This window comes from Euleptes europaea, chromosome 9 (genome assembly GCF_029931775.1).
Source record: "Euleptes europaea isolate rEulEur1 chromosome 9, rEulEur1.hap1, whole genome shotgun sequence".
NCBI lineage: Eukaryota > Metazoa > Chordata > Lepidosauria > Squamata > Sphaerodactylidae > Euleptes > Euleptes europaea.
In genome coordinates this window covers 60,726,272-60,870,450 of record NC_079320.1, presented here as the reverse complement: position 1 = coordinate 60,870,450, position 144,179 = coordinate 60,726,272, and the positions used below count along the sequence as shown (strand labels likewise).

At 43.8% G+C, this 144,179-nt stretch overlaps 2 protein-coding genes across 2 annotated transcripts; both read right to left on the bottom strand.

The window, feature by feature from the left end:
• Window positions 1-60,470: 60,470 nt before the first annotated feature.
• KLKB1 (kallikrein B1) lies at window positions 60,471-83,238 on the bottom strand. The gene is made up of 12 exons (XM_056855432.1): window positions 83,181-83,238; window positions 75,306-75,465; window positions 71,861-71,970; window positions 70,643-70,802; window positions 68,155-68,264; window positions 67,607-67,766; window positions 67,390-67,505; window positions 65,754-65,928; window positions 64,221-64,396; window positions 63,675-63,776; window positions 62,566-62,705; window positions 60,471-60,626 (listed from the first exon to the last, which is right to left on the bottom strand). The coding sequence occupies exons 1-12, from the start codon at window positions 83,236-83,238 to the stop codon at window positions 60,471-60,473; spliced, it is 1,623 nt and encodes a 540-aa protein (XP_056711410.1).
• A 13,890-nt stretch (window positions 83,239-97,128) lies between these two features.
• Window positions 97,129-127,208, bottom strand: LOC130482362 (cytochrome P450 4V2). Its single transcript, XM_056855070.1, has 11 exons — window positions 126,998-127,208; window positions 118,206-118,318; window positions 112,192-112,277; window positions 111,242-111,432; window positions 110,790-110,859; window positions 108,775-108,901; window positions 107,132-107,323; window positions 102,269-102,371; window positions 100,987-101,121; window positions 100,719-100,898; window positions 97,129-97,346 (listed from the first exon to the last, which is right to left on the bottom strand). Exons 1-11 carry the CDS (start codon window positions 127,206-127,208, stop codon window positions 97,129-97,131), a joined length of 1,626 nt encoding a protein of 541 aa, XP_056711048.1.
• Between the last annotated feature and the right edge of the window lie 16,971 nt (window positions 127,209-144,179).

Genomic DNA, 144,179 nt, shown 5'->3' with positions numbered 1-144,179 from the left:
CCTGACGTTTCGCCAGCAACTGTGGCAGGCATCTTCAGAGTAGTAACACTGAAGGACAGTGTCTCTCAGTGTCAAGGGTGTAGGAAGAGTAATATATAGTCAGAAAGGGGTTGGGTTTGAGCTGAGTATTGTCCTGCAAAAGTAATGTGCTAATCATTGTCCTGTAAGTATCAAGATAATGTGCTAATGATGGTATGGTATGTTAATATGGAACCATTGTATCCTGAAGTGATCTGTTAATGTGTGTAATCCAAAGCTAATCTGCATGGCTATTGTTGAATATTGTCTTTGTTAGTCTGGAGGTTTTTTAGAACAGGAAGCCAAGCCTTATTCATTCTTAAACTCTCCTCTTTTCTGTTAAAGTTGTGCTGATGTTTATGAATTGCAATGGCTTCTCTGTGCAATCTGACAAAATAGTTGGTAGAATTGTCCAGTCTTTCAGTGTCTTGGAATAAGACCCTGTGTCCTGTTTGTGTCAGTCCATGTTCAGCCACTGCTGATTTCTCAGGTTGGCCAAGTCTGCAGTATCTTTCATGTTCTTTTATCCTTGTTTGTATGCTGCGTTTTGTGGTCCCGATGTAAACTTCTCCACAGCTGCAAGGTATACGATATACTCCTGCAGAGGTGAGGGGGTCTCTTTTGTCTTTTGCTGATCGTAGCATTTGTTGTATTTTCTTGGTGGGTTTAAACACTGTTTGTAGGTTGTTTTTTCAAAAGTTTCTCCATCCTATCAGTGACTCCTTTAATAAATGGCAAGAATACCTTTCCTATGGGAGACTGTTTTTCCTGAGTTTTCTGATTTTTGTTTGGTTTAATGGCCCTTCTGATTTCATTCTTGGAGTAGCCGTTTGCTAGCAGTGCGTGATTTAGATGATTAGTTTCTTCCTTGAGAAACTGTGGTTCACAGATCCGTCTTGCACGGTCCATTAATGTTTTGATTATTCCTCTTTTCTGTCGGGGGTGGTGGTTGGAGTTTTTGTGTAAGTAGCGATCTGTGTGAGTTGGTTTCCGGTAGACCTTGTGACCTAACTGAAAGTTTGTTTTACGGATGACAAGGGTATCAAGAAATGGGAGTTTACCCTCAATTTCCTTTTCCATGGTAAACTGAATGTTTGGATGGATATTATTAAAATGGTTTAGAAAGTCCATTAATTTTTCTTCACCATGGCTCCAAATAGTAAATGTATCATCTACGAACCTGAACCAGACTGTAGGTTTGTAAGGTGCTGATTCTAATGCTGTCTTTTCAAAATATTCCATGTAAAAGTTTGCTATTACTGGACTGAGTGGACTTCCCATAGTACTCCATCAATCTGTTCATAAAATTCTTGATCCCATAGGAAGTAACTTGTTCTACCAACTATTTTGTCAGATTGCACAGAGAAGCCATTGCAATTCATAAACATCAGCACAACTTTAACAGAAAAGAGAAGAGTTTAAGAATGAATAAGGCTTGGCTTCCTGTTCTAAAAAACCTCCAGACTAACAAAGACAACATTCAACAATAGCCATGCAGATTAGCTTTGGATTACACACATTAACAGATCACTTCAGGATACAATGGTTCCATATTAACATACCATACCATCATTAGCACATTATCTTGATACTTACAGGACAATGATTAGCACATTACTTTTGCAGGACAATACTCAACTCAAACCCAACCCCTTTCTGACTATATATTACTCTTCCTACACCCTTGACACTGAGAGACACTGTCCTTCAGTGTTACTACTCTGAAGATGCCTGCCACAGTTGCTGGCGAAACGTCAGGAAAGAAAATTCCAAGACCACGGTTACACAGCCCGGATAACCTACAAGAACTGATGAGGTATGTTTGACGTATACTTGAATGACAATTTATTTCCTGTGAGAAATCCTCTATAAATTAGGCTTTATGATCCTCTCATGAACTATCTCCCCAGAATACCTGTATCAGTTGTTGAACAAGAGCAACAACAAACAACCTAACAATGGCAGGCTTTCAGTCTCCACTTACGATGCAGTGTACACTGTATTTTATTTTTGTAGGTGAGAGGAAACACTGAAAGCAGGCCGCACGGATCTGCCTGCATACTGGCTCGATGGGTCCAGTTTTTGGATCAGTCTGGATATGGGCTGTCCAGATACACATGAACACACAGGAAGCTGCCTTCTACTGAATCAGACCCTGGGTCCATCGAAGTCAGTATTGTCTACTCAGACGGGCAGCGGCTCTCCAGGGTCTCAGGCTGAGATCTTTCACATCACCAACTTGCCTAGTCCCTTTAACTGGAGATGCCAGGGATTGAACCTGGGACCTTCTACATGCCAAGCAGATGCTCTACCACTGAGCCACGGCCCCTCCCCAAGGGGAGGGATAAGGGATACTCTACCTGTATCTTTTACACTAGTAACAAGTAACAAAGAAAATTCACTTCACACTTCTGAGCATTATCAGAACTCCATCACCTATATTTCCCTTTTCTAGATAACAGTGTGCTTTATAAGAATAAGCTCATTTATATTCAATTACTACTAGAAACTGTTCACAGTTTTTGGGAAACAGCCTGCTTTTCCACAGGCATGTCATTTGAGACCGAGCCCATGGGATAGACTCATACACAATTACCCTTTCCTCCAAGCTTGTCCCAATATTCACACAACTTGTTTTAGTGAAATTTCATAATTCCCCTTTTCTAAAAAAAAAATCATTATTTTTCACTTGGAAAATCTAAACCGGAGAATAACTGGGAAGATGCAGTAGAAATGTCTTTGTTAGCTGTTGAATTTACCTACACATTTGTTCTTAAAAGGGTGGTACTGATAATACACAAGTGGAGTTTCTTTTTCATCGCTTTAGTCTTGAAACCAGTCGCGTTCCCATCCAATTAAAATCAGTTTCAACACCTATTAGTAAGATCAAAAACAAGGATAAGATTGGTTCATTTTATTTCTCTTCATTATATCTGGAAAAACATAAGGCAGCTTTCGGCTCTTACTGTGGTAATCCTCACTGGGTTAAGCGCCCGAGATATTATTTCTGAGGGGTGACTTTATCAAGCTTTTCTATTTTAACTCACAGTGTCACTGAACTGATACATGCAATGATACCTTTTGCTAGATTTCTTGGGCCTTTCACTGATGCACTATTAATGCAAGAATTAGTCCTATCACTGGAAGAACACATGTAAATTGAGTTTACCAAATACTGCCTCCATGTGGCTTACAAAGGAAAATATTTGTATTTTGAAGTAAACATTCACTTTAAAATGAACAGAAGGGATACAACAGCAGCTGTCCAGAGTATACGTAATTGATCTTATCGCTAAGACAGTCTGGACACGGGTAGCCAGTACAGATCTTGCAGGACAGGGGTGATACAATCCCTTTAATCAACCCCCGACAGTAGCTTGGCCACCACATTTTGGACAAATGGAGGTTTCCAGACTGTTTTCAAAGACAGCCCCACCTAGATCACATTACAGTTAATCTAACTTGGATGTGATCACAGCATGGATCACTGTGGCCAGATCATGCTTTTTGATGAATGGTTGTAGCTGGTGAACCAGCCAGAGCTGATAAAGGCATTATGTATCACAAAGGAGACCTGAGTCTACAACCATAGGCCAGGACCCAGTAGACCCCCAAGCTATGAACTATCTCCTTCAGAGGGAGTGTGATCACCTCCAGGACAGGCTGACTCCTCAGTCCCCAAACACCTTCTCCATTGACCAACAGCATCTCAGTCTTATCTGAACTGAGCTTCATCTTATTGGTCCTCATCCCTCACATTTCCTTCTCCAGACAACTATTCCACAGACCTACCTAGCTTAGCTGTTAAGTAGAAAAAGAGCTTGGGTGTAATCTGCATATTGGTGACACCTCAATCCTAATCCCCAGATGACCTCGCCCAGCGGTTTCATGTAGATGTTAAATAGCATGGGAGACAAGATGGAACCCTGAAGTACGCCACGGCATATGTGCCACAGACATCTGGTAGGAAGAACAGCTACCAGTTCTGACTGGATGACATTCCTGTCAAGTGCATAGCTGCAGAGTTACTATTTCCTCTGACTGCTCCTCTGAAGCAAGGCAGCCAGGATCTGGAATAACTATCAGATTGGACGTTTCTGACTAATCATGAATGTCAGAAATAATTCTGTTTCAATTGGGAGCATTTACTATATCTACAAATGGATCACATCCTGATTCATCGAGTTCCAACTACACATTCAGAATGATTGTGACAGCTAGGATCAAAGATGACGAGTTCAAGTTATGCTATTTTGACCATAGACATTTTGCAAAACTCAGATTACTTGTATTTGGAAGCATTACCGGACCATGAGATCAGCACTGTAATGAAGAGCAATTCAGCACTTGCGTTCAGCTCTGCATCGTCATGCTGTGTCCAGTATCTGGAGCTACAGATTAATCCGTATGTACAAATCTAACTCAACAGGAAGCAGAACAACTGGAATTTGCTGACACAAACCTTAGAAAATGCAACTGAGAATCTGAAACTAAATAAGTTAGATTTTCTGCTTTTAAAACTGTAAAATTACCGTGGCAAAGTTGGTTTCTTTGGCAGCTGCAGGAACAAGCATCTTCAGTCACAAATATCCACACTAAATTAGGACCTTTTGAAATTCACCACATTCCCTGTTCTTCTGATAATGTTCAGCAGCTCAAGTGTCAATGGAGTTCCAAGGCAAAGACAGATCCACAACCAGAATTTGAGAACGGAGGCCAAACTGACTCAGGAAGTCTACAAGGACTTCTAACTAACTAACTGGCACGCCTGAATGCCAGAATCTATAAACTTGGATACCTAACTGATGTCTTGAAAGTATTCTTTATTGTAAAAGTATCAGGCTTTCGTGTTGGAATTCACCACATTCCCTGTTCTTCTGATAATGTAGCGGGGATGCAATCACTTTTGTTTAACACAAGCAAACAGCATGGGATAGTTTAGCACAGTCATTCTCATAGGTCTACCTAAGGTATTGAATTCACACCAAAATCTAGTGGAAATTATTGAGAGAGCCATTGTGGTGTAATGATTAAGAGCGGTGGGCTCTAATCTGATGAAGCGGGTTGGTTTCCCCATTCCTCCACATGAAGCCAGCTGGGTGACCATGGGCTAGTTACAGTTCTCTCAGAAGTTGCTCAGCCCCACCTACCTCACAAGGTGCCTGTTGTGGAGAGAGGAAAGGAAGGAGATTGTAAACTGATTTGATTCTTCTTAAAAGGTAGAGAAAGTCAGCATATAAAAACCAACTCTTCTTCTTCCTCCTCCTCCTCCTCCTCCTCTTCTTCTTCTTCTTCTTCTTGATTTAGTGTGGTTACAAAACAGGCTTGTTCACAAAAAAATATATTCCATGCTATTAAACAAAAATTATTTTTCCATTTAGGCCAAAAAAAAACCCCAACTAGTATATTTAGATCAGAGGTTTTTTTCCCCCTGTGGAAATGCCAAAATCTTTGAGAGTAACATTTATTCAGTCAAGATTTTCATTTAAATCAACCTTATTGTCCAGAGGGCTGTGGAATAAGATGTGGACTTTGTCTGATGCCCTTTAGAAATCACTGGAAGAATGGCCTTGGTTTTATAATGTTTAAAAATATGAGTATTTCTGCTATCCTTATGAAAGAATGAGATGAATTCAAAATTTCTGGGCTACTCAATTCAAAATTTCTGTACTACTATGGCCCAAGAAGCCATAATTTAAGAATTAATGGTTTCCACATAAGTTGGCTGAGACTTGATGGCAAAAAAGTAAAGAAATAATAGATTACATAAACACACCAGGATTCACAATCCAATATATAAGTGTGGCTAAGAATTCTAATTTGTGATCTTCCTACTAACCAGAGTTCATGTGACAGACAGCATTCTGACATCACACTAAACTAGAGTTTAATCGAACCATAAAGTCTGAATGTAGCCACTGTATAGTGGATTCCATGTCACATATGTTCACTGGAACTATATGGTAGAAATTTGACTAGAAAGTGCTTTTAAAGACACAAATGTCTATTCCAAGCTATTTGGCAGAGAAAAAGTGGAAAGTGTTACATTGCAAAAAGCAAATGCCGCCTTCACTTTGTGCAAAACAAGAGGAAACCATACAGAAGTTCATTCTCTCTCTCTCTCTCTCTCACACGCACACACACACAATCACACATCCTGCAAAATAATTTGTTAGAGTTGTCATGTTCAGTCAGTAAAAAACATGCAAAATACTTTGACACTGGTGTGTGTGTGTGTGTGCGCAGTACATCTCAAATTCTATGTCAATTAATTATCGTACACAAGTGCCTTTGGATTCCTTACCCCGGACAACAGGAATTTCATTGTGTTTTGTACATTTTTCTGAAGCAGAGATTTACAATGCAGGCAGTGAGCTCAGACCTTTTAATGTCACACATATTCCTCTACAACTTAAGAGGACAAGTGTATCTTTAAAGTTGCTCTCAGTGACCTCTTGCTCCATGTACTAAAAATGAGTGAATGGCCAACTAAAGTTAAGTGACAGAAAAATTCAGTGCAGATTTCCAAAGGTTACTGGTTGTTTGCTTGGCCCACACATATTTGGGATAGATCTGTGTCATGCCACTGGCTCAGTACAGAAAAATGACTCCCCCTTATAACTGGTGGGACTGGTGAAATAAACAAATACAAGCCACGCTATCACTATGTAGCCATTTATTTTCATTGTCATTAAACAAATCAGTTTCATTTCTAGGTTTTGCGCCACACAGTAAAGACTGGAAATCTTCGCCCATTTCAGTAAAAGATGTATTCTTTAAAAAAAAAAAAAATGGTACAGTTTAATTATTTGAATTGCCATCTTATTACTCTGGTATTAAGCTTCTGGGCTAACATCTTCTCAAATAACAAAATCAAACATTACATAATTTTCAGAATTAATACTAAAATGGCTGACAACACTGTGTCAGCTGTCTAAGGTTAAGAAGCAAAAGCCATTTGACCATTTTGGGCTAATTTTGCTCGACAGATTCAGTTCATGCTTCAGCTGTCGGAACGACTGCTGCCTTCAAACTGTTAGTGATCTTGGCATTCCTCTGAGCAACTGAAAAATCATTAGCTCGGGGTAGCCTAGAAAGTGGCGGGGCTTGATTTCAATTATCACGGGGGGGGGGGACCCTGTACTGATACTGATTTAACTTCTTTCTGATTGAAGTAAAATCCAGTGGTCAGGGATGGGCAAAGCCGAGAAGAAACCAGTATGTGGATACAAAGACAAAACACCAAACAAAAATCAATTGTGTAAAGGATTGAATCGACTTAAAACGATGCCTCGGTTGAATATCTTCAAATCTTTTGTTCAATTGTATGCTGCTTGTATTAGATATTTGTTTGCGGCATAATTTAATTAACTGCCCAAGCTTCAAATAAAGCCAGAGAAAGGAAGAGAGGAGAAAAAGACATACAATGTGCAACAAATTTTCTTGTACGCCAAATTTCAAATGATCTTGCACACTGTTTCTGAGCTATCAATAAGTTGATCTTAGGTTTGAAACGTCAAGTAAATTAAATCAAAGTTTACATTTTAAGTTGTTCTTTGAATACAGTAGCTGACCATTTTCTGATCGGGCTTAAGGAATCTGCTGTGACCTAGTTCTTCATCACAACATCTCCACCAATAAAACTAAAAGGATAGCCTTAGGGCATAACTACACAGTACGGCTGACGCACGTCAGGTCACAGGTTTGCAGAAAGCCTGGTTTTTGCCAGTGGAAACACTGTGGTGGTGGGGGGAGCTTTTCACTCTCTTTCTCAGACCTCATGTGTAATTCATCAGGTACACAAAGCCAGAGAAAGATGGCAAAAAGCCCCCCTATTACCACCCTCATTAATTTTGGGATACTAGCAACATAGTTGTGCAACAGTGCAATCTTAAGCAGAGTTCTACCCTTCTAAATTAAATGAAGTGAATGGGTTTAGAAGGGTGTACCTCTGTTTAGGATAGCACTTTAAGTACCTGCAAGCCAAAACCTATTCATATTCTTGATACATAGCAGTAGGGGTGATACAGCTTTCAGGTTTCCCCTAACTACAGTGTTCCATGTTTCAGTGGTAAAGTTTTATGCAAAACTAAGTATGACTATAATATGCCCTATAATATGCCTGGCGTGGCTGTCAGTTTTGTACAAGACGGATCAGCGCGAAGACATTAGCACCCTGCAGCTAGCTTGCTATTTAAACAGTCTGTCTCGTCAGTCTCCGATTAGCCATCACACTGTGTTTGCTTTTCCTATCACCTAAGTCTTTTGCTGATGCTTCTTTCAATATGGTAGATAACAGATGTGATTCCAGTCTCTTTTAATACATACAGATAGAATTCACAGTGGGTAGCCGTGCTAGTCTGTCTGCAGTAGTAGAAAAGGGCAAGAGTCCAGTAGCCCCTGAAAGACTAACAAAAATATTTTCTGGTAGGGTAGGAGCTTTCGTGAGCCACAGCTCACTTCTTCAGATACAATTCAATTCTTCAGCTCACTTCTTCAGATACAGATAGAATTGTGAGGGTGACACACACTTACAGCCCATTCCTCCGAATTGGGCTGAAACTCTTTAGGAGGCATGACCTCGCCGCCAGTGTTAAGTTCGTGTAATCGTGCAATTACACGTACTTACGCTGGCGGCAAGGTCAGTCCCGCCGGCAGGCGAGCGCTGCGGGACCGTGCCTCGCCCGTGGCACTTGCAACAGCGTAGAGATGCTGCGCCGGCGCAAGGGGGCGTTCTGCGGGTAGGCTGGGGGAGGAGCTGCCAGTTAGGCAGCTTCCTACCCCATTTCGGCCACTTCTGCTGGCACCAGGAATGGCGGTGCTGCGCCTGCTTTTTAGCAGGCGCAGCCTCGCTGTTCCCTATGGGGCTAAAGGCCCCAGTTAAAAAAAAGCCACAAAGCAGATTTTTTTTGTTGCTGTTTAACTGCGTATGGGAATCAGCTTAGGAAGAGGTGCCGCTACGCCTCTTCCCCGCTATCCCCTTACATCTCAGCTCAGAAATGGGCTGTGAGAAATACCTGGGGAGGGACCATGGCTCAGTGGTAGAGCATCTGCTTGGCATGCAGAAAATCCCAGGTTCAATCCCTGGCATCTCCAGTTAAAGGGACTAGGCAAGTAGGTAAAGGTAAAGGTCCCCTGTGCAAGCACTGAGTCATTTCTGACCCATGGGTTGACGTCACATCCCAATGTTTACTAGGCAGACTTTGTTTACGGGGTGGTTTGCCAGTGCCTTCCCCAGTCATCTTCCCTTTACCCCCAGCAAGCTGGGGACTCATTTTACCGACCTCGGAAGGATGGAAGGCTGAGTCAACAAGTCAGGCAAGTAGGTGATGTGAAAGACCTCTACTTGAGACCCTGGAGAGCCCCTGCCAGTCTGAGTAGACAATACTGACTTGGATGGACCAAGGGTCTGATTCAGTATAAAGCAGTTTCATGTGTTCAGTAAATCACACATACACATCGTATTATAAAGCATAGTTTCAAAGCAGGGACATTACTCTGCACTTTAATAACAGCTAGCCCACGCTCTGGTATGTTTTAGTTCCATTACTGCAGATGGGAAGACAGTGGCTTACTTCTGTCAGCTCAGCAGGAATAAAGTTACTGAATGGGCCAAAAAAGTCGTGCCTAGTTCTCCAACAGACAACTGGCTTGGTGTAGTGGTTAAGTGCAGCGGGCTCTAATTTGGAGAACTGGGTTCGATTCCCCACTCCTCCACATGAAGCATGCTGGGTGACCTTGGGCCAGTCACAGTTCTCTCAGAACTCTGTTAGCCCATGTGGAGGTGGGCAATGAAAAACCACCTCCGAATGTCTCTCGCCGTGAAAACTCTATGGGGTTACAACTGATCTCCAGCCGATAGAGATCAGTTCCCCTGGAGAAAATGGCTGCTTTGGCAATTGGACTCTATGGCACTGAAGTCCTCCCCCCCAAATCCCACCCCCTCAGGCTCCACCCCCAAAATCTCCAGGTATTTCCCAACATGGAGCTGGCAACCCTACTTCCCCCTTGTTTCCCTAGGAAGTCCTGCCTGTTCAGGGTTCCCTTTGACTCCTGAACCAGGAACTATTCTCACAGCATCCCTAAGTCAGGCCCTAATTAGAGTTCTTCTCACTGCAGCAAATTGCAAAGAAAACAGTTAATAGCGCAATGGAAGGAAGAGAAATGATGGCTGCATTGTTCCTGTTGCACCACAGGATAAAAAAAGCATGTAAACATTCCCTGTTACTCAGCCTTGTTCCATCTTTGTCAATGCAAACTGCAGCTCTGGTTTACATTTATGTGAGCAATGGAGAAACCACTGCTTTCTCTATTTACCTAATAATTAACTGGATGGGTCTCGCTAGAAAACACATTTTGCCTTCCAATGGGGACAGCGTGCTCTGAAAATTCATGCCCCAAAGAGGGTCAAATGGAAAGTAGGACTCCATTGAAGCTCTCTGCCTGCCTTTCCAAATGTGTTATAGCTGGAGGTACAAATTGACAAGAGCGTCAAGGGCAAGAGTGAAATACATGAAACAGAAACATTCCTCTTCATCTAGTGTTCTGGGGGGAAGCTATCTAACAGATTTCTTGAACAACCCTGTCATGGAAAGTGTTGAGCTAAAAGTTGAATTTCACCTGAAGGGTGGCTATTTAATGTGGATTTGTGTCTGCTGTTATTCATTTCAGACTACACATACATTAAAGATCATTTTTAAAGATCACTAAAATATAAAGCAAAAAGGACCTATGGGATTAAATCTTTCTTCTCTGCTCTGACTTATAGGTGCAAACAGCATGATTTTATTTGACTCCCTTTATTGTATAGTCACATACATCTTGCCTGTAGGGTAGAAACAAATTAGCTTTTTTGCTTTGATATATATCCAATTTTATCTATTTCATTTTTAGATTTGCTTTCATAGATCTTTGTAGATCAAATGTGTGCTTATTAACTTACCTTCACCTTACAGCAAGTTCTGTTCCTCCGCTTATTGTACCTGTCAGGTGACTTGCACTTACACAAGCAGTGGGTTGTTGCGAATGAGGAACTAGGCCAGAGAGCCAGCATGGTGTAGTGGTTAAGAGAGGTGGTTTGGAGCAGTGGAGTCTAATTTGGAGAACCGGGTTTGATTCCCCACTCCTCCACATGAGCGGTGGATGCTGATCTGGTGAACCGAGTTGGTTTCCCTACTCCTACACATGAAGACAACTGGGTGACCTTGGGCTAGTCACAATTCTCTTAGAGCTCTCTCAGCCCCACCTACCTCACAGAGTGCCTGTTGTGGGAAGGGGAGGTGATTGCAGCTGGTTTGATTCTTCCTTAAGTGGCAGAGAAAGTCAGCATATAAAAACCAACTCTTCTTCTTTTTCCTCTAAGAACAAATTACCCTTCTCCCCTCCACTTGGGCTTCCTCTGTGTGTTTGGCTCCACCTCCTGAAGCTGCCATTTTGTTTAGGGAACCCCTGTCTACATGCCACCACAGAGCTATAGCCTGTCTCCTAAGATCTTTAGTTTAGTGTACAATAGGGCTGCCAAGGACATCCCTTGCTCTCTGCTCCTGTTGCCCGCCACTGCCATGAGAAGCAGCAAAAGAAAAATTAATATCCCCCCTCCCACAATGCCAGCTGTGGTATCACATCACTTCTGGTTAAAAAAACAACAACAACAGAAGTGACATAGGGTAGCTCTAGGAATCATCATAGAATTTCCAGTGATCCCTAGAGCTATGATGTCACTTGCAGTTTTTCCCCAGAAGTAATATGATAGCAATAGCTGGCATCAGCCTCCCCCACCATATCCCTTCCCACAACCCTTTCACCGGCAGCCCTAGAGAAGAAAAGAACAGAAGCAATGTTCCCCAGATTTCTCACTAAATCTTCTGCCAGGGGTAGAGAAAAAGACTCTGATAGCTGATCAATTTCTGCAAAGTGCAGCAATAAAGGACTTGTGCCATATGGGGGAGACAGCCAACTGTGTAACCACTCTGCCGGATTTTTATCTCATGAACACATGAAGCTGCCTTATACTGAATCAGACCCTTGGTCCATCCAAGTCAGTATTGTCTGCTCAGACCAGCAGCAGCTCTCCAGGGTCTCAAGCAGGGGTCCTTCACATCACCCATCTGCCTAGTCTCTTTAACTGGAGATGCCGGGGATTGAACTTGGGACCTTCTGCATGCCAAGCAGATGTTCTACCACTGAGCCACAGCCCCTCCCCTCTCCCATCACTCATTGCAAATGTGTTCTCAAAAGACAGAAGATCAGAAGACACAATTTACAACAAATCAGATTTATTAATATAACTCAGAGAACAAAACAGCAGTGAAATATTATTATTATTATTTTTAAAGGAACAGTATGACCCTGGAGCCAGTGTTCTAACTATGGCAATTTGGAGAAGCTAGATCCTCCTGCAATGGTGCCCAGTAGATGGTGGCAGATACTTATTTTGGGGTGCGGTTTTGGCATGGGTGTCAGGGCAACCCAAAGAACCTAGTAGCCCTTCTCAAGTTATCCCACCTGCAGTGCCTGAGAGGGCTAAGAACAGTCAGAAGCACCCAGGGACATCCCACTACCATTATCTGTATTTGCATGTGATGTGTAGTTTAGGCCTTATATAGGCATAAACAATGGCCATTATTAATAATGTCTGCCAGACTATAAAGGAAAGTAAGTGCCTTTGCATTAAAAAAAATAAGCTGATCAGATACCTAGTAACAGTGGCAAGGACTTGTATAGCAGCAACCTGGAAGACTGAGACCATACCAGATGTTCAAAATTCGCTGAAAAAATCCCTGGACTTTGTTACAATGGCAAAGCTAACAGATTATCTGGCAGATAAAACACAAGAACAACATCAAGAAAAGTGGAATCTCTTTTATAAGTACATAGCAACAATCAGTTAAGATAAAGAAGCAAAAAAAAGAGACTATTATAGAGGATAACAAACTTTTCTAAAATAAGAATGTATAATTGTAAATAATTAATTCATAAGTCAGAAAATAAATATAAGTATAGGTCGGCAAAATACTAGAGATGGATTTGTGTGATATCATATTGAGGCGAAAATATTTTTCTTTGAAGCTGTATTGTTCTAAATATCAAGACCATCTATATGACAGGTTGGACCCTCTTGTATCCCTTGTTATCTTTTAATGTATATACTGTGTAGGCTTTAAAATCTAATAAAAAGATAATAAAAAAATAAGCTGAATGTTTTCAGTATTTAAGGGGAAAAGTCCAAGCTTCTGAAATCAAACAAACCAAATTTCAGTATTGTTGCCTGCTGCTAAACAATGTTCTTGACAGTGCTGTTTTTCTACAGCAATGAGTGTTCATTATTGAAGGTAGTGAAAGCTACCGAAAAAAGTCCAGCATCAAACTACAAAGGAAACCGTTCCCGTGAAGGCTAGTATAGTGGCTCTGAAGCTGTGACAGACCCAGGATGGTTCTAATTGAATTAAATACAATTTGGGTCAGGCCCTGTATGAGTCATGGGGTTTTTCCAAATCAATGTTGCACAAAAACCTCCTAAAGAAAGTCTTTGAAGAAAATAATCTGCCTTCTTGTTATCGCAATGCACGATAAAGTGACTCATCCCGTTTTCCCCCAGATATTGTACGACTCAAAATCTTTCCATTTAATGTACTGTAAATACAAAAAGTATTATTGTTCCCATCACACACTACAATAGGAAGCCAGACTACACAGTCATGTGAACAGTTATTTTGAGTGACACAATAACTGAGGCCATGAAGACAGAGAAAGAGAACCGAGCACATAATGACATATTGAAAGGGAGTTTTTTGGCCAATTTAGTTTTCTCTCTCAATTGCCTTCAACCACTCGTGCTGGCCTGCACAAGCATCAAACCACCAGACAATTACTACAGCTCACCAAGTATTTGATCCACTTGTTTTTCTAGAGTTCTGAATGATAATCAAAATATGGGTGATTCCTGAATGCAATTCTAATAAACAGCACGATGGCTAGAACAGTATTCATACAAAGACACCCCCCAAAATGTGAACAACTTGTTGTAGTTTTGTCAAATATATATACTAATATAACAAACATTAATGAAAATTATAACAAATACATGTGCAATTTAATTGTTTAACAACGATATGCACAATTGTAACTAGAGAGAAAAATCACTCAGAGTCCATAGTAGGAAAAAAATCCTTGATGAGGACAAGCTTGGCAAACACATACTTCTTAATGGAGAAAATGGCCGCTTTGGCAATTAGACTTTATGGCATTGAAGTCCCTCCCCTCTCCAAGCCCCGCCCTCCTTAGGCTCCACCCCACAAAATCTCCAAGTATTTCCCAACTTGGAGCTGGCAACCCTACCGGAAAAAGCACATGTAATAGAGATGTGCCACTTCTTCCGCTACTGAGGAAGTTTGTTGATTTCCTTAGAATTACAACTGATGTTTTGTCTGAGCAGGGCCCTCCAAATTCACCTTGAATCTTGCTTTTGCACAAAATTCTGAACTTCCTGGGGAGATGACAACAAATCTGGCTGAAAATGAGAAGGCCTCACTTACATCATCATGCTATGTCGACAAAATGATCCTCAAAATAAGACAACTACTTTCTGTACCTGTTGGCCCATCAGTGGTTTATAGGGTTGCCAGCCTCCAGGTTGCCTGCTGGAGATCTCCTGCTATTACTACTGATCTCCAGCTGAGAGAGATCAATTCTCATGGAGAAAATGGCCGCTTTGGCAATTGGACTTTGTGGCATTGAAGTCCGTCCCCTCCCCAAGCCCTGCCCTCCTCAGGCTCTGCCCCCCAAAATCTCCAGGTATTTTCCAACTTGGAGCTGGCAACCCTAGTGGTTTAGGTGGAGGGCCAGAATCTAAAGGAAGATAGTATTCACCCTGTGGGCGAAGAATGGAAGTATGACTTTTGAACTATGGAATAGAAGAAATACTTAGAAAATATTAGCAAAAGGTTAGTGAACTTCTTCAGTAGAGATCCCAGGTAGATAGAATGCACTAATGTAAAAGTGTGAGAGCCATTCATTCATCTTTATTACAGCCAAAGGCCAGCTTTTGAGAGAGGAGGAAGATGGCGCTGGCTGAGAAACGCTGATGAATTCCTTCATAATCTCTGCTCTTGACTTCTTTTATTGCCAGGTTTGCTGTTCTGACTAATTTTATCTTGTTTTAATGAGTACCTTAACAACTGAAGAGCTTTATCTGATGGGCTCTCATTTCTGAACTTTTAAGTTGGCTCGTAACTCCAGCTAAACATACTTTTTGGGCCCTCCAACCGGACAAAAAATAGCTTATTTCGTTTTACGATACAGCCGGAGCAGAAGCTGGTGCAAGCTAATACATGCTTTAATACATTTTCTGACTCCATTTCTTCTTATTCTCAGATAGCACAAGTATTATTTTTTAGTCTGTCTAGGGCAGTGCTTCCTAACTTTTTTTTGACCAGGGACCACTAGGCCTTTTTTTTTCCGGTGCAGGGACCCCAAGGTTCAAAATAAAAATTCCGAGAATTTGAAAATAAACTTTAATCATAACTGTTAGTTAAACATTAAACTTAGAATAATATTTGAATATATATTTTTATAATAGAGAACTTTTAATTGAAAATATTAATTTATTATGGGTTTATAACTTTGTTTCACGGACTTTAATTTAGTTCTCGCGGACCCCTGGGGGTCCACGGACCCCCGGTTGCGAACCAGTGGTCTAGGGCCGTGTTGGCGAACCTATGGCACGCGTGCCATTTCTGGCACGCATCGCTCTTTCCTCCGGCTCACCGCGGCTCAGCTGCTCCTCGCCCCTCCCTCGCTGAGCTGAGGCCGTGACTTAGCTCTTCCTGCAAGTCGCTGGCCTTCAGCCAGAGGGGGGGGTTCAGCCTCCGTTTGCATAGACTGGGTTTGGGGGGGTGTCTTTTGCCGGTGGAGTTTGCAGGGGGGAGAGGGAAGGGTCTGCTTCAGCAGGTCGGGTGAGGTGGCAGTTTGCCTGGGGAGGAGCCGTGGTAGAGCATCTGCTTGGCATGCAGAAGGTCCCAGGTTCTTGCCTACATTGGTTAGATTTAGAAAATCTGGAAATGGAGCTAATAGAATTTCAAGAAAGCTCTATCTGGAAAAATAAATTCTGTGACCTGCGTGAAACACTTGAGAAGATAGAAGGGATGCCAAAGGATAGCACAGTTAGTTCTGAAAACGAAATCCTTAAAGTGTGGAATTCTCTGCCAAATAATTTTAAGTCAATGAAAGCACTTGGGATTGCTTTCCTTACTTTGTTTGGATCGTCTTATGCTTGTGAGCAGCTGTTTTCAGCTTTGAATTATATCAAATCTGACACCAGAAACAGACTAACAGATGACCTGAGTGCTGCATGTGTTGCTCTCAAACTTACAAACTATGAGCCAAGGGTGGACAAATTATCAGCAAGCACACAACAACAAAAATCACATTAATTGTTCAAAAGCATGCCAAATGCAAACTTTTACCTTTCAATAAAAAGTTGTTTGTATCATTGAAAGCTCTGTTATTGTGTTTTTCTTTTAAGGCAAAATATGTTAATGTATGTGTTGTTTTTTCTAAACTAAAACCTCAGTATTCAGGTTAAATTGCCGCATTGGCACTCGGCAATACATAAGTGGGGTTTGGGTTGCAGTTTGGGCACTCGGTCTCTAAAAGGTTCGCCATCACTGGTCTAGGATCAGTGCATGCTACCACAGGACACAAAAGAGTCACTTGACCAAGCCTCTTGGCCCCAAATAACACAGAATAATTCATATTCTGTGGTTGACTCATCAGCCAGATGTAATCACTGCAATAAGTTCATTTTTCCCCTCAGAAAAGATTAAAGAAAAATCATTTGATACATATGTTTTTATCTCTACAGAATATCCAGCTTAGAAATGAGCTGTCGCAGAGAGGAAATGCCTTCCTCGAATATTAGATTTTACCATCATATACAACAGCAGAACCATTTTTAATCCTACAGCATACTTCTACTGCAAATGCTATCATAAAAACTCCTAGCCCCAAAAGAGCCCTGCATATTTATCATCTTCTGACATGTAATTGAGTTCAGTACAAAATGATGTATCAAACGATCAATCCATTATTCCAGTGGGATTAGACTGGAGTAACTGTGCTTAGGTCCCATTACCAGTGTATTCAAGTACGGGCACCAAGCTTGTGAGCCCATAAATACATGTGCTGCCTCTTTGGAAAACACTTTTCTTATGTCATTGGTCCAAAACTACTCTGGGCTTACATTTTTATCTTTTTTTTTTTTTTTTTTTTTTTGCTTTTTGGCCTTTAAGTTATAGCTTATTTGTGGTGATCCTGTACTGCAGGGGTGTCGAACTCCATTGTTATGAGGCCCGGTTATGAAATACATGTCACTTGGTCAGGCCAGGCCATGCCTCACCAGCCCAGATCAAGAGTGGGAGGGGTGGCTGCCTCAGCTGGCTTGCGGACCCATTACGAGCACTCAGGGGGCTGGATTCAGCCCACGGGCCTTATGTTTGACACCCCTGCTGTGGGTTTTTCAAGGCAAGAGATGTTCAGAGGTGGTTTGCTGTTGCCTGTCTCCACGTCACGACCTTGGTATGGTGGTCTCCCACCCGAATACTAGCCAGGGCCAACCCTGCTTAGTTTCCGAGATCTGATGTGTTCAGGCTAGCCACTTATTCTACATTTAATCATTCATATATAACCATCCCTTCCTTTGTCTGTTCTCTTTAATTTTATTTTCAAAAGAACACAGAGCAAATGGCACAAATCATAGCACAGTCTGTTTCAACAAATATGCAGTCAGAAATTAGAGTTGCCAGCTCCAGGTTAGGAAATTCCTGGAGATCTGGGGGGGGGGGGGAGCCTGCAGAGGGCAGAGTTTAGGAAAGAAACAGACATCAGCTGGGTATGATATCATATGAGTCCACCTTCAAGGGAGTGGATCTCTAGTGTAGAGATCAGTTGTAATTCCAGGTGATACCCAGGCCCTACCAGGAAGTTGGCAACTCTAACACACATACAGATTTAATAATTGTTTCTTTAACCATTTATTTAGAGGAGCAAGATATTGTGGCTATGCCTTTTTTCTGTGCTGCAGGAAGTGGACAAGAACCCGACCACTTCCTACACCACAAAAGCAAGACATATCCACATGTTCTTTTCTTCCAAACCACATGTCATACACAAAATCACTAAGTACACAATTGAAGGCATTTGCTTGTAAGGCTTTTGGCTCCCCCTCCCCCATTTGGGCTGATAGTAATAGCCCAGCTCTAGAGAAGAACTGAGTAGGCCAATAAATGCTATGTTTGGTCCTTGCAGGGAAAGATATTTCTAAGTAAAACACATATTGAAGCACAACATATATAGCAAAAAGAATAAAAATGTGTAACATATCAACAATGATTTTCTCATTGAGTTCAGTTCTTTATAGCACAACCTCCAGGTTCCAGCTGGAGATCTCCTTCTATTACAACTGGTCTCCAGCTGATAGTGATCAGTTCACCTGGAGAAACTGGCTGCTTTGGCAATTGGACTCTATGGCATTGAAGTCCCTCCCCTGCCTAAACCCCGCACTCCTCAGGCTCTGACTCAAAAACCTCCCGGATGGATCAGCATGCAGTTTTGCCACGGATCAACAAAGGTAATGCGCACAGATTCTCCACCCGCCCGGGTTCATTTAATCCTGGCTGGGACGGGGAGGAGACTGGGAAGAAACCGGGGTAAGTGACCGTGCGTTTTAGGCGTATAAGACATTTGGATCCCAGTTATCTGTTCCACTAGCAAGGGTGCCTTCCTTGATGCAAGATGCTTTTCCGCTACCAGAATACTTCCATGGGATCCAACTTATTTCAAAAGTAGCTATCACCAATTTAAAGGCGGACAATGTTAAAAGTTGAATTACTGTGTGCTTACCGTGAATTTAAATGGCCTTTTAACTTTGTAATAATAGCAGTCACTTACCTTCAATCTTTCTACTGCACATGACCAACTTCACTCCGGCAGCCGCTGCATTGCGCATGCCCATTAATCTCCGCCTTCGATTGTTTCAAACGGGACAAGCTTTCATGCTTACCAGCTTTGGGAATGAATTTTCAGCCACACGCATTGTTGATCTTCATCTGTTTAGCTGTTAAGATATGTTGCTTTTGCCTATATGCCTATGGTACAGTTTGTTTTTTGTATTTGTAGTAGTGTGTGATTCTATATTCCATACCATTGTCCTAGAATACAGCATTGTTCTTTACTAAGTTAAGAGCCTGTGCTGTTCCTTTGTATTGGCGAAGAGGGGCCTGGCAACCCTAATACTATAAGACATTTGGATCCCAGTTATCTGTTCCACTAGCAAGGGTGACTTCCTTGATGCAAGATGCTTTTCCGCTACCAGAATAGATCCATGGGATCCAACCTATTTCAAAAGTAGCTATCACCAATTTAAAGGTGGACAACGTTAAAAGTTGAATTACTGTGTGCTTACCGTGAATTTAAATGGCCTTTTAACTGTAATAACAAATAAAAAAACACCTCTATACAGGGTACGAACAATGGAAGTCAGTATAGGATGCCAAACAGGAAGGGGCAGCTGGATATGAACCTCCTGGCCCTTTACTATTGAGAACTGTCTTGCAGTTGATCACTATTTCGTCCTACAGGGTGTTTAACTCACAAACTGCTTGCAAACAATCAATTGTTGGTATTACTGTTATTAATTGCACACTTTGGATTGTGATTGTTGGAAATTATGTATGAGGACTTTATGGCTATAAATGTGAAAGTGTTTATAATTGTGAAAGTTTAAAGTCTACTTTGTTTGAATAAGTTGTTATATATGTTTGGCATCCTATACTGACTTTTAACTTTGTAGGCATTGAACTTTCAGAAACATAGTTGGACTAAATTGTCAATAATTCAAGCCCAATTCTGTTTACGTGGAAAGCACAAAGCTTTCCAATAAAAAAGAAAAGAAGCCAACAATACATGGTTTACACTTTCAGTTTTCAAACTGTACCACCTAATAAATAAGGGCAGGCTGGTTTGGCTTTAAATAGGTCTGATTTAGACATGATGTATGAAATGACTTACCTTTTGTATTCTCTGGATTTTTGCTCTTACTGTGTCCCCAGTAAACTCAAAAATTGAGAATCTACTATCTTCCAGAATAAAGAGACACTTATGCTTCAAAACTTCCATTCTCTTTTCTTCTCCTATATCAGAAAATCTCTTTTATCCCTGAAAATAAAAGGAAAAAAGAAAACTCTTGACAGAGGTTCACTAGCTTGGATTTTTTAGAAAATATAAATTGTAAGGTGCTTCTGAAGTGTCTTTTGTGAAAATATGCCTAGCATCCATGTTTATGTACAGAAAATGTTTGAAAAATAACACTAGAATAAAGTGGGTGGCAAAAGCCACAACTCCAAAAGGATGAGAAGGAAACAGGAAGTGCTGCCAAAGGAGTGGGGGGAGTCTGATCTGGAGAACAGGGTTTGGTTCCCCACTCCTCCACATGAGCGCTGGAGGCTAATCTGGTGAACTGGATTTGTTTCCCCACTCCTACACCTGAAGCCAGCTGTGTGACCTTGGGCTAGTCACAGCTCTCTTAAGAGCTCTCTCAGCCCCACCTACCTCACAGGGTGTCTGTTGTGGGGAGGGGAAGGGAAGGTGATTGTAAGCCGGTTTGAGTCTCCCTTAAGTGGTAGAGAAAGTCGGCATATAAAAACCAACTCTTTTCCTTCTAAATACCGGATTTTACCACCCACTGATGCATTTCAAAGACTGACTGACTATGCAACAGTAGTGATTGGCAAATTTTCACAACCAGTTTACTATGGAAAAAAAGACAATGTGTATTAGGCTTTACACCAAATGCTCAGCAAGCAAAAACATTACTCTTATAGTATGTATACCTAATTGTCATATAAGTATATGTATGCCTAATAGAGGAAGGCAATGGCAAACCACCTGTTAGTCTCTTGCCTTGAAAACCACATAAGGGGTTGCCATAAGTCAGCTGTGACTTGATGGCACTTTACACACACACACACATGCCTAATTGTCATATGAGAATCATAGAGTTGGAAGGGGCCATACAGGCCATCCAGTCCAACCCCCTGTTTAATGAAGGATCAGTCTAGAGCATCCCTGAAAAGTGTTTGCCCAGTTTCTGCTTAAAGACTGCCAGTGAGGGGGAGCTCACCACCTCCCTAGGTAGCTGATTCCACTGTCAAACAACTCTTAACTAAAAAAATGTTTCCTAATATCCAGCCGGTTGTGAGCACTTGTCCCCATGGTAAACTCACAAACAGCATCCGCAGACCTTACCGCCCACAATTTAAACTCATTATTGCGAGTCCTATCCTCTGCTGTCAACAGGAACAGCTCCCTGCCCTCTTCTAAGTTACAGCCCTTCAAATACTTAAAGAGAGCAATCATGTAACCCCTCAACCTCGTCTTCTCCAGATGGAACATTCCCAACTCCTTCAGCCTTTCCTCATTGGACTTGGTCTCCAGGCTCCTGAAACTAAAATGACTGGTTCAGCTCAGGGTTAGATGTGTGACAACAGTTTGGGAAATTCCTGGAGATTTGGGGGTGGTGTCTGGTAGGGTTGCCAACTCCAAGTTGAGAAATTCCTGGAGATTTGGAGATGAAGCTTGGGAAGGGAGGGTTGGGGAGGAGAGAGAGCTTGGCAGAGTACAATGCCATAGAGTCCACCCTCTAAAGCAGTCATTTTCTCCAGAGGAACTGATATCTGCAGTTTGGAGTTCAGTTGTAATTCCAGGAGAAGTCCAAGCTTTGCATGGAGGTTGGCAACCCTAGTGCCTGGAGAGGACAGCCTTTTGGGAGGGGAGGGAGTTCAGCAGGGATGTCCTACTGTATAGTATGGTTTGAACCTGCCATTTCCTCCAGGAAAACTGATATCTGTAGGATGGAGATTAGTTGTGATTGCCAGAGAATTCCGGACCCCACTGTTACCCTAAATAGGCATTCTCTTTGTGAACTGGGGGAATTAGCTTGGAGACTGAGCTAGCAAGAGGGGGCAACTGAGATCAAAAGACCAGTGTTCATGGAACCTGTTCCAGCGAAACTCTCTAATAAACCAGGCTGATGTTTATCCAGAAAAACTTTATTGAGAAAAAAACGATAGACAGATTGGCAAACATAAATGCATACAAGAGCTAACTAGATAACAAGGAAGAGCGGGAAGAGCTTTAGGAATGGGGTGATATTTACCAGTCCTGGAGAAGATGTCCACAAAAGCAGCACTGGAGAAACAGCCCACATATCTGGAAGTGAGGAGAGGCCCACAGAGTGGGGGTGCATGATGAATCCAAGAATAAACACACATGGTGGGAGCCAAAGGACCTGTTTTATGGGTCGTGAGATGGTATGAGGTATTCTGGCAGAACAGCCAGCAAAACAAAGAATTGATTGCTTTTCCAGGGCTTTGACAAAGGACAGGAGAGGATTAATGGTTTGTTAACCGTTTGGCTGATAGAGTGCGGTCCCAACAGAATGCCAGGATAATTTCCTTAAGTGCCAGTTGATGAGAGGGATGGATGCAGGTCGGGTGAGTAATGGTTGGCTTGGAGCACTGATTAAATCACCTTAAGGTGACACAATGGGGTCTAGCTGGTCCCATTGTTAAACCAGGGACACCTCTAGGCACCATGGGTCAGGACATGCCTCCTGCATCTCTATCCATCCTAGTTAATTAGACTAGGGAGCCAGTGTGGTGTAGTTGTTAAGAGCAGTGGTTTGGAGCGGTGGAGTCTGATCTGGAGAACCGGGTTTGATTCCCCAATCCTCCACATGAGCGGCAGATGCTAATCTGGTGAACTGGATTTGTTACCCCACTCCTACACATGAAGCCAGCTGGGTAACCATGGGCTAATCACAGTTCTCTTAGCCCCAGCTTCCTCACAGAGTATCTGTTGTGAGGAGGGGAAGAGAAGGTGATTGTAAGCCAGTTTGAGTCTTCCTTAAGTAGTAGAGAAAGTCGGCATATAAAAACCAACTCCTCCTGCTCCTACACCTCCTCCTTCTCCTCCTTCTAGATTAGAATCCTATCTATCCTTTCTAGAATGGAATTCCTTACAATTAAGAACTCATTGTGGTTTTGCAAAGATGAAGAGACTCCGTGTGTAACTTTGTTTCTAGCAGCACACACAAACCAGATGGCAACCTGCTGGGTCTATGTGCCTTGAGCACTCTGCTACCCTAATATAATAATCCCAACATAAATAAAGGAAGGGGCATGGCCCTATGTAAAATCAATCCTTTGTAAGTTTCTCACATAAATTTCCTGCAAAGTAAGACTTGAGGATGCTATAATACCTTACGCTCTTTTTCAGCCTATTTCTAGACAGCAATAACTGGGGACAGGGGGAGGAATGATTTTATAGTTAAATTAATTTCCATAAAATATCTCCTTGGGATTCAACTGCACTAATTCCACAGCACTAAATAATTTCCCCCAGGTTTTAGAGAATTAACATAGCAAGGCATTTTGTGCATCTTAACGCACACATCAGGCTGAAAACGGATCAACTACACAATGAATTTTCTTATTTTTGCCACTGTATTTCTCTCACACAATGGCATGTCGCTGGGAACTGGCTCCGAACAGTCCAGCCTCAGTTCAAAAGCACTCCCCATGGAGCCTTGAAATATTTGGGCATTGTCTCTCTCTCATAATGACAGGCATTTTTCTACCTTGTGTTTATCAGCCAGGACAGGGTCATCATGTGTTTGGCCTCTTGGAAGAATAATGATCATTAAAGTTGCTGTTCTTGTTGTCTTCCAATGTAGAAGGCAGTAATGAGCTGGGCTTCTGCCAAAAAGCCGCGGATAGCAAAAAATATATTTGCAAGTATACGGATATGGAAAAAGAACAAAACCTCAGTGATAAGAATACCCCATTTGACTTCCATCTCTTTCCAGCTGAAATACCTGGAGACTGAGGGTCAAAGTAGACATGACCTGTGGATGACAACGCCATTTTAAAATACGGCTCGGTTCCTCTGAGGTGCTCGGTTCCTCTCGACACACGCCTTTTCGAGTGTCCCCACCCCACAGCTGTTTCGGCACTTGAAAATCCCTTTAAAATTGTGTGGGCATTTTTGAAAGCCAATAATTGATAGGGTCACCAGAAGTTGGAAGTGGTCTGATGGCACATAACACATACACAGAGATTTGTTCACCGAAAAAGAACATAGCTTCATGGCAGAATGGATAAATGAAAAGGAGTTCTGTGGCACCTTAGATAACAGGTGTATTGTAGCATAAATGATGGCTTAATTATAATTTTTAGTACATGCAATTACATCAACCAAGGGCTTAAACAGACTCAACGTATTTCTCACCCACCAATTTGAAATTAGCTTAATATAATTTAGGAAGACTGTGTTTTTGCCAGTTACAGCTGTTACGAATGGTCACAGAATCAGATTTCTCTGTGACCTTTTTTTTTCTCATTTCATTCCTCACATTCATATCCAGCATTTATACTACATATGCTTCATCCAAGCAGCTCATGACATGTACATGGAAGCTTTCCCATTTCCACGTAAATAAGGATGGGGAAAAGCACATCCCTCCAAAAAGCAGCTACAACACACAAATGGGTGCCGCATGGTAAAGCTATTCTATCTTCCAAAGTGTAACTCTTACTGTCAGCCTATCATCCCACCGTAACAACCGCAGGCAGTCACAGAATGCAATTCCAATACCTGCACTTATTCCCTGTCTCGGAAAACATCAAATTTTCCATTGTTAGAAAGATGTTCATAGCAGAGTCTGACTTTAAGCCCTACCACTGCATGACTAGCAAACTATGGATGTTACCACATTATGTATTACAAAAAATACTGTTCACACTTTCTATGTATTCCCACCAATGTATTAAGTGTTTGAAACTGTTATAAAAAATACTGTTCGCACTTTGTTTGGCCCCTTTAGCTGTGAATACGTCTTCCAACCATTTTTTAGCCGTGGCATCCAAAAACCCTTTTAAAGCGATGTTTTTTATAACATTTTCAAACTCTTAATACATCGCTGGGAATACATAATGCTGTAACCCCCTATCATTCACTGGTGAGAAGTCGTTTTGGCCTACAAGAAAGGCCAGGAAGAGGGCACATAGTCATATTGAGTAGGGTTACCTGCTCTAGGTGGGGAACTACCTGGAAATTTTTGGGGTGAAGCCTGGGGAGTGTGGGGTATGGGGAGGGCGATCTGGCTGTGACATCTGTCACCCCATTGATCGCCAGGGTTGATTCGGCTGATCTGGCTGGCTAGGCGAGTGTCCCCTACCTCCCTCACTGCTCCATGTACGTCCCTCCCGAAGCTGTGCGCTCAGTGGAAGAGGACGACCATCCCAGATAGAAGGAGTGTACCGTTCTTTGGTCAAGGGATTACAATTCAGTTGTAAACTCAGGAGTAAATGAAACCCATCCTTGATCAGATTTTGGCAATTAACAACATTAAATATGCCTCATCAATTATAACAAGAAAACTAATTAAAATAGATGAATTGAAACAAAAAACCAAATTGTTTTAGCCTTTAGATGTTAATTTTTGACATTTGCTTCCCCTGGCAAACTCTTAATTTAAGCACTGTATCACAACCTTGACATCAATTGCAATGTATCTTAAAATACCGGTGAAGCAATAGACATTTGAGGCAGCTGGCACAAAAAACTTGCATTGGGTCCCAGTCGTGCTCACTTTTCCTTGCTCATTTTGTGGAGTTGCAAAAATCAAGCCTAGGAAACCATGAAAGATAAAGCACTTTCATGAAATATAACCTTGTTAAGGTACAGAGGGAGACAAGACACTATGAAATGGTATTTTTTTTCTTTCCCTTCAGCATGTATACCTATGAAGAAAGGAACACTGAGCAAGCCAGAAAAATGATTTCTGTCTGTCCATGAAAATAATTCTCTTTCTTGGATCTCCGTGTCAAGCCACATTCTGCCCTTCTCATGGAAACTGCTAAATGAATAAAATAGCTGGAGGTCTTATAAATTATGTATCAGACGGTCAAGCCACTGCCTAGAAATAGGGCCATGGTGAATGCAGATTAACACATGCCATGATGTCTGAACCTACTGTGGAAGAAACTAAGCATAACCACAAGGCAGACCCAGTGGGTTAGATTCCATGGATCTGTTCCACTAATAGTGGCACCTCCCTCCGGTGCAAAGTGCCTTCCCCTTCCTTCCTCTTCTGCTAGCCTCTTGCATCAGGGGAAGAAGAAGAGGAAGAGGACGTTTTTATATGCTGACTTTCTCTATCACTTAAGGAAGAATCAAACCAGCTTACAATCACCTTCCTTTTCCCTCCCCACAACAGACAACCTGTGAGGTAGGTGGGGCTGAGAGAGTGTGACTAGCCCAAGGTTACCTAGCTGGCTTCATGTGCAGGAGTGGGGAAACAAACCTAGTTCACCAGATTAGCCTCCAACGCTCATGTGGAGGAGTGGGGAATCAAACCCGGTTCTCCAGATCAGAGTCCACTCCAAACTATTGCTCTTAGTCAATACACCATGCTGGCTTTGAGCTAGGGGATGATGCAGAACAGATCTGTGGGATCCATACCAATGGGACATAGGACTAAACCCTATGCTTGACATCTAGAAAGACCAGGTTAGCTTAAATGTGAAATACAAATTAAGCTTTATCATGATAACTGTCTGGGGCTGCCCATACCCCAGATCTTCCCAGGCAGCCGCGACCATCTCCCATCCCCAAAGAGATGGCCAGAAGTTGCAGGGAAGGAAAAGATGTGGTGACTCACCTGACCACCGCAGAGGAAGAGCCACTAATCAGCTGGGCCCCTCAAGGGTGAACACTGCCCCAGAGGCCCCAGATAGAGTTGCCAGGTCCCTCTTTGCCACCAGAGGGAGGTTTTTGGGCACAGTTTTTGGGTGGGTTTTGGGGAGGGGAGGGACGTCAATGCCATAGAGTCCAATTGCTAAAGCGGCCATTTTCTCCAGGTGAACTGAGCTCTATCAGCTGGAGATCGGTTGTAATAGCAGGAAATCTCCAGCTACTACCTGGAGGCTGGCAACCCTAGCCCCAGAAGAGCCCCTCCCTTGCAGCAGCAAAAGCCTGGCCAACTGCCTGGCAGCAGGGCAAATGCAGAAAGTGGGGTGGCAAAGAGAAGATGTTGGGTGCCCCACCCCAAACTGGAACAATGGGACAGCCAGAAATGGCTCTCAGCAAGGAGGAGCAACCAGGAGCTGGGCGTGTTGTAGTAGGGCAAGTGTGGCAGGGGAGGGGACTGAGACTATGGGAGAAGCCCCACTGATCCCTTAACTGGCTGCCCAAGTTGCATTCATCAGCAGGAGAGAAAGGGGGTGGGACCCAGGAGCCAGAATGTTCCCCATTGAGTCCCGGGGAATAAGCGGGTGGAACCATCTCCCTTTAAATCAGTGGTTCCCAACCTTTTTTTGACCAGGGACCACTAGGACTTTTTTGTTCGGTGCAGGGACCCCAAGGTTCAAAATAAAAATTCTGAGAATTTGAAAATAAACTTTAATCATAACTGTTAGTTAAACATTAAACTTAGAATAATATTTGAATATATATTTTTATAATAGAGAACTTTTAATTGAAAATATTAATTTATTATGGGTTTATAACTTTGTTTCGCGGACCTTAATTTAGTTCTCGCGGACCCCTGGGGGTCCACGGACCCCTGGTTGGGAACCAGTGCTTTAAATAGAAGGCTTCCGGAGGACCAAGGAGGAAGAGGGCTGGAGTGTGCCATCGGCAGGTAACCTGCTAGCCAGAGGGCATACTGGGTGAGATTTAAACCCCCTCCTTGACCTGTTCTGAAGCCTGGGAAGAGTCTCAAGACAAGGGCAGTACCACAGTGGAAGGAAGGCAAGTGGGGCTGATAAGGGAAAAGACTCGCAATGTTATCATATTGTATGCCAAGAGATCATAACATTTTCATTTTGTATTTGAAACAGCTTGTGTTGTTTCAACTACAGGTTAATGTTCCTTAGGGGCTATTCTCATCCTATTAAATATTGTGACAGTTGAATGCAGCTTAGTGATTTACCTTTCGAGAAAGAGAACAGTGTTCCCCTTTCATTTGAAAGCCTTGGCAGGAAAAAAACACACAAGTATGACCTTAAGCAACGTTAGTAAAATGCCATTTAAAAGGCAAATTATAAAAAATTATTTTGGCCTAATCATATTCTTATAGTACCACATTGTTAAAAATATTTACTTTAATGTATACCAGGTGAACCAAACGTTGTTTTTTTTAAAAAACATATTCATAAAATTATTAGATTAGTGTACTCGGATTACTGCACAAGAGCTTTGTGTTGGTGGTCAAACTGAGAGAAATACATGCACACAGGGGAGGGCTGTGATTACCCCGATGGCCTTGATCCCAGCATAAGAACATAAGAAAGGCCATGCTGGATCAGGCCAAGGCCCATCAAGCCCAGCAGTCTGTTCACACAGTGGCCAACCAGGTGCCTCTAGGAAGCCCACAAACAAGACGACTGCAGCAGCACCAGCCTGCCTGTGTTCCACAGCACCTAATATATTAGGCATGCTCCTCTCATCCTGTAGAGAATAGGTAAGCATCATGACTAGTATCCATTTTCACTAGTAGCCATGTGTTAGCCAAAATGTGCTTTGATTGGAGAATTCGAGCGCAGATGGCAATTACAATATTTATATAGCAAGATGCAACCAATGAATACCACAGCCCGTATCTGTGACCTTAGACTAATGACAGAGGCAAAGGATTCCAAATTAAGACAGTTTGTGTAATTCAAGCATTCATTGTGGCAACGCAAACATACACACAGAGACTCTAGGAACAAAAGGTGGTAAAAAGAGACTTTGCCAATGTGGCAGGCTTAAGATGATGGGGAAATACTTCACCTGTATTGGAGCAGAGTTTTCCTGAGTTCTGTAGACTAAAAGAGGGATTTAAAAGGGGCCAGGGGGGGGTCCCCTGCATGTTCGAGCATGGCTGCCTACTCTGACAGTGTGACAGTCAGTATGAAAGGGAAGACCTAAGGTAGGGTATGGACTTTCAGGAGACCTCAGTTATACCTTTCTCTGGGGGTGGGGTAATGAGATTACCCTGGTGGTTCCCGTGTGACAAAAGGTGACAAAGACCCTAATGGTCGGCTCCTGGGGTGAGGCAATGGGCAATTTACGTAAAATATTCTAATTCCAGTGATTTGTGCAATTCCAGGAGAATCAGGAGTTTCTGGCAGATGGGATTAACGATTGTACACAAACCCACTAGTATCTGTCTCCGGGGTGCGTTATTTTGCATTGCCAAAGGAACGACTCATCCTTGGTATCAGGATGTTTTCTGATGGACTGTTAATCATGCTATTCATCATGCTGATGAAGGAGGTGAGGGGGGGGGGAAGGACTGTGTGCATGCCTGGACATGCCTTGCAAAATGACAGCCTTCTTGAGAGTGGGTCAGAGGATATGGATTCCCTCTGGTTCTCTCCGAGAGGCTTCTCTACCCATGGTTCCTCCTTGTCAGTTTTTCACTGGCAGGCGCGGGAGCCTTCCCCATTGCATTTGGGGCTTGGCGCGCATATGGAACAGTAGTGGCAAGCATCTGTTTGGGTTGCCATGACCAGTCCAGGAGATTGGCAATCCGTTTCCTTACACATGGATAGCCCTATCCTCCACGAACATATCTGCTCCCCTCTTAAAGCCTTCCAAGTTGGCAGCCATCACCACATCCTGGGGCAAGGAGTTCCACAATTTAACTATGCTCTGTGTGAAGAAATACTTCCTTTTATCTGTTTTGAATCTCTCATCCTCCAGCTTCAGCAGATGACCCCGCATTCTAGTATTATGAGATTTCAGATTTATTAACACAGCATAAGCCAGTAAAACACATGTGTCATTTATAGAAAAAGTAAAAAATTATAGCAGTTCAACCAAAAACATTCCTAATTAAAATTTCCAAATCATTTATAATAAACTGAAATTGACCAAATTATGATTTAATCTAATTGCAACTGCCCAACATTAGGGGTCAAACGTTATATGCTAAGTATATATTAATTAACAGAATAGGGATTAGAGCTGTTAGCAAAAGTATATAACATTTAATTTAGGATGGAAGAGAATGAGGGGGAAGTCGTTTTATATGTTACCTGTTACAATCATTTACTTTTTAATTTTTACTTGATTTTAAACAACTGATGTTGTTATACACATGTTAATGAAAACAAGAAAATAAAAAATATATATAAAAAAACGTTATATGCTATTGCACAAAATTTGGCTAAGTATTATAAGAGAGGACGAAAAGCTTCTCCCTGTCCATTCTCTCCATGCTATGCATAATTTTATAATTAACTACCTTCTTTCCAAGCTAAACAGCCCTAAGCATTTTAACTGCTCCTAATAGGGCAGTTGCTAGGGTTGCCAGGTGCCCAGTGGTGGCGGGCAAACCCCCGGCAATTTGCCCCTCTGCCCGCCAATCACCTGAGGGTCGGCGGGCAAACGTGCATGCGCGCTCACACGCCGCCCCTTGAGGTCATGAATCAGATTTTCATTGGGAGATATATATTTTTTGTTCTTCTCAGTCTCGTTGTGTGACCTTTTCTCCTTGTGACTAGGCTGATCCATGAAAAAGAGTGGCTGCAGGCTTCCGTCTGCACTGCCTTTTGCACTGTTTGCTGGCTCCATTTGTGAAATTACATTACTTACTGGCTGCATGTAGTTTTCACAAGAGAGCTGTTTAGTTTCCCTTTCCCTGACAATGATTAAGATGTTCAAGCAGCAGAGTAAGAAAAGGAGAAGGAGAGGCAAGCTGATAGCTGTAGCAATCTTGCTAAGCTGCCTTGGACAGCACTGAGGCTTTAATATGAGGTATATTTATAAACCATTGTCCGTGTACTGCTCAGAACACAAGACGAGGAGTTCACTGAACAACAGCAACAATAGAAAGCTAATCCAGCGCAAACAGCAAATACTAACACAATGTTTAAAATTCTAAAAAGCAGAGAAAACGTGCCTCTCCAAATATAAAACGCTGAATAGCAGGCAGCCAAAAAAGCATATCTATTTAGCAGAAATAACTTATTTCTGACAATAGCAGCACATCCCAAAACGACAGTTTTTCCTCAGAAGTACTTCTAGTCTGACTAGATGCCACACAGAGACGATGGAAACACTGCCTGGTGATGTAACCTGGCCAGAGTAGTTCTAAAATTGTGTACCAGACTTGAGAACAGATCCTCAAAGCCCCCAAACTACTGTTTCCGTATTACAATTATATTCCATCATAGACAGAAACAAAGAAAAGGAGGAGGAGGAGGAAGAGGAGGAGTTGGTTTTTATATACTGATTTTCTCTAACTGTTAAGGAGAATCAAACCGGCTTACAATCGCCTTCCCTTCCTCTCCCCACAACAGACACCTTGTGAGGTAGGTGGGGCTGAGAGAGTTCAGAGATAACTGTGATGAGCCCAAGGTCACCCAGCTGGCTTCATGTTTAGGTGTGGGGAAACCAACCAGGTTCACCAGATTAAGAGTCCACTGCTTATGTGGAGGAGTGGGAAATCAAACCCGGTTCTCCAGATCAGAGTCCACCGCTCTTCACCACTACACCACACTGGCTCAATCTTAGAATTTCTTTCTAAAGAAACTATTGCTCAGCTAGTGCTAGAGCAGTTAGGGCCTGAAATTCTTTGTTTCCTGGAGCACAAAACTTTATCATGCTATTTATTCAGGGTTATGAATGACAGAAACCATTAGGTTCCAGTCTGAAATTTTTTGGCAGAGATGAGAATGAAATATGCTATACCATACCACAACGGGGTAGGTATTAGTGTTTAACTATGTATCTTGGCTTGGTACAAGTCTTGTTATGACTATGCCACAGCTGTGCTACTAGCATCATCCACGGTCTCAGCTGGGTTCCCAGAAGCAGTTACTGCTGCTTTCACAACGTTTTTGAAAACGTCCATTTTTCCCCCATTGAAAAGGATCCATTTTCTCCATCATGCCAAACTTAGGGTAGGCCACCCAAAGAATCTTTAGCAGGCTGGCAAACAAATAGGAAAGATCTTTTGGCTCTACATTGCACCCAGATGGATCCTGGAAACCACTGCTGACTCTTATTTTTCCACAGAATTTGGTCTCGACCTTACTTGTATTAAGGAATATCCTGTCCTTTTTTAAAAATAATAATAATAATAATAACTTTAACTAGGATGATATTGCTATATGAGGACCTATTAAGAGTTTTTATAATGGAACTGCTAGAATACTTTGAAATAGACATTTTGTGTCAAATATTACAGGAAGAAATTTGCATAATCTAAGCTCATTTAGTGAAATTCCTGATTCTCTCGACCTTCACGTGGTGAGTCTTTGGGACAGATTTCTTTTATCAGCACATTCCTGAGCCTGGAGGGCGAAAGCCCTTAGGAGGCCAGGAAGGCACTGCGCTGGCATTTGGGGGTCCCGCACCGGCATCCGGGTAACTTACACCGGTGTTAGTGGCCCCAATGCCAGCAGGAAGGCCCAGACACCAGTTGCCAGTCGCTGCAGCAGCAGCACCACCCCGGGATGCTGACGGAGCCTTGTGCCGGCGTCCCACCAGCAGAAAGGCCTGTGCTGGCATCCCAGGAAGTGTTCTAGCATCCCGGAAGGCTTTTATATTTTTCAGTGTGCAGGGAACGGCTTTAGGAGGTGGCGCGGTAGAGCCTCCTCCCCACCGTCCACGCTCGCCGAATCTCAGGAATGCGCTGTAAAAGAGCCAATTGGCAATGTTTGGATTTTTTAATTTTAAAAATCTTACTTAGTGCTATGTCAACCAGCAAAGTCTTCTAAAAAAGATCACGTCCCTGTAATATTAAAGTAGCCATACAAATGTTTAATTGACTAGCTATCATAAACAACAAAGGTCAAGGCAAGGCAGACAAATTAACATGCCGAGGATGTCAGTTATAATATACATACCTACCAGGCAACATGGGATGTGGAATGGTATAGTATAACTCGATCTAATCAGATCTCAGAAGCTAAGCTGGGTCCTTACTTGGAAGAGAGCCCTCCAAAGAAGACTCCACAGAGGCATTTATTTATTTGTTTGTTCGTTAATTTTATATATATCTCCCACCACCACCACCAAAGTGGCTACTCCAAGTAGCCAAGGGAATGGCAAACCACCTCTGCTTAATCATTTGTTTTGAAAATCTCACCAGTGGTCGCTATAAATTGACTGTGATGTGACAGCACTTCACATACAAACCAGGAAACAAAACCTTCTGAAATATCTATGGGTTGGCTCTTGCCAGCTTTTTCTGCGGGTATGAAAAAGAGAAGAAATCTTTTGACCACCAAAAACAAAACAAAACTTTCAGATAAGCTGCTGTCAGGACTAAACCCCATAAGAATTCCCATTTGTTAAAATAAATAGCATATTGCACGAAATAAATATATCATTCCCTGGACACTTTCTGAGAAGCGCATTATCTGCTGTCAAGTAGATCGGTCAATTGTGTGAGAGATGTGGCAACTTTTCTTGGTGTCAAGGAAAATTTTAATTTAATTTCCCCTTTTTAAAGTGTGAAATGGTTGATGAATAGCTAATGGCTGTTAAATCTAGGAAAAGGGAAAATAAATAGCTTTTACAACAGTCTAATTGTGATGCTTATTTGTTTTTCACAAAGGAGGCAAAGAAGAGGCAAACTTACTAGGAAATGGCATTACTCAAAAACAATGGTGTTGAAAGCATCTTCATACTTTATGACATTCTGAAATTTATATTGGGTTATAATAATAAGTAATCCCCCCCCATTTGCTTGCCTGCTTGTACCTATTTCTTGACAAATCCTTGTTTCTTAAGAGCTTTTTTTCTTGCTAGACTAAATGCTAATCTCTCTATGGTTATGAAGGTTAGATACATGAACCTACCATATTCGGAAAGTTCCTGCTTGTGTTCTTCTCATTCTTGTCTCTAGCACATGTGCTTCTGGAATGTTGTTTTGATAAGGATCTAAGATCAAGTTACATTATTCCTCTTCTAACAGATTGGACTAATACTTCTGTGTCTCAGTTAATACCCTGTTTATTAAGTGACAGTGATCCTAAGTTTACATTGGCAGTAGAAAACTTTATCTCAGTCCTTGTATCCCTTAAACAATAGATTTAGAATTATGCTGCTCAAGATTTATCAATCAAGGAGCTTCTAAGGGAGAAATGAAAGGAAATGAATAGTAAGTAATGAATAATACATAGGGCTCCAGGTCCCTCTTTGCCATCAGTGGTAGGGCTGCCAACCTCCAGGTGGTCAGTACAGGAGCGAAGACAATTTAAACAAAAGTGCAAAAATTCTTTATAAGCTATTTAACTCTTAGTAAATTTTATGGTGGGAATCGCTACACTTTGTATCCTTACCCGCAGTGGGACGTGAACTTGTTTTGTACCCCTTGTGGGACATCTGAGGTAACCTACATTGTGATAATGGAATATGTAGAAACATATGCAGGATATTGAATGTAAGTATTTTAATATACTATTTATATTTTGTAAAATTTAGAATTTATACAGAATGACTGCAATTGCACATTTTTAAAATTTAGGAAGGACTGAAGAAGAATTGCTTACTAAGCTAAGAATTTGAAACGGCCGTATCTTCCATAAACTGATGGCCTATATCTTGCTACATGATATCTGCCTGCAATAAGAAGATTTTGTACAAATAATTGAGACAACTTTGAAATAATACTTGTACATATGACTTTTTATATATGGTCTTTTGTAAGTCTTTGATATACAATTTGTCTTGTGTTGTCTTGAATCACATGTAGCAGCTTATAAAGAATTTTTGCACTTTTGTTTAAATTGTCTTCGCTCCTGTACTGATTTCCAAATCTTTTGATACTTGTACAGTGGTGTCTATTTCGTTCTCCCAACCTCCAGGTGGTGACTGGAGATCTCCTGCTATTACAACTGATCTCCAGCAGACAGAGATCAGTTCACCTGGAGAAAATGGCCACTCTGGCAATTGTACTCTATGGCATTGAAGTCCCTCCCCTCCTCAAACCCCACCCTCCTCAGGCTCCACCCCAAAAACCTCCCACCGGTGGCGAAGAGGGACCTGGCGACCCTAATCGGTGGGAGGTTATTGGGGTGGAGCCTGAGGAGGGTGGGGTTTGGAGAGGGGAGGGACTTCAATGCCATAAGGTCCAATTGCCAAAGTGGCCATTTTCTCCAGGTGAACTGATCTCTGTCTGCTGATCAGTTGTAATAGCAGGAGATCTCCAGCTACTACTGGAGATTGGCAACCCTAATAATATATAAATAATAATACAAAAATAATACCTTTTCCACCAAATGTGGGAGAAGCTTTTAACTGATCCTTGCTTGAAGAACATCGTCTTTCCACCATTTTCTGCTCCGTTTGGCTTTTACAGGGACCCAGGCAAAATATTTTTCAGTATGAGTATTATGGCCACCTGGAGGCAGATTTAATACTGCAAAATGCTTCCTGAAGTTTGAGCAGTCAAACTGAGAGAGGGTAAGTCTTCCCTGGAGTTACCCACCATCCAGTCTGGAGTGGCTGAATACCACATTTATTGGCTTTTGCACATTTCATTCTGCTGGTGGCTAATCCTGTGCTGGAGTTCACCAAAGGACAGAAAAGTATAAAGGTTTCACAGAGCCACAGATCTGACAAATATCGGCCTAATGAAAAAGCAAACGAGCTCTGACACTACAGTAAATAAAAGGAAAGAGAAACAGATCTGAGAAGAATTAAGGGAGGGAGCCCAGTGTTCAAGAGCTGACCCTTTCCTTTAGTATTTATGCCATTCTATCTCTGCAATCAAGGAGAAAACTAAAGTTTATATACAATTTCAGTGTGCCTGGTGAAGAAGTTGGGTTTGCTGGGTAAAATTCAGACTGAAATTAACATTTTACAAAAAATAACCACTGACCACTATCTCACTCAGGGAGGCATTTACTGTCTCCCAGACCCAGTCCACCTCCCTGCAGCAGATTTAAGTAGCCTGGAGGGACAAGGGTTGTACAAGCAGGTGGTAGGTCCCAAACGTGCAAGAATTTCGTCCACATCCTCATACTGGACAAGCGGAAAGATATCTCACACAGCTAGGCAAGTCAGAGCCTTGGAACCATCTGCTCTTGTCACTGCTAATGTAGTGCTAATTTTCTTCAGGATATCACATCCATTTATATAGAAGCACACAGCATTAGTTGGAAAACAAAACAATTGAAACCATACTCTAGTTCTTTAACGCTATACTCTAACTTTATGAGGAAATTCTAATTAAAATCTTTATGCAGCATTTGTCACTAAACATACATAGCATTAGGGAGCTTTTAATGCCAAGTGAAAAGCCTTCTTTTTCTAGTTTCATGTAGAACTAACTGGTTTATGGTGGGGAAAAATCCAGGAATTTCTTCTTAGCCTCTAGTAGACCATCATTGCTTGTTTACCTTTTATAATGGCCTGTCTGCCATTCTGTATATTGTGTGTAGTTGGAATTTGGGCAAAGAGGTAAAGCGGTGTTTGCTACTAAAGATGGCTACAAGAAGCAAGACTTCCCCGAGGAGAGGTTTTCAAGGCTGTGACTCTGCTTTTAGGAATGGTTTCTGTTTCTGGATCAGCACTGCCAATGCTTGCTCCATTACTTTCGCTACCTGTCCATTTGCAAATAATAAAGCGCTACAAGCACCCAGTACTCTTCCCTCAGAAAAAAATAGACCATGTAAAGTTGCCTAGAATGTCCTCCAGGAAGTTGGGAGCGTGAAACAATATGAAATTTACCAAATGGCTGTAAAATGACAGGTAAACTGGAGAGAGAAAAGAATCAACATTGATTCAAAAATATGGGTTGCTTCAGTTCAGATTTCCTCATGTGATCTTAAAACACTGCTCCCCAGGCGGGGTTTCTCCATCTTATTCTCAAGGATCCGGCCCCCAACCCTTGGCTGACTCTTCTAGAGCAAAAATTAAAAGTATTGGGACTTCCAATTTCTACTCCCTCTGATAATCTTGTGCCATCTCAATCAGTGGCAATTTTGAAGAGGCTGAAAGAGTTAGATTGGGCCAGCACGGTTGCGAGGGCCAGACGTACTTGTACCGGTTTGGTGTTGGGGCTCCCTCCACCAGAGAAGCTTCCAGATTTCTTTATTACGGTTCTAATTTCTTCACATCGTCGGGCTTTTCTTTTAGCTCGTCTAAATACCTTTCCATCTATGGTCATGTTGGGCAGATTTAGTGGGATACCTTACCCAGATTGTCTCTGCTTATGCAATATGGGCGAAATTGAAACTTTGGACCACTTGATGCTCCGTTGTCCTTGCTGATCTCAGGACAGAGAGGCTTTTATTGCTCCAATTCTTACTAGCTTGAACCTCCCTTCACACGCCTGGGTGTTGCCATTTTTGCTTGGCGATTTAAACAATGGTTTGGTAACATCGAATGTGGCTCGTTTTTTGGCCAGCGCGGTTTCACTTAAGAAGAAAGAACTTTCAATGGCTACCTCTGGCAACTTTTAGTCAGTTCGCTCCGCCCCTAGTTTATTTTAGCTAGGAATTTTATCTATCGAGCTGACGCCTGGTTTTTAGCACTGTTAATTTAATATTGTCTTATGTTTACTATGTTTACTACGTTTTATGTTTCCTATCCTTCTTTTGTGTTCCCCTTCCTCCCTCTTTCCTTGGTCCAAGACTGCGGTCATAGACCTAATAAATTATTATTATTATAAAACACAGCTCTGGACCAATTTGCAGGGGATCCATTCCTGAGATCACTGTGGACAGCAAAATCTGTAAATACCAGACAGCAAAGATGGTTCAGCGGAAGTAAAAAGTTCACCTTAAGAATCTTGTTAATTGAGGCAAGTTTTATATATATTTTTTCTTACTTTAAATTTGGAAGTTGTTAATAAAATAATACGTGTTTGTATGTGGAAGATACATTGAGTTGCTTATACAAATAGCACAGTTGCTGGGTATAGCGGTATAGAATAGCCTGTTATTGCTGTAATGTGAACCTGTCTCAGAACCTGGTAATTTTTTGGACAAGCTTATGGAAATACAAAGTTTGTCACTTTCCCCCAGCAGGCTTTAAACATTATATTTTGTCCAGTTTTGTATAAAGTTAAAGTTTTGAATGAATAAATAAAAAGGAGAGACATCTATAGAAGTTCACATGGAGCCTTATGTCATGGTTCCTTATTCATAGCTTTCTCCCGTTTGATGGATCATGTGCCCACAAATATGAAACTGACATCTTATATGCATTCTTCTTGTCCTACAAATAATATGATTTTCAAACCCACTTCGAGAGTTAAACGACTGGTCCATAGTCGCAGATGGACTCACAATCATTGTTGTGACATTAATCTTGTTAGGCAAAGGAAAGATTCATCTTTTCCCTCTCATAATGAATGTCCTTTCTAATAGAAGAGATGCATTTCCATGTTTAATCCTAATAAAGCATTCAACGCTGGCATTAAAAAAAAAAGCCCCAGATACCTCCAGGTGGTCTCAGGACTATATTTAACTACGTGGTATATTTATATCAACTGGTACAACTTCATCCAGACTTGCATTACCTCCGGATGATAGCAATAGTTAAGAGAACTCCTTACAATAGGAATTAACAGAATAGAGCAGTTTTGCTAACTGGATGATATGTGCCAAGCTGGAGTTCAGAACTGCAAGGCATTCTTTTAGCTCCTGGATAGTTCTGACATTCATTATTTTTGGCATTCCCTCAGTTCCTGTCCTTTTCAAAGCACTCTGAATAATTTGTATGAATAATGATAGCCTAACAATAGTAAGCAACAACAAAAGAGAAAAAAGATGTACATCTCTTGTTTATGGAACGCACCACAGAATCATTTCTCCCTGATGACTCAAAGGTGACACCTTCTGGAATCTTCTGAAACACCTCCTTTGGTCGAAAGCCAGGACTGACTCTGCTTTGGAGGAGGTGTTTTTGGGAGAAGAAGCAAGTGTGCACCAGGAAACACATCAACGGGCACCACAACACCCATGGAAACTGTACTGGGGGTCATTGGATGAAAGCATCCATCAATAAAGGAAAACACAGGTTGGTTCTTCGCTCTTGGGATGAAGCCTATCCATTTATAATAATTTTAAAAGGAAGATGGGCATTGACTGCAATCCTAAGAAAGTTAATTATGCTCAAATTCCATTGAAAGTTAGTTATCTGAATATTTGTGTCATGCTTTTCTCCCCAATGGGGGCCCAAAATGACCTTCAACATAGTTCATCTCTGCTCCATTTTATCCCAACAATAACCCATGAGGTTAGATCCTGCCAACTTTTTCACTCAGTCTCACTCAAATCCCCTCCTTACTACAACCTCTGACCCCCTGTGGCTTTTGTACATGAAGGTCCCCAGGTCCCCAAGCATAGCTTTCTTGAAAGTCAAAGAGGACACTTGCCTTCCTTTTTCACCATCTGAAAAACTGGTGGATCTAACCCACAGTCCAATTTTTTTATTAAATAACTGGTCAATTAAAATAACTGTGATCAAGTACCTTTACTCTGGGTTGTTGTACAACCCCCGGGTTGTATCCAGCCAGTTTTTTTGCTCAATCTCATCCAATTCCCCTCCTTACTACAGCCTCTATCCCTCATGGCTTTTGTCTATACACGTCCCAGCATTCCCAGCATAGCCTTTTTTGTGGTCAAAGTGGACTCTGTCCTATTTTCACCAGTGGTAAAGCTAGTTGGATCCAACCTACTACCGATATGCACTAAAATCAAATCCATATAACCCGTTTTCTAAGATACATATCGTGCATACAAAACACTGTGTATCAGTTTTCAATACTGATAAATCTGTTTGGTTTAAGGGGTCACATGTTGCATTAGCTAGAAGCATTACTACCTTCCATGACCCCATACCTGCCCTCACAGACAGAGGAAGGATGTGCCCCTGTGAATCCATGTTTTACAACAAATAGCCTACAGACTTTTATCCTGTAGTTTTTCATCTTTTTTAATGCCATTTTGCCTTTTCAACCTTTTCCTCCTAGTTTTGCTCTTTTAAAGTTCACTGCCATCGGGTAAGATTTATTCGATGTTTTTATAGTACTAAACCTAATTATGAATGGAAAATCATTGGCCTCATATTACCTCCTCCTTAATGCTTAAGACAGGGAGTAAAATGGCATAGTGTGGGGCAATGCTAAATGCACTTTGAGCGCAATTCTAAGGGAGGGGGCCGAATCGGCTTAGGAGCCGACGTGACCCTGCACTGGCATACATTCCCATTTATCCCATGATAATGGGCACATGTCAGTATGGGGGGCATTTCCATCAGTGCATGGGTGCTGCGGCACTGCACCGCCGGCCCCCACCAGCGCAGCCTCCCACTGGCATCCACCCAGTGCAAGTCCCGCTCCAGTGTCCCAGGAGGCATTCCCACCCAGGGCGGTTCTGGGGGCAGAGCTGCTATCCGGCAGCTGCCTAACCCCTTTCAGGCCATGAACACCCCCTTTGCCCTTACCATGAGTTACACCTAGGTTTGCCAGGTCCCTCTCCGGTGCCGGCGGGAGATTTTTGGGGCAGATCCTGAGGAGGGCGGGGTTTGGGGAGCGGAGGGACTTCAATGCCATAGAGTCCAATGGCCAAAACGGCCATCTTCTCCAGGTGAACTGATCTCTATCAGATGGAGATCAGTTGTAATAGCAGGGGATCTCCAGCTACTACCTGAAGGTTGGCAACCCTAGTTATGCCACCTTTTTAGGTGGCGTAGCCCCATAGAACACTATGGAGGGGTTCCATGGGACTCGCAAGTAAGGGCAGAATTCTGGCTTCAGTGGAGAAGCTGGGTTCTGCTGTGGAGGTGGCACGGCTGCCTCCGGCCACCCCTTAACCACCACCACCCCTCAGGAATGAGCTAAGATAACTGTACTCTAGCTATTGAAAGAAAGCCCAGACGGCGGTGGCCGGGCGCTGGGCTCACCAAGGCTGCCAGCCTGCCTGAGGACAGCCAATATGGTGTAGTGTTTAGAGTGTATTTCACTAAGCTTAAACATTCAATTCTAAAAAATAAAGAAAAACAGATTTGAATATTTAGTGTAGATTTCAAAGCAGATGGGAAAGGGGACTGATTTCCCCCAATTCCCACCTCCTGCTGCAGACCTCCAACTCCAACCCAAGTACTTGAAGGGCTGACATATAGAGGATTGTGCAGAGTTGTTTTCTATTGCCCAGAACGTTGGATCAGAATTGTGAATTTCCTGCATTGTGCAGGGGGTTAGACTAGATGACCCTTGAGGTACCTTCCAACTCTATGATTCTATATGATCCCAGCCTCTGAAGAAAGATTCTTCTGAAACAGCAGTTTCCCCTTAGCTGAAAGTTATACGTCACTATGCTCAGCTAGAAGAATTACTGAATAGTGGCGCAGAGTGGTAAACTGCAGTACTGCAGTCCAAACTCTGCTCACAACCAGAGTTCGATCCCGATGGAAGTTAGTTTCAGACTCAAAGTTGACTCAGCTTTCCATCCTTCCAAGGTCGGTCAAATGAGTACCCAGCTTGCTGGGGGTAAAGGGTAGATGACTGGGGAAGGCACTGGCAAACCACCCTGTAAACAAAATCTGCCTAGGAAACGTCAGGATGTGACATCACCCCATGGGTCAGGAATGACCCGGTGCTTGCACAGGGGACTACCTTTACCTTTTTACCTTTAAACTACCTCAATAAGCTTGTCTCAACACTAGATCTTTCAAAACAATCTTTTATAAATAAACCATAAAGGATCTCCTGTAAATCTCAAAGTATTAGTACATACTAATCCCTGGAAATTTACAAAAGCATACTGTTTTCATTTGTGTTACCTTAACTTCAAGAGCTATACTTTCATTTAGTCAGGAGACCTCTACGCAGCCAACTCTTTGTAGGAGCATTCAGCCATCACCAAGATAAATTTATTTTGCTATTTCTGTCTAAATTTTGCATTTTCAAAATAAACCAGGTTATTTTTAATCCCTAACTATCAAGGTATATTTTGTACCCTACAACACAGCACAAGCAAGAAATTACAGCCTCAATTTCTCCTTCATCAAAGCCTCAGATGTCTACCACCTACTTTCTCAACTGTTGCCTACCGGTATCTTAAATGATTAACCATAAAACTAGGCTCCTTGAGTTAAAATAACCAATGCTTCCCATTTTGCCATGTAGTCCTGGGGGGCTCATAGAGCATTGTGATATTGCACTGCTAATCGATGTTTCCCTTCCAGAGAATCAGCATGGTGTAATGGTCAAGAGAGGTGGACTCTAATCTGGAGAACCGGGTTTGATTCCCCACTCCTCCACATAAACAGAAGACTCTAATCTGGGGAACCGGGTCGGTTTCTCCATTCCTACACATGAAGCCAACTGGGTGACCTTGGGCTAGTCGCAGTTCTCTCTGAACTCACTCAGCCCACCTACCTCACAAGATGTGTGTTGTGTGGAGAGGAAGGGAAGAAGATTGTAAGCTGGTTTGATTCTCCTTAAAAGGTCAAGAAGGTCAGCATATAAAAACCAACTCTTCTTCTTCTTCTCCCCATGACCCTCCCCTTCAAAGCTCCCAGGGGTTAAGGGCAGAGGCTTGGTCACCCAACCTGGTTCAAAACTTTATCTCTTAGCGACTACACTACTCCAGTTATTACTAGAAGTTTAGGCCTTTAGTGAAGCTTGTGGCCATATCTACAACAGGTAGCCCTGGTTCCATTCTGAAGATCACACTGAATGCATTGGCAACTATGACTCAAGGACAAGATTTTCTTGCTAGGAACAACCTGACACAGTGCCACATTCTTCTTCCCTCTCTCAGGTGATCCAAAGACTGGGGTTGGGGCGGGGGGCAGAATGCATACAGTACACCTAATAAGGTTGGTACTAAACTGTTCTGTCTCTCAAGCAACTAATCTAGAAGTGAAAAACCAGGCATTCTAAAGCGAATTGGTCTTACTTTCATTTCTGTTATTACCTATTGCTATGTATGATGTGACCTCCTCGCTTGTTTACAGAGGAGGAAATTTTTTACAACCTCATCAAAAGTACTGCTGAGTGAGCTGCCATTTCTGTCGAGTCTAAAAATCATATCAGCATGTGGCTGAGAGAATAAAAGCTGTCAGCGATAGACGACTGACATGAAGAAGATGAAAGCTGAAATTTACTGGAAATAAAACTGAATCCCTTATCTGACTCATGCAAGTGACTCACTGCTCTACTGGAAGGGGTTTTAAAGGTAAACTGGGTTTTTAAGTGGACTTTGCACTGCCATGGAGATTATGCAGTAGGATGTAAACTAAAAGATTGTTCAGAGTTTGGGGGAAATATTTTGGCATGAAATTGGTGAGATCAACTCACGGGAGTGAACAAAAATGGATATTAATCATTTCAGTAGCTATAATAGTTATTACTGCACACATTTTGCTGTGGTTTACAGAAGACAGGCATTCCTGTAATTGGTACAAATTTACTGTAAGGTATAGTCCTCTGTGCCCTGACCTGGATAGCCCCAGGCTAGCCTCATCTTGTTAGATCTCAGAAGCTAAGCAGGGTTGGTCCTGGCTAGTACTTGGATGGGAGACCACCAAGGAATACCAGGGTCATGACATGGAGGCAGGCAATGGTAGGGTTGCCAACCTCCAGGTGGTCTAGAAATAACAAGTTACCTATGCTGAACACTATGTAGTTACAATAACAACAGCACAAAGGCTCACAAGATAACAATTTACTAGGTACAATATCTGTAATCAGCTTACCAAGCAAAATAAATTATACAGACACCATTCATGAAAATGAAATGCAAACCAAAGTAATATAAGTACCAACAGTGGGAAATGTCAATACAGTCCACTGCAGGAACTATGGAGAAAGTCCAAGGTAAGTGGAAACCGTAGCAAGGAAGTCCCAATTCCTTTCAGTTTCCTGTGACCAAAGTGTCAGGTTGCGTCACCCAGCGATGAAAGTCTGTAAACGATGGTAATCAAAAAATGCAGAAAAAGACGATACCTCTAGTTTGGTAATCGTTTCGCATAGAATTGCTTCTTCAGTTGATTTTTTCAATTTCTTTAGGGCTAAAAAGCCTCTGAAAAGACATACATGCACTTGAAACTACCATGCACCATCCAAAATGAAAACTACTACTAAATATTATTGAATATTACTATTTCTTACCATAAAGATATCTATAAGCTGACCTGAAGGTTCTCCTGTCCTTGAGAGGTTGCAGCGTTACAAATCTCAAGGGGAAAGCTAAACTGATTTAATCTATCCTGGTGGGAGTCAGCTGTGTTGAATTACAAGGCACAAAGTACACTTAAAGAAAACAAGCCAAATAAAACTCGTTATTCAGACCAGTCACCAGCAGGGGCCAGTATTTTAAAAAGAAAAATCAGTTTCATCTCTTGGCTGTGTAAAATTTTTATCACGTCTTGTTGGCGAAAAGAACGTTGTTTATATTTCCAAAGAGCAAAGAACAGCATATCATTCTCAGAGTGACCTTTTTTAAGGTAGTGCTCAGTTAGAGGAGCGTCCATTATTTTTGCGCGCAATCGCACCCTGTGTTCTCCAATTCTTAATTTTAATTGTCTGGACGTAGAGCTGATATAAAGAAGCGAACACGGACACAAAATTGTATACACAACATTGCGTGATAAACAATTACTGAAATGTCTAATTTGAAACTTAAAATTAAACGCGGAGGAACTCACTTCCTTCACCGGTAAACTGTATGCGCAGAAAGAGCAGGCGCCACACTTAAAATGGCCAGTGACATTACCCCCTGGAGTACTTTCCACATGGTCCGTTCTTACCAAGTGATTTTTTAAAGATTGGGTTTTTCTGAGGCCAAACAAAGGAGGTTGTTGACAACCTGGCACATTTTGTAAGATGTGCCAATGGCGGTGTATGATTCTTTTAAGATCATTTGTGAGATGGTTATACTCCAAAGAAGCGCAAATTCTAGGGGCTGTTGTCGCCTGCTCTCTTCCTTGTTTGAGAAGTGTGTCTCAGCTCTGAGCATCCACTTTAGTGCGTTCTCGCTGGATCACAACTGTAGCCTCTGGTCTGTAGTTTCATACAGAGATTTGTTATTGCATCATCATAATCATGTTGAAACGTGGCATTCCGTTTCAATCTTAAAAACTGGCTGTAGGGTAAATTCAGCCATAGATGTAAAGGGTGATGCAAGTTGGAATGTAAACCGGCCCCGAGATCCGTCGGCTTGTGAAAGGGTTTGACCGCCGCCGTGTTCTCCTGGGTCCTAAAGACCATCACATCCAAAAATGGGATATTTTGCTGGTTGCAAGAGCCAGTGAACTTAAGATGTTCGTACAGACTCTTTGTTCCTTGTAATTCAACACAGCTGACTCCCACCAGGATAGATTAAATCAGTTTAGCTTTCCCTTTGAGATTTGTAACGCTGCAACCTCTCACGAGGACAGGAGAACCTTCAGGTCAACTTATAGATATCTTTATGGTAAGAAATAGTAATATTCATTAATATTTAGTAGTAGTTTTCATTTTGGATGGTGCATGGTAGTTTCATGTGCATGTATGTCTTTTCAGAGGCTTTTTAGCCCTAAAGAAATTGAAAAAATCAACTGAAGAAGCAATTCTATGCAAAACGATTACCAAACTAGAGGTATCGTCTTTTTCTGCATTTTTTGATTACCATCGTTTACAGACTTTCATCGCAACCCGACACTTTGGTCACAGGAAACTGAAAGGAATTGGGACTTCCTCGCTACGGTTTCCACTTACCTTGGACTTTCTCCATAGTTCCTGCAGTGGACTGTATTGACATTTCCCACTGTTGGTACTTATATTACTTTGGTTTGCATTTCATTTTCATGAATGGTGTCTGTATAATTTATTTTGCTTGGTAAGCTGATTACAGATATTGTATGCTAGTAAATTGTTATCTTGTGAGCCTTTGTGCTGTTGTTATTCTAACCTCCAGGTGGTGGTTAGAGATCTCCCGCTATTACAACTGATCTCCAGGCAGCAGAGATCAATTCACCTGGAGAAAATGGCAGCCTTGGAAGGTGTATTGTATGGCATTATACCCCATTGAAGCCCCTCCCCTCCCCAAACCCCTCCCTCCTCAGGCTCTACCCCCAAAATCTCCAGGTATTTTCAACCTGAGCTGGCAACCTTAGGCAATGGCAAACCACCTCTAAACGTCTCTTGCCTTGAAAACCCTACAGGGTTGCCATAAGCCAGCTGTGACTTGATGGCAAAAAATAGCCCTGTGATGGCATAATGGTCCTTCCTGTAGTGTGGTTGTCCTCCAGGATGGTGGCCCCCATCACACGTGCAGTCTTGTAGTGTGTGATCTATAAAAAATACCAGTGTGATTGAAACTGCCTTTTTTTGTCTGAATCATTGCATTAGTAAGCCACCGTTTTGATGGCCTCTTGCAATATTTCATTTGATATACATGTAATGATTTCTTTTCTGGCCATCTGTATTTGTTGTTTTCCTACCTTTCATGCTAAACACAGAACATTGCCAGTTCATTTTAAGACAAATATATTGCTAGATAGCGCTCGCTCTGGCCCAGGTGTAACAAATATTTCCTTAGTTGTCACAATAACTGTAATAATAACTGAGAACAAGCTAAACCATTTATTATTCTGTGGCATTCAAAAATAAATACACACACCCCAACCCAATGTCTCATTTGTACATGAATGCAGTTCTTCTGAAGAGCTATTTCCATGTTTGGGCCACAGCAAAAATAGAAAGTATTTCGATGCTTATTTGTTCAAGGAAATAACAAAAAGGGGGGAAAAGGATGGGGGGACTCGACCTTAGCAAGACAGACAGAGAACCTAAAAGTTGAACTGCAAATTTATACAAAATGCTGATATTGTTTATTATAAAGTGTTCACTCAAATAAAAATACTAGGCCCAAAAATCAGGCTGATCAGTTAAAAGACTCTAAAAATATAATTGCTAATTTACAAACATGGTTGATGATTATAATTGTATGTAAATGACCAATAGACAACCAAATGCGTTTTGGCCTATGGGACCTTCTTCAGTGGTCACACATACATTTCCACATTTTAGAAACACATCCTGAAATTCATATGAAGGTATCCTTAAAAGTAATTGTCTTCTATATTGTGTGCCCTGTTGTCACTTATTGGTGTAAAGCCTGGAATATTCACCATTTAAATTGGCTCAGTCTGAGGTCTTGTAATGTATTTCCTATTTCATCAGGATGTATCTATCATCAATCAATGATAAAACATAATAACCTGGGAATGGCCTAATAATAAGAATTTAGTTTCTGTTGTAATTACTGATTAAGGATGAGTTGAAAGGTTTCCACAAAATTATTCATGCCTATGCCACAAAACGGCTTTTTTTGTTTAACGGCATAGGGAAAACTGCTTAGGAAGAGGCGCCGCTGCGCCTTTTCCCCGCCATTCCCCTACTCCGTAAGCTCAGGAATGGGCTGTTAGTCCCCTGTTCTTCTGGATAAAGCCACAAAATGTCAGTTGTCAATTTCAGTTGTTACAGCAACCCAAAATGCAATCTGAATATCTCTTTAGTTCATGTTTGCACAAAAAGTAGACATCGTTTTTTGTGTATGTGTTTTAACTTTTTCAGGAAGAGGTTCACCACCACCTCATTTCCCCCCACTTATCTTTTTTTTCCCTCATATTGTTCATCGTGTGGATTTTTTGATCCACACAGTGAGGGCCTGTGGTAAATGTGTAACAGCTCAACCCAAAGTAAATGCACATAGCTGTGTGAAAAAGCCATAAACTCCACATGTTGCACTTAGGAAGGAAACTCGCAAGAGTCAGGGACCACAAAAATATTTTGGCTTCACTATTATGAGGGGAACATGGATAGGTTTTAATATCTCCAGCTGCAAGCCCTACAGGTCAGTGATGCAAAAAACTGTAGGATTGGGTTAAAGAAATTTGCCGGGCTTTAGAGACCCAGGTCCCACAGAGATCCACCCAACTGGGAGGAAATGAGTTAAACCAGCCTGTTTGGGGAAAGCATGGAGAAACAAGAAGGTGCTGAGAAACAGGTGGGGAGAGACAGGTGAGGAGACAGATGGGGAAAGAGTAAACTCTATGGAACCACCTGTCATTTCAAGCCCATCATTCAAGGGAAGGGAAGATGCTAAGGATGCAAAGCAATAATACATCTAGTTTAGGCTAGCTAGTTATTCTCTTTTGTGTGTGTGTAAAGTGCCGTCAAGTCGCAGCCGACTTATGGCGACCCCTTTTGGGGTTTTCATGGCAAGAGACTAACAGAGGTGGTTTGCCAGTGCCTTCCTCTGCACAGCAACCCTGGTCTTCCTCGGTGGTCTCCCATCCAAATACTAACCAGGGCTGACCCTGCTTAGCTTTTGAGATCTGAGGAGATCAGGCTAGGCTTATCTATAAACTCTCATCCTATGCTGTTATTATCTGTGTTGGTCCCTTTTTGTAGAACACATGTTAGTTACAGCCTTTTCTTATAAGGTGTTCGGCTGTGCGGAAACTCTAGCTCACTCACCTAGCTGCTTGGAGACTCTCACACACTCCTCCCTTCTTGGTGACTCAAGGCATTCAGTGGTTTTTTGGGAGCAGAGTTTAGGGGATCTTTGAGTGGTGGCGGATTATACTTGAAGCCCAAAGTCTGGGGGAAAGTTTTGGGTAGAAAATGGGGAAACCCACAAGGGGGTTGGGATTCCTTGCAAGCACCTATCCCCGGGAAGTTCAGTTCTCTAAGCCACTCACTGTTTTAGAGCAAGCGACAAGAGGAGGGGAAAGGAGGACCCTAGCAATCATGAGAGGGCCAAGTTCACAATTAGATATATGATGCTATCTGATGCATTTCCTCAAAAGGAAGAAGTATTCAGTTTGTCTTAGGGTATAGTCTGAAGGGCTCTGACCTGGATGGGCCAGGCTAGCTAAGCAGGGTCGGCCCTGGTTAGTATTTGGATGGGAGACCACCAAGGAATACCAGGGTTGCTGTGCAGAGGAAGGCACTGGCAAACCACCTCTGTTAGTCTCTTGCCATGAAAACCCCAAAAGGGGTCGCCATAAATCGGCTGCGACTTGATGGCACTTTACACACACACATAGTCTGAAGGCACATGATACAACAGCCTTGTTGTGTTTAGGATCTGGATGGGGGACCTTCTACATGTGCCTCCTTAAGTTCCAAGGTGGAGGAAAGATTGGACGTAAGTAACACTCCAGCAGCAGTTCCCACGTGGCAAGCCATGTTTTTTTTAATCTGACAGAGCCCCCAAAGCGATTTGAGCCCTTGCATGATGCTCTGCTGTTCAAAGGAAGGAGGAAAGCAAAAATCCCACCAAGCACACTTAAAGTACTCCTTTGGAGACCAGCAGCCACAAAACCGGATAATTTTTAATGGTCTCTGTAATTAACTAGACTGATTCCTGTTCTATTCCATTCCCTTTTCCTACTTGTGTTTATGCAAATGAAGTAGGACTTATTAACATAGATTAATTTGTGGATTGCATGATCCATTACCCAAATACAGACATTTTCTTATTAAATGCAAAACCTAATGACGCTGAGTGGATTATTATGGGAGAAAGATGGGCAGTCTTAATAATGAGCTCGTTAACAGGGGAGTTCATGCTGGGTTAACTCCTACACTCAGAACATAGATGAGTACTAAACTGAAGCCTATTCTTGTCCATTCAATCTAATAGTCGCCCCATCTAAAATCATGACAAAGGAACATTAATATTGGGCCTTAATAATAGATTTGAACTTAACTCAGGCAATTCATTGTCCAGTGTCATTTACTAAGGTAAAAGTGGAAATCCATCACCATTTTTGAATCAGCAAACTATATCTTATTTATTTACCTAGACTATTAAACTTACCAAGTATCATGTTGTCCTGGAAAACTATAATGAGGAGGGTGATTATATAAATAATCCTTCTTCCATGCTTGTCTTCATGACTTGTGGCTGTGCCTGAACCATCACAGAAACAGCAGACAGAATGCAAACACAATCTGTACTACCAGAGCAGATCCTTCCTTTGGCACAAAGAGCCTTGCTGTGACAGCAAGGCATGTTGCACCAGTGTGAAGCTCCCTGTGCAAGAGGAATGCTCAGCTGCTGCTGGAATAGATTGATAGAAGCCAATAGATTGCTTTAAAAAACTAGTTCATATAGTCGACTTCCCATTCAAGTGTTTAGTGTCCGATACAGAGAAGTTAAGGGATGGCTATATGTATATGAACTAGTCACTTCTAAAACAGCTTGAATCCCCCACCCCCGCCCGTAAAAGTGGATTTCTCTAACCCAGGAAAAATTTCAGTATTGAATCTAGTGGTTTGAAGCAGAGCAAATTTCACAGCCCATCTGTAGATCTCTTCTAGAGTACCTTGTTTGTGATTCCAGTGAATGGCATAATTGGGAGGGGCAAATCAAGCTACCTTTAATTGCACAGAAGAGAGCTCTTGAGATATTTGCATCTTAATTGCATCCTCACAGGCTGTGACAAGGTTGCCTTTATGATGTGATTTCATGTCCCACAAATTATTATTAAACCTTTATTTCACTCTTCCTCCAAGAACCTCGCTTTGTCTCCCCCTTTTATCCTGAGAGTGATTGGCTCATGGGTATCCAGTGAGTATTACAGCTGAACAGATATTTGAAATCAGGTCTCCTAAGCCTAGTATAGTGTTCAATCCACAGAGGTTCCCAAACTGTGCTCCGTGGAGCACTTGGTGCTCTGCGAAACATCTTCTAGTGCTCCATGAAGAGTTTGGAAAGAAAAGTACTTCTGTCATTTGGTTTAGTATATACCGTAGGTGCTAGCTGAAAATTAGTGCTCCGTGATGAATTTCTCTCCTGAAAAGTGCTCCATAGCTCAAAAGGTTTGGGAAACTCTGCACTACACTATACCTTACTGGAAGCAAGAAAGAAGAGCAATGTGATTGTTATTGTTACCATGAAGCAAACTGATTATCAATAGATGGCTATAAATGTATTTCAGTCACATCAATTATTCTTCAAAATATTCTGTTGGATAATTTTTTCAGCATTACTTATAGAAAGGTAGGATTGTGTCGTTTGACATTGCAATTCAAAAGGCTCGCAAAGGGCTGCAATATGGTATTGATAGAGAATTCTATTACTTGCACAGTTCTATTACTTGCACAACTGAAACTGACCCAATAAAAGACTCTGTTTTACCCATTTTGCACATCATATTTTCTAGAATTAACTCAACAGCACATTATATCAAATCTTGCCCATTCCTGGCCTTTGGTGTTTAGAGTTAAGAATTGGGGCAAAGAAAGGTGATGTTACTTTGATTTCTACTTACAAGGAAAGGAGTTGGATTCTTCAGTAACATTCTTCAGTAACTCCTAATTCCAATGCCAGTTCAGTAGCATCCAAGATAATAATCCAGAGAATCCCACAAAATAGTTTCAACACAGCAATTACTCCAGCTGTTGGCATGTTTCAGTGTCCTTTGGTGTTGCACAGTTGACTCACGGGCACTTTTTTTTTATATATATATATAGATTTTATTGGATTTTATACTAAAAAATTTCCATTGCATTAAACAACATCTATGACAATATAAAATTTCAATTCTAACCTAAAGTTGTTATAGTTCCATAACATATAATAAAGAAAAAAAAGAAAAAAAAAGAAATGAAAAATTTTGACTTCCCCTTCACCTCTATCTTCCTCTTAATAAAAAGTTCATCTCGTCGTAGTTAATCTAATCTTAATAAACTATCAATATCCTGTATAAAAAAAAAACCATAATCTGTTAGTAAATATAATTATGCTTATTCATTATAAAAAAAAAACAAAAATAATCCTCTGGATCAGATTAGAAAATATTCTTCCATTCTTCCCTATTTTAACTCATATTCACAATAACGCATCCACGCCTCCCATTCCCCCAGAAACCGAACGTCATTTTCTTCATTTAGAATAGCTATGAGTTTTGCCATTTCTGCCACTTCAAACATTTTAACAATCCAGTCTTTTTTCTCAAGAATTTCTAGCCCTTTATTCCCAAAATGATGTCTTAATCTTAATTCCACTACATCATTAATAGCCATGCCACCCGTCCACACTATCAAAGCCTTTGGATCCAGCAATCATGTTTAAATCAATCCTTTAACCATGGTCTAATACTTCCTTCTGTAACTGAAATAGACCAGTCAGGTATGGGAACAGGATTTCTTTGTTCTCTCTCATTTCCTCAGACAGGATACGTATCCAAAAATAACTCTTTCTGGGCTTCATCTCCATCGTGGCTTCAATCTGTATTCCTTGACCTGCTCTCTTCTTCCTTATATCCACACGTCGTTCCATGACTTTTTTAAATGAAAAGTCTATTTCTTGTATGTCTGATCTCTTTATCGCCGGCTGGTTGCTTTCTTGAACATCTGTCTTCTTCTTTATATCCTTGTATTCTTCCATGACTTTTTGGGCAGAAGAGTCCATTGCTTGTATGTCTGTATTTGTGGTCATCGTTTGAATTTTCAAGACTTTTATATCTTCTATAACCAGATCCAACTTCTGATTGCCTACCTGTGATGATTGGTCAAGAGTCGTCATCATTGAAATCAGTTGAGCCATCTGTGTTGAAATCTGTTTTAATTGTTTAATTGTCGCCTCAGAATGTTTAGCAAGCATGTCCTGTATTTTTTTTTCCATGTTTGAATTCTGTAAAATTCCCTTTGATTTCATAGGAGCAGGGCTATGTATTAAGCCAAAAGAAGCTGGTAAAATACATGTCCACAGACAGGGCCTTTAAAGTTCTAATTAAAAGATAGTAATTCAAACATCAGCCTTATAATTTTTTCGGGTTGAAAAGAGTCGAAATTGGCTCTAAAATTGCGTTTTAAAGTTTTGAAATACCAGTGAGTTTTTTCGGTCGCTCTAGGTCGGGCTGATCAGGAAGTATACAGGAAGTTGCTAGTGCTGTGGACCTTCTACCGCCTCTTCTCGATGGTCGTTCCTTCAGGAATGATTTCCAAGTAACTCGAGTGCGACGCGTAATCGGTCCTACAACTACTTCCTGTTATTTTAGTTCCGATGATAGATAGGTTGTTATAGAGGGTCTTCCGTTCCAGGCGCTCCCTTACTGCAAACGTGGCAGGATATTCTTCGCCGGAAAATCAGGAAGAAAAATCACCCTCCCCTTCCCTTGGACCCATTGGTGATAGTTCTTGTCAATCAAAAGGTATCCTTCCGACTCTTTATTATGGTTTAGGCTGATCGGATTGATAAGGCTCCTGTCGCTAATCCCGATGGCTAACTCAGATCAAACTTTTTCAGTTCAGATTAAGGAGGAATGGGGGTCCCAGAAATATTCTTATCAGCCCCCCGTCTGTTCAAGTTTCCAGTAAGTAGACGAAGAGTTCTTTTGTACTCACTTGGGTGTCAAGAGGTGAGGTTCTTTTCTTTATGTAGTCCTTATGTTGGTATTAAGGTGGTGGAGGGTAGAGCTTGATGCCTAAGTTGCGTTTTGGCGATGTCCTTCCCTAGTGCCCTCGCAGGACCGGCGTCCAGGACTCCGAGGGGCTTAAAAAGCCCCCTCAGAGTACCTAGGAGGTCAAACCGCGTTTGCGGGCTGCAGGGAATTCCTGCTTTCCAACCCACTTGCAAGGGTCGGATTGGGGTATCTATGTACCCCAGAAATAACGCAAACTTGGATTTCTCCCAGGACAGCCTGGGGAAATGGAGTGCTCTCCCCAGCAGCACCACCGGAAGTCTAATTGACTCACGGGCACTTTTAATGCCTGACAGCATGAGCAGCTGTGAGCAGACAACTGCAATAGGCGGCCCATAAATAGACTAAATTACTACGTAAGAAAGAGAATGGTAGGTAACCTAAACCCTGTTGAACTGCATTTAGCACTGATACATAGACACTGCTGTCTTCCAAACTGCAGCCCTGATCTGGTTTTTCCTTTCCTCCAGGGCGCCTCTGATCATAGCACAACCTGGGCAATCATTCCACACAACCTGTTTTATATAGAACTTACCTGTGAGTTTGTGTGTGTGTCATACTTTCATTCACAGACTGTTCAGTTTTCAGCTTTTTTGTTTGTTTGGTTTATTTGTTGTGCTGGAATGATGGTCCAGTTTTACGCTCCCATGGGTCCCCGCTGGCTTACACAGTAACTGCCCACAAAACCCACCAGCAAACTATACCTTGCCTACCTGCCTGTCCTTTTGATCAGTTACCTGCTTTCCCGCACAAGACTGGTTGTTTCAATTGGCTGGGCTGCCCTTCTTCCCTTTTTGAATAATAGACAGTAGCGAAAGAATTCAGCATAGCTATAATCATAGCCAATTGCAGGGTTAAGGGAATATTGCTTTGGAAGGTTACTGTTGAGGTTCTTCGAAGCACCCTTACACTGGTTTTATCCTTGTTTGTATGCTGCGTTTTGTGGTCCCGATGTAAACTTGCAGCTGTGGAGAAGTTTACATCGGGACCACAAAACGCAGCATACAAACAAGGATAAAAGAACATGAAAGATACTGCAGACTTGGCCAACCTGAGAAATCAGCAGTGGCTGAACATGGACTGACACAAACAGGACACAGGGTCTTATTCCAAGACACTGAAAGACTGGACAATTCTACCAACTATTTTGTCAGATTGCACAGAGAAGCCATTGAAATTCATAAACATCAGCACAACTTTAACAGAAAAGAGGAGAGTTTAAGAATGAATAAGGCTTGGCTTCCTGCCCTGAAAAACCTCCAGACAAAGACAACATTCAACAATAGCCATACAGATTAGTTTTGGATTACACACATTAACAGATCACTTCAGGATACAATGGTTCCATATTAACATACCATACCCTCATTAGCACATTATCTTGATACTTACAGGACAATACTTTTGCAGGACAATACTCAGCTCAAACCCAACCCCTTTCTGACTATATATTACTCTTCCTACACCCTTGACACTGAGAGACACTGTCCTTCAGTGTTACTACTCTGAAGATGCCTGCCACAGTTGCTGGCGAAACGTCAGGAAAGAAAATTCCAAGACCACGGTTACACAGCCCGGATAACCTACAAGAACCAATCAGCACATCTTGTTTAGGTATGTGATCAATTTCTTATAATCCATTTTAACATAAAAGAAAAAAGTTACTACAAAAACAAAGGGATACTATAAAGACAATTTGACAGAAAAGAGCCTGCTATATATAAAGTAGTTTTAAACCATTTGAGTTGGGGAGATTACTTTCCTCTTAGAGTGTTGGAGATCTGTGTAACTGGAATACATTTCTTGTTGACATTTATGCATTTGGTGATCTCTCAAAGAAAGATGTAAGAGGTGCCCTGCTGGATCAGACCAGTGGTCCACCTGGTGTAACATCCTGTTTCCCTAGAGGGCCAAGAAACAGAGCAAGAGGGCAAGGCCTCCCCTAATGTTGCTTCCTAGCACTGGTAATCAGAGGTTTACAGCCTCTGCTGTTCCTTTCTTCTTATAGACTTTGCTTGTACATAGCATTCTTGTGGTTGCTGTTCGAGTCTAGTGGCTCCTCAAAAATGACTACATGTACTGTGATATTAGACCTTTGACTAAGTTACTGAAGAAACTGTCCTCTGTCCTGAGCCAAGCATCTGCTAACCCCTAATCTCACCAGTGGGAAGTTCTTACCAAACATGCTGAGCCTCAACAGGGAGAAGCCACTGTGGAGCAAAGAGAAGCCAAATCCTGCTAGATGCTCAAATTCAGCAACCATATCCAGTCAGAAGCAGCAGGGAGTGAGAGGGAACCTAAGCCAGAGAGAACACTTTCCTGGGAGTAAGCCCCGTTGAATAGACCTCCTAGGATTGCACTTTTAATGTAGTTTTCTGTCTCCTGTTGGTCCATGTCAAGTTTTATTTTTTTAATTTTAGGTTTTTCATTTAGAGACTTTTTCTTTTGGAGTTGTTAGCATGTCCTGAAACTTGGGGAGGATACTTTTTCTGGAATGGACAAGTTTGCTGTTCCTTTCTTTCTGACTGGGTGAGGAATTAACCTTTGGTGCCTGTTGTCCCATATGGCCAAAGAGAAAATCACAGGAAGTCCAATTTTCCATTACAGGAGTCACAAATTTTCCCTGTTCCATCATGGAATGGTTTTGTTTATTTGAGTACGGAAAGCTAACACAAAAAAACTGCTTTATCTGCGCACCTCTTATTTAAGTATTTCCCACTGGATTCAGCAAACCCTGGAAACATCTTGATGATGCAACAGTTTCTTTGTCCAAAAGAATAGAATTAGTGTTCTAAGCAATGGATCAGCTGCCGTTATATCCTTCAATAAAGTAAGTACCAGAAATGGTCTTTCACTGAAAATTATTTTGTTTGCTATCTGTTGGCAGGATGTGTTATTTTGTGGTATTTTACTCTGAAAAGCATCCATTCAGCATGGCGGTCTACTCCCATCTAGTGCCAGAAAAAATACATACACCAAGTGTCAAGAATTGATGACTAAATCAAACCTTACAAATTAAACTCTGCTTGAGTCCTTTGCTCAGAAGGCAATTTCTTGGCACATCCGTGACATTAGAATTTCTAGGGACCCTGGAATTCCTTAGTAACTTCTCAGAGGTTCCTCAATGGGAAGACCAGTAATAGCAAGTAACCCTCCTTGAAAGATCATCAATATAGAAACAAGTATTGGACGTGTCCCAAGATGTGCTATCAGATAATGCAGGAGAATGATGGGTTAGATTCCATGGATCTGTTCCAGTAATGGTAGCACCTCCCTCCAGTGCAAAGTGCCTTCCCCTGCTGCAAGAGGCTTTTCTGCTAGCCTCTTGCATCAAGGGAAGGAGGAGTAGGAGGAGTAGGAGTAGGAGTTGGTTTTTAGAAGAAGAAGAAGAAGAAGAAGAAGAAGAGTTGGTTTTTATGTGCCGACTTTCTCTACTGCTTAAGGAAGAATCAAACCGGCTTACAATCACCTTCCCTTCCCCTCTCCACAACAGACACCCAGTGAGGTAGGTGGGGCTGAGAGAGTGTGACTAGCCCAAGGTCCCCCAGCTGGCTTCACGTAGAAGCAGGGGAATAAATCCCGTTCAACAGATTAGTGTCTGCCACTCATGAGGAGGAGAGTGGAATCAAACTTGGTTCTTCAGATCAGAGTCCACTGCTCCAAACCACCACTCTTAACTGCTACACCATGCTGAACTGACTATGCACACCATAGAAAGCCCCAGGATGATCTGTAATGCACAGGGGTACATCCGCAGATACCTGGAGATCCCACAGTGTATGTCAATGTGTCTGAAGGTACAAATCTTGAAACGGTAGCACTGCACAACGTGAAAGGCTTCAGCCCTATACAGAATGATCCATACCAACTAGAGTCTGATACCAGTCGATATTTGTCCAGATCTCTTTCAAATTCAGACAGCTTACTTAAAAAGATCCAGACTTTACAGAAATGCTGGCTGCTAGCTGGTGAGCCGCACTGGCAGTCAGAGTAAAGCCTGGTGCCTACAAGCATTGCATCAGAAAATGTTCTCACAGTATTCAGTAAATTCATGTAAAGTCTTGGTTGACTGTGCATTTGAAAGATGCAAATTCAGGGCAGAACTACATAGTATGAGCGAAACACCACATCCTCGAGCTTGTGTTTCCCCCATAATGCAAAATGGGGAGGCGGAGAACCTGAAAACATGCCCACCAGTTTTACCTGGAAAATCCCCACTACCGCCATTTTTAAACTCCCCCCCCCTTTCAGCTCTAAAATTAGAAACATTAGCCAGTGACCAGTGTTGGCCTCATAGGATATGGGAGAACCAACACCCATCATTGACACCACGGACCAAGTCTGAGTTGAATGGCCCCTGCAGTGCTTGGAGAGCAACTAGGGCTTGGCATTGCCTGCTGTGGCTAGCAGTGGATCTCCAATTCAGTAGCTCTCCAGGAACTTGCCCTGCAAGTTAAATAGCCAGACTGGTCCTGCATGCTGCCCCCCCCCCCAAATGTAAGTGTGGGAATATGTTTGCCAAGTTATCATCTACATTCATATATAGAAAAGTTGGTGGAGCAAGCAAGGAGATTTGATATACTGAAACAAAGTGTGCACCTTGCTAAAATCATGCAGAAAGAATAGTGGTGGCGGAATGTGCAGTCAAGATGCAGCCAATTTATGGGAACCTTGTAGGGTTTTCAAGACAAGAGACGAACAGAGGCGGTTTGCCATTGCCTGCCTCGGCGTAGCAAACCTGGACTTCCTTGGTAGTCTCCCATCCAAATACTAATCAGGGCCAACACTGCTTAGCTTCCAAGAGCTGATGAGATCTAGCTAGCTTGGGCCATTGTGATAGATGGGCAAAAATCCTGCCCCTTTCTGAAAAGCACCAATCCCCTCGAGTCCTGTTTGGTGTGGGAGCAGAGCAGCTAGCAGCTAACCAGGATTCCTGGAGGAGCCAGATGGGAGGGGGGAGCGAGAGAGAAAAAGCTGTTAACATTATCAGCTCAGATCAGATAAGGTCTGAACCTTCACAGAAAGAGAGACTGGAAGGATCCTGTCTCAGAGTTTGCCTTGTGTGTAAGCAGGCTAAACTAGCAAATGAATGTGTGGACATACAGTTTCCGTCTCCAGAGTGTTAGATGAGAGAGAACCTGTCTCAGGAGACTGTGGAAGTCTCAGGACCCATCTTTGGTGACAAAGCAGGCTAACTTGAGGAAGAGAATATCTGTCTCAAAGCCCCAATTTCTGAGGAAAATGACTGAAAGGTCGCTCCATCCCCCCTTCAAATGAAGTGGAGAGGAGGGGGTGGGGTTTGGCCGCAGGTTGGCGGGGAGAGCCAGTCTACTCATGCCATGGGCCTGACTCTGAACTGGTGGTAGCCCAAGGAAGGGGCATATATAGACTTGCTTCAGGCTGGCCCTCCCTCTTTGGAGACAGCAAACAGAGGAGCTTGGAAGATGAAGGGGTAACCCTCAGACCAGAAGCCTGGGGCCTTGGTGCTGTCATGGATCTAAGACAGGAACCACTTGAGGGGTGCCACTATCCTTGACTTATAGACCTCAGGGCTAGGGGGATTAGACGTGGCACACCTCCCTTGAGCCCCAAAGAAGGCTTGGCAATGAAGAGCATGAGCTGTACCCATGTGACATCTTAGGGCTGAGATGTGGCCTTGCCAATAAGATTAGGGATGCACAAAACAGAGGAGGCCTGACTCTTCTGCATCCCTCCAATTGCCTGCACTGCCATTAGCTCTGGGGTTTTGGCCTATGTGCTCTGCACATCTCTCTTGAATAATGACTAAAATTGGCCCTTTGATTATACCAGCTTATGGTGTCAGCTCTCCTTATTCCACACCCGTGAACAAGATTTGTGTTTTCAGAGAGAAGCTCACATTTACATTGTGAGAATCCTGAGGCTGAGGGAAGGCCAAGATTTGCCTCAAGAATACAAACTTGGCTGCTAACTGCTCTCTACTCTCCTATCAACTGTAACCTTACAAATGAACGGGCCCAGCAAGACTGTGTTACACCTGTAGATAGTTTCTGTCCTCTTTTCTGAACCACTTTATTTCCCTAGCCTTGGGAGTAAATAAAAGGTACGTTCTTCTGATGCTTCCCTCACAGATGCTAAACGTATTTCATTCAGAAACCACTTGGATTAAGTCTATAAGGTGGAGGTCTGCATAAGAGACCACATAGGTCAAGATTTACATCACGCTATCTCTGTTTAAACATTATTTTTAAGACCTCAACCTTCACAGGCAGCCAGGTCAGGACAATCATGGAACTACATGGAAAGAAAAGTAACTCCTTTTAAATATTGTAAGGCTTGCAGTGCTATCCTAAGCCCAATTACAATTGGATGAGAAGCATGTGGCTCTGCTAAGGATGGCACTGTTGGAATTATAACATCTTCTAAGTTTATTTTAGTTCTCATCTGCGAAGCCTTCTGTAACATCATAGGAGGTAAGCCAATAGAAACCAGAACAGTTGTAACATTTCCTCCTGCAAAGAAGGGCAAAAGACATTTGTAAAAGTGTGCTGTGAGATAGTCGTAGTGACATTTTGTCGGTGGGACACACCCATGGACCACATTGAATTAAAATATAGTTATTGATAAATGTATGCATTCTATTTTCATTTGTAATGCAATCAGTTCTTTATTCCAAAGTGTAACACTTTTCCTGTCCACATTTTAGATTTACAGTCTCCTATGCAGTTAAACCCACCTTTGATTTCAATGATTTTAGGTGGGTCTAAGTCAGCAATGAATTAGGAAGTTATTTGGAAATAAGCCCCTCTGAAGAATGTGACTGGAGACTGTGTGACAGTTTCCCAAGTCGGCTTCCTTTTTCAGCTAAACTGTCAAGAGGGAACAGATTTACAAACCTTCTAACATCTTTCTCAGAGAATTTCAGAATCAGATGTTTGTATGACATCACGGTATTGTTATATCACTGAATATGCCTTCTATGAAATTTTTTCTAGAATCCACTCCACAAACTCAGCCACATTGGTGTAAACTCCCGGGTGTTCTGGACGGGCACATCCCTCACCCCAGCTGGTGATACCAACTAGATACCAGGTTTCCTTGTGCTTACATGACAGAGGTCCACCTGAATCTCCCTATAGCAGAGAAAGAAAACATGCATGTAGCATCAGTAGGCCTAGGTGAGGATGTAGATCTAGAATGTGGTATTCAAATTAACAATGGTAAAACCAACCCATTGCTACCAAGACTTGGTTCGCAACATGCAACACTCAAGAGTTGTTTCCTGGCGTCCCGTTTCATGGCATACTGTTCTTGCACCCTAAACAGCAAATTAGGATTTGCACGTGTCCTCCAAAATTAGAATTAGAAACAGCACTCATATTTCAGTTTCCAAATTTCATTTGGAGGGCAAGTACAAATCCAAATGTGTCAGAGCTCAGATGTCACAGCAAACTACAGACTGCCGTGGAAATGAGGAGGACTATGCAAGGTGAGAAAATAGGGAGAGGAGACAACTTGTTAGTCCAAGGCTTGCTCATGTAATGCCAAATCATGATCTGGTGTTGCATATGAACTAAGCCCATGTGTATAAACAAATCACAAAAAGATACAACTCAGATTTTTAATACGAAGTCAGAGAGATCAGTGCTTCTAGCATGTCCACAAACATCCCAGCAGTCTATTCATACTCTTTCTTCCTGACTGATTCTGTGAGCTACTACAGAGAAGCATGACTCATGGACTGCATAAGAATATTCAAATATTAAAATGTCTGGAAATTTTGAAGACACATGAAAAAACATTTTTTTTCTCTTTTGGGGGCAAAAATGGAAATTTTGGGGGAAATCTGAAATACTGTTCTATCAAACCTAAACTAATGATATTACTTTAACAATATAAAATGCATCATTTATAACTTACTTAGTATATAAAATTTAAATATTTGACATATTTATGGAATTTAACAGTGATAAATGCCTTCATTTTCTACAAGGAAAACTGCAAATATACCCAAGTTGATGCACCCTATGCTACCTTAGCACATGTACCTTAATTTCTGCTATCTGAAAAGTAGAAAAAATAGGAGTTAAACAGAAAACACAAGCTTTGAGATAAATTATTTAAAATGCATAATATAAAATAATAAAACAGATTTACTTTATAAATAATATAAAATATATTATTTGGTCAGAAAAGGGTTCTCACAAAGGGTCAATAATAATATCTGTGCAGCTAGATGTAGTTCCAGCTAGTTACTGTCTTCTTCCTTCTGTGGCTACTGGTTAGAGAGAGCTTAGTTCTCAAAGAAACTTTCAGAGTTTTCCTCTGAGCCTTTGACACATTCTGCACCACCTCCTTCTGCTCTTTTGTTCCTCCTCTCCCCCCCACCAGGAACGTAGGGCAATAAGCTTCTTGTTATACAAACTGTGCAGATATGTATCTCAGGTCAAAAGGACAACAGAAGGCATGCAACAGTTGAGAAGCAATGAAAGCCCTGCATGCTGCCCTCATGACATGTAGTTATCCTTCTATGTGCAGAAACATATCTTGTATTTAAGAGCTATATATGTCTATAAGCATGCCCACCTTGTCTTGAAAAGTATTTCTCTCATTCTAAAAGAGAAAATATTTCATAGGAGATTTTTTTCATTACCGGTACTCTCCCAAATTTCTAATTTTTCCTTTGGGAAAATTGGGGGGAAAGGGTCTTGGAAAATGGGGGAACTTTCCCTCCCAATTTTTCCAAGCTTTGTCCTGGGCCTTCACACCTCCAGTGGTCCACCTAGTCCATCATCCTGTTTCACAGAGTGGCCAGCCAGTTGCTCTGGAGGGCCAACAAATGGCATAGAGGCCAAGGTCTCCCCTGATGTTGCCTCCCAGTATTCAAAGGTTTTTTTTAAAAATATTATCTCCCCAAGGAAGCATGGGAACTGTAATCAGGAGAATACTAAGGAGAGACGATGGGCTTCTAGTACTTTTCCCAAATGACTAACACCAGAATTCTTTGCAGCTAAACTGAAATAAGTTGTGGCGAGGCTATGTTGTCAAACTAATAATATAAGCTGCTCTTACCTTACAAGCATCTTTTCCACCTTCACTGTAGCCAGCACAAACCATCTTATTGTGTATTGTGAAGTCTCTGTATCGCAACTGACACTCTGCATTTGTTATTAGGGGGATATTCACCTTTTGTAGAACATCTTGTATTTCACCTAAAATGACATAAGTGACATCATGGTGGGAAAAATATCAATACTTTAGCATAGTAATTCCCAAACTATGTGCTGGGACAAAGGATGCTATCTGCTGGTTTTATCCATTTCATTTCTCTCTTTTGTGAATCAAACCTACGAGACTTTATTTTTGTGCTGTTTTTTGTTTTCTCATGTTAAACTTTTCCCATTAAAATTTACACATTTTCAACATACTTTGTGCAATGATTGCGTATAAATGATAAACAATGTATAAATGACATAAAAAGAAGCCAGTGACTCAGGCCTGTGTCCTCTGGCTGTAAGTCCATGTTGATTCTGCAAACCCAAGAACCTGCTTTCTATGGGTTGAAAGTTATTGCCATCTTCTCCAGATTCAGCATAAACCACTCAATTACAAGTCAACAAAGAGAACACGATCTCAGCCATCCTGTTAACTATGCTCACATCTCTAAATCCTATGCATAGGGTTGCCAGGTCCTTCTTCACCACTGGCGGGAGGATTTTGGGGCAGAGCCTGAGGAGGGCAGGGGAGGGGAGGGACTTCAATGCCATACAGTCCAATTGCCATAGCAGCTATTTTCTCCAGGGGAACTGATCTCTATCAGGAGATCAGTTGTAATAGCAGGAGATCTCCAGCTAGTACCTGGAGGTTGGCAACCCTACCTATGCATAGTACCTAACTCCACAGAGAGTATCTCATTAGTTATTGCGTTTCCTTAGGAGGTGTGACATCACTTCCAGGCTTTTCCTGGGAGTGACATCACCCCATTGTCTATACCCCAAAGATCTCCCACTCTTAGCCTGGTAACCCTAGGTATGCATTTAAACGCTCCCAGTTTTTGTTAGTAAGTTGCAAGGCAGCATGGTATAAGTATATTTCATATTAAAGAAAACTATAACATTTAACATCACAGCATTATTTGAAAATATAGATATTATATACATCTAAGTATGTTTGTATAATACCTCTCTCTTTGGTGTAACCCCATCCAGTCACCCAACAATTGGTATATCCCATGTTCTCCTTTGTGTCTTCATTGGCTGGCAGGCAGAGAGGTTGCTGTAAATCTAAATTTCCATTTAAAAGAGTTAAATTGGTTAAGAAGGGAAAGAGCTTTCATTTTTAAAGATGCATTGACTTCCTTCTGGAATGCCAGTTCTGCTCCTTTTTAATAACTGGGTAATGCACTGACCCGGATGGCCCAGGCAAGCCTGGTCTCATCAGCTCATGGAAGCTAAGCAGGATCAGCCCTGGTTAGTACTTGGATGGGAGACCACCAAGGAAGTCCAGGGCCACTACGCTGAGGCAGGCAATGGAAAACCACCGCTGAATGTCTCTTGCCTTGAAAAGTCCACAGGGTTGCCATAAGTCAGCTGTGACTTGATGGCACTTTACAAACACACACAATGCCAGTAAAGTCGGTTTCATTTTTAGATGGCAGTACTGAATTTCTTAAGGTAAAGATGTGAAAATAAACATACCACTGAAATTCACATAAAATAAACACATACCACTAAAACTCATGGGTCTGTCAAGTTTCATCAAAGCAATGTCATATCCTTCTTCTGAAATCTCATACTCAGGGTGAACAATAATCTCTTGCACTTTGAAGAAGGGGGTAGTTTCGTTTATCTCTGACTGCTTCAGAATTCCACTATAGACCCGCCAAACATCAGGTATCAGAAGGCTAAGTGAAGAGACATCAAAGAAGTACAAAATTAAACACTTTGTACTATATTGTATTTCTTTTGGGGGGGAAATCTGAAGACTTTCCCATGGCCCCATGTCCAATCTAATCAAAAGTTCAGCTCTTGTCTTTCTCTTGAGTTTTTAATCTAACAAATTTTATCCCTAACCTAACCACTTTATCCCTGATTGTGAATTCATGACCATAGCAGGTCCTGCCTCCCCCAACCTCCATTCTGTTATCTCTACATATTAAGCAAAGATGGCCAAAAGATAAGGAAGGACCTGAAGCAAAGGAGAATTGTTTTATTTTACTCCACTTATCCCTGGTCTTCCTCTTGTCTCATTCAATGCTCAGAGTGATTTAGGATGAAACCTACCTGTCTTTAACAACACACCCACATCATGTGCCCTGGATAAGCCCATCTAGAACAGCCTACTTGAAGGAATGATGCACTGAATACTACACAGCGCAGTGCCCCAGTGTTCCTTCTTTTCAGAGAACCGCTTCCCACACTTCAAGTCAGCCCTAAAGTGTATAATCAGCAAAGGAAATCATGTTCAGCCATGCCCATTGAAACCAGACATTTGTTAATGTTACTGGGTTGTATCCTATCAATTTGTCCAGGTAGTGGTGGCACATTCCTCCTGGATCAAAAACCTTAGGTCAGAAAAGCCCTTCCATCAGAGGAAGGCTTCTAGGAATGGGCTGCCATTAGCTGAGTGGGGTGGTAGGATACAACCCATCGTTTTGAAGCTTCAGATTTTGCGTCTCAGAATATAGTCAGACCATACTCAGCGCAGCCATGAAGGAGCTAGAAAAGATTCTTAAATGTAAGGATGTGTCACTGGCCACCAAGATCAAGTTAATTCATGCCATCGTAGTCCCTATTACTATGTATGGGTGTGAAAGCTGGACAATGAAGAAAGCTGATAGGAAGAAAGTGGATTCTTTTGAAATGTGGTGTTGGAGAAGAGTGTTATGGATACCATGGACTGCCAAAAAAACAAACCAGTGGGTTATAGATCAAATCAAGCCTGAACTGACCCTAGAAGCTAAAATGACTAAACTGATGCTGTCGTACTTTGGTCACATTATGAGAAGACACGAGTCACTGGAAAAGGCAATCATGCTAGGAAAAGTTGAAGGCAGCAGGAAAAGAAGAAGACCCAACAAGAGATGGACTGACTCAATAAAGGAAGCCACAGCCCTCAGTTTGCAAGACCTGAGCAAGGCTGTTAAGGATAGGACATTTTGGAGGACATTGATTCATAAGGTCACCATGAGTCAGAAGCAACTTGAGGGCACTTAACACACACACAGTCTTTCTTATTTACTTGTCAGGAGTTTTACTCACTCTTCTGTGCAGTGAGCAGCGGTCAATATCCATCGATCACTGATAATCGATCCACCACAATGATGCTTCTGGATTGATAGCTTCACATGCAAGCTGACTTGCCAGGGCCATTCTCCAAGACTAGAATTTGTTCCTCCAACAACCCTCGAGTGCAATAAAGGTTTCTGCACACATACTAAGAGAATTCTTAAATGTTTACTGCCAAGTTGGATTTAGTGTTTTTAATGCAAACAGGTGTTTCTTTGGAGCTTATTACAACTTACTGCACAGGTTAATCAAAAGCACGTAACTTGTATTTTATTCAGTAACTTATTAAAGATTTTAAAGCTTTTCTTTAATGTCACATATTGAAAGCTATGAGCACAACTCACAATGAAACTTTAGAAAATGGGCAGTGAATTGCCCATTGCCACCAAATTATCTAACAGTTTCATTGACAGGGGTGGAGCATCATGAGAAAATGTTTGCCAGCACTTGGAGATCTGGGCTGAGCTTCTCTTTCTCTTCCTGTTGCAAGTATTAAAGCCTGGTGTGGCCAGAGCCATGAGCCTTTTGGTGTGAATTGTAGGGCAGGCAACCAATGGGCTCTTCTCTCTTATCCTCCTGGCTTGTCGCCTGTGAACTAGCCTGAGTGAACCAACCTGGTGGATCCAAAATCAACCCGAGAGTGGGATTGTATGGTCTTTTGGGTTCATCTGTCTAAATTATATTTTTGTATTTATCTGTAGAGAGCCAGCATGGTGTAGGGGTTAAGGTGAACACATGAACACATGAAACTGCCTTATACTGAATCAGACCCCTGGTCCATCAAAGTCAGTACTGTCTACTCAGACTGGCAGCAGCTCTCCAGGGTCTCAGGCAGGGATCTTTCACATCACCTATCTGCCTAGTCCCTTTAACTGGAGATGCCGGGGATTGAACCTGGAACTTTCTGCATGCCAAACAGATGCTCTACCACTGAGCCACGGAGTAGGACTTGGGAAACCCAGGTTCAAATCCCCGTTCTGCCATGGAAGCTTGCTGGGTGACCTTGGGCCAGTTACACACTCTCAGCCCTGACCCTGGCTAGTATTTGGATGGGCTTCCTCCAAGGAATGCCAGGGTTGTGATGTGGAGGCAGGCAATGGCAAACCACCTCAGAATGTCTCTTGCCTTGAAACCCTACGGGGTCACCATACGTCAGCTGTGACTTGACAGCAAAAAATAATAATTCTCTTCAGTCCCCAGTGGGGATAAATAAGGGGTAGTTATACTTAAATAAATGGACAATACAAAATTGCCAGTGAATCTGGATCATGTGAAGCTCCTGATTAGTCAAGTTCATTTTGCGTCCACCAGGTGTCATGAAAGAACAAGCCTTTTCAACTCTGGTTGAATTAAATGGAAGAAATTTATAGTATTATTTGCCAGCCACTGTTCTCCAGGTTTTTCTTCAAGCTTTTCCTGTGTTTTTTCAGACCAGCTTTGCAGTGGTCTGGAAAAACATGGGGGAAACTCAGGGAAAAAATGAGAGCTATGACCCGCTCTGCTGGGAACCCAAACTGTGCATGCTCAAATTCCTTCATTTCTTTCACTTCACAAGTTCTAGGGCTGAATTCTAGCAAAACAGATTTGAGGACTGCTCAGTTTTACTCACCAGGGCTTTCTTTCACTTGACAAAGTCTCAAAGAGTAGCCGGAAACCTTTTCATTCTCAGAAACTATTCTGTGCGGAGACCCATGAGTTGACATTCTTAAGTAGCATTTGCAGTTACTATGAAGAAAAGAAATTAAGCAATCAAGTTTAGATACATGACCTAGCATATGGAACTGTTTAGTAATTTCTAGCATTTGTTTTAAAAAGTAATTCCTCACCGTTCTCTGTTACAAGAAGCTTGGCTTGGAAAATAGGTAAAAAATTGACACCGGACAGTGTCTGTACAAAGTTTCTGACATGCCTTCGGCCCATCGACATACTCCACATTCAGGTCCGTCCCCAGAAAGTTTAAATTGGGATAAATCTGAGAATGACAGGCTGTAATATTTTGTAAGCATTGAAAAAGACCAGTATATTATCATCATGCAGGGTCTTGAGATGTTTTTAATAAGAGATTGATCAAGTATGATATTCTGGAGGTAGTGTTATTTTATATGGGGGGACTTGGGTTTTACAGTAAATCTCAGCTAATGGAAAGAATTTTCATCCTTGGAGCGGGACTTTCTCACCTCTCCCCCTCCTAAAATGCTCTCCGAAATGCTGCTTATGGGTGAAAGGGGGCCTTCAGGAACAGCATAAAGGGGGAATCAGAGAGGTGTACATCAGAAGAGGGAATTCATACAAATTCCCCCCCCACACACACACACACACACACACAGAGAGACACTTCCATTGGTGGAAATGAGTAGATTCAACCCATAATTACCAGGTATAATTTTCCGGCAGTTTATGAGAGTAAAGCCAGACAAAACATTTTTTGCCTCTATGAAACCATCTGGTATTCCACTTTTTGATGTCATCATGAGACAAATATACCTAAAACAACAAAAATAATCAAAAACAAGGCTGATTACATAATGACAGTGGTTTGCATCTTTTTCTCCCAGGTAAGTCTGGCTGGTGTAGGTTTTTGTTTACCTGCCTGTTTTTGTTTGTTTGTTTGTTTTTTGCCCTGTTTTATAGCATGTGACTTGGCTTAGGGCATCTGTTTGTTTGCCAAGCCTTCTGCAGGGCATTTAATCCCTTCCTTGGGATATAGACTGTGGTTCTCATCTTACAGCACTGTCTGCCTTGGCACCTTCACTACTGTGGCCTGGTTTAATTGTGATGCTTTCGTGTGATGTGATGCTTTACAACTTTGGCAAGCCAGATGCACTGGGTTTATTGTATATATTACCCCTGGAATGATAATGCTCCCCTCCCTGCTATTTGTATTAGTTTAGTTTTATGGGGTAGAGTCCCTGCTTAGTTAGTACTGTTTGTTGGCTAATGGTATATACTGCATTACTTCCATGTTCTAAAACCAGTTGCTCCCATTCTTGTGACTCATTGGGTGAAAATGCATGGTCGCTTTATCCTCCTTTATTCCCTGTTTCAGCCAGGATTCAGCCAGGATCGAACACACGTTCAGTGAAACACATGTGTTTGATCCTGGCTGAATCCTGGCTGAAACAGGGAATAAAGGAGGCTAAAGTAACCATGCGTTTTCGCCACTGATAATAAATGGGTGTTTTAAGCATACCCATCTCTGCTGTATGAACCAAAAAGCAGTAACCCGACTGAGTACCTTAATCCTGACTTACAAATGCAAGGGGACATTCCATGGTGTCAAAAGTGGCCCTGTTTCCTTTTTGAGGTCTTTAGCACTGTACACGAAGATTCCAGATTATACTAGGGTTTCCAACCTCCAGGTGGAGATCTCCCATCTCCAGGCGACAGAAATCAGTTTCCCTGGAGAAAATGGCAGCTTTGGCAGTTGGACTCTGTGACATTGAAGTCTCTTCTCTCCCCAAACCCCATCCTCCTCAGACTCCACTCCCAAAATGTCCAGGTAGTTCCCAACCCAGAGCTGGCAACCCTAGATTACACCCTTTAGTCAATAATGGAGCTTTTCAAGCCTCCATTAGATTTATCTTTTGCATGTGTCTAAGTGCATAAGAGGAGCCCCGTGGCGCAGAGTGGTAAACTGCAGTATTGCAGTCCAAAGCTTTGCTCACAACCTGAGTTCGATCCCGACGGAAGTTGGTTTCAGGTAGCCGGCTCAAGGTTGACTCAGCCTTCTATCCTTCCAAGGTGGGTAAAATGAGGACCCAGCTTGCTGGGGATAAAGGGAAGATGACTGGGGAAGGCACTGGCAAACCACCCCGTAAACAAAGTCTGCCTAGGAAATGTCGGGATGTGACATCACCCCATGGGTCAAGAATGACTTGGTGCTTGCACAGGGGACCTTTACCTTTTTAAGTGCATAAGGGAGAACAGGAGAGGATGGGTACAGAAACGGAAACTGTTCCTAGCAATCACAAAAACTTTAGAAGGGTCTGAGGATTATACAATTGCAGTCTTGCTTCACTGTAAAGGAAGCTTTGAGATTTATAACAATATGCAAGGTATATTTACAGAGTCTAACCACAAAAGTCTGGCAGGGACCCATGGTTCCAGTAGATGCCATGTTGGTGTGATAATTTTACATGCGTCAGCATGAAACCAACTGAGAGAAATATCCCAGAGGTAAGAAATTGCATTAATCTTGGGACTCTGATTGTATGACAGTGTTCTGGTTTATCACTACATAGCTGTAATAACTACCAGCAGGTGTCTATAAATTGAAGGGGAAAAAAACACAATAATTCCCACATGTGTTAAGTTCACCCCACCTAATTCAACTACTCTCTCCTCCTCCTGGCTAGAAATTGAGGAAGATTATCTTCTACCATCCAATGGTAGGGCTTTGCCTGAAAGGTAAATCATTAGGATTGCCAAACTCCAGGTAATTGCTGGAGATCTCCCGCTATTACAACTGATCTCCAACCGATAGAGATCAGTTCACCTGGAGAAAATGGCCGATTTGGCAATTGGACTCTATGGCATTGAAGTCTCTCCCCAAACTCCGCCCTTTTCAGGCTCTGCCCCAAAAACCTCCTGCCGGTTGCGAAGAGGGACCTGGCAACCCTATAAATCAAACATGCCTTCCAACCACCAGATAACATTATCTAATCCTCACTTCTTTGTGACTTTTTAGTTGACACCAGGACAAGTATTATTACATACGGTTCCTTTTGGATGTTTTTCATGTAACATAATTTTGGGGTTTTTTTCATACTGGACCAACACTACCAACTACAATTTTTCTCCACTTCGTAAATTTCCTAATGTTCATTTTTACAGCATCTTTAAACTCAAGCAATCGCACTCACCTTTGGTTTTTTGCCTGCCACTCACTGCTGTAAAAGGTAAAAAATACACAGTTGGGTTGGTACGTACAAATTGTTCTACATACAAAAACATCAGGGGCAAAAACCCTCTCAATGGAAGTTCCAGAAAACATCTGATGTTGAAAAATGTCCAAACGGCAGTCTGCATTAAAAAAGAAAAGAAAAAAAGAACATAGACAGTCCGTGCAGTCTTCATGTTATTAAGTTCTCTATTAAAATATTCATAGGGTTGCCAACCTCCAGGTAGTAGCTGGAGATCTCCCACTGTTACAACTGATCTCCAGCTGATAGAGCTCAGTTCCCCTGGAGAAAATGGCTGCTTTGGCAATTGGACTCTATGGCATTGAAGTCCCTCCCCTCCCCAAACCCCACCCAGCTCAGGGTCCACCCCAGCAATCTCCAGTTATTTCCCATCCTACAGCTAGCAACCCTAAATATTCAGGTGATTCAAATGGATAAGAGTGAGAGCTACCCAAGTGTCTGGTGGCTCCCACTTGGTGCCTGACTCCTATCTAGGGTCACCAGCTCTGGGTGCGAAATACCTGGAGCTTTTTGGGGTGGAGCCTGAGGAGGGTGGGGTTTGGGGAGGGGAGGGACTTTGATACCATAGAATCCAATTGCCAAAGCAGCCATTTTCTCCAGGTGAACTGATCTCTATTGGCTGGAGATCAGTTGTAATAGCAGGAGATCTCCAGCTAGTACTGGGAGGTTGGCAATCCTACTCCTATCATTCCACAGAATTACTCAGAAGGGCATTCTGATAAAGACGAAAAGTTGTAGTTAATGTTAGTGGAATTTAAGGCAGTATTTATTAGATATATTTCAGTGTTTTTATTACATTGTCATCTAATTCTGCAATCCAGCTTTATTACATTGTTTATTGTATGTAATATTTTTCTTCACTGCTTTGTTCTTCAGTCTTGGAACTCATGTTTTTGGGAATCCAAATATTCCCGACAAGGAGGTTCAGGAATATCCGGGTTTACTGGAAAAAAAACCCATTAGACCCAAATCCGAATTCTACTGTTTTGTTTGTTTGTTTGTTTTTTGCACACCCCTATCCACATCACTTGTACATGCATCGTGGAGCCCTGTAGCATTTTGCATTGCTGTATGAAATGCTCATGCACATCTTGCATTGTATTAAAATAGCCTCAAATTAACCATCCCCTTCATTTCCTTTAAAATACACACATTTACCTGTTTCAGCAAGTTGACAAGTTTTTAATGAGAATCCTGATATAACATTGCTAAGCACTTTTATTTGGGCTGGTGTTCCTGTGGTGCTATGCTTCAGGAAGCATTTTTTGCTGAATGAGAATGAGAAGAAAAATAATATTTAGAAATCCATACTATTGCCCAAAGTCTTCAGGCTTCTTAGAGATACATGTATATAGCTTTTGCTAAAAGAGCTGCATTGGCACGCTTTGAGAAGAAAGGGAGACAAATTTATTATGGTATGTTGTCAGAAAGTTCTAGCAAGTTGATGCACAGCTGAAATACAAGGCTGAGAAATGTATTATTTATTTTCATTTACATTCATTTCTCACTGGAATTCAAAGCAGATAACAGGTCCAATAGATCTATTCAGTCAATCAATAAGCCAATTACACAATATAACATTTGAATTATAACAAAATTTCCGTTTCAATATTTCAGCAAAGATTCCTAGTAAAATGAAGCTATTCAACGAGCAAGTGGATCCCAAAATACGGTTACAACCTTTGAGTGGTAGGTATGGATCCAGCCAGAGTTCCAGATGAAACTGGGTGGAGGGGGATCCCCCTTTGACTACCAAAATGGCTATGCTGGCGATCATGAAACCTGCATGGAAAAAAGCCATGTGGGACAGAGGTTGTAATAAGGAGGAAAATACAGTGAAATTGATGGGGAAAGCTGGCTGGATCTGACCCTTTAGCTCACACAATTTGAAAAATCATTTATAGATATGCAATGGAACAAAAAGGAGACATTTTCTCCCTCCTTCATAATACTAGAACTCTGGATCTCCTCATGAAATGGATTGGCAGATGGATCAAAGGATGTACTTCTTCATTAAATAATGAACTTGTGTATTCACTACTGCAAGATGTGGTGATGGTCACTGGGGTCAATGGTTTTAGGACAGGATCAGGCAACTCATGGCCAGGGCATGCCTGAAGGCTTTGGGTACCTTAGGCCAGCCATTCCAGGCACACACCCTTGCCATCTGTGCCAGGTGTTCAATCCAAAGCTACAGGCCATTCAACCCCAACCTACACACCAGCTAACCCCAAGCTACAGGCCAGCCACAGGGCACATGTGTGACCTGACATGCTGTCTGTCCAAGCAGGTTGTGGCATACCCCAGACATCGCCCCAGTTCCCTTGCCCTCGACCATGGCTCTGGTGAGGCTGCTTGGCTCCAGTACCCCATGGCAGCCAATTTGTGGTGGCATCCACTCCCTGCTCTCAAAATTCTACAAATGCCCACAGGTTCAACAAGATTTGGGACCCCCACTTTAGAAGACCCAGGAAAAGATCATGGAAAACACCTGTTCTAGGCTTTTTTATTTTTAAAAAAACAACAACTTTTATTCCATAGGATTTGGCTGATCATTTCTGGTGCTGTTCCTAGTCTATGTTCTGTTTCTGGGACAGAACAAAACACCTGAGGGGGAGTAGCTCAAGATATTTTGCATTACTTGAAGATATATGTAATTTTAAAAAAGAAGGTTGGCAATCCCTGGCTTAAATAGAAGACTGAGAAACTAAGACCGTTAATCAGCTTGAACACTCTGGATAGCCACCTCAAACATCACGTGATTGCTCTGTCAAGAAAAGAATCCATAGTACTCATTATGCAATGTTTTATGGTTTCAGAACTATGGTTCACAAATGGGATTGCCAGGAAGGGACAAGCCAGTAACCACCAGTCCCTGATTGTCCAGCACCAAGTGAAAGACTCATCTCCCTTTCCCCACACTCTGCAGATAATTCAGAGATGAAAAGGATCTAACTGTCCATGTCACATAGGACAGACAGATTCTGTCCTCTCGAGATTCTCTGGCACACACAGAGAACTTGTTTCTTGCTCCCAAATGTCTCCAGAGGAGGATGGGACATTTCTCCCTCTCCTGTGTCCCCTGTGCTCACCAGGGGGTAGGAGGAGGGGTCTGCAGTAGAAGTCACAAATAAAGAAAGCCAGCCAGCCAAAATTTGTGGGCTCCTTATCACTACTCACTATTTTCAGGTGATCCCAGTTCTCCTTACTACCATAGTAAAGCAAACTATAAAGGGAACATATTTCAGTCAAGGATTCTTGATCTTCTGGGGAGACAGCTATATAAGGCAGTAGAAAGAATTGCCCACTGGGTGAAGGGGAAAAAAAGGCAAGAATTGAGTTCACGATGAAATAGGAAATTGGTTGAGAAAGTGGACTGAACTGAAACTGTAGACAGGAGTCAACTGGTGGGTGTTGCTGGTTCTCTTCATGTCTGTTCAGTAGCAGAGAAGTAAAACTCAGATATTTGTTGCTATCAGATGTTCAAAATTACCCCCAGAAAAAAAGAGAAATTGGCTTTTCCTCTGGAACATGGAGAGATGCTGAAATCCCAAAGCATGTATGAAGGTTAATTCACTGTAGCTGTAGGAATGGCCATTAGCTTAGCCTTCTTCAATCAAGCATATAGATCCCAGAACTCACTCAATGGGCGATGTATCCCTTGGTGCCAATGCCGGGGCCTGGTATCAAACCAAGCACTGGCATAGCAGAAACCATTGATGCTGCTACACCAGCACTCTCTTTCCCTTGTGTGAGCTAGATCAACAACAACTGGGATTCATTTCAATCCATGGTCAGTTTATTGATGCTCTAGTAAAGATCATGTGCCCTTGTTCTTCTTTAGGGCAAGGTACCTGTCAGGGCTCACCTGCTGTCCTATTGCCTGGTCCGTGTCGCCCGCTCCGCGTTGCTTCCTCCCCTGTCCTTACCCTTGCCCTGGGTTCACCTTGTTTGTCCTTTTTCCTTTTTGATTCCGCCCAGCCCTCTTCGTCCTGTTTTGCTTAGCCTCAGACTTTCCGAGTTTAGGGACCGCTCGTCCCTCTCCAACACTCGGGGGTGTCCTTGGGAACAGACCACCTAGTCACCGTGGTTGTCTCCTACACCCGTATCCTCCTCGGCCAGCAAACTAACTCTCCCTTTTACCCTTTTCCTTGCAGAATCTGTCCCACCCACCAATTAACATCAGTTGCCCGCTTCTGCCCTTTCAGGTGTTGTACCGTCACACCCTCCGACTTTTCGTCTATTCCTGATTCCCCTCCATCCTCCCGATTAACCCCTTGTCTTTCCCTGGCTCTGTCGGCTGTCTCTTCCCCTATCTTACTGACTGTTTTTCCTCTGTCTTGAACTCCCCTGTCTTCCCATCCATCTACTTTCCCTGGCGGTTCGCCCCTCCCTACTCGCGACTCCCTTCCCCGGGATCCCGGGACATCCTTGACCCCCGAAATGCCGGGAGCGGCACAGTACCCAACAGACTATCTCAGTCTCACCTGTGGGGTAGCTTTAGCTGCAGTAGGCAAGCTACAGTTTGTTAAAACCAGTCCATAGGATCAAGCCACCCATTGTTATCTTCTTTTTTAAAGGTAAGAGTCTAAACTTTATTTACCGAAGGTCTGCTGCTTGATTTAATGACGAGGCATATGTGAAAAATTGGCAGTGAATCTCATTGGTGCATCTTCGTTGGCAATGCTGATAACTGGCTTCAGTGGTTACATTGTAAGTTGTACCTTGCATATCCAATCCTTCATAGATTTCCTTGTTGCAAGCTGGGGGAAACAACACAATAGCAAAGACCGGAAGAAAACAGATCCACACCGATCGTGATTATTCCTGTTAAAATGTTTATCAAACGCCTGTGGCATGCAGCATTGTCAAATATTATATCAGTTGCTGCAACGGAGCAAGATAGTTTTCTTGCAAGGAAATGGTCTGCTTAAATAGACCAATGAAGGGATTCGTGCCAGCATCCATCTCGAGGGGATCCCACAAGAGGATCCATTATGGCAAAGGGCCTGGACTGAATTGTCACCTGTCAGATGGCAGGAGCATGTGAAACAGGGTCTCTTCTGAAGATCTCAGGGCAAGGAGAAGAAACAGTTCCTTCAGCTATCCAGACCAAGGAATTTTGCTCACTGATTTCACTCTCTCTCCTTTCCCCCACCCCTCATGGCATGATTAGACAGTATGTTCTATATGTGTCCCCTACAACAACTTCTAATCAGATATTATCTGTGAGTTGCTTGCTGGGGACTTACTGGTAATTCTCAAGACTGTGAGCTCCCATTGAGAGCAAGACTGTGGAGAGGAGCTCCTTCCTTCTCCCCTGTGCTGTTTTCTTGACCTGAAACAGCTGTGGGGGTGCTATTTGCCCTGATGCTTGTTCCATCAGTGCACATACATCTGCTATTGAGGTATATAATGCCCCTTGGGCTTTTTCAGATCAGGATAAAGTACAGGGGAGAAGGAATAATCCAATTATGTCTATGCATGACAGTCCTGATCTGAATTGAGGCTCTAAATGTTTGAGAATTGAGTTCCCAGAAGGAGCCTAATAGATGGCATCTGACTATAAGTGGATATGTGTAAAACCTAGTTGCTTGGATCCCATCAAAATTAACCAGGAGTGGTAGTTCTTTGAATAGGTCTTACCTGTGACTTGAGGGCACTGTTTCAGGGAATGTCCTGACGTGATTCCTTCCAGAGGTATTTTTGGCAACATTTGATTATCATGGTCTTTCAGGAGGCATGCGAACCTGGTATTAAGGAAGGGAAGGTGGGAAAACAATTGTGCCATCACCCAGGTCATTTACACTACAAAGGCAGAGAACCAGTTGAATAGAAATCTGATGCACTTCCATCTAATCACATCACAGTTCTCTGAAAATGTTAGTAGCCTCAGAAATAAGCTCCTTCCTTTACCCTTTCTTCTGACTATTATTCAGGACCTGCCAGTACTTAATCAAGAGTATTTTAATACAAAGGGTTTGTCTGCCATAGTAATCAAGCTTCAGGAAGAATAAAAGCACATTTCATCATATTTCAACTAAGACATTCCAGGTAATCCAATTTGGAGTAGGGGATTTCTTACCATGCATCCCAGATCAGTGAGGTAAGGTAATTAAGATTGCTTCCATTACACCCCCAAAGACCTTATTTGGAAATATTGTCAGCATCTGAGGATTCTTCTCACTTTCCTCTCTCTCACCTCTCTTCTCATTTGTTAGTTCACTGGATCCCCTCTCCCCTTTCGCCAGAATTTATCCCCAAATCATTCAGTCACCCCTACTGCTCAAATGTAATTGTAAACTTCTTATAGCAGGGATTTCTCTTGTTTGCTTAAGTTACACTGTAAAGCCACTTCCACATTTACTGCATTTATGCCCAATCTTTTTTTCCATTATGGAACTCAAAGTGATTTACACAGGATTCCCGGATGGTCTTCCATCCAAATGTTAACCAGATACAGATCTGTTTTGTCTCAGCAAGGCATTTCAATCCATGGTCAGTTTATTGATGCTCTAGTAAAGATCATGTGCCCATTAATGTGCCCATTAATGTGGGTCCATTAATACACACTGACATACACTGACACACTGACATATACACACTGACATACAAAGATCTGAGTGTTACCTGTTTGCATTTTCAGTCCAATTCCCTGGCAGGTAGCTGAACAATAGACATCTTGGGTGATATGTGCACACTATTTGGCAGTAGTCCGCATTTGGGGTAAAAACCTTAGCGATATCACCTCCTCGGAAATATGTGTTTTCATAGACCTGAGACACACATTCTGAGGAAGAATAATACAAAGGGTTGGCATACAAAGTGGATATTGATCTCATCACAGGTTGAATACATGAACACAAGAAGCTGCCTTATATTGAATCAAAGCACTGAACCATTAAAGTGTTGGAATAAGCAATGTCTGGTGTACAGAGAAGAAGACCCTGCAGGGGGCAACAAGAGGGCAGTTAGATAGGACAGTGAGGTCAGCACCTTCTCCCCTGTTTACTGCCATTCCTTGTCTGTCTCCAGATTGTTACTCTTACAGCAATATCCTCCTTCTTCTCGTAAGTTCCACTCTTGGTCTCCCTCTCAGCCTTTTATGCAGGGATGTTTCCCCGTGGTCATCCCCCGCCGACTGCTTCAGGGCTTCCTTTTTATTATGCATGCCTTTTCCACCCATCAGAGGTCGCCTCGCTCTCCCCACATGTTTTGCCTGCATTTTCCAGATTCTGGCTAAAACAGCATTTGGAAAATGTGGGCAAAACCTGCAGGGAGAGCAAGGCGACCTCTGACGGGCAGAAAAGGCATGCATGATCAAAAGGAAGCCCCGGAGCAGTTGCCGGGGGTGACCGCAGGAAATGTCCCTGCATAAAAGGCCATAGTTAGGACACTTTATCCTCTTCACTATCAAGCATATTAGTTCCTGAATAAAGCTTTATCTACACTTTAATTAGGTTGTGCACCTTTGCTGTGTTAATTACTCTGCCAACAAAAAGTCAGTACTGGCTGCTCAGGCTGGCAGCAACTCTCCAGATAGAGGTCTTTCATATCACCAACTACCTAATGTGTATGCCAAGCAGATACTCTACCACTGAGCCACAGCCCCTCTCCAATAAGAATAGATGAGGGAGTGGAGGCTGATTCCAGAATTTACAGTGGCCTGAAAAAAGGAAGCAAGTTAAACTTAGCTGTTACTGTAACTGCTTGCAGAAAAGGAATAGTTCATTAAACTTTAAAAAGGTTAAGGTCCCCTGTGCAAGCACCAGGTCATTCCTGACCCATGGGGTGATGTCACATCCTGATGTTTCCTAGGCAGACTTTGTTTACGGGGTGGTTTGCCAGTGCCTTCCCCAGTCATCTTCCCTTTACCCCCAGCAAACTGGGTCCTCATTTTACCGACCTCAGAAGGATGGAAGGCTGAGTGAACCTTGAGCTGGCTACCTGAAACCAACTTCCGTTGGGATCGAAGTCAGGTCGTGAGCAGAGCTTGGACTGCAGTACTACAGCTTACCTCTCTGCGCCACGGGGCTCCTTCATGAAACTTTACACCTCTCAAAAACTGTTTCCTCCTCCCTGGGCTTCTGGATATCACAGATCCCAATTTGCTCCACTTCTTCCCCACTAACATCAGCTGTGGGTTGAAATCTGGGGTTTCAAATTGAGCAGCCTGTTCCTCAACTAACATAAATGTATCCCTTTATTCCCTAATGGCTGTCACAATTTGTTAGCTTTGTCAGCTGTTAGCATTCTCAAATATTCTCACGGGGACATTCTTTGTTCACAGAGAAATTCAAAGTGCTACACCTCTTCGGCCTGACATACGATATTCCTCCCACGCATCTCACATCGTGTACCTCTAATATAATGCAAAAGTCCAGGCACGCATTAAACAGCAACAACGTTTATTTCAACATGAGCTTTCATGGGTCACCAAAAAATAACCTTTTGGCTGCTAAATACAATCATTGATCCTTCCTAATTTGTTGGAAGGACAGCCTTTGTGAAAACACAAACAGGAATGTTTTATAACTGAGTTCTGCCAGTCAGAGAAAATAAATCATTGACACAGAATGACATTGAAAAAGACATCGGAGGGAGGCCCCTTGTCCCACTGCTGCCTCGGTCACCCATGGCTGTTTTGTAATTCACAGCAAGATGAACGAGTTTAAAGATATTGATGCTTCCTAAGGAAATCTCTTCAACTTAAGAAGAAGAAGAGAAGAAGAGTTGGTTTTTATACCCTGATTTTCTCTACCTTTAAGGAGTCTCAAAGTGGCTTACATTCTCCTTCCCTTCCTCTCCCCACAACAGACACCTTGTGAGGTAGGTGGGGCTGAGAAAGTTTGGAGAAAACTATGACTGGCCCAAGGTCACCCAGCAGGCTTCATGTGGAGGAGTGGGGAAACCATCCCGGTTCTCCAGATTAGAGTCCTCTCTTAACCATTACACCACCATGCAAATTCAGTGGATGGCTTCCCGCTCCATGAAAGCTTATGCTGGAATAGAAATTTGTTCATCTTAAAGGAGCCACAAGACTCCTGTTTATTTTTGCTGAAACAGACTGCAGAGGCTGCAATGGTGGAAAGTGCCATCAAGTCACAGCTGACTTATGGCAAGGGCTGCCAGGTCCCCCTCTCCTCCGGTGGGAGGCTTTTGGGGCAGAGCTGAGGGGATCGTGCGCCGACGCACATGCGTGTCACTTCTGGTTTACACCCGGACGTGCCGCATCGCAAGGGGCCTTTTACCACTCAAACTGTGAGTTTGAGCGGTAAAGAGCCCCTTGCAATGCTGCACTTCCAGGTGTAAATGCATTGCAAGGGGGCCTTTACCATTCAAACTCACAGTCTGAGTGGTATAAGGCCCCTTGCGATGCAGCTCTTCCAGGAGTAAACTGGAAGTGACGTGCCGCGGTGTTTAGGCATGCGTGCCCATTTCCCCGCCGACCCTCAGCTGGTCATCAGGCAGGGGGGTAGATTGGTGGGGGCTTGCCTGCCACCACCGGGCACCTGGCAACCCTACTTATGGCAACCCTGTAGGGTTTTCAAGGCAAAAGACATTCAGAGGTAGCTTGCCATTGCCTGCCTCTGCATCACAACCATGGTATTCCTTCCAAATACTGACCAGGTCTGACCCTGCTTAGTTTCTGAGATCTGATGAGATTGGGCAAGCCTGGGCCATTCAGGTATGGGCCTGACACGGCTCCTCTCCTGGAATTACTTCCTTATTAAAGTTTGTTTCAAGCTTGTAAATAGACACTTGATTAGTTGCCAGTGGCAAATGTCACTTCCATGCAACCAGAAGGGGAAGTTCTATGAAAGTTCCAGATGAGTTTGTCTGTAGCAGCAAAATAAAATAGGAGCCCAGTAGCATTTTAGATGAGATGTGGTGTTGGAGGAGAGTGTTACGGATTCCGTGGACTGCCAAAAAAACAAATCAGTGGGTTATAGATCAAATCAGGCCTGAACTGACCCTAGAAGCTAAAATGAGTAAACTGAGGCTGTCATATTTTGGTCACGCCATGAGACGACAAGAGTCACTGGAAAAGACAGTCATGCTAGGGAAAGTTGAGGGCAGCAGGAAAAGAGGAAGACCCAACAAGAGATGGATTGACTCAATAAAGGAAGCCATAGCCTTCAATTTGCAAGATCTGAGCAAGGCTGTCAAAGATAGGACATTTTGGAGGACTTTCATTCATAGGGTCGCCATGAGTCGGGAGCGACTTGATGGCACTTAACACACAACACACACAGCATTTTAGAGACTACAAAATTTATTCCAGGATAAGCTTATGTGAAGTGAACTCTGACAGGGAAAAAACGGTTAGTCTTTAAGGTGCCACTAGACTCCTATTTCATTTTTATTAAAGTTGCCTCTGAAGGCCACAAACAGCAACCTCATGTTATGCATAGACAATTTTTTTAAAAAAAGCTGGATGAACTGTTAACATTTGTTGCCGTATAAACTATGCTGTTTTTTTTACACAAATGTAACACGTAAATAGGGCAAAGGCCTTTGACTAAAATACCTTTAAGAAAAAAAGCTTACGTTATGCAATTTATTTAGTACAACTCTTCATACCAGTACCCAGTCTTGGTTTTTTTGCCCATTGGAGCAATTTTCTATAATAGCTAACCGGAGGAGATCTGAAGACCACCTTCATTTGCTCTCTGATGGAGAGCTTGCCAATCTGCCCTATATGAGAAGGCTTTTATCTAAGGCTGCTTGTACTATGACTCTGGTACTACTGAGGAAAGCTGAACGAGGGGTCTTAATGCATTTTCTTCGTTGGCCAGCTTGTTATATTTATTGTTGCTCTTTTACCTCTTCTTGATTGTACACTTTGCTTTTAGCTACCTTGAGACTCTTGAGAAAGATGGGATACAAATATTTGAATAAACAGGTAAACAGCTTCACTTGCTTTTTCTTCAGCCCCTCCATGTTCAGCTGTGGCAGAGCAAACAGGTACCTCTTGGTTTCTAGAATAATTTCTAGGCAATTGAGGGGGGGCTGCAGACAGATGTCAGATAACCCCATGGATACATACAGAATCTTCCGATTCTTTCCTTCTAGTCTTTTTATCAATATATCTAATTCTCAAAATGAATAAATATGTGGATACTATAATCCAGAGATGGGAGCAATGAACAGCCAAGATAGATCTTTCTACAAACCAGAAAAAGCCCAAGGTTTGCAGAAAAAAATGAAATCTTTAAAAAACACACCAAAAAGTGGGGTTTAAATTAATAATGGAAGCAGCACCTGTAGCTTTAAGAAATGAATGCCCTTAGTGGCCATTGCTTGGTAACAACAACAGTATCACCAGTCTTCAAGCTGTGGTTTCTGTCAGTAAAAGACGGGGGGGGAGTAGTGCCCTTTCCAGGGTTATTTTGGCCTTTGAGGGAGGACTCAGCAGAGCCAGGCCTGGCAGCAACCACCAGGCAACTTGCTACCTCCCAATTTGCATGATTCACCTCAGGCTGGCTGCTTGCTAATGTTCAACAGCAGCTACTTCATGAAAGCTAGTGTGTTGTGGTTAGGATTTCAAACTAGCATCTGGGAGGTTTGAATCTCCACTTTGCCATGGAAGCTTACGGGGTGACCTTGGCCCATTCACACACACTCTTGGTCCAACCTTCTGGAAAAGAGGAGAATGATGTAAGATGTTTGAGGTCGCCATTGTGAAGAAAGGGAGGATTATAAATGAAGTATATAAATAATAAATATAGCTGAAGATTGGGGACAGTTTAAAAAAATAGGTTGCCTGGTGAATGGATAGGAGACAGGAAGCAGGAAAAGGAGAGAGGCTATAGAGGTTGCTATGGAAGGGACTGGTAAAATAGCAGGATAGATGGAAATTAGATGCCACCTACATGTCCTTGCCAGTCCCCAGATTGTCCTGTTCTAGTTCCATCAATTGTTTGTTTAGCCCCATGAAGGAAAATACAGGTGCTGTTATTAATTTTTGCCTTCTAAGAACAGCCTGGGATGAGGGGAGAGACTGGGGAAACTCACACAGGGAACAGTAAAACATGCCCTCTCCCATTGTCCATCAATTCAGTTCTTTTTTATAAGAAGGTAATAGAGGGATACCTCTACTGATGTCAGTTAACAGTGAGACAGGAAGGAGTGTTGATCAGAGTAGAACCACTCCCCTGTAAAGGTGGGGAAATCCTAGTGCAGTGAATGATTTCAGTGGCACAATATGTGGATCCTCCACAAAGAAACGAATACAGAAGAGGAATGTCTAAGACGTGGGGAAGGTTTGTAGCCTGGAATAATCCTTTGCTAGATTTGATCCTTGATTTCCTGCATGTGGTTTGGCCCTAAGCATAAAGCCTTAACTAGATGTTATGATGGAGATCCATGAATATCAAGTTTATCTTCCTAACTTGTCTAGAAGAAAGTAACATGGACATATCTCATCACAAAACATTATACATAAGAAGTAGTTATTTATCAATTAAGTACTTACCGCTACATACTGAAGAAAATAACAGAATGAAAAAAAAGGTTTGAAAAATCCAAGCCATCCTAAAAAGAAATGCAAGAAAGAACTTAAATCTGTATTTTGAATGAGCCACACATTATAATTAATTTGGTCACAGTGGAACTTCTCAGGATCTTGGTCATAAATTTAACCAATGGGCCTTGTAGTTCTGAGTGAATTGCTAATTTGTTTTTCATAATAGAGTGACGAAATGTTTTTTTGGTCACATACATGAAGCATAAGGACATAAGGACAGTCATTATTTGCTTATTTTGCCCCTTCTAACAACCCAATCCTATGTATGCTTATTCAGAGGTAAATGCTTAATTATTAGGGTTGCCAACCTCCAGGTACTAGCTGGAGATCTCCTGCTATTACAACTGATCTCCAGCCGATAGAGATCAGTTCCCCTGGAGAAAATGGCCGCTTGGGCAATTGGACTCTATGGCATTGAAGTCCCTCCCCAAACCCCACCCTCCTCAGGCTCCGCCCCAAAAATCTCCCGCCGGTGGCGACCTGGCAACCCTATTAATTACATAGAACTTACTCTATAGTAAGCACGAATAGGATTATGAGAGCAATCCGAAACTGGTCTGCTTGGGATCCTACTCAAGTCTATTCAATGAGACTTCCTCCCAGCAAAATTTTTGTAGGATTACACTGTAAGGTTCACATACTGCAGAATAAATGGTTTTAGTATCTCAACACTGGCTAATTTAGGCACTGAAGTCTCATTGATTTAAGCGGGAGGCAGAGTCGAGCATGTTCTTGAATCGCTCCCTTTGAAATCAAAGGAGCTTCAAAAATTGGACCCAATTAACTGGATTAAATGGGAATTTAATGAATTTCAGTTTCAAAGAAACTATGTTTAGATCCGTAGCCTGAATTATTGCTGAAGATGGCTCTGTTACATTTTTGTTCAAAGGAACTCATGGCAGCATACACTGGGTTCCATGGGTTCATTTTATTCTTACTACCCTTTCAGGCAGGTGAGTAAAAAAGAAAATGTTTCTAAGGTCACCTGGTGAGTTTTATATTTGACTAGGGAGTTGAATCCCAGGCTACACAATCCTCTCATCCAACACTCTTAACCACAATACCACACATCGTTATTTAGATGTCAAAAACAGGTGTATGAGTGAACTACTTCAATATAAATTCTGCTCTGTACTGCGCTAGAATTAATCTGAAATCCCTCCAGTATAAACAAAAAGAGACCATTTTATCTCCCTTCATTGTGCACATTAGAATAACATTATAATTTTCTCCTTCTTGCCTTAGCTATCTGTGCTGATTATTGAATTGCTACTTTTAATCCATCTAATTATGTCATGTGAAGAATGTAAGCAATCTAATACATTTTAAAAATCACACAGTTAACTTTAAGAAACTTTAAGCAATTGCTAATATGGAATAACTGGAAACAATGTGTTAAAAGTAAGACATTGTGCAGCGGTTTCTGATCTCTCTCTCTCTCTGTCTCTCCGTCTCTTTGTCTCTCTCTTAAATGAAAACAATTGACCAAATAAGTAAAGGAAATTCATTACCTGGAGTCAGTTCCTGTAGTGGTTGTAAATTCTTGGACTTGACAAAGCACTATGTCAAAAGATTAAATAAAGAAGGAAAAACCATTCCAGTTTTACAAAGTTGTGCTGCTCATAGCAATATTTACTCACTTGCTCTGTTTACCTTTGATGTGCGCTTGCTCTGTCAATATTGTTTCTCCCTTTGGAAAATGATGGACAGTTGCCCTAAATTAACGGACACAGATTAAAAAAACACACCCAAAAACTTGGTTCAGTAACTTAAGCTGGTTCACTAACTTAGAGAACTGCATAAGGTAGAAAAGAAAATCACTCCAAGAGAGCTGAAAACGCTGATTTCACATCTTATATTTTAATAGCAAAGTCGGCCAACTCTTTGGATATTTAAATCCAGTGACTGGAGCTGTGAACAGGCAACACATATCTTTCCACAAATGAAAAGGGTCCAGGTTTGCAGAAAAATGTGAAAACTTAAAAAAATATACATTCAATGAGATTAATATGAAAAAGAGAAATGGAGTGCCTGCAGCTTTAAGCAACAGATTCCCTCAGTGGCTGTTGCTAGGCAACCACAGCATTTCAAGGCTTGGTTCTGTCAGAAAAAGCAGGGGGAGAGGGCCCTTTCCAGGCCTATTTTGGCCTTTGTGGGAGGACCCCTTGGGGCCAGGCCTGGCTAGGGTTGTCACTTCCAGGTTGGAAATTCCTGGAGATTTTGTGGTGGAATCTGAGTTGGGCAAGATTTGGGGAGGGAAGAGGGCTCAGACAGATATAATGCTACAGAGTCCACCCTCCAAAGCAGCCATTTTCTCCAGGAGCCACAGATTTATGTCATCTGCAGTTCAGTTGTAATTTTGGGGGATCTCCAGGTGCCACCTGGAGGTTGGCAACCCTAGGCATGGCAGCAATCTCTTGGTAACTTGATACTACTTGACTAGCATGACTCAACTAGGTCTGGCTGCTTACTACAGTTCAACAGCAGCCACCCTATTAAAGTTAGTGTGGTGTAGCAATTAAAACTTCAGAACAGGGTCTCTGAGACCAAGGTTCAAATCCACATCTTACTGTGGAAGTTCACTTGGTGATTTTGGACCAGTAACATACTTTCAGCCTAACCTACCTCACAAGGTTGATGTGCAGATAAAAAGGAGGAGAGGAGACTAATGTAAGCTCATTTGGTCTCCACTGTGGAGAAAGACTATAGTTTTCCAAGGTAGAGGCTGCAGAGGAGGGAGAGGAGATGGAAAGCTTAAGACAGGAACAGATTAAGGTAGGTTGACAGTTCAGTTTGAAGGAAAAGGGTTGCCAATTCCAGGTTGGAAAATTCCTGGAGATCTGAAGAGTGGTTCCTGGGGGTGGTGGGATTTGAAGAGGGAAGGGACCTCAGAAGGATATAATGACATAAATTCCATCCTCCAAAGTAGCCATTTCCTCCAGGGGAACTAGGGTTGCCAATATCCAGGCGAGGGCTAGAGATCACCTGGAACTACAACTGATCTCCAGATGACAGAGAAAATGGCTGCTTTGGAGGGTGGTCTCTATGGCATTATACCCTGCTGAGGTAGCTTCCCTCCCCAAACCTCAACCACCCAAGGCTCCACCCCACATCTCCAGGAATTTCCCAACCTGGAGCTGACAACCCTAAGAGGAACTGATCTCCGTAGTTGAGAGATTCATTGTGATTCTGGGGGAGCTGCTGCCACCACTGCAGCTGTGGGTGTGGGGAGGAAGCAGGTGAGCGAGCGGCCACCGCTGCAGGTGTGAGGGGAAGAGGAAGTGGGTGGGTGGGAGGTCAGGTGGGTGATGGGGGGCAGAAAGAGAGAGAAAAAGTGATGGGGAGAAACCAAGAGAGGATGCCCTGAGAGGTCAGGGATCTTACCAAGCAGTGCATCAAAAAGGGAGGGAGAACAACCAGCAGCCAACTTCGCCCTTTAAGATTTCACAACCTGTGTAGGACCTGCCACCCAAACGCTGCAAAGGTTGAGGCAATGGAGTCAATTTTGTAATGCCTAACAACTGCTGCCCAAGTGGCCACCTTACAGATGTCCAACAATAGAGGCATTTCATGTTGATGTCCCGAATCGCTGCCTGGGTGCTGTGGTTAACATTCCAAAAATGAACAAATTGAAACTAAACTCTGAAAAGGCAGATGTAACGTTGTGTGATTTTGTGATTTTGTATTGTGGGATCCTGCATGGCAGGGGGTTGGACTGGATGGCCCTTGTGGTCTCTTCCAACCTTGTATGATTTTGTGATTTTTTTGTGATTTTATGGTGGTAGGGAAGGCGGAGGTCTTAAAAGACTTCTACCTTTCCCTAAGAAACACACACAATCCCTTAGCTATGGAAAGTGCATCCAATGCTGATACCCTTCTGACCCATGTAACTGCCACAAGAACAACATCTTGAGGGTGAGGAACTTGCGCTAAGCCTCCCTTATTGGTTTGAATGGAGCCTGGGGGAGCTTGCAAGTCTCCAGGAAGAGTGGATGTAGAGTCTCCAGGAAGAGAAATGATGTACAGCTGGGAGAAAATGCTCTTCAGAAGATGTTATCTTTTCTTTTGCAAATGTTAATAAATTATTATTTTTAAAGAAAAAAAGATGCTTTAACTTAGGGTGTCAAGACAGAGTGAATCCTTTGACGGAGACTGGACAGACGACAAGACAGCCACATGTATACATAGTGTGTTGGGACTCCATCTCTGAGCTAAGCCTTCTTATTGAAAGGATGTGACTTGTGGTAAGATAAGATACCCTAGAGTCAATGCTTTTCCTCCTACACCACCTTACTTAAGCCTTCCAGATGCAGTCATCTGGTGAATGGTAGACTGCATTCTTGAAAAAAAGGATAGTTTTTGTTACCTGCAATAAGAAACCTTCTTTCAGTAAGATTTCCCACTCAATCATTAGGCGGTCAGATAGAGCCATCCAGGTTCGGGATGGAGAATCAGACCTTATGTCAACATGTCCGGTGAAACCTCTGAGAGCCAGCATGGTGTAGTGGTTAAGAGTGGTAGTTTGGAGTAGTAGACTCTGATCTGGAGAACCGGATTTGATTCCCCCCTCCTCCACATGAGTGGCGGATGCTAATCTGGTGAACTAGATTTGTTTCCCCACTCCTACACATAAGGCCAGCTAGGTGACCTTGTCTCTCAGCCCCACCTACCTCACAGGGTGTCTGTTGTGGGGAGGGGAAGGGGATTGTAAGATGGTTTGATTCTTCCTTAAGTGATAGAGAAAACTGGCATATAAAAACCAACTCTTCTTCTTCTTCCATGGTTGCAAAGATGGAGACTGGTGACTCAAGAATCAGTGTCTCCTGGACCATGCTGTGGCTACACAGACCTGCTCGGCTGGCTCCCATTTTAGCTTTCTCAAGATGCTGGAGAGCGCTGGGATGGGGGAGGAAATGCATACAGTATCCCCCCCAGACATGATGTCATCAGGGCATATATCTGATCTGCTGTATGGCAATAGAACTGAGGGGGGGGGATGCGGGAGCTTGGTGGTCTCCACTGTTACAAATGTATCTATCATCGGCTGTCCAGATTTTGTCGTCAGCTGTCAAAACAGTTGGCTGTTCAGGGTCAAGACGACTGTGACTGAGCCAGTCCACCTGCACACTGATAGAGCCCTTCAAGTATTCTGCCCATAGAGGCTAGATGCATCTCAGCCCAAGACAGCAGAGTTGTTATGTCTTGCTAAAGGATCCTGGACCTGGTGCCTCCAACAGCTTTTGCTGTTGTCCGTTTGGACGAGGGCACCAGGGTTAGATGGATAGCCCTGAGCTCCAGAACGTTTATGCTCTGGGAAGTGTGATGGGCAGACCAAGCTCAGTAATAGATATTGTGATGGAACAATATTGCTGTTGCTGAAAAAAGGAGGGGGGGTCTCCTTTGACCATCAAAAGGCTATGCTGGGGATCATGGAAGCTGCATGGACAAAAGCCATGTGGAGCAGCTGTATTAAGCAGGGGGATTCAGTGAGGGAAAAAGCTGGCTGGAACCAACTCATAGGACCGGATGGGAACCATCTGTCCAAATTCCATTTAGAATTTGTTTTCATGGCCCCCTACATACTACAATGTGAGGGGACATCTGTAATAACCTCACAGCATTGTGTCGACTGAGTTACAAGACACTTTCACATCACATTTAGCAAATGTCGCTGTGTTTCTGAACACACTTCCTCAAAAGAGAACGATGCAGAAATCCACAGTGCGTTCTGGTACAAAGCAAGTGTATCTTTGAGTATTGGATTCTGGAGATAAACAGAGAACGATCATCGTTCTCACACAGTGGGTTGGATCCAGACTAAGTTTTCCGTCAGAAGAACAGATCGTTCCTGACTCCCCCCACCTTCCACTGCAGCCTATGGACCTCTATGAAAGACTGCTCCTGGGGCAGGGGGGTTAGAGGACTCCAAGGAACATGAGGTGGGTTTGCAGTGAGAACTGCCAGTTTAGTCTGGATCCAACCCAGTGCCTGGGAGCTTCCGGGGGCATGTGAAACCAAATGTGAACCAGGGCTCTTCTTGAACATAATGTGCTCAGGATCAAGGAATTAAGAAGACATTAAAGAAATAAAGTGAGCCCCGTGGCGCAGAGTGGTAAGTGGCAGTACTGCAGTCCAAGCTCTGCTCATGACCTGAGTTCAATCCCGACGGAAGTTGGTTTCAGGTAGCCGGCCAAGGTTGACTCATCCTTCCATCCTTCCGAGGTCGGTAAAATGAGTACCCAGCTTGCTGGGGGTAAAGGGAAGATGACTGGGGAAGGCACTGGCAAACCACCTTGTAAACAAAGTCTGCCTAGTAAGCATCGGGATGTGACGTCACCCCATGGGTCAGGAATGACCCGGGGCTTGCACAGGGGACCTTTACCTTTAAAAAAAGAAAAGAAATAAAAGCATATAGTCTTGTGGCACCTTAAAACACATTTATTGTGAAATACATAAAGTAGGGATACGTTTTTAAGGCACAACATGGTTTTGTGTTACATTTTCCTTCATCAGAGTAACACAGCCACTTTGCTGGAATTCATCCAAAGGTAAGCATAATTAAACCTTCATCTTTCACAACAACAACAAAAATAAAACAACATTCCTTCAGCTTGTTTAAGCACACCTGTCTATCCTGAGCATTCGGGGGGAGGGGGGCCAGGGACTACTTTTTCAAAGTTATACATTCAACTTCATGTAATAACAGTATTTCTTCAATGTGTTAAGAAAATGTATTTTAATAGCCGATAATTACGCAAAACCCCTGGCGTGCTTTCGGTGAATGAAACTTCATGCAATAGCAGAAGATACAGTTTTGTCAGTATTCTACATATTTCCCCCATTGGAAAAATGAAGAGGCATTCTTTTTCATTCCTGCATCAAATTAGTTTGCCAGGTTTTCAACGCTGTGGGACACATTTTGTCCTTAAAACAAGTGCAATTGAGATGAACCCTGCATCACTACAGAAATGTATGGTTTACAGTGTTGCTCCACATGGAATATCCCATGGTTGTACCTTTACTGGAGACCAGTGAAATTGCCTAGAACGAGCCTTGGATACATACCGTGAAGGCTCCTTCTGCTCTGAGATACGAAGGGCATCTATGATTGGGTGTTTCGGCTTCGCTCACTTCGGGAGGCAGGACCTAAAAAGATTTTCACTCCCACTTCCTGTTTCCTGGGATCGCCCCCTTCTCTCCAGTTCAAGACTTTCCGAGAATTTCCGGGCTCAAACGAAAACTCCCCAGGAAGGAAGTAGACTCATAAAATGTAAAGGTGTTAATATCTATCGTCAGTGTAACAGATGAGGAACAGTAACACGGAAAGGAACAGTGCAAACAGGTGAGTAACAGTCATAACATATAAAACTTAGCTGGTAAAGGAACAATACCCTCAGGGAAGAGGAATAGTAAGAGGAAGCTAACTCATTTATTGAGGTTAGTTTAAGGTCACTTGGAAAAGAACTAATGATAACCTCCTTAGCCTGTCCAGGACGTGTTGGGCGGGGAGATGCCCTTCGTATCTCAGAGCAGAAGGGGCCTTCACGGTACGTATCCAAGGCTCGTTCTCGCTCTGAGAGAGAAGGGCATCTATGATTGGGACATACCAGAGCTGTCCCGAAAGGGTGGGATTAGACGTCCTGCAATACACTCTGAAGGACCCGTCTGCCAAAGGCGGCGTCCGACGAAGCGTATAGATTTAGCTTGTAGTGTCTGACGAACGTGAATATGGAAGTCCATGTTGCAGCCCTACAAATTTCTTCGATTGGGGCCCTACGGTTGAATGTGGTAGAGGTGGCCGCACTCCTCACTGAATGGGCAGTAATTCTGGAAGGGACTGGCAGATTACTGTGAGAGTAGGCAAGAGAGATACATTTAGTGATGGTTCTACTAACCGCTGCCAGGGACATGGGTTTTCCCTGATTAGGCTGGGTGAGGTTGATGAAGAGTGACTCTGAATTCCTAATGGGACCAGTACGTCTAATGTAAATCCGCAGGACTCGCCTCAAATCTAGGGAATGCCATTCCTTTTCTTTTTGAGTTTTGGGATTGGGGCAGAAGGAGGGTAGCACTAACTCCTGCTCCCTATGAAACTTGGAGCTAATCTTTGGACAAAAGGAAGGGTCCGGCCTTAAGACTACTTTATCGGCGTGAAAAGTACAGAGCCCCGGTCTTATGGACAGGGCACTAAGTTCTGAAACCCTACGGGCTGATGTAACTGCTGTCAAAAATAGGGTTTTCATTCGCAGCCAACTGAGGTCTACTCGTCGGAGAGGCTCAAAAGGTGGTTTGGTTAAGGCAGTTAGGACGGTATGCAAGCTCCATGTCGGAAACCTATGGATTACCGGTGGGGATACCAGGGAGACTCCCTTCAGGAAGGCCTTGACGTGAGGGTGCTTGGTGATCGGAAACCCTGAGACCTTGGGAACTATGGTGGCAATCGCCGCTAGTTGTCTGCGAAGTGTGGACACTTTCAATCCCTGTTTGCGACCATCCTGCAAGAACCGAAGAATATGAGTTATACGTGGTTTCAGGGGGTTGATCTTTTTACGACGACACCATCTTGCGAAGGCTTTCCACGACGTGTTGTATATCCTGATAGTGGAAGGTTTGCGGGACGCCAAAATGGTTTCGGTAATTTCTGCGGAGTAGCCTAGGGCTAGGAACCGGTCCCTTTCAATACCCAGGCGGTCAGATGGTACCATCCTGGGTTGGGATGGAGGATTGGACCTTGAAGGAGAAGGTCTTCTCTGTTCGGTAACTTCCAAGGTTCCTGGGTGGACAATTCCATCAGGACTGGAAACCATGGACGACGAGGCCAGTAAGGAGCTATTAGAATCACTGATGCCTGAAGATCCCGTATGCGGCGTAACACTCGTGGAATCAGAGGGAACGGAGGGAAGGCATACAGGAGTCCCTCGGGCCAAGGGGCTATCAGAGCGTCTGTCTGTTCTGCCCCGCGCTGTTTGTATCGTGTGAAGAATCTTGTTAGTTTTTTATTTCCTTGGGCTGCGAACAGATCCACTGTTGGTTGCCCGAACCGTTGGGAGATCTGCTGGAATACCTCTTGATGGAGTGACCATTCGGCTTCATTCAGGGTTTCTCTGCTTAACCAATCTGCCTGCACATTCAGGGTCCCCTGAATGTGTTCTGCTGAGATGAATGACAGGTTGGCTTCGGCCCAGAGCATCAGTGATCTGGCCTCCCTGCTGAGTGCCATGGAGCGAGAACCCCCCTGTTTGTTGATGTGGGCCTTTGTGGCCACATTGTCCGTTCTGACCAGGAGGTTCGCGCCCCTGATCTGTGGTTTGAAGAATTTCAACGCCTTTAGAACCGCTCTGGTCTCGAGGACATTGATGTGTAGTCTTTTCTCTCAAGCGTTCCATACTCCCTGTGCCGGTCTGCCCATGAGTGTGGCTCCCCAACCTGAGAGACAGGCGTCGGTGAAGATCTCCGTCGGTGTAGGTCTGATGAATAGAAGACCCTTGGACAGGGACGCGGGATCCGACCACCAAACCAGGCTGGATTTCACTTGATCCGGGATGGTCAAGTTCCTGTCTCTTTTCCGTGCAATGTCCTGTTGGTACATGTTGAGAAAGTTCTGGAGTGGTCGGGCGTGTAACCTCGCCCATTGAACTGAAGGAATGCAGGATATCATTAGGCCCTGAAACTTGGCCAATGACATGAGACGAGAAGACTTGGCGATGATCGTCTTTTTGGCAAGTGTGCAGACTTGTGCAACCTTGTCCTCCGGCAATATGAGTAGGTTGCTGGTCGTGTCGATATACACTCCTAGATGGCGAATGCGCAGGGAGGGGGAGAGATGGCTTTTGGCGATGTTTGTCAGGAAACCGTGGTCTGTCAGTATTTTTAGGACAACGGATGTGTGGTCCAGGCTCTGTTGTTTCGAGGCGGCACATATGAGGAGATCGTCCAGATATGGATAGATTCTTATCCCCCTTTGGTGCGCCAAGACCACCAAGGTCAACATCACCTTGGAGAACACCCGCGAGGCGGAGGTCAACCCGAAGGGGAGGGCTCTGAATTGATAGTGGTGATGGTGAAACTGAAAGCGTAGGAACCTGCGGTGGGAAGGATGGATCAAAATGTGTAGGTACGCTTCTTTGAGATCCAGTGATGTAAGGAAGTCTCCCGGTCTGAGGGCCTCTGAGATGGATTTCAGGGTCTCCATCCGGAACTTCTTTCAATGGACAAACTTGTTCAAAAATTTTAAGTTGAGGATGGCACGCCAGCTGCCATCTCTTTTTGGAACAGTAAAGAATATTGAGTAGACGCCAGATTTCTGTTCCGATAGAGGGACCTCCTCTATGGCGTGAATGTCCAGTAAGTATTGAACAGCCGCCAGCGTTCTCAACTTCTTTTCCTTGTTCAGAGGGCGAGGAGACGGGATCATCCGGTTTGGAGGGTTCCTAAAGAACTCTATTAGATAACCCGATTACACTATCCGCATTACCCAGGGGTCCGGGTGGGAGGAGGACCATTGGTCCTGGAAAAGGTTGAGCCTGCCCCCCACAGGCTGTGGAAGTGAGTCATTGTTTAGGTTGACGTGGGTTCTTCTCTCCTCTATCCGATTGGGGATTGGAGAAGCGAGAGTTCCTGGAATATCGGCCACCTTTGCGAAAGGAACCTCGCTAGGGATTCCATTGACTTCTTCTAGTGTCTTGCCTGTAGAGTGAAAGAGGGTGGAAGGGCCGAAAGGAAGGCTGGTTTGGGTATTTGTTGTCCCTACGTAGGACCTTGGGGAGGGCCTTCTTTTTATCCTTGGTTTCAACAAGGATTGATTCTAGAGATTCTCCAAAGAACTTGTCACCTTGATATGGGTAGCCCATTAATACGATTTTGGAACGGTGCTCAACTTGCCAAGGGCGTATCCACATGGCTCTTCTGGCTGCTACTGTAGTTGCCATTGCTCTGGCTGAGAACACCATGGTGTCGAGAGAGGCGTCGGCCAGGAAGGAGACAGCTTTTAGAATCCTTGAGACTCCCTCCAAGGCATTCCTGTCATCTTCAGGAATAAGCTGACTTAACTTCCTGACCCATACTATTGCTGCCCTAGATACGAGGGCCGAGGTAATGGACGCGCTAGCGGCCAGGGCTGAAGCCTCATGAGAGCGCTTGCAGGCCAGGTCAACCTTGCGATCAACTGGATCTCTAATCATGACTTGACCTTCCTCAGTGGCTAAGTCTGAAGAATGCAAGGCTGAAACAGGGGATTCTACTATGGGCACGCGTAGGAGATCTGCTGAGGCAGTAGCCAGGTTATAAAACTTCTTGTTGTTCTGTGGAACCCTTTTCCCTTTTAGGGGCTTCACCCATTCTGCCTTTATCAGTCCAGTGAAGTAATCTGGGACTGGGATATGAGTAGAAGGGGAGTCATTCATGTGAAAAAATTCCTTTGACCCTTTTAGTTTCTCAGAAGGGCAACCTTTAGGGTCCTCAGAGAGATCTAATGCTGCTAGGGTTTTTGTTAGAAGAGAGGGGAAATCATCCGCATTAAAAATTCTATTTTGCTTATTTTCAACAACTATCTCTTCCCCGCTGGAGGAGAATTCGCCCTCCTCTCTCTCTTCCCCCTCCTCATCCGAGGAAAAGGGAGAAACATTGGGCCCCTGTTGGTCAGACAAGGGAACCGGCTGGGCTCTTGATCCGGTCCCTGTGGTAGGCGTGTGAAGCTTGCCTGCTTTGGAGCCAAGTTTGGCGCTTTTATTGTGCCTGAGGGGAGAGGCCTCCTTGGAGGCAGATGCAAGCGGGGGGGTGGGGGGGGCTAAACTGACCATGCGCAACCCCTCTGCAAAGGAATCCCTGATCAGTGCTGCGAACTCAGCACGTAAAATTTCCAGTCCCCCCGCCCCTGCGAATACCGAAGACGAGGGTACATTACCAGTGGCTGCTCTGGCGGCAGGCTCTGGGCAAATGGGGTCGGCGCCATCTTGTGGAGTCGGAGCGACCACAGTCGCTGTGTGCTCTGCGCCTCGGCCCTGAGTCGAAACAGCAATAGCCGTTGAATGCTCTGGGGTAGTAGCTGGGATCGGAGCGGACTGAACCGCTGTGTGTCCCTGAGCGCCGTCTGGTCGGGTTGGCTCTGCGCTCATTTTACGGAGCTTCGGGGCTTTTTGTACCCGGGCGGCCGTGAGGAGGCATTTCGCCGCTTTCCCTCACGCCGAGCTGGCTTTCTTTTTCTTAAGCGCGGCTTTTTTAGTTTTAGCCTGGGCGCTTGCCAGCTGGCTGGAAGAGGGCTGGTTCCCTTCTGTAGCTGGTCTCAGAAGGGAAGGGTCCAGGTCGCCCTGCATAATGAATTGGTCTAGGCAACCGTCCGCCATTTTGTTTTGGCGGGAACCTCGTTCCTACCCCCTCACCCCCAAGAGAGAAAAACTCTAAAAGGGGTAAAACACACAGGGGCTGACACACAGAGGTAAGGGGAGGGGAGGGGGTAAGAGTAGAGAGTACAATAGGAAACCTTTCCAAAGCTGAGCAGAGAGCTGCAAAAATACACGCTCTCCCGATAGCGAGGCAGGAAAGAACTGGAGAGAAGGGGGCGATCCCAGGAAACAGGAAGTGGGAGTGAAAATCTTTTTAGGTCCTGCCTCCCGAAGTGAGCGAAGCCGAAACACCCAATCATAGATGCCCTTCTCTCTCAGAGCGAGAACCATGCCATATGATAAAAATTGAGAACTGTAATAAACATTGTTGTAGGTTGTTGGCAGAGGCAAGGGTACACCCCCATACAGCAGTGAGTTTCAGCAGCAACCATGATGCTGTAGGAATACACGAATCGAGCCAAATGTTAACGCAATGCTGGATGTGAACCATCTTCTAGTGATTTGTGCTGAGTGAACCAGAAACAAGGCAGAGCACTGGCTCACTTTGCATTCTTTGCATGCAGAAGGGCCCAGGCTCAATACCCAGCATCTTTGGTAAAAAGGCTCAGGTGGTAGGTAATGTCAAAGATCTTCACCTGCAACCCTGAAGAGCTCCTGCCAATCACAGAATATAATATTGACTTTGATAGGCCAATGGTCTGCTGTGGTATAAAGCAGTCATGTCAACTAGACACGTATAACAAAATATATTCAGCCGGTTGTTGACCAGATCTTTCTGGCTAAACAAAGGCCGTTTATGCATGGTAATTAGCAGCACATCCCAGGATGAAGTGCCCACAATATCTTTTGCGTTTTTCACGCTGAACCGTCATTCAGGAAGTGACTGCAAAGCCGGCGCATACCCGCTTCACATTTCTTAAGATCTCCATCAACACGACCTTTTGTATTTGCTCCGCCCCCGCCTCGAAGAATCCCCTCAAGGAAGCATACAAAACCACAGCCATGCTTTAGCTATGCAAACGGTGGTTGCTAATGGAAGGAATGAAGGAGCAGGGAGTGTGTGTGTGTGTGGGGTGGAATTTCTCCTTTTACATCTGGACCATGAATAGGCATTTTAAAGGTCGCATTTAAAAAAAAGAGCTTTGAACGAGCATCAAAATTGACCCTGCATAAATGGCCTCAGAGAGGATGAAAAACTCTATGTCATAGTTTTTAAGAGCTTTGGATCTTTATAGCTGTCCTACACAAAAGGGCACTGGGCTATTGTTTTAAATTATAAATTAAATCCATAATTAATTTATATACACATTGTTTCTAGTTCTCAAAATAAGCATAAACATTAAATTAAACTGCTCGTTAAAAATGAAACCAGCTATAATTTTTGCCCTGCTCAAGAAAAAAAATCAGCCACCCACTCAGATTTAAGGATACAAATGTATCATTCAGAAGTCATCTTGAACATTCCCAAAAACTGAAGGAAGATTCAGCTTCTGGCTTTTAGCTGTTTGTTTTAGTTTGTTTTCTAAAAATCAGTAGGCCTGAAAAGATATAACACTTTAGATTTTATATTGGGAGAGTGAATCTTCCAGGGGTTTATCATTTTCAGAAACAGAAGCATGTCTCCTTTTTAAATGAATCCAGACAGGGCCGTTTGGGCGAAGAATAAGCTCTGGGACAGGCTCAATTTCTCCATCCTTCTGTGTGGTTTCCACCCAAAAGTTCCGCAAGACGGTGGCTAAAACAGTCTTTTCTTCCATCTGCGCAAAGCGTTGACCTAAGTACAAATGGTAAGAAATGGTGGTTACAGTTTACCATGGTAATACTCAGTCGCTGTTACCCATAATGGACTATATCAGGGGTCCCCAACGTAGTGCTCATGGGCGCCACTGAGCCTGCTGACACCTTTTCTGGCGCTCGCCAAATGTTTTTAGGAAGTGAGTGGGGCCATGTAGGGCTTTTGTCTGGCAAGGCTTCTGATTGGCTGTGCAGATTTTTTTTAAAAAATGTTGCTTTGGCAGCAGCTGTCACCGCAGCACAAGGATCTACGCTGGGTTACTGAAGTTAAACCATGGCAATCGTTTTTGGCTGACTCTGCCTCCCGCGTCCCGCTGTGTCCACCATGCCGTGTCAGAATTCCAAATGTGCCTGCAGGCTCAAAAAGATTGGCGACCCCTGGATGCCACCGATTCAAGGTACTTGGGTAGATGAACAGATACGGCTCAGGGTCTCTACCTCCTCACCCCTGATCTGCAGACAACTTGCTTCACATATGAGGTGTAGAGGCATATTAGCCACTCTACATTTTATGCCTATGGTAACATGGTAACAACTTGCAGAGGACAGACAAGTACTGGAAGGTTCTGGCAGAGAAGGCACACCTCTGCACAGTTCCCTATACCATGCTAAGTTAAGTACAGTAAGTGTGCCTCCAGGGGAGAGACATTGTTTGCCAAGCCACGCCTGACCAGTCGGGGAGGGAGAAGGGGCTTGAGACAAGTGCTTCCCTCCCGCAAAAGGCAGGGAAAGATGAGAGGGGGGGAAATGTGAGGGGATCAAGATGCAGATCTAAATTCTTGGTTCTTAAGTTTCCACAGCCTTTGCATTTTATGTAAAAACAGCATCCAGCCACACAATCTCCCCATACAAATTATACCCCACCTCCCAGGGTAGCCAGCCTCCAGTTGGAGCTTGGAGTTTTCCAGGAAATACAACTGATCTCCAGACTACTGAGCTCAGTTCCCCTGCAGAAAATGGCAGCTTCAGATAGCGGACGCTATGGCATCACAACCCTGCTGAGCCCTCCCCTCCCCAAACTCCACCTTCCTCAGGCTCCACCCCAAATCTCCATGAATTTCCCAACCCAGATTTGGCAACCCTACCCCCCCCCCCACCACACACACACACCCATACACACATGCTGCTATTAATTCTGGTTCTGGAAAAACCTCCTGTTCATAGAATCATAGAGTTGGAAGGGACCACCAGGGTCAATTCCAACTACCCACCATGGTCATCTAGTTCACCCCACACACACCCCTAGTGACCCATACTGCATGTCCAGAAGATGGCCAAGATGCCCTCCCTCTCATGATCTGCCTAAGGTGATGGAATCAGCATTGTTGACCAATGGCCATCTAGCCTCTACTTAAAAACCTCCAGGGAAGGAGAGCTTACCACCTCCCGAGGAAGCCTGTTCCACTGAGGAACCGCTCTAACAGTTAGAAAATTCTTCCTAATGTCTACGTAAAGAATATGGGGCATTGAGAGGGACGTGGGGGTGTCTATCGTTCAACAAAACCTGAGTGATTGGGCTAGGAATTATAAATTCTGACACATCCTACACTATGTCACTTTCAGTATTTTACTCCCAACCCCAAGTTAGCTTTTATACACCTTTCTCTCCATTGGGGACTCAAATCAGATTGCATCATTCTCCTCACCTCCATTTTATCCTCACAACAATCCTTTAAAATGGGATGAGAGTTACCCAGCAAGCTTTTGTGGAGATTCAAACATGGGTCTCTCAAATCCTAGTCCAACACTTTAGCCACCACACCATGTGTGTGCATTTGTGTGTGCACGTGTGCGCACCGTCAAAACGCAGCTGACTTATGGAGACATTCAGACATGGTTTGCCATTGCCTGCCTGTGTGTGGGCTGAGAGAGTTCTGAGAGAACTGTGACTGGCCCAACAAGGGCACCCAGCAGGCTTTATGTGGAGGAGTGGGGATTCAAACCCGATTCTCCAGATTAGAGTCCACCACTCTTAACCACCACACCACACACAGGGGAATTGGGGTTTCATTTCCTTTTCCCTAGAATGGAATGCTTTCTTTCATCTAGGTGCTCTTCTAGGCAGGGAAGAGCCCATGGCTGAGTAGTATAAACTTTAAAAATTTCATCCTAATTGGGTGAGAATGGATAAAGGTTATAGCTAGAAATGTATTTCCCCCTGAAAACAATGAAAAATGAGTACCAGATTGATTAACATGACTAGGTTTCATTACAATAATTACAGAAACTTAATTTTTTTTAAGAAACATGACCAAAAAAACTGATGCCAAACCCCATTTCACCCCATACTCTAGCATGCCATGCACTACACAGCCTTTTATGGGAGGGCATTTCGCAGAAAGAAACGAGCCCCCTAGCGCAGAGTTAGTTACATTACTGCAGTCAAAAGCTCTGCTCACGACCTGAGTTCGATCCTGACAGAAGTCAGTTTCAGGTAGCCGGCTCAACGTTGACTCAGCCTTCCATCCTTCCGAGGTCGGTCAAATGAGGACCCAGCTTGCGGGGGGTAAAGGGAAGATGACTGGGGAAGGCCATGGCAAACCACCCCCTAAACATAGTTTGCCTAATAAATGTCATGATGTGACATCACGCCACGGGTCTGTAATGACCCGATGTTTGCACAGGGGACAACCGTTACCTGTTTCCCATTAAAACAGCTGTTTTCAGGCCTTGTTCTGAGTACCATGACAAAATCTGTTTTTTAAAAAAAGAATCTTGCACATTAAATGAACCACAGTGTCATACAGCTATCAACCAAAGCTCTATTTCCCTCATTCCCCAAGAATTTGTTCCCCTGGCACTCTAGGCATCTTTTCATCTTATGGCTCTTGTGCTAATTACCTTTACAATTTAGCTTTACCAACCCAGAGAAGAGCTTTTTATGCTGGCAAGATTAAATGCCTTTCCATCGGCAGTGACTTCTGGCAGATTTCATCCTGTTCCCCATAATGTTCCCCACAGACTATGCACCTGTGATGCTGGAATTCCCGACTTAGCGGAACATATCCTATTGGACTGCCCTCTCCATAGCGGACCCCGTCATCTAATGCTTAGCCATCTGCCAGACCCTTGGCGCACAAGATCAAAAAGGAATCTGACTCGTCTCCTTTTAGCGGACCAAGACAGAAATCTCATGGCTTCAGTAGCTTCCTTCCTAGCTTCAGCTCTCACCGAAAGAAGCATCAAGCTCACCCGGTTTAAGAGAACTTAAATAAAATTTTAATCGATAACTATTATTTTTAATGAACAACGAAAGATTTTAACCTATTTTCGCTGACGTTTTGGCATGTTATATCATGTTATGATGCCAATAAAGGTATTCTATATTGTAACCAAAAACTCTCATACATACCAATGCAGTTTCTGGGCCCAGCAGAGAAAGGCAAGTATGCATATGGATGCCGCCCGGCTGAGTTCTCCATGGAAAACCGCTCCGGTTGGAATTTTTCAGGCTCTGGGAAGACATTGGGATCTCTGTGCAGGACACAAGGACCAATGAGGACATCTGTCCCCTTTGGTAACGTAAATCCTCCTGTCAACGAAGAATTGCCATTCAGGAAAGCATCTCCTTACAGGATGAACTGGATTAGCTTATACCCATAGTGCAGCAACCCACTTACTGATATGGCAGGTTTCTTGTAATGTACGGGCAAAATATGGAACAGAAGGGAAAAGGCGGAGGGTTTCTTTTATAACACATTCCAGATATCGTAGTTTCTTCAAATCATCTGAGGTGACATGACGGTTAGAGTCACCTAATGAGGTAAACAAAGGCAATGAGAGAGATATGCAGGCTCTATGATCAAGAAAGGACTGGATCCAGACTGAGTTTTCCATCAGTAGAACAGAACTTTCCTGCCTCTCCCTCTCCAATATAGTCCCACTTATCTTACTGAACTCTAATCCTAGTGCCACTCACAAGGCATAAGGGGCAAGAGGCTATTAGCTTTGTTCTAAGCCCATACCTCTTGTTCTCCAAGGCCATCACAGACACACAAAGCTTTGAGGCCACCATGTATGGAACAACACGAGGCCTTTGGACAGCATTATACTTACCAGTATACTGGTAAGTCAGCCTGGGAAGGACTGTGGTTCCAGAGTTTCATGCTTTATTTCATTCAGTTTTTTAATTGTGTATGTGTATATGTGTGAAGTACAGGGGATCAGAAATGTACTTTTGTATGGAAACAGTATTCAAACAATACAGAACAAAGGCATATGAAGACAAACACTGTCTTGAGAAGCTCTCCCCCCCTCTCCCCCGGCTTCCCCACAGCATTATAGTGCCTTAATTCAACTCTCAACAAGAAGCGTCAGAACTAGAAGACCACCAGCGGAGGGTTGCCAACTCAAGAATGGGAAATTCCTGGAGATTTTGAAGGTGGAGCAAGGGGGACTGATCTTTATAGTCTGGGGATCAGTTGGAATTCTGGGAGATCTCCAGGCCCCACCTGGAGACTCGTAACCCTAGGAAGGTCCATTCCTCAGAAAAGGCCTACCAGAGTGAGTGCGCTGGGTGCCTTCAGTTGCTGCATTCAGGAAGGTGTGTAAAACAGATTTATTCCACATGGCATTTGGTGGAAGGTAGTCAGGGCAGTTTTGGCTGAATGTTAAATTGCACATATTTGATACTGGTTTTTTACTACTTTTTAATGTTTATTGTTCTTAATTTGTTGCTGGATGCTTATGATGTTTTTGCTGCTTAGTTAGCAACTACAAGTCTGAGGAGATAAAGTGGGGAATAAATATTTTAAAATATTGAATATGCTAAGCCAGTGTAAACCCCCACGCCAAGAGTCTGCGCCTGTTTAAATATTCTCTATGAAGAGATCTGGATAATATCACTTTACATCTCACTGTCCCAAGTGGATACTTACATGCTCAGGATAGAGAGAAACTTACCAAAAACTTCATCCAGTTCATGGTGAATTTTTCTTTGCACTTCTGGATGGCTTGCAATTAAGTAGACAGACCAGTTCAAGGCAGCAGCAGTAGTATCATGACCCTAGGAGGGCAGATTTTTACTGACATGAATATTCTAGGGCACCAACTCCACAGAGAAGTAAATGACTATCAGGCTGGATAAAAAATCAATGATTTTTTAAAAATCAGATTTTTAAAATTTAGATCGGATTTTTAAAAATTTAAGTCGGATTTTTTTAAAATAAAATGCTCATTGAGGAAAAATTTATCTAAAGAGAGTTTTCTATTTAGGATACATTATAACCCAAAGGTTATTCATCATGGAATAAGGATTAGTTTTTAATTATGCAGCATGAGACTATATATTCATGCAATGTTCAGGTTTTTTTGTAAATGAATCCCATTAATCCATTCACAATGTCATGCTCTTCCAGAGGTTTCTGTAAGATTATTTTGGGCAATTTTTCCATCTAAAAGATATTATCACAGATGCTTGGTTTTGCAGTTCTCAAAACTGTGAATTTGTGTCTGCAGAGATAACATGCCTCTTCACAGTAAAAATGTTATAAAATAAACTTACAGAGTTGAGAAAAAGTCCTTAATCCCATAGTTCCTTTGGAAGCGTATGTACACAGAATCAACCCCTTACCTCTTAACTGCTAAGTTTCAAGAAGTTCAATGAATAGAAGATTGTTTAGAATGGAATAGATTTGCACAAGGAACCAAGTGTTAGGAGGGAGGGGCAAGCAGTAAAAATGAGAGTGAAACCTTTTGCATGGAATACTCCACAGTCTTGGGATCTTTGTGTGTACAGCCTGAGGCTTACAATATTATTCTCTCTCTGGAGGAAAAAATCTATAATGGCAGCAGGCTGTAAAAGAGACCCAGTTGGGGAATATTATAATAAAGTTCCCCAACCTATGGGTAAGACAGGCAGGCATGCAAAATGCAAACACTACAACAAAGAAATGCAAGGCTTGGAGGCCTAAATGAAACTGGAGATCATTCATAATTTCATAATTATCTATGTATTTCTAATAGTATAACCAAATGAGTATTTTTTTGATATAACTGTAAAACTAATCTGAAAAGTTATTCTAAAAATGAAACCTTCATCTGGTTGTAAATATTAAGATTATACCAGCAAGAATGAGTCAATAAGTGCAGTCCAGAAAGGGGGTGGTGGAACCAGTATAGGAGCCGGTGTGACTCCATGCCGACGTAAGTGCCCTTTTATCCCAGGATAAGGGGCACTTACACTGGCACGGGTGGCATTCACGTCAGCACCGGTAAGCCATGCCACTGTGTGGGGCTCTGCCACCTGCACAGCTACACCAGGAGCAAATCCCTGGAAGTGGGAGCCTGTGCCGGTGTGTGCATGTGGGGTGTTCCAGGGGGCACAGCTGCCTTAGGCAGCATCTTAACCCCTTTCACCCCAGGAACGCCCCCTCGGGTTGCAGCGTTGCTACGCCAACTTTTCTGGTGGCGTACCCTTGCTGTTTTCTATGGGGGCCTTTCCCCCATTTTACATTTTAAACTGATTTATTTTCTCCGCAGCGTCTGGAAAGCCTCTGTGGAGGTGCTATGACTGCAATGCTCCCGGCCGCCATGCACCTGCCCCCCCTTTCAGGAATGGGCTGCCCATTCTATTTTAATTGTTTCTGTTTTTAAATGTATTTGTTGTGTTGTTACCCGCCCTGAGCCCTGCTGCAGTGTGGGAGGGGCAGGATATAAATCTAAATAAATATAAATAGTGGACAGCTCAGCAAGACATTTGAGTTTACCTGTGCCTGAGAAGGGGTGCAGAGGGAAGGTTAGCTGTACCTCAAGAGCAAGGCAGAGTGACAGTTTTAGGCCAGTCTCTGGTTATGATCAGACCTGTAAGCATACAAGTCTGTCTCTTGAAAGAGGGCAAACAGATAAGATTAGACCCCTTGTGTGTCTAATCTGATTTTAGGCTGTGGAACCCTGACAGAAACCTACTGGTTTCCAAGAAAAGGCCCTGTGGAATTATGGGCTAAATAAATATAATTAAGAGGAGGTTAAGAGCTGAAAGTTTCTACACTCCCAGTAAGTGAGCCAGAGCTCACTTCATCAGATGCATGAAGAGTACATCCATGAGGCTAATGCCTTCTGTTAAAAGCTGCAGACAATGGAATGGTGAGTTAACGTGTACTTGAAACCATACTGAGCCTGTAATTAGTGCATAAGCATATAAACCCACGTCATTCCTGGTGTGTGTTTGGAAGCCTGTGCCTCAAGCGTTTAAAGAACTCTCATAAGTTAAGTAACCCATTTTGTTCATTTTTTGCTCGTGTCTCACAGGTCAGTTATAACTAAAAAAATTTACCTCACAACAGCAAACCCGCAACAGCCACCTCAAGTAAGGCTTTTTACACATGCTGCCACATTTTCACTTTGTGGATGTAGTTTGGCAAAGGTTTATCACAAGAAGCCTAATTCCCCCAAATTAGAGCAGGCTGCCCCAAAGGGCTGTCACCAGTGGAGGGTCAAGCGGGGACATGCCACAGTACCCAATAAGTGGGCTTTATTCAGCTTGGTGGTCACAGGCGGTTCAGATCTGAGAAGGACTACTGTTCTTTGGTCATATTACCAGAAGACAAGAATCGCTGAAAGGCTATAATGCTAGGAAAAGTCAAAGGCAGAAGGAAAAGAGGAAGACTAAAAAGGAAGCCACGGCCCTCAGTTTGCAAGACTTGAGCAAAGCTGTTAATGATAAAATGTTTTGGAGGACACTGATTCATAGGGTCGCCATGAGTTGGAAGCGACTTGATGGCACTTAACACACACACACACAGAAGTACTAAAATTATATACATATAAATATGCATATAATTTATATACATATAAATTAAACATATATGCAAATTAATGTATTATTACAATAGTACTTTCTGGCACAAAGATATATAAATATACTGTGCATGCCTGTAGCTGCCCTTACATGGTCCCTACAGCATGAGAATGATGAGTCCCATCTGATCTAGCAAGAGTCCAGACCTCTTTCAAAATGCTACTCTAACACTGCAGTCCTACACGCAATTACTTGGGAGCATGCCTCATTTAAAATAGAAGGAGTAAGGAGCATAGGAGTGCACCGTAAACTTATGGTAGAATATGCTTCATCAAGCAAGGGTCTATGACTGAGTACCTTCTAGATCCACTACACAGTCCTGATAAGAATTTTTAAAAATGAAAATAGGTTCTTTTTAAATCAAGAATTACAACATGGCCGTCAAGCTGCCGCCAAGGGAGGTTTACATCGCAACCGGGGGGGGGGGTTGCTGAGCCATGGCTGGGGACGGTGCAGCCGAGCCACCTCCTAAGTGGCTTGCAGTGCTGCGGCCAGCAACTCAACAGGGACATCCCTCTGAACCCCCAGTTCAATGGGCTGCGCCTATCGCCGGTGTAAGTTTGTGCCGGCAAATGTGGCCGTTCCCATGCCGAGAGGGCTGACTAATGCCAGCCCTGCCCCCGGGCATTTATCACTGGCACAAGCCCCTGCACCAGAGGTGCACTGGTGTGTGTGGCTGTGCCAGTGCCCATGCGTGGCGGCACTATGCCGCTCTCTGGCACTGGCATAAGTGCCGTTGTGCCACTATAAGTGGCATTTATACTGGCGCCAGGTTCACACCTCCTCCTCAGTGCTTTCGGGGGGGCCTTGTGGACTGCAGTTTGTGGTTCTTTTTTGCCTAACGTTTGCTCATTTTTAATAACATGTCAGTGGCTGCTCAACAGTCAAACCCACACGCATTAAAAAAAAAGATATGCTAATGACAATTTGTTTTTCCCATTCCCATTGGTGCTTGCCAAGACTGTTCAAAGGGTGGGGCATGACTGAGCAACTGCTTTGCATGCTGAAGGTGTGAGGACCGATCTCTTCTGTCACCTCCAGTTAAAAGGATTTCGCAGTAGGTGATATGAAAGGCCAGAGACTTTGAAAAGCCAATGCGAGTCAGAGTAGACCATACTAACCTTGTTTGATCAACGAACTAACTCAGCATGAGGCAGCTTCACATGTGTGTTTAAAGGGTAAGCATTTCAACTAAGGGTAGGTATATATTTATCATGACGACAGAAGGGTTTCTCATGATCTTCCTATCATTTCCAGCAACATACTTAAGCATATATAAATTAGAATCATAGAATCATAGAGTTGGAAGGGATGACCAGGTTCATCTAGTCCAACCCCCTGCACAATGCAGGAAATCAACAACTACCTCCCCGACATTCCCAATGACCCCAACCCTCCCCCTGCCATGCAGGATCCCACAATCAAAGCACTCCCGACAGATGGCCATCTAGCCTCTGCTGAAAGACCTCCAAAGACTCCACCACCCTCCGAGGCAGCACATTCCACCGTCGAACAGCCCTCACTGTCAGAAAGTTCTTCCTAATGTTTAGGTGGAATCGCTTTTGTATTCTTATTTCCCCTTTTAAGAGGAAAGAAGGAGTCATCAGATGAACACAAGTTATTGTTTTTATTGAATAGTTAGAATCCGAACATAATCAATAAGGTTGCAGAATTTTTACATTATGCAATAAGGATACGGGAGCTTGTCTTTTACATATGAAACCTTTAATTCTAATGTTTATTGCTTGTAGGCTATTCTGAATATTTTCTTATATGCCAATAAAGGTATTGAATTGAATAGAGTTTTCCTTATTTACACCTCTTAGGAACAGGTTTGCAGTAGGGGTGTGTGTGCTTTGGATCCAGGCCCGGGTGTCCTCTGTATGCCTGAGCCTACTATTGCAATGCCTTTGCCCAGCTTCTTAACCAGTATGTAGCACTGGCCCACTAAAGCTTGTGTCCCCTACCTCAAACATGAATGTGTCCACTTCCTCTCGAATGTCCAGATAGCTGAACTTCTTCCCATCGTCATCAGTGGCATTAAGAAGCATATCAAGGAAGGCTCTCCGCATTTTACGCCCACTTGGCTCATCGGTGCCGACTGTGCCATTTTGATGTTTCTCCTTCATTTCTACTTCATGAGCTCTTTCTGCAATAACCTTCAATATATATATATATATATTTTAAAAGACATTTCAGGTTACATAACCCAGACTGTACGCCAAGCAATGCCACATAAAGTAATTAGCTATTGTGTCCAATGTACTGTACTCTGGACCTGATGCTGTGGCAAAGATACAGGAGATCTATCCTGAAAGACGTACAGAAAGAAGGTTACTTCAGATGAGAATTGGAAGCATCAAAGGTGGAAGAAGAGAGAAGTTTGAGAGAGGTAAAAAAGGGACCGAAATAATTGAAGGACCACCTTTCCCTATATAAATCATAGGGTTGGAAGGGACCATACAGTTTATCTAGTACAACCCCCTGCTCAATGCAGGGTCAGTTCAAAGCATCCCTGATACGTTTTTGCCCTGACACTGCTTGAGGACTGCCAGAAAGGAGGAGCTCACCACCTCCCTAGGCAGCTCATTCTACTGCTGAACTACTCTTACTGTAAAATATCTTCTTCCTAATATCCAGCTGGTACCTTTCCGCCCACAATTTAAACCCATTATTGCAAGTCCTATCCTCTGCTGCCAACATGAACAGCTCCCTGCCCTCCTCTAAGTGACAGCCCTTGAAATACTTAAAGAGAGCAACCATGTCCCACCTCAACCTCCTATTCTCTAGTCCCTCAGCCTTTCCTCATAGGGCTTAGTCTCCAGGCCCCTGATCATCCTCTTCGCTCTTCTCTGCACCTGCTTCATTCAGTCCACATCCTTTTTAAAGAGAGGCTTCTAGAACTCCATGCAGTACTCCAGGTGTGGCCTGACCAATCTGGTGTTCAGCAAGACTATGACATCTTGTAGTGTGGATGTTATGCCTCTGTTGATGCACCACAAGACCGCATTAGCCTTTTTTGTCGTGGCATCACACTAACTGCTCACATTCAGCTTACAGTCCCACCCGTACCCCTAGATCTTGTTCACACACAGTGTTATCCAGAAGTGTATCCTCTATCCAGTATGCGTACTTCTCCTTTTTATAACCCAGATGTAGAACTCTGCTCAAAACTGGATGAGGTAGCTACTTACAGCTGATCCTGACCACAATTCTACCCTGGATTCAGCCATCAACTGGAAATCAGTTTTGAAAATTTGACATTCAAAACTGACCCTATAATATTTTAACATATGCTACTAATAATACTTACAACCCAGCAACCAATCATTCCCAGTGTGGTATAGTGGCCCTGGATCTGGGAGACTCACCATTAAACTCAGCTGGAGGATTAAAGACCCCCTTGTTTAATCTACCTTGCAGGCCTGTTTTCAGATTAAATTAGATATCCCATGTGTGTTCTCTTGAGCTCCAAAGAGGAAGATACAAATGCGATACACAAATGAGTAAGGTTACAAAAACTTCAATACGCAAATCTGGGAGAACTTTCATAGTGAATCTCAACTTTGATATTTCCGATCCTATACGAAGGAAAAATTCAGCAGCTTACCTCATCAGTAAAATTGTGAAGGATCTTCAGCCTTCTGTGATGCTCTCTTCCTTCTTTGAACAAGAGATACAAATAATCATTCCAAAGCCAGGGACTTTTCTGTCTGCGATCAACCAACTCGCTCATCCTAGGGTAACACACAATAAGCATTAAGATGTATTTTGTTTTACAAATAGGTTCTAAAAAACAGCCTGGATGTCTTGGTAATTAACTGAACAACAGAGGATCATGTAAAAAAGGCAGAAGGGACATGTAATTGCTTACTTGTGCAATAGATACAAATGGCCTCAGTTTAAACATCTGAAAGGGAGAATGGCTGAAACAACATGCTACAACAGCAAAGCAACCTCCCCTCCACAGCAGACAGATCACACTAGACAGCCTCTGCTGAAGCATCCAAACATAGTCCTGGTTTGTACAATAGCCAAAAATGGCATGGGAGGAAAATCATGCAAACTGAGGTTCTGAGTGAATGGGTATTCGTGCAGAAGACTCACGTTACACTGAAGGCATACTTCATACTGTGAACATACAGGGTAAAAAGGTTTCATAGTCTTTAGTATGAACCCAGACCTCCATGCAAATAAATGACGTGACTGGACAAATGTTAACTGATACAGGCTCTGTCACTCTTTTTAGCGCTGTATTTTGTGTTAATACATCGTTATTTTAAAATTTTTATTAAAGGGTGAAATGAAACCATCTCCTGGCAAGCACTTGTATAGATAAGAAACTGGCATCAACCGTAGCAGGCTTAATAATTGTTTTATTGCTTGCATGGGATGCTTGAGCACAGAAAGGTTAATAGTATTTAATGTAAATTTAAAGGGTTTTGTCTAAATTTATATAGAATGTGTTGTTTTTTCTATTATGTGAATGTGTTCCATATCAATTTGTATCTTCATATCAAACTTTGTTTATGCTCTGAGAACAGTCCTAGAGGGGTTTCTTTTAAGTGTCTTTAAAGAGCCCCATGGTGTAGTGTTAAGCTGTGGTACTACAGTCCAAACTCTGCTCACGACCTGAGTTCAATCCCGGCAGAAGTCGGTTTCAGGTAGCTGGCTCAAGGTTGACTCAGCTTTCCATCCTTCCGAGGTCGGTAAAATGAGTACGCAGCTTGCTGGGGGTAAAGGGAAGATGACTGGGGAAGGCACTGGCAAACCACCCCACAAACAAAGTCTGCCTCGTAAACATCACCCCATGGGTCAGGAATGACCCGGTGCTTACATAGGGGACCTTTACCTTTTTAACTGATATGATGTTAATACTTTACTTTTCTTAATTTTTATTTATCAGATCCCCCTGAAGAAGTTTGTGCGAAATGCGTAGGGGTACTTTATCTATTACATTTTAATCCCTTGAACCATTTGCTGCTTTTTGTCTCCACATACACAAAGGACAAAATATGCCTGATCCAGCTGGAATTTTTGATTTTGGTTCCCTGTAAAAAGAATATCCTAATACCAGATCACAAAGCAGAAGCTCCTCCCTAATATTTAAATAGGAAGCTGCTTGCAAGAAAGATAAGCCCAACGCTCATTTGAGAGCAAGGAATTAACTACATAGTTCTTCGGTTCCAAACTCCAGTTGTCTACCCAATAGTGAAAGAGGTGGGTAGGAAGAAACTTGCTGGTCAGTAACTTGTGAGGAGGGAGAAGAAGAGTTGGTTTTTATATGCCAACTTTCTCTACCTTTTAAGGAGAATCAAACCAGCTTGCAATCTCCTTCTCATCCTCTCTCCACAACAGACACCTTGTGAGGCAGGTGAGGTTCAGAGAGCTCAGAGAACTGTGACTAGCCCAAGGTCACCCAGCTGGCTTCATGTGTAGGAGTGGGGAAGCCAACCCAGTTCACCAGATTAGAGTTCTCTTCATGAGGGTCCACTGACCCCCCTCAAGAACAAAATCTCAGCAGACTGAGTTAGCTGCAGAAGGAGGGAGATGCAGGAAAGTCCTGCTCTCTATAGTACATGGGCCAAGTACTTCAGTGAAACAAACAATCATATTTCCACCTACCTGTAGACAGTCTGAACATATTCTGATTCCTTATTACTTTGGGCACCTATTTTCTTGCCCATAGCTGTTTCTGGAAATAGGAAAGAAAGAGAAATTAGCAAAATAATCACCTACCTATACATGTAAATGCCCTGACCTGGATGGCCCAGGCTAGCCTCGTCAGGTCTCAGAAGCTAATCTCAGAGAATCTGAATATATCCAATTCTTTCCCCCACCCCGAGATCAGATTTAAAATTCCTTTTCTGTACCATGGACAAAAGGAATCAGCACTTCGCTGAACAGAAAGTTTAAAAAATAGTTAAATGGTAAGTAATAAAATAGGTAACAAATGGTGACAAATATTATAACACGTATAATAAGCCAGCTGGCATAAAAGCTGACATGCTTAGATCTTTTATTTTTATTTATCATAACGCTTTCATAGCAACTAATAAAAGTTCGTCAGGATTTACCACAGATTATATCAAGGGTGCACAGAGACATGTATAATAAGCAATCAAATGGCTCTTTGTCCACATGTTTTTCAAGTTTCTCAACAAGGATATTGGCTTGTTCATTCATCACTTCGAGGAAGTCTGTTAAGATGGTGAAATGGAAGGTGGGAGTTAACATCTTTCTTCTGGTCCGCCATTTGCTTCCAGAACTGCAAAATAGAGATTTTAAAATTATCCTTGAGACTGGATGCTCTGGCAATGTTTACCATCATAAAATACGTCTGGTCTCCTCACAATGAACCTGAACAACGAACACATTATTTTGGTTACCTGAGGCCTCTTTTACCAACTTGACAACCCAAAGAACTTCCGTTTATTGGATTGGCCAGCAGTAAGCATTCCCTTCTGAGGCTCATATCTACCTGGCCTCTAACCTATTTATTGTTCCAACTTTGAGGCCAGAACATCCAGCCCAAAGCTCAGGGTCCTGGCTTTCAACCCTATACTTGCAGACTGTATACATGGAATAAATAGACTCCTCCTCCATGTGATTTGGGCAGGGTTGGGGTTTTTTTTTTGGGGGGGGTACTCACTAGTACTACCAGCACCTTCTGCAGGGGGACTCTCCCAAATCCTAACAGGAGAATTGGTGGAAATTGGTGCAACTATTTTTAACCTAAGAAAGTGCTGAATTCTGAACCATAGCTTTTTCAAACATTCCTGATTACAGGGAGGGATCTTACATGCGTATGTTTCCAACACTTGTAGGCTCATGATCTGGCAATCGCACGTAGGCAAGAATCAGGGCCAGCCCATTCATGTTCACTCCGCTACTTGCACTGATTTCAATGCATACAATGTCATGTGTAGAGGAGCTACTGTCTCAACAGTTCTGGATGATCCAACTGGATTATGCTCTAAAAAAAGCATATGCTAGCTATCAACGCTCAAGTTATATGTAACTTTACCTTGTAAGAAGTCCTGTTCCCAGCCAAGGATAGAGAAACTTGTAAGGAAAGGGTTTCTCAATATGCTTTGAGCTGCTCAAAACCACCTGCCAGTAGATAAAAACAACATAACACCTGAACACAGCAAAAATTAGCCATTTCCTCACTATCCATTCCATTTTGCTTTAAAAGCCAGCTAACTAAACAAACTGTTTTTGAGCTGAAGGTAATTTGTTGAGATCAGCAGACTATTAATGCTCCAGAGTGGCTAAGGAGTTTGCAAAAGGAAAAAAAAAACACAATTATTTAGCAATCCTTTACAGAAGGAGACCCCAATCTTTCTGAATCTGTGGGCGCCTTAGAATTTTGTTAGTGTGGTGGGCACAGCCACAAAATGGCTGCTCCAAAATGGCTGCCACAGTTTACCTTTAATTCACTCTAACAGAGCAGTCCTGAAAGGGGGGATAGTTAGGGAGCGCCCGGGAACAGCGTAGCCATACCACCTCTTGAGCAGCTTGCAGAGGCGCAGAAGGAATTAAAAATTAATTCCCCTCAACCGTGTGAAACTCCTCCATTGGGTTTAATGGGGCTATGCCATGAGTTTTGCAGGCATTAAGTTCACACCTACAAAAGGGGGCATTCCCGGGGCAAAAGGGTTTAGCTGGCCACTTTTTTTAAGGGAAAAGTACTCTTTAGATTAAAGAGTACTCTTTAGATTCTATCAAGTGCAACAAGAATGTGAACAGAATCTACTTGTATAAATGTAAGATTTATTTTTTGCAATTTACTTCTTGGGAGGATTGATTTTACTGCATTTAATATCACGCTTCCATGATTGGGCAAAGACTGCTATATTAACCAAATATACCCAATAATCATTAATGGCAAGGGTCGCTGGCCAAGTACCAACCATGATTCCATCTTGCTTGCTGATGAAATCAGGAACGCCACCTTACTATTTTATTTCTAATTTTTCTTTAAAAAATATTTTTCAGGTGTAGGCTGACGATGGTGTTCTAAATTAGAAACCAAAAGGAAGAAGTGTTGTGTGAAATTGTTCAGATTTATAGAAACCTTATCAGGCACTGTTAAAATATATAACGATTTTGTCTAATCCTTTCAAAAGTTAATTTTACTGTTTCACAATAACAAAGTTTTATTAGCCCACGTTGATGACTGAAGTATTGTTTTTCTTGTTTCAATAAAGTCGATATGATGGCATCTTCATGGCCGCCATGAGGATGCTGCAGTCGTCTTGTTTGTGGGCGTCCTAGAGGCACCTGGTTGACAGACTGCTGGACTTGATGGGCCTTGGTCTGATCCAGCAGGGCTTTTCTTATATTCTTATTTAAAAATGCCACGACGGCTCGATCTTAATCAGGCCCACAGCACGGTGTTCTCGTTCCACCACCCCCTTCAACTTTTCAGGTGCCGAAAACAGCTGCAGGGGGTTTGTTCCCTCCCCCCGTGGCTGTTTTGGCACTTGGAAAGGCTCAAGGGGGGGGGGGGAGACAAGAATGCCACGCTGTGGGCCCAAGCAGGATAGGTCCATCTTGGCATTTTTAAACGACTTTAAAATGGCAGCGGCATTCTTGCGGCTGTCGGGAGGATGCCTTCGCATTTAGTTTGCCCCTTAGCGTTTACACGACTTGACCAGTGTTTGACCAGTATTTCACCAGTCAAGTGTCCAACTCTGTTTACTCAGCTCCGAAAACACCAAATTGGGCTAACCATAGCTTAGGAACCAAACTACGACGTGACCTCCCAAATGTAGAGGCACGTGTTCAAAGCTACTTGTCTGCTTTCATTTTCTGACTGTTCAACACTCTGCTATTTAGGAGCAGCAGTTTCCAGAGCCCATGACAACTGGTCCTCCTCCCTCAACTGAGCTCCCCATTTGACAAAGATAACAGTCCGTGCTAATAATCTCAGTTTCAATTCCAAAAAGAAAAGAAAGTCTGGCCTCATACCTGCCCAGATGCTAGGGTACTAGGGCATGAGGGTGGGGGGCAGGGACGTGGGGGTATGCTGGGTTGCTAGGTCCATGAGGGTGGGGGGCAGGGACATTGGGGTCCCATGATTGTGGGGGGCAGGGACATGGGGGTATGCTGGGTCGCTAGGTCACCTCCAGGAAAAACCAGAAGTAGCATAGAGTAGCATTAAGAACTGCTGGAAACTCTATGACAAAACCATAGTGGGAGGCCTGGCAGCCCCACCAGAAGCTATACCATCGGCCCTGGAACTGCTGCTTCATGATCCTAAATGTCAGGGGGAAGGAAGGAAGGCTGATGTTAAATGATAGTAAAGTGAAAGTATCTTAGAGGTCTCAAAAATCTCTTCTTTTGATTTCATCGCAAATTCCGGAACTCATTGGGGGCTGATCCCCAGAACACACTGGAAACAACTCACACCACAACATCAACACAACCCTTGCTTGGGGCTGAATAGCTTCCCCCATCTATTCACCTCCGGGTCATGCCATCCACCTCATGCTTCACCTTTAGTGGCAAGCTGGTCACTAGATAAGTTCCCACAGTGGGTAAGGGTGAGGAAGATGACTGGGCTGGGGAACGAATGAGCAGAAGGACTGTGTATAGATTGTATCTATTATACTTTTTGTTGTAAAGCTCTGCAGTTTTGTTAATCTGCTTTTTGTATGTAGTGCACACTTTCTAGTACATTTACTAATTCTGGAATCCAGTTTTTGTGTTTGTTGTATGTATTATGCTGCTGATTGATCGTACAATCCACCTTGAATCTCAGTGAGAAAGGCAAACTATAAACGAAGGAAATAAATAAATACATGCTGCACAGTATGTTTAGAGTTACTTTCAGTGGCAGCAAACTCTACCACAGCTTTCTTCACGTGACTTTAGTTTATTTTAATAAAGCAATTGTGCATGTCAGAATCCAGCATAAAACTCCACTTTTTAATTATTAGAATGCAGTCAATGTACACATGTCTGGTTTTAGTGATTCTTCATCATTTTACACACACATACACACACAAAGCAAATAGCTCTAAACTGAATTTTGAAACGAGTGGATCGTTGACATGAAATGCAACCGTTATGCTGATAATGTGAATTGAAGTTCAAAGTTTTATTCAACCTAAGCACAGGATAAACAATTGTTCTTGGATGACCCATGCGATCAGCAGGTTCCAAGGTCGTTTACAGCAATGCTATTCAAACACGGAACCAATGAAAAAAGGGGGCTTGCCCAGGTTACACAGCAACAATTAATACTGGGAAACAATTAATGGCCCAATTCTCAGCATATTCACTTAAAAGGAAGTCCCAACAAGTTTCATACAACTTATTCCTAAGAAAACGTGCCTGGGCTTGTACCGTTATTTACAGTTCTGGGGCCCAAATTAAGGTTATCAGGATATATATATCTATTTTTAAAGGATATACATTAAGAGCAGCTGCCCTAGACTTGATCAATGGCCCATCAACTCTGGTATCCTGTTTCAGACAAAACTAGGACATGTGGACCAAAGTGCTGCTGGGGGCTGGATTGGGAAAAAAGGCTCCTGCCTTCCCCCCACTTCATTTTCCCAGCGCCCAAGCAAGGCCCTATTATTTCCCCCGAAATGGTTGCCATATTCTGCTCTGGGAATGCATAGTTACAGGCAGTCAAGGGAAGCAAGAGGAAAAGGTCAGTTCTGGTGAGTGGTACTGATGATCAGGAGCCTTTCTCCCCCCCCCCCCCGCCCTCTCCTGGCCTTGGTTCCAACCAGAATCAGGTCCCTGCTGCACTTTTAAATAGAGTGCCTACCAGGAACTTGCGGCTGCAATACAGCTGCAAGTCCTCATGGCAGATGCGCATACATTGGACCATGTAGGTTGGCTCTCACACTGTGGGACTTCCTCGCAGAGCTCGCACCTAGGCATAAATGAACAGAAAGGGCAAAACCTTCACATTTCCTTTGTAGCCAGTCATACTAACAGAGGCCAAGCTAATAAAACAGGGTTGTCACTCAGCCACTATAGTAAACAAACAACAGGTGGCGATGGGGGAGATAAGGTAGCAGAAATCTACTGTCTTGAAATGTTTGTCCGTCTGTCTGTCACATTTTTATGCCACCCTCCAAGGAGCTCCGGACAGCATGAACAATTCTCCCACTTTACGTCACAACAACCTTGTGAGGTAGGCTACACTGAGAGAGCAACTAGCCCAAGGTTACCCAGCGAGTGTCATGGCAGAGTGGGTACTTAAACGAGTCCCCCTGCTTATAGTCTGTCACTCAAAAAAAAAACTGCTAATGCACACTAGATTAGTTCTTTTAAATTAAACCCCTTCTGGGATAACTAAAGCCTAATCTGTGGCACTTAGATTACACCCTGTAAACATAAGCTTAGATCGAAGTCTAGCTGTACATTATTTGTCTCAGTTGGCAAAGCAGAGAGGAGGGGATTCTAGCCGCTACAGACATCCCCTCTCAACTCTGATGTAAAGCCTTACTTCAAGCGTTCAAACGTAGGGCTCTTCCACATGCGCGGCCTACCCCGATTTTCTTGGGAAACAATCCACAAGCACTGGAATTTGGTCTGGGCATGGTTCTTTCACACACTCTTCATTTTCACAATGATGGAGTCAGTTTCTTTACTTCTGCACACGCCTTAAATAATCAGGATTTTCAAGGGAGGCCGCTACTCCGCAAGGCTACATCCTTTTTTCCCCCCATTTAATGAAAGTTGAAAATTTAGGGAACCTGCTTGACCTAACATTACAGCAGTGTGCATGTTTGTGTGTGTGAGTGTGTGTATCAGTGCCGTTTAAAAAAAAGAAACTATTTGTCTTCAAGGCAGGGGGAGGAGAGGGAGTGGATTGACAATCAAAAGGTGGGCTGGAGGTGCGTGGGAGTGGGTGGGCAAAGAAAACTGGCAGAACCTTTACACACAAGGAAAAAGGCAACTCAAAATCAGCTTCCAGAAAAGGATCAGGGTAAAAGTGGTTTCAAAAGAAATGAAAAAGCCCCGAGGGGGTGGGATGAAGTGAAAACTAAAAGCACACGCAGAAATCAGGGGATAAATCAGTATAGGGCCAGAATTGGGGGGCGGGGCGTGGAAAAGCCCACAGTCTTTTCCAGGCTGTTTAAGACCTAGTGTGATGGACAGGAGGCTGTCCTGCCCCAAAGGAGAAAACAACCGTGCAGATGAGTCTATAGGAGTGCTGCTCCAGCATCTGATCACCTTTCAAGAGGTGGAAGGAATATTCGAGGGAAGCACAGCAGGTCTGTTTCGGCAAAAGAGCAGAGAGAGTGAAAGGTGGCGCCGCCAGGTAGTGTTGCAGAGCAGTTTAGCTCTGTCTCTGGGAGGCGACAGAGGACCCAATTATTAAGCCTGTCTCTGGGGATTAGCAGATCTTGTACAATTTAGTCTGATTCTTGGGAAAGGGCAGGCTGGTGTGGGTGGAATTCTGTGCATGCGAGAGAGGATCCAACATGAGCGGCTAGTCGGCAAAAGCCTGTTGTTCCCTGTAAGTATCAAAGAAAAATGCAGCTACCCTACGAAGCCATGACTCATTTAAATCTAGGCACCTCACCCAGGTTTCTCCTTTGTCTACCTGGAGACCTGTACTGCTGATCTGTTCCTTGAAACCAACCTGTAAACAAATAAATCTTCTTCGTTGTTTTATATGCTAGTCCTGCCTCGGTGAACTCCATAATCTCCTTGTGCACCACAAAACTTACCTCAAGGCAACGAACCCAAAGCCTGAACACTTGCTACCTTTAGAACTTTAGACTCTAATCTGGAGAGCCGGGGTTTGATTCCCTGCTCCTCCACATGAGCGGTGGACTCTACTCTGGTGAACTGGGTTTGTTTCCCCACTCCTAACATCTAGAAAACCAAAATGTTCAAAATCTCAGCTGTTCGTTTCAATAACAGGGGCTCACGTCTGTCGTGATATTTCTGTGCTTTGCACGACCACAGGTATAATCCTAAATACTTTAGTAAGGCTGTCTTCTAAGTAAATATATTGAGGACGCCATTGCAAATATATTAAGAACTGATAAAGAAACTCACCTCTATGGTTTCTGCATGAAACAAGAGCAGAAGCGGCATTGTTCCTAGCCACCCCTTCACTAATGGTGTATTCCGAAATTCATCACCGTAATTAAGCATTTGCTTGAAGAAAGCTGGAAAACACATGCGATTTGAGTAAGTCCAAATGAGAAATTCAGTGACCTCAAAAAACCACTACTTTGTCAAAACACTTATGAAAACACATACAATCCCTACCTAGTTCAATGACCACATAGCAGGACAGCCTGATACTCACTTCTAGACTGCAGCCAGAAAATATAAATTAACTGTAGGTGTTTTCACCTCCTCTTCCAGATGAAGACATAATACATACCAATCATTCATAAAGGACATCACAGTAACATGTATCGATTTATTTCTATCGCATTTTAGTCACATAACTAGCCATTCCCATAGTGGCTGCATTCAGATGTCATGTTTATTCAAAAGGCACTTGAAAACTCTGAGGTTCCATTCCAATAAGTCACGTGTTGCTTCTCTTACCTCTCAAGTATATACTTTGCTACTTGCCTGTAGCCCTATGCAGACACTTAATAGTGAATACAAAGAAATATTTGCAGGGAGGGGATCAGCATACTTGCTAGCTCTCTGCTTAAAGAAGTAATTTCAAACCTTTCTCTTTTTTGTAAGCTGTTTTAGTCCCCTCCTGGGAGAAAACTGGCCTAAGGGGAACAAATAAATAAATAAATAGAGACAAGTCAAGTCAACATGAGCAGGGCTTTCTCCGTCCCAGAAACCTCTGCGTGGAATACTCTCAACTATTGGCCTGACATTTTGTAAGATTATTTATCGGGCATATGGTTGATCTGTTTCCCCTTCTCCTGCCCCAGCTTGTATATAATCTGGGGGTCTCTAAGCACTGATTTAAAAAAAATGCAGCCTTGTATATTTTGTTTTTATCTTTTTGTGTGTGTGTGTGTGTTTTACTGAAGTTACTGGTTGTCTAATTTTTAATTATTTTTTTGCCATGTTTGAACATTCCCAAAATAAGAACATAAGAAAGGCCCTGCTGGATCAGACCAAGGTCCATCAAGTCCAGCAGTCTGTTCACACAGTGGCCAACCAGGTGCCTCTAGGAAGCCCACAAACCAGATGACTGCAGCAGCATCCTGCCTCTGTTCTAAAGCACCTAAGATAACAGACATACTCCTCTGATCCTGGAGAGAATAGGTATGCATCATGACTAGTAGCCATTTTAACTAGTAGCCATGAATCCCCCTCCCCTCCATGAACATGTCCACTCCCCTCTTAAAGCCTTCCAAGTTGGCAGCCATCACCACATCCTGAGGCAGGGAGTTCCACAATGTAACCATGTGTTGTGTGAAGAAATACTTCCGTTTTATCTGTTTTGAATCTCTCACCCTCCAGCTTCAGCAGGAGAGGTAAAGCAGCCTGCCGGGGTGGAAGGTTGGACCACTGGGGCTATGAGTGTGCCCCGTGGGACCTTGATGACCCTCCCCATGTAACCCCAGGACCGGGTCCTCATTCCCTGCCATTCCCAGAGGATGTCTATCTCCTGTGGGCCCTCACCCCGATGAGATGGACTGCGGTCGCAGGGCTGGTTGCCTTGCGGATGCTGGGCATCTTGGGATAGCCAGGACCGGCCCACCAGGGCTAGGAGGTAGCGGACTTGATGTCACTGGATGGCAGCAGTGTTGAGATCTTTGGAGACAGGGAGGGGTGCGGGGGATGGGGCTGCCCCTGGCGACATTTACCGCAGCCACTGATGGGGTAGGAGTGGCCAAGGAGGCCGCCCCACTGCTGGCACCAAGGGCCCGGGGGCCTCTTGTCCATGCAGGTGGCGATCGAGCGCGAGCACCTGGAGAGCTGGTGACAATGGTGGGTGTACTTTCCTGGGACTGTCAGCCACTATTAGGATGGCTGCTGGGCACCTAGAGGTGCTGCTGAACGTCACCCGGGGCCTGGGAGAGGAGCATGCATGCGTGGAGAGGCTGCACACTCCCACCCCGGCAGCCACCTTGTTGCCCCTATCCCAGCTCCACTGCAGGCAGAAGTGGCATGGGCCCTGGGGTATGGACGCGCCCGCCAGCATGGCCGACCCGCGGCTCAGCAGCGTTGGCGGCGACTACCAATCTGCAGCTGATGCCCATGAAGTTGTTTCATCCTGCATTGAGCAGCTTAGATTTTATGTTAATCCTACTTTGTGTATTTATCAACATTTGGGTGTTGTCTCCACCCACTCTGGCTGGACTGAGCTCTCTTATTTATATCTCTTATATATAATATAATCAGATATTATTTTAAAATGGCCTCCCTTTCCCTCTCCATTCCCTTGTCTGCAGCTTTTAACAGGACGCCTTAGCCTCATGGATGTACTCTTCATGCATCGGATGAAGTGAGCTCTGGCTCACAAAGGCTTGTATGTTTGTTGCTAAGGAACCACCCGACTCCTATTTCTGAGAATTAGGTAAGCATATTTTTATCAATCTGCCTAACTCTCACGATACCTGCATGAAGTACGTGCTTTCCTTTTCCTCAAGTGAATACGCTGTGTTCTTTGTTTTGAAACGGTTCCAATCCCCCACAGAGATCTTCACGTAACTACAGGGCAGCTTCCATTAGCACAAAAAGCCAAATGGATTATTATCCCAGTATTGCAGATGGAGGGAACAGCAATACAGCTGGATTAAGGATAGCTAGTCAGTCTGAGGTCTAAATGAGATTTTAATCCACAACTTCCTGTGTCATTCTCCTAATCAGTAGTCACATCCCATCATAGTAATAGTGTCTGCTCATGAGGTTTCACAATAGGCATGATATGGGCATTAAAAAAATGAGGCCACGATCCTCTGCTGGCAGAAACAAGGGCCAGAAACAGATATCCTAATCAGAAAACCAGTCTGAGGTCAGGCACTGTGATGTTCAAGTCCAATTCCTAGGCATCAGTACTGGAGGGGCAATCCAAATCCAAGATCAGGTTCAGTTCCAAGGTCAGGGTAACGTAAGTCCACAGAAGCACGAGGTGGCTGCGAACAAACAAGTTTGCTCCCACAAAGAGCCGATCTCATTGCCTGCCTAAATAGGACCTTATCTTAATGCAGACATGCTGTTGCTCATTAGGCTGTTCAAGCATTCCCAGCCTCATCACCGTTGGTGAGTGCTCTGTGCTGGGCCTGTAACCTCGCACTTTTTCGACAGCTTTGTATCCCCACCCTGATCTTTCGGCATCTCTGTTCCAGTGGTCTTGGTGACCTTTCAGGTGAACCCTGTGGCTGAACCCCAGTCACAGCCTGATCTCCTGAGCTGGCAGGCTTCAGATCCGGTGAGACTTCCTCTGTCTGTGTCTGCTCTTCACTCCTTTCACTGACTTCTATCTGCTGTGGCTGCTCTTTGGTTCTCACCCTGCTGTCTTCCTCTAGTTTCTCTTCAACAAAGAGCAGTTTTGGATGTGATTAAACTGTGGAAGGTGGCAAAGGACCTTAAGACAAGATACCTTGGGATGGGGCAGGGCAAACAAGACAAAACCAAAAAGGGTGAAGTGTGAATCCTCACAGTTCAGAGTAGCACTGCCACCAGTCCCCTTACTACTCAGCCAGCCAGACACCAAAGGTCAAGCCTCTAGCCCTCCTGGGACTAAGATCAAGAAAGTCACCCTTGCAAGGTAGGGCACTTACAAGGCGAGTTTCAGAAAGCCGTTATTCTGGTAGCTGTAGCCAATGAAGGCCAAAGTATTGGATTCAGATTGAGGCCTCCTGAATTCAAAGACACCACCAAGATATAATTAAAATGATTTAGTAAAATAACAGCAAGGATTTTCAATAAAAGAGCAGTGAACAGTGAGGATAAAATAACAAAGCTAAAAGCCTAACCAAGCGCTTTCACAAGCATTGGTTCAATGTATCCAGATGTCACCAAAAGCTCTCAGTTCATCCAAGTTTCAAAGTCCAAGACTTTGAAAGTCCAAGGGTTTCCAGTCAGTATGACCCACCAAGATCAAAACAGGTCCCACAGTCAATAATCCTGACACAGGGAAAACAACACAAGGCTCAGGGCTTACACTGAGCCAAGGCATGAAGAAAAGGCAAGAAGCCAAGGCAAGAAGCAAAACTAAAATGAAAGATCTTAGCTATTTGCTCAGCGATCTGCGTTGACCTGATTGTAATTAACCAATCAAATGTATGGCCAATGACAAAACATGCTGCTAGCCTGGTGACCCAACAAATCAGGGGAGTCTTGTCAGTTAAACCAGATGTTCTACAGCTGCACCAGGTTCCAGTTAACAAACACCTGTCTGAGACCCTGGAGAGCTGCTGCCGGTCTGAGTAGACAGTACTGACCTTGATGGACCAAGGGTCTGATTCAGTAGAAGGCAGCTTCATGTTTTCATGTTTTCACCTTCTCCTATCCATGAGTTTAGGCACTAACAAAAATCGAATGAACCCACCCAGGCATCTATGTCCTTGAAATGGTTACACTCAGTGGTGTGAACTGCACCTGGGTTTTCCTCCCATCTCCCTTATCTAAGTCTCGGGAGCTACAAGCAGCTTGTCTTGACTTTTTTGGGAAAAGAAACTTCCAACTTTCTAGGCCTGTGCCTGAAAAACTGTGCGAATTGAACAAGAAACTGCTTAAAGGAACCAGTTTCCTGACAGGGGACATGGAATGGGCAACTGTTCGGTGTTTCCTGTTCCTCTGTTGCTCCATCTCACCTGAAATTACCATTCCCATTTTCAGGTGTTGCAGAACTTTTCAGAATCCTGAAGTCATTCTCATTACCAAGGTGGCTAAACCTAACGAAGAGGATTCTAATCTACCTTTGCAGTGGTAGAAATACAGGAGCCTTTCTAGCTTTTCAAAATTACATTGTTGGATGGGACAGAGTTGTTCTTTCACCAGTATGCATTATTCCATAACCCTGATAGCAGGAGAAAGCTAAGCACAATTGGCCAGATATGCCTACAGGCAAGGAAAGCAATCTGTTTCTCTAAAGCCAAAGTTCAAGGCCCATAAAAAGAAAACCTCAGAAGTATCAGTTTTCCAGCACTGTACTGGAAATCACACGGCTCCGGACTTACCGGGAGCCGAGACTGGGGACCCGGGCAGGGGAGAAGTGGCAGTTGTTGGGGCGGGGTGGCTAGTAGGACCGGCAAAAGTCCGGCCGCAATTCAAAGGGCCCAGGGAGGGGGAGCAGCCAATCACTGCCCCAGCTACAGGCTCAAATGAGCCTATCAAAGGGTTGAGGGTGGGGCCAGGCAAACTGAGCTGGAGGGGAGTTTTTCACTCTGGGCCTCCAGCTCAGGATATAAAAGGAGATGGGCAGGCAGGAGCGGCAGTCCGTCTTCCACCTTGTTTGTTAAGTTGTCACAACGTGGCGGTGTAGGCATGGGACTGGATTAGTTTTGAGGGGCAAGTGGCCTGTGTGCCCCTCTATGCCAATTGGGGGACCCAAATAAGGGGTTTCGGGGGAGGCTCATATGCCCAGCTCAGGGGCAGCAGGGTGGAGCCTCTACCTGAGTGGTGGGGGAACCACCAAGTGGCGGAAGCCCAGGTGTTTTCCCAGCTCCGCCATCCTTTCAGCCTTCCCAACGGGACCGTTGGGAGGAATTGATTATCAGCTGATACCCTTCCAGTGCCCATGCCATGCCAAGGCACAAAACAGCTGTTTGCCAAATAAACATTGTGGCCATTTTATCCAAATGAATGTGTCTGAGTCTTTATTGTTAAGGTTAATGGGGGGGGGGAAGGGTTACTGCAGCTGAAACCCAACTTAGCCCTGGGTCAACAAGCCCCAGGGGTGCAGATGTGTGTTGGGGAAGAGGTTGCAAGTCTGAATGTCCCTCCAGCAAAGAAAATAAAAACCATCTTGCACATATAAAGATACCATGTCACGGAAAAGCCTTCATCCTGATTATGTTAGTTCTGAACATCCAGGGAAGCATGTGGGTGGGTGTGTTTTAACACAGACGAGCGGTGTAGTTAAGATACGCTCCTAAACTACAATCCAATAAAAGTTTTACCACTGGATTCTGCTGATTGTATAACTCGGTCCTAGTAACTCAGAAATAAATGGTAGACCCTGAAGACTGGGAACCATGCAATAGCTGGCATTTGTTGCCAGTAGCTGCCAGCGAAGGTGGTTAAGAGTGGTAATAATGGATGGAGACAGCCGATGGCACCACAGTCATGGTGTATATGCTTTTTAATGGATACAGTGTGCTTTTAAAGGGCTATCACAAGGTTCTCAGCCACTATACAGATCATAGCACCTCAACATTCCAGGTATATCTAGCACCAGCTGCATATTTATACTCCCTGGAAAGGAATATGCATAGGAGGGCCTATACACTGGCCAGATGTGCAACCCTACCATCTACCATATTAGAAGGGAGATTTAAGAAGATCCCCAGGGTGGAGAGATTTTGCCTGTGTAACACAGGGGAGCTGGAAACTATTGAACGTGTATTTTTTAGATGTCCCCTCTACAAATCAGCCCGCTTCAATATTACTGACCCTTTGATTAGGGAAATGGGCTCTGGTGACGAGGGTGAATGGACCAAAGGGTTTCTGCTGGGAGAGAGCTCACCAATCACCACCCAGGTCGCAAAATACTGTGCAGTAGCAATGAAACTACGTTGCCTTGATGTACTTCCTTAATCTGTGGACATGTAAAATTGGGTGATTCCTAATTTTGTTGGCCTTGGTTGTTGACCCATGGGGTGACATCACATCCTGACGTTTCCTAGGCAAGCTTTGTTTACGGGGTGGTTTTGCCAATGCCTTCCCCAGTCATCTTCCCTTTACCCCCAGCAAGCTGGGTACTCATTTGACCGACCTCAGAAGGATGGAAGGCTGAGTCAACCTTGAGCCGGCTACCTGAAACCATATATATATATGTTATATATATATATAACATTGGTGGTTAACCTCCCCCCAAATGATAGAAGCAGTGCCTATAGGTTTAGGAAACAAACGCTCTTAGTGTCCTTTGCTAGGTAGCCACAACAGTATTGCCAGCCTTTAAATCTTGGTTTCTGTCTGTAAAAGGCAGGAGTAGGGGGCAGACACCTTTCCCAGGCTGTTTTGTCCTTTGAGGAAGGACTCACTGGGGGGACAGGCCTTGCAGCAACCACGGCCAGCTTGATACCCTGCAACTTGAATGACTCACCCAAGACTGGCTGCTTGCTGCTGTTCAACAATAGCCACCCCACAAAACCAATGTTGTATAGTTTCAGACTATGATCCGGGAGGCCCAGGTTCAAATCCCCACTCTATTGTGGAAACTCGCAGGATGACTTTGGGCCAGTTACACAGTCAGCCTAACCCATCTCACAGGGTTGTGAAAAAAAGGAGAATGGAGAGATACAGTAAATAATGAAGTAATGATGAAATATAGGAAGTAAATAAATAATAGGTACAGCTGAAGATGGGACAGCAGAAGATAGTTTGGGAAGGAGGGAAGGGAACAGGGAAAGGGCTGCCAAGAGAAGAGGAAATAGTGTAGGGAGAGGGACAGAAGGGACAGACTCCCCACCTTGCAACTGGGTCCTGAGCCTGTACAGCGCCACAAAACTCAGTCCATCTTGGCAGCTGGGACCACACAACAGGTTGGCTAGTGGGAAGAGAAGGAAGCAGCAGAAGGGGAGAGGCTGTGGGGGGCTTTCAGGGAAGGAGGAAAGAAAACAGTGGGGGAAAAGAAAATTAGATGTCCCCAAGTCCTTGTGGGTCCTTTGCTTATTAAATTATCATGAAAATGTAGAGGTGCCAGACACCACTGGAAAATTAGCTGCCCACAATACACAAATGAAACCACTGGTCTGTCCAGGTAGTAGTGTCTACCCTGAGTCTCCAGGGTGTTGGGTGGCTCTCCAGCATTTGGTGGGGAGGGGTTTCACCTCACCCACTGCCCGATCCTTTTTAACTGGTACCTTGTGCAAGCAAAGCAGATGCTCAGCCTCAGAGCCACAGAATCTCACAGCACCAAGAGGCACTCTAGGAAGCTGACATTTTAGGGGAACAGTGACTTCTGGCACCTCTCACACCAATAAGAGGCACTCTAGGAAGCTGACATTTTAGGGGAATACTGACTTCTGGAACATCTCACTTACTTCTTGCACCTCTCACAGCAGTAAGAGGTACTCTAGGAAGCTTATATTTTAGAAGAACACTTGCTTCTTGCACCTCTCACATAAAATGCTGCATTTGGTGTATCAGGCTGCTTTTCATATAAGAAAGAAGCCATGGGTAAAGGAACTCGAGATGCAGATTTCTTATACTTTGGAAATCCGTGTGTAACTGCATCTGTTTTTTCTCTCCCACCCAATGCACAAGTACACTCAGCCCTTTCCAAAGTGGCCATTGGGTGCGTTGAAAGCAGTCCCTTGAATCCCGGATGGGTGAGGAGGCGTGTCAGACGCTGGAGGTTTTGCATTTATTCATGGAAGGTTTTGCATTGGATTTGTCACTCTGTAGATGCACATTTTCCCCATCTGAATTCTCAAAACTCTGCATGGCGGCTTATTGTTGAGTTTTGAGAATACGGATGGGGGGAAAGGGCATCTAAAGAGTGGCAAATCCGATGCCAAACCTTCCATGAATTTGCCACTCTCTAGCTGCACATCTTCCCCATCTGAATTCTCCAAACTCTGCACGGGGGCTCATCGTTGGGTTTTGAGAACTCAGATGGGGAAGATGTGCAGCCAGAGAGCGGCCAATCCAAGGCGAAACCTCCCGGCCACCAATGGCCGGCTGTCTCTTGAGAGAGAGACAAGCCTGCTTGCGGGGAAGGGGGGCCAACGCCAAGCAGGCTTTACCTGCCGCGTCGCGTTCCAAAGCCAGCAGGTTGCCCACGAACGGGTAGCAGCGGGGGATCCCCGGGATGTGCCGCATCTCCCGCCACGCCCGAAAGTAGCCGAGAAGCCACCGGGAGGCGGAGGCCGCCAAGAGGGTGGCCAGCAAGGCGACCGCCGCCGACCCCCAGGAGTAGAGCCGGCCGCCCTCCGCCACCTGCTGCAGGAGCTCCATGCCCAGCGCGGCGCCGACAGCCCCGCAGGGAGCGGAGGGGGTTTTGTGCCCCGGAGGAGGAGCCCGGAAGGCCGGCCGGCAGCGGAGGCGGGGACCGCGCCAGGAAGACGGGGAGGGGAGGGGAGGCGACGGTGGGCTGGCTCGCCTGGCCGGATGCTCGTTGCAAGAGAGCCGGCGGAGAGGCCGCTGACGCACGGGCGGTTGCGCCTTGGCCATTTGCTCATGGAAGGTGCTGCCTTGGATTGGCCTCTCTGGAGATGCCCTTTCCCCCCCATCCAGATTCCCAAAACTCAACAATAAGCCGCCATGCGGTTTTGAGAATTCAGATGGGGAAAGTGGGCATCTATAGAGTGACAAATCCAATGCAAAACCTTCTGCTCTCTAGATGCACATTTTCCTCGTCCGGATCCTTAAAGCTCAAAAATAAGCCCCCGGGTAGAGTTTGGAGAATTTGGATGGGGGGGGGGGATGTGATGGGAATTAATACCCTTGTCAGAGGAAATGGATCGTTGGATATTAATGGGATGAGCGGTAGAAGCGAATTAAGGCTGCCCGCACACGGGAAAGACTCGCAGTCTGTTCTCTTAGCAAAAATCAATAGCTGGTTAGTCACATCACCTTTGGATCTGGTCAGCTTGGTGCCAAGCAGTTTAACCCTTGACTGTCTGAAATGCAATGAAACTCGCTACCTAAGACCCAACAAAATGCGCGTGTCTAGAGCAGCAAAACCTTCCATGCCTGATACACACGAAGGCCAAAAACCCGCAGCACTCTCTGCTGAGGCCCTTGTGGCGTGCAAAAGTGCCAGCGCGGGCCTTCGACCTTTGCCTCCGGGCTGAGCGGGCAAGAGGAGCTCGCCTTTCGGTCGCCCCTTGGCGCCGCGGCTAGCAACGGGCTTCCTCCTCCCTTCTGCGTTTTAAAGGACAAGATACGCGTTTGCGTTTTCCAGACCAGCGGTTCTCAACCCTTTTTGCTCCATTCCCCCCACCCCTTTCACCATTGTTCGGAATATAATCCCTCCCCCCCCCTTCCCAAAATAGTCATAAACTTTATTGAATGTCGCAGATGAAATTAAAAACAAACTACAATTTTGCAGATTGTACATAATCTGCAGGACAGCACGCTTTGCTGAATAGTGGTCCCGATTCCCCCCCACCCTAAAATCCCCCCCGGGGGGGATTTCCCCCCTTGTTGAGAACCCATTCTAGACATTTATTGCAGGGGAAATTATGCATATGCACTTTTATCACTCAAGGCAGACTACAAAATATGATAACCGAGCAAACCGCAGGAGAATTGGCAGTGCCAGCCCCCCCCCCCACTGGTAGGGTTGCCAACCTCCAGGTGGTGGCTGGAGATCGCCTGCTATTACAACTGATCTCCAGGAGGCAGAGATCAGTTCCCCTCGAGAAACTGGCTGCTTTGGCCACTGGACTCTATGGCATTGAAGTCCCGCCCCTCTCCAAACCCCACCCATCACAGGCTCCACCCCCAAAATATCCAGGTATTTCCCAACCTGGAGCTGGCAACTCACAGGGTAGGGGCATGATAATATAATGTCTGGAGGCCTAGCGATGGTTTTTTATGTAGTGAGCGGTGAGGGAGCTTAAGGCTGCCTGGATGTTATGCCCCTCAGCCTCCCCCCTCCCCGTTGGTTTTCTGTGATAAAGTTCTTTTCAGTTGTCAAAGATCTTGTAATGGGCAGATCAAACCAGAATGAGTTAGCAGCCCTGTTTGGGAGCAGAGAAATTTGAAGCTGTAAGCTACATTGCATATTCAAAGGCTGAAGAAGTCACTTTTGGTGACAAAAGCACTGCTGTATATCTGGAAAGGCGTTTCCTCCGAGTTGCCTGACTGCGCAAACTCCAGGTACTAGCTGGAGATTTCCTGCTAGTACAACTGATCTCCAGCCGGTAGAGATCAGTTCACCTGGAGAAAATAGCCGCTTTGGCAATTGGACTGAATGGCATTGAAGTCCCCCCCTCCCCAAATCCCGCCCTCCTCAGGCTCCGCCCCAAAAAACTTCCACTGATGGCAAAGAGGGACCTGGCAACCCTAACCCTCTGAGCATGATGCCTCTACAGGCCTTGAGCCCTAATCTGTTTTTGGGAGGCAGGAGTATGTGAGGATGGAGTTGTGTGTGTGTACAGTGCTGTCAAGTTGCAGCCGACTTATGGCGACCCCTTTTGGGGGTTTTCATGGCAAGAGACTCACAGAGGTGGTTTGCCAGTGCCTTCCTCTGCACAGCAACCCTGGTATTCCTTGGTGGTCCCCCATCCAAATACTAACCAAGGCTGACCCTGCTTAGCTTCTGAGATCTGACGAGATCAGGCTAGCTTGGGCCATCCAGGTCAGGGCGAGGATGGAGTTACACAGTGGTTATTCACTAGTCGGTAAGTGACATTTTGCACATGCTCAGAAGAATGCATTCCTTTACACAGACAAGTTACAGCAACATGGTTTTCAGTTGATCATCAAAAACATACCGGGCAAGCTGAATGAAACGGTCACTCGTTTTTCTGCTCCTGCTCCACTCACATTAACTTCCATAATCCTGAGACAAATTTGCCACTGCAAACAGGGGAGGCAACCCACAGCCAGAATGAATCTCACTCCAGTTTGCTCCCCAGCGTTCTCACTTGTTGCTGTGGACGTTAGAAACAAGAAAAACACGAAATGTCCAGGGGCACAGGGTGACTGGTCAGAGCAGAAGAGAGCTAATTCGGTCAAGAATGAGTTAACTGACTCAACTCCTGCCAACTTGCAACTGCCTTTCATTCCTTCAGCAAAGATTGTTACCTTATATGGAACCAGAAATGCCTGATGTTCAAGCTGGATTCAGAAAAGGAAGAGGCACTAGAGATCATATTGCAAGTTTATGTTGGTTATTGGTGCAAACAGGAGAATTTCAGAAGAAAATCAGCTTCTGTTTCATAGATTGCAGCAAAGCTGTGTGGATCATGAGAAGCAATGGCTGGATTGAAAGGAAATGGGTGCGCCACAGCATCTGACTGTTTTGATGTACTCTGGACAAGAGGCTACTGTTAGGACAGAATATGGAGAAACAGAATACTTTCCAATTGGCGAAGAAGAAGAGTTAGTTTTTATATGCCGACCTTCTCTACCACTTAAGACAGAAGCTGTAGAATCATTGAAGCAATTGGACAGTTACTGTGTGATAGGTCAGATGCATGGTGGGAATGGAGTTTGCAAGTTGTCATGTGATATATGTAGCAACTAAGAACCAAAACAGACGTATTGATGTACTCAATTACTTTGGATAAAGCAGTGGCACTGATCAACATAAACAAAATCAACATTCTCTTCATATAATTACACCTTAAAGTGCCAGCTTGATCCGATGAGGTCAGTAGTTTTAATCTAATTTTACAAGTGGAGAAACAGACAGCTCATGAATCATCCTTCAAACCTACATTTATGAGTTTCTGGCACTAGATCCTTTTCCTCTTTCTGTAAATGTGGTTAAAGCTGTTTATCCCTATTACTTTATGTAAGTAGGCTTTGGGGGGGGGATAGCTACAGTGTGGAAAGGCAGAGGGAATGCTGATTGGGAAGGCAAAGATTTTGAAGGATTTTTGGTCCCCACTTTTGATGGAGTTCTGCTGACTCTTGCTGACTCAATTAAGACCCTCGGGGTTATACTGGACCCAAATCGGTTCAGAAGTTCCAGTTGGTGCAGAATGCAGCAACTCGGCTATTGCTGACCCAGGGTTAATTAAAAGGAACGTCGCTATTCAATAAATTCAAACATTTTTTAAAAGTTAACATTTTATTAAAACACAACTTTATTAAACAACAATATTATAAACATTTAATTGTAGGAATTAGATTGATTTTGGAATAAATTGGCCACAGCTTGGAATTGGCAAACAGCTGCGACCCTTGTGGCGCAGCATGCGTGATGTGTCAAGTGCCCAGGCCGTGTCCACCACGGCCATGAAGTAACCTCCGCCCACAGGGCTCCCGCTGTGGGCAACTGGGATGGTAGTACCAGGATGACACCAGGACAAACGCCACTGGGTGTTATCCCCCACCACTTGGGAAGAGGCAGACACCTGCCCTGCCGCCAGGGCATGTCCCTGAAGCCTCTCCCAAAACCCTTGGGATAGGGTTCCCAAAACCAGGGAAGCAACCAATTCCTATGGAGCTTCCCCCCCAAAATGACACATCCACATGCTAAACCGCAACAAGCTGCAAGGAGACCGATTCACTCACGGGCCCCTGCAGCCGCAGGGAAACCGAACTCAACTCTCGGACCCGAACTCAACTCTCGGACCCTTGCAGCTTCCGCCACACTTCACAGCTGAAGCCAATTCCTTAAGCCTCCCCGAACATTGTGCAGCCATAGGGCCATGCCCAAGCTGGTGAGGTGCACGCCATCCCGGCGATAAAGTGACGCTATGCGGAAAGAAATGTCCCATTGTCGTATGATCGCTCCGCCTAGTCTGATCACTTCCCTCCCAACAGCGTTGGTGACTTTCCTCCTAGCCATGTCTACCCTTTGCACATTGTGGGCACCTCTCCAGCACCTCCTTTCTAGGAGATCCGACCAGCAAATCACCGTTGCTGGGCATAACGATGCAAATGTCGAGAGATCACGACAAATCTCAGTAGCAAGGTCTTTGCCTCGAGTATGTACTAAGTCGTTCTCACCCAGTTGGAGGACCAGTGCATGAGGAGCTCCAAACCTTTTAAGCAAGTGATGAAGGACCGGCATCAGCGAACGCCAACGCATGCCTTGTTGGCCGAACCATTGCACCCGGACTGCTTGCTCCAGTCCCAAATGCTGTCCCCATCCAGATGCAGCCGCATAACGTCCATTCCAGAAAACGATGCTGTGGCCCACGACCCACACAGTCCGCCATGGTCCTAGAACTCGGAGCACAATTAAAAGAAAACGTGGTCAGGCCTGACATAAGACTTATACGATGCAGAACGCCATGGGCCAATGGCTTGTATCTGGCTGACAGCCATGCCCTCTCCAGCCGCCTGTGTGGCTGCTCCAATACGAAAGGAATGGCCACTAAAATCAGACGTGGGGAAGCCCATGGAGCTGACCGAAGCCTTAAAAAACACTGATAAATTGATAGCGGGTCAGCGGTGTGCAATCAGCATGTATCAATAAGCATCCCTTTATGTGTGGCCGTATGGCTAGAAACCTTTTTAAAGCTCTGACAGGGCAAGGCTGGACAGTGGTGGCCTCGTGCAGCCGGACACTCGTCCCTTTTCCAACCTGGTCAGTCTTGGACCGATGAACGACGATCGTCAGTGCTGAGTTGTGAAGGCATATGTCCCCCAAAAGTAAAGCCCTGCTGGTCAAATCATGACTGGATTGAGCCCCGAGTTTACTAAGTCGGAACGCTCCAAAGAAGGCTAAAGAAAATGCTGCCTCAAATAAGGTGGCCTCCTAGCGAGAAGTGCACAAGGATGGCAGTAGCCGTACAATCCTTTTTAGCATATCCAAAGTGACTGGCCTCCTGACGTCCCTGATGGACGGTGCCTCGCATTGCCAGCCCTTGACAGCCTTTCTGGCTCGAAAGGATGCACAAGGATCATTGAAACCATGTGCTTTTGAAAAGAAAGAGATAGCCGCCATGTGAACTTCGATAGTCCTAGCAGCGTAACCAATGTCTTTTAAATGGGCTAAGTAACGTAAAGCCAAAGTTTCTGTGACAGGCCACAGACCATCCCGACCATAATGGACAAAGAACTCTCAAAGTGGTGTATGGCCCTATCATATGCCCGAATGGTGGCAGGGGCCAATGAGCTCCGAATGCCGGTCATAATGACGTTTCCCCAAGAGCCCATAGCTCTGCTGGAAAAGGTTGTGGGGGAATAATTCTAAGAACGTCAAATCCCGGCACACGCCTGACCCCTGCCAACCCACAGGCCAACGCTGTGCACACCACTGTCCATTAAAATAAACCCCGAAACCGATGCTGCATGCAGCATCGGATTGGACCTGCAAATCCCGTCCTAAAACAAGGCTGTGTTGCCAGAGGGATATGCCATTGTATTGCTCAAGAAACTGAAGCCACGTTTGTATATCTTCTTTCATGCCCTTGGAAACCCTGATACGATGGTGTGGGGCTCTTACGCCCCTCGTGGCTTGGTTAAAGTGAGCACAGAAAGCCCTGCCCGAGGAGATAACCCGGCAAGCAAAATTTAGATGGCCGATAAGAGACTGTAACTCTTTCAAGGTGCACTTTGTTTTATTAGCAATTAAAAATAGCAAAGCCCTTAAAGCCAGGAGTTTTTCTTCCGGCAAGCTGGAAGTCCCATTGATGGTATCGATCTGAATGCCTAGAAATGTAAGGACTGGTGAGGGGCCCTCTGTCTTTTCTGCTGCTAGTGGCACTCCTAATTCCTCAGCCAGAGTGGCAAATGCTGTCAAAAGGTTGCCACATAAGGGGTCGTTATGAGGTCCGATAAATAAAAATCATCTAAATAATGAGTTACTGTGGACGACCCTGTGCGCCATTGTATTGCCCATTCCAAAAAGGAACTGAAAGCTTCGAATGCAGCACATGCTACAGAGCAGCCCATTGGCATGGCCTTATCTACGTAGAAGGACCCCCCAAATTTAAAACCAAGTAAACAAAAGTCTTCCGGGTGTACTGGAAGCAACCTAAAGGCTGAGTGAATGTCACATTTTGCTAACAAAGCTGAATGCCCACAAGATCTTAACAAACCCAGTGCATGATCGAATGAGGAATATTTTACTGTTGACAGCTCTGGTGGAATCCCATCGTTAACAGATAGCCCTTTTTGGTAAGACAGGTGATGTATCAGCCTAAACTCCCCAGGTGTCTTTTGGGCACTACTCCCAGAGGAGATACTCTCAGGTTGGGGATAGGTGGGGACGCAAAGGGGGCTGCAATTCTGCCCAAGTCTAACTCTTTGTTGATTTTTTGAGCGACTACATCAGGCATATCTATGACCGATTTTAAGTTGCCCGATAACATAGGAGGTCTAGCGTTAAAGAAAGGGATGCGGAAACCCACGGAGAAGCCCTTTAACAGATATAAAGCTTTTGCCCTATTTGGATAATGAGCCAACAAAGATCTTAACTTATCCAGTTTAATTGGTGTGCAGGCCAGACCGTGTAGACGCCCGCGTCTACTTGGTAGCAGAGGTGTTAGTATTGGTGGAACTGCTATCTTTCTTGCTACCTGAAGGGGCTGACCTGCCACCTCGAAAGGGCTGACGACCAGAAGTGCCGCCCCGTGGGCAGGTGGAACGGGGATGGGGGCCGAAGCACACCTCACAGGAGTGGTCATATCTGCATACCTTTCGTTGACATTTTCCCATCCCATAATCCCAGCAGATACGTCTATCGGGATCCCTACGAGTTTTGGTAGGCCATGCCGCTCTGTTGACTTCAACTCTGGGCCTCGTAATACATGGACCCACCTTGAGTAGCCATAAATTGCTATTAATGAGGTCCCATCGAGTCCTCTGATTCTTAGACGCCCATTTACGGAAGGCTTCGTCGTACTCTAAGGCAGCAGAATCACCTGCCAAAGACCTAGCCTTGAGCACATTACTCTGATAATTTAAGAGGTGCCATGCCCTTTCAGGGTAAGAAGAAGCAATGACACTAGCAAAATTGGTAAAACCAGCCAGCCACCTATCAAATGACCTGTCCCCAAAACCTGCCTTGTCTTTTCGCTTATCTTTTGAGGATGGCCGGGACTTTCGGCCCTCTTCTTCCTCTGGCTTTATGAGGGAGAAGACATTAATATAATAGCCATTGAGAATATCCTCCCTCAATCTCCTGGGAAGGTGAATACCAGGAGGATCCTCGTCATCCTTAAATGCAGGAGGGAGGATGAAACCCCTGTTTAGTGGCATAGGGTCCCACGCCTCCCTGGCCTCCCCTTGACTAGGCTGTTTTGGTTGCTTCTTCATATGTCTTAATGCCCAAGGAGGTAAACCAGGCACAGACGCAGCTGAAAGCCAATAGTCATCTGCCCCATCGAGTGAGTCGGTAGAAATAGAAGACTCACCGTCGGAAGAGGAAGAAGACGAGTCTACCGTTCGCCTCCGTTTCTCCGTCCTCCGCCTGCACCGTTTGCTAACAGCTTTGCCGCCTCTCTTGGGACGTCTCTGTTCAGGACTACTCGAGGATGAACTAGAATGATCGGAAGAAGGAGAGTCCCCGCCACCCCTAGTGCGCTTGTCTGGGCGACCCTTATAAGTGTTGAGGCCACTGGGGCCAGGCACAGCATCGTCCTGCATATGACATGCATTCCACTCATTTAACTTAGTAGAAAGCTGTTGAACTGCATAAGAAAGGTCCCGTAAGCCAGTGGAGTTTGATTGAGCTTGTGCTTTCGACCTAGCCATTTGGCTTGTGGCTTTGGCCCTTCGAGTAATGCTCCCCGTACGAGGAGATTGAACTGTGCTAGCTCTGGTTGTGCCTGTACCAGTGGCCCCAGTGCTTATGCGTCTGGTTTGAGTGTGAGACGGCAACTCTTTTGTTGTAGCAGGACCAGCACGGCGTCTAGTGGAAGCTAATGCGGCCCAAGAGCGTCTAGCCGCCCCAGACCTCCCCCTAGTCGTAGGGATAGAGCCGCGTTGTACACCAGCAGCCTTGCGTTTTGGAGCCATGTTAATTGCAGCTGTATACAACCACTCTGATTAATTACAGATCGCTAAGATAGCAAGTAGAATGTGAATGAAGCCGTATGTGCTTAAATGCAAAGATTGCAATGCAGCAGGTATGATAATTACAGATCACTGAGATAGCAAACAGAATGTAAATGCAGCTGTATATGCTGTATATGCTTGAATGCCAAGGCTGCAATGCAGCAGGTATAATAATTACAGAACACTGAGATAGCAAATAGAATGTAAATGCAGCTGTATATGCTTGAATGCCAAGGCTGCAATGCAGCAGGTATGATAGTATAGCCTGAATCCGCCTCCAATAGGAGGAGCGGTGACCCTCAACTGCCTCCAATAGGAGGAGCAGATAATTAAACCTTACCCCCAAATAATCAACAGGGGGGGGGGTAAAATAAATGCGCGAGGACAGACGTGTGGCTAATTGAAAGATTACCAGGCAGCCACTCCAACTACTTAAAAAAGGGGGGGTAGTGGTCTTTACAGCAAGAAAAGCACAATAAGCTGTGAGAAGTCCCGCCTGTTGTTGCCTCAGGCGCGCTGGGCCAGCGGCCCAGAAAGCTCCAGCCAGCCCCCCCTTGACCTCGCCTCCCTCCGCTGTCCTCCTGTCTCTCAATGTCTATCTGGGCTTGTCCGCTCGATTTAAAAGGTCTCTCTGTGCTTGTCTGCTCCCGTGCCAACTCGCCTCCACTTTTGGCGAGAAGTTCTCTCTCGGCTTGTCCGCTCAATAGCACCACAGTACTGTGCTCCAAAGCCAACCGTTCCGTTTCACAAAGAAAACGGAGTGAGCTGTGGGCGGGCCCGTTCCCCTGTTATATACTGAGGGGGCGAGGCTAGCCACACCCAGCTCCCGCCTTCCGCCCTCATTGGCTGGAGCCCTTCCTTGCCCCAGCCAATGAGAAGGCTGTATCCGGGCAAATCGGGTCCGGCACGAGCCTTCGTGCGCGCGCAAACGCACATGTTGGCCGGCCGGACCCGATCTCCCTCCCCCTCTGCCGCGATCGCTCCTTCCTCCCCCCGGGGCAGCAAAAATGGCTCCCGATAAGGCGGGAACCCTATCTTATTGGGAGCTAGATAGAGAATGCATATTATTCTTATTCTGCAATCACTCCACTGGCTGCCCATCAGTTACTGGGCTCAGTTTAATGTCTTCTGCAGGGTCTTCTGCCCCCACACGTGCTTTTCCATTATAGCCCCCACCTTGCCTGAAGAGGTCAGGAAGGCTCCCCCACTTGCCTCGCCTTCCAAAAACTATGCAAAATTATTTAAGAGGGCCTTTCTACACAGGAAATAAGGCAGCACTGTACAAAAGGCTTCACTAAGTTACAGGTACAAATTATTAGCAACTGTGAGCCGTACCACTGTGTATACTTTGCAGTGGGTAGGATCCTATTGTGTAATTATTTGAATCAGTTCTGTTTTTAGATTTCTGGTTGGTTCTATAACCCTAATACTATTGCATTGAATATCCTATCCTGCTGATTGTACTGACTCACTCTGTGTAATCCTTGAGTCCAAGTAAGAATGCCAGACTACAAATAGAGATAGATAAGATTAGATAAAGATAGATAGATGATAGATAGAAGATAGATAGAAGATAGTAGATAGAAGATAGTAGATAGATAGATGATAGAAGATAGATATCTTTGAACTGATGACTTTTTAAAAGAGCTTTTAGGGTAGCAGATGGTTTAGCTTGATATGACACTTCCTCAAATTAGCAGTTCTGCACAGCATTTTGAACAGAAGGGGAAAAACACAAGAGAGTTGATCACAAATTTCATTCATCGCATCGAATTTCAATTCAGCAGGTGCTGCTTTTTCTGTCGGGCAGGTAAACTACCGGTAAGTGATGGGAACTGTATTACCTTCTAAACTTCCATATGATAGACTGCTGTTAAACATGTAGAAGGATGATTAGAAAAAAGCTGGAAATTCTCGGATAAAATTGTAGTTTGTTCTAGGAAGATGAAAAAGAACAATTTGTTTTAGGATTGTTCTGCTTGCCCACAGAATGCACTTCCTGCCTAATAAGACCAAATGTTTTGTAAGCTGTTAGGTTCCCATCTGCCATGAAGACCCATGGATTTCCTTTTTCTCCTCTTGAATTATTTGCTAACTACTTGGATCCCCTGTAGACCTTCAAGGATTGGTAGATACATTTATCGTACTCAGGGCTCTTGCCTCCACTCTTAAGTAAAGTAATGCACAGCATCTGGGCCCTTTTTAAATATTTTTTATTGTTTTTTAAGAATACAGGAATATAGAAGTTAAAAAGTGGGAAGGGGTAAGTTCGGAATAAATACAAAAATAAAAAACAAGATTTCTGTGCCCAAGCAAGCCAACTTTAGTTTCCCCTATGTCATAACACCTGAAGTTCCAACAACTGCCCTTTGGTTTAATATAATTCAACTAAGACACTAGATATAGTGAAAAGTACATTAACTGTTAAAATTCAGTGCTAAACTCTATAACTACTACACTATTTTGCCTTTTCTTTCTTTCAAGCTCCCTTAACCCAAAGGTCTTGAGCAGTAAACGAGGAGCCTTTATTTCTTTAAGGAAAATATGGTGGAGGGATACTTGGCCACTGCCAATGTTGTTCTTGAATCTCTATTCGCCAGCAAAAAGGGGACTGTTTTATCTTTTGTTACGGTGGCAGGTGATTTGATTAAGAGAGGAGTAATCCATTGATTGCAATAAGAATTTTATTGGGGGCATTCCATCATCATATGGGATAACAGCATCTGGGTGCGTAGAGTAACTGTCTCTTTAGTGAGTTTCTAGTTTTGGGTATTGATATCGAGTGCTTGATTATTATGTATTTTGAGTGCTTGAGAACTGCTAATTCTTTGGCCCAGAAAGTTGTATTATCCTCATTTATTCATTCCTGGGTTTCATGCTATCTGGACTTCCATTTTCCTTCTAAATTTGTAAAGTCATATAACAGCTTACTCATAGATACCTAATTTTGTGGGTCACTGCCAAGATCTGTGGGTTTATTAAATATGGGTGTGGAACCTAAGCTGATAATGAAACTCCTGATGCTTGGAGTGAGAAAGAAGGTAGCTTCCTTATCCCAGGCTATTTTGATAGCTTTGTACTATAGTGTAAAGTAGCTTTGTACTATAGTGTAAAGTAGGCCATCTTCACACTGATGCATATGTAGGGTACATATGACATATAAGTAATTCCTGTTCTAGGATAATTAAAATATGTCAACCTAAGATATGCCAGCCAGCCTGCCTCTCCCCCACCCCCCGTTTTTATTGCCTCTTTACAACAGATGATGAAATAAACTTACAGAAGTCTGTAGCTATAGTGTGCCTTATTTCCCATCAGTTACCCTTGAGCTGGGGCAGCCTTTTGTCTTTGTGAAGCTCCCCATTGGAGCTGGCCTCATGCTGACTTCTGAGGAAGCAATCCCCTCACTTAGAGCAGAGTTAAAAACTGCTTATTTCTTGGGCAGGCCCTGGTGGTAGGTGTAAAATTTTCTGGCTGATGCCTGAATAACTGTGTAACTCAGTGACCCGTGTGCGTGCCTGAGAAGAAAGATATGGGCATATTATTCCACATATGACTGACTGAGTGTAAGGCAATAAGGCTTCTGCAAAGTAAAAAGACACCTGACCAGCAACCATGTTAAATATGAAGATAAGGAGGGAACATTAAATAGACAAGGTGCTGGAAGATACAGGACTGGATCTTCTGAGTGATTTAAAAGGACCCTGCCAGATTTGAATCAGTATTGTAGCATAGTGGGGCGGGGGGAGAGAATTTGCCAGAGCGTTCTTTTGTTTTGTTGGGGGCACTCGCACAAACATTTTGAATGTTGTCTGTGTCTTTGTTCCAACAGGGAAAACTACAAGCCAGTGGAGCAATTTCAGGTTGGGAAAATGGTTGTTGGGGCAAAACGGGGGTTCGTGGAGGAGAGACACCCGAGACCGTTAGTCGAGAAAACAGTTTTATTGCAGCTGCGGCTCAGCCGCCTTAACAAGCATAAAGGCTGAGCCCCGATTGTACTGGGGAATGAACTTGTATCCTAGTTCCATGCTAAGACATGACACGTCAACATTTGGTGCTTATCTGGTAGATTCACAGAGTCAGGAGCACAGGAGCACAGCGGTTCCATCCAGTCCCCTTTATCATTCACCATGACTTTTCCCCCACTGACTCAACACACAGTCTTGTACTGCAGCAGACTTTTTCCCTGCTGTCTCATGGTAGAAAGTATTCATCCCTCAACCTGTTAAGTCTCCAGCCTTTTTGAGCCTGCAGACACCTTTGGAATTTTAATGCAGTGTGGTGGGTTCAGCCCCAAAATGGCTGCCACAGATTACATCCAGTCTCCAGGAAAGGTGTTGGGGGTGCCATGGAGCCCATAGGCACTGCATTGGAGACTCTATTCTATATCATGGACCTAGTTTGAACTGGGCCTTGGTCTGCTATTCTTGAGAAATAAAAGAAAAGCACCTGAATGCTTTGATTACAGAACTCTTAGTATCACAGGTAGTTTGACCCCCAAATCTCAAGACAACACCCCCTGAGAGTTTTACCACTGATCCCGACATATATTATATAGATTTCTCATATCAGCCTTACTAATTAACACCTACCTTGGATAACCTCAATATTCCCCATTTTTATTATTTTCTATGGCATGACAGAGAGAAAAAAAAATCTGTTCTGGAGTATGGATCATTCTAAAGTAAGGGACATTATACTTAAATATTTCTGTTAGCACAAACATGTGAGAGAAAACCATCATCCACTGGTATGTCACAGGATTAATAAAGATTATAACCAGAGAGGTTGGAAGAAGCGTGGCCTCTTTGGGATGGACTGACCAATTCCATTCCTAATTTTTTCCAGACCAGCTGTGTCCAGCTATGCATTGCCTCCTGTTTCAATTCAGTGCAGTGACACATCACTTGTCCCGTGTCACTTTACAACATGTAGTGCTAAACAGAGCTCTCATATACAGGTTATGTCTGCTTCTCCTCTCACAACATGCTCTGACATGTACTCCTTCCCTCAATGCTGGATGTCCCAGCACTTTATTCCCTTTCAAATATCCAGTGCATGCACACACACACACACACACATATTTAAAATCCTCACCACAAAATCCCACATTGCAATCTGTGCCTCTTATATTTGTAGCTGTCACAAATCCTCAGACAACTACAGTGGTAGTGAGTGCTTCAGTTTGTGGGTGTCTGGAGCTCTGTCTTTTCTTTCTGCAGCATCTGGTGCTAAACAGAGCTTATGTTCTTGGGAACTGTTTGCTTATTAGGGTTGCCAGGTCCCTCTTCGCCCCCAGTGGGAGGTTTTTGGGGGTGAGAAGGGCGGGGTTTTAGGAGGGGAGGGATTCAATGCCATAGAGCCCAATTGCCAAAGCGGCCATTTTCTCCAGGTGACCTGATCTTTGTCGGCTGGAGATCAGTTGTAATAGCAGGAGATCTCCAGCTACTACCTGGAAGTTGGCAACCCGACTGCTTATATTTATAGTCTCTCCTGCCTACAATCTCCTTCTTCCTGACAAAAAAGCAGCATCAAACAGCAAGGAGCACCTCTGAGCTAATTGTAGCCCAAATTGTATAAACAGCAGTTGCTTCTCATCATGTGTGGACTAAATTGCTCAACACCTTTATGGAGAGTGGGGACATGTATGATGAGGGTTGTTATGCTTGGTACAGCACTGCCCTCCCCTGTAATGCCACCATGTAGCTGGGAATCAGGAACGGCTGTGCTGGTTATAAATGTTAAGGTAATTCTTGCTTCTCACCCACGCTGTCTAATAGCTTCAGCGACTGTGTTGTATGTCTCAGATAAGAATGCTGCCAACATGCAGAAGCTGGCATAATTTCTCTTCTAATGGCCTCTCCAATAGAACATCACCCTATAATCCCCATACTAGTCCAACCCAATTTGGCATTGCAAAGCATCCAAAAGATAAGTGGAGGAGGAATCTATAAGCCGTGACTGATATAAACCAGTTCAAACATATGACAGGAGTAATCTCTTGCTTTCGTAACCTATGAAAAAAAGTGTCTGACAAAAACATTACAAAGAAATAGGAGGGCTAATTACATTTGCAAATGAACAAGCATTACATCTTATGGGGGGAAATATGTATGCCTCAGTCTGAATTATAATGCATCTATAAGCACAGCTGGAAAAAAAAAACAAGTGCCAAACCACAAAGGTTAATAATAATGCAACATGGAAGATCGCTTATCTCAATGTGTTTTGAACCAGAAATGCTCTTCACTGGGTAAGATGCTACACTGACATTGTTAATTATATAAATTTAACAACAAATGGAATATACATTCTATTAGCAAAACTTAAATAAGTCTAATGTCAGTAAACATCTGTCATGATAACAGAGACGTGAGGTGCTTTGAAGCTCACCAAGGAATTCCTGGGACTCTGAGAGCAGCTTGCTTTCCCACAGAAGAGAGCCATAAAATACGCAAAAGTGTTAGCAAGAGTAAAGATGCATTTCCGTGTGGAGATAACCATTTGCCCTGCCTGCCAGGAATGACAAAATGGATAACAGTTGTTAAAACATGAGCTGGGTATTGAGATGTGTGGGATGTGCACTCTTTAATGATTGGGACATGGGGGTTCACCATCCTATACAAGGACGGGCTCCCTAACTCTGGACTGGGTAAGGACCTCCCATGTAAAAGGTAAAGGTCCCCTGTGCAAGCACCAGGTCATTCCTGACCCATGGGGTGACGTCACATCCTGACGTTTTCTAGGCAGACTTTGTTTGCGGGGTGGTTTGCCAGTGCCTTCCCCAGTCATCTTCCCTTTACCCCCAGCAAGCAAGCTGGGTACTCATTTTACCGACCTCGGAAGGATGGAAGGCTGAGTCAACCTTGAGCCAGCTACCTGAAACCAACTTCCGTCGGGATCGAACTCAGGTCGTGAGCAGAGCTTGAACTGCAGTACTGCAACTTACCAATCTGCACCACAGGGCTCTTACAAGGACCTCCCATGAGGGAGGTTAAAAGGCTGGAACATCCAGTTAACCTTGTTCAAAAGCTAGGCATTGGATTTTTCCGGTTCTTTTCTTAGATCTACGTAGCTAGTAGGTATGATAGTAATTTTGCCTTGTGCTCTAGTTTAATAACTTGCAGATAATAACGTCTTTCCTGACTGTATTTCGAATACCTCCCTGTGCGCCTGACTCTTACTCACACACAGGGGAAGGGCTGAAGTAATCTGGAAACTCTGCCCTTTGTACATGCTCAGAGGCATCCTTTACCAGTGTTCTCCAAGCTACTGGTAAACCTGGGAGGCTGAATTTTGTTTGGGGTGGTGAAGAACACACATGCATGCAAACATACAAACCTATGGTGTGTTTATGATAAACCCTACCAAGGTAAAAATCCAGTTTATCCCAGTTCATATACAAGCTGGTAGCTACCTTTAGGGGCAACACCCTCACCATGTCCCACTTCCAAATTCCAATCTATTTTGTTAAAAAGGTGAGTCTCTAGCTCTTTTACTTGTGGAGCTACAAGGGGAAATGTGCAAGCCGTTTTTGTCCTGAGAAGGAATGAGTGTGTGTGTGTTAAGATCCATCAAGTAGTTTCTGATTCATGGTGACCCTATGAATTAATGTCCTCCAAAACCTCCTATTATTAACAGGCTTGCTCAGGTCTTGCAAACTGAGGGCCATGACTTCTTTGATTGAATCAATCTATCTCATGTTGGGTCCTCTTTTCCTGCTGCATTCAACTTTTCGTAGCATTCTTGTCTTTTCCAGTGACTCTTGTCTTCTCGTAATATGAAGTACAATAGCTTCAGTTTAGTCACTTTAGCTTCTAGGGAGAGTTCAGGCTTGATTTGATCTATTTGTCTTTTTGGTGGTTCACAGTATCTGTAGAACTCTCCTCCAACACCACATTTCAAAGGAATCTACTTTCTTCCTGTCAGCTTTCTTCATTGTCCAACTTTCACACCCATACTTAGTAATAGGGAATACTGTGGCACGAATTAACTTGATCTTGGTCGCCAGTGACACACCCTTACACTTAGGGATCTTTTCTATCTCCTTCATGGCTACCCTTCCCAGTCTCAATCTCTTTATGATTTCTTGGTTGCAGTTTCCCTTTTGGTTGATGATGGAGTCAAGGAACAGACAGTTTTGAACTATTTAAATTTCTGCATTATCAACCTTAAAGTTGAGTAATTCATCAGTAATCATTACTTTTGTCTTCTTGGTGTTGAGCTGTAGTCCTGCTATGGCACTTTCTGCTCTAACTTTCACCAGTAGTTGTTTCAAGTCTTCACTATTTTCTGCCA

Excerpts from the sequence above, each read along its gene's own strand:
- LOC130482362 (XM_056855070.1), bottom strand. The coding sequence starts at position 127,208 with ATGGAGCTCCTGCAGCAGGTGGCGGAGGGCGGCCGGCTCTACTCCTGG. Across the intron at positions 107,324-108,774 it reads TTCACAATTTTACTGATGAG|GTTATTGCAGAAAGAGCTCA; the intron begins GTAAGCTGCTGA and ends TATATATTGAAG. Across the intron at positions 102,372-107,131 it reads TGGACACATTCATGTTTGAG|GGTCATGATACTACTGCTGC; the intron begins GTAGGGGACACA and ends CTGCCCTCCTAG.
- KLKB1 (XM_056855432.1), bottom strand. The coding sequence starts at position 83,238 with ATGGCTTGGATTTTTCAAACCTTTTTTTTCATTCTGTTATTTTCTTCA. Across the intron at positions 75,466-83,180 it reads ATTTTCTTCAGTATGTAGCG|CTTGCAACAAGGAAATCTAT; the intron begins GTAAGTACTTAA and ends TGTTTCCCCCAG. Across the intron at positions 62,706-63,674 it reads GGGTTACACCAAAGAGAGAG|GTGAAATACAAGATGTTCTA; the intron begins GTATTATACAAA and ends ATGTCATTTTAG.